At 43.6% G+C, this 144,179-nt stretch overlaps 4 protein-coding genes and 1 non-coding gene across 6 annotated transcripts in view; 3 read left to right on the top strand and 2 right to left on the bottom strand.

The window, feature by feature from the left end:
- Positions 1 to 21,111: 21,111 nt before the first annotated feature.
- On the top strand, positions 21,112 to 52,405 carry LOC129713286 (annexin A4-like). Its single transcript, XM_055662236.1, has 8 exons — positions 21,112 to 21,232; positions 34,549 to 34,598; positions 37,624 to 37,711; positions 41,653 to 41,747; positions 44,240 to 44,381; positions 48,272 to 48,450; positions 48,593 to 48,715; positions 51,416 to 52,405. Exons 2-8 carry the CDS (start codon positions 34,590 to 34,592, stop codon positions 51,470 to 51,472), a joined length of 693 nt encoding a protein of 230 aa, XP_055518211.1. The 5' UTR covers positions 21,112 to 21,232; positions 34,549 to 34,589; the 3' UTR covers positions 51,473 to 52,405.
- Positions 52,406 to 57,502: 5,097 nt separating this feature from the next.
- Positions 57,503 to 89,499, top strand: gmcl1 (germ cell-less, spermatogenesis associated). The gene is made up of 14 exons (XM_055662319.1): positions 57,503 to 57,792; positions 59,899 to 60,022; positions 63,140 to 63,236; positions 68,358 to 68,455; positions 68,929 to 69,041; positions 70,328 to 70,393; positions 72,032 to 72,116; positions 73,205 to 73,295; positions 73,893 to 74,033; positions 74,197 to 74,266; positions 75,463 to 75,538; positions 79,530 to 79,675; positions 83,564 to 83,651; positions 87,295 to 89,499. Exons 1-14 carry the CDS (start codon positions 57,656 to 57,658, stop codon positions 87,421 to 87,423), a joined length of 1,461 nt encoding a protein of 486 aa, XP_055518294.1. The 5' UTR covers positions 57,503 to 57,655; the 3' UTR covers positions 87,424 to 89,499.
- Positions 77,179 to 77,288, bottom strand: LOC129713450 (U6 spliceosomal RNA). The gene has a single exon (XR_008726247.1). It is a non-coding gene; the product is annotated as a U6 spliceosomal RNA (small nuclear RNA).
- An 8,717-nt stretch (positions 89,500 to 98,216) lies between the features above and the next one.
- On the top strand, positions 98,217 to 123,243 carry LOC129713340 (protransforming growth factor alpha-like). The gene is made up of 6 exons (XM_055662324.1): positions 98,217 to 98,368; positions 107,590 to 107,634; positions 116,940 to 117,057; positions 119,920 to 120,069; positions 121,662 to 121,765; positions 122,851 to 123,243. The coding sequence occupies exons 1-6, from the start codon at positions 98,329 to 98,331 to the stop codon at positions 122,856 to 122,858; spliced, it is 465 nt and encodes a 154-aa protein (XP_055518299.1). The 5' UTR covers positions 98,217 to 98,328; the 3' UTR covers positions 122,859 to 123,243.
- A 9,803-nt stretch (positions 123,244 to 133,046) lies between these two features.
- Positions 133,047 to 144,179, bottom strand: part of LOC129713337 (aspartate aminotransferase, cytoplasmic-like) — a 13,945-nt gene continuing 2,812 nt past the window's right edge. For both annotated transcript variants that reach the window (XM_055662320.1, XM_055662321.1), the window contains exons 2-9: positions 144,170 to 144,179; positions 142,571 to 142,694; positions 142,247 to 142,356; positions 140,509 to 140,613; positions 138,509 to 138,659; positions 137,299 to 137,464; positions 135,837 to 135,979; positions 133,047 to 133,295 (exon numbers count right to left, since the gene is read on the bottom strand). The exon at positions 144,170 to 144,179 is cut by the window's right edge. In XM_055662320.1, coding sequence (XP_055518295.1) covers positions 133,138 to 133,295; positions 135,837 to 135,979; positions 137,299 to 137,464; positions 138,509 to 138,659; positions 140,509 to 140,613; positions 142,247 to 142,356; positions 142,571 to 142,694; positions 144,170 to 144,179 — 967 coding nt within the window. In that variant the 3' untranslated portion in view covers positions 133,047 to 133,137. The remainder of the gene's footprint in view (positions 133,296 to 135,836; positions 135,980 to 137,298; positions 137,465 to 138,508; positions 138,660 to 140,508; positions 140,614 to 142,246; positions 142,357 to 142,570; positions 142,695 to 144,169) is intronic.

The raw sequence follows: 144,179 nt of genomic DNA, 5'->3' as shown, positions 1-144,179 counted from the left end.
CACACAAATGATTGAGACTTCATCTATTGCGTCCGCTGCTCTAGATGTCAGCATATCTATATCGGTGAGACCAAGCGGAGGTTGGGCGATCGTTTCGCCGAACAGGTGGATAAAACTGAGCTCAGCACTTCAGGCAGCGTCTATGGATCCTGGGAAATGGACAGCGAGTGCACGGAAATTGGAGGAACATCACCTCAATTGTTTATCTGTATGTATTGTATTTCCCAATTTTGTTGTCATTGTCTCTCCCCTTTGAGACAACAAAATGAATTTCCCATCCCCCAGCCTTAAAAAAAATCACCTTTCTTGTCCCCGCCCCCGATCAGTCTGAAGAAGGGTTTCGGCCCGAAACGTTGCCTATTTCCTTCGCTCCATAGATGCTGCTGCACCCGCTGAGTTTCTCCAGCTTTTTTGTGTAACCTTCGATTCTCCAGCATCTGCAGTTCCCTCTTAAACAATGATTGAGACTTGTTGAGTCCAGCGATTTTTCACAAATAGCAGAAAGAGGGCAGGCTGGAGGAACTGAGTGCATCAGGCAGCGTCTATGGATGGGAAATGGACAGGTGACACTTTAGTCTTCACAACTCTTCGAATGGACTACTCCAGACTCAAGCATCTGCAATATCTTTGAACTATCATGCTGCCAGAATGTTAAGTGGGTGATGAATATCAGCCGTGATCAAATGAATGACTCCGGTGCTCTTCCTTGATGGAGTCTCAAGATCTTTCACTCGCAACTGAAAGAGTAAATTGGACCCTGGATATCTCCACATCTAAAAGAATACTTCACCTACCACAGTAATGGAGTGCCTCGGTTGCTGAGTTCAAGTGGGATTATGAATCCACAATCTCTACGCCCATGAAGTATTCATAATCAGAATGCTTCAGGCTGATGTACACCAATTGAGAAACACATATATTCTCCACGGACTCTGCACTGCACCTCTCAGCTTAAATATCGCTATTTTTTAAAGAGATCAGTGTCTCAATGTTTTTTAAGCCACAGAAATATCTACTGAAAGATCCATGATACAGAGGTGGACCAAGAAACAGTTATCATTTGTTAGTAGTGATGGAGATATCTGGATAAACAGCTCCCAGTTCGACCAATGTGATTAACAATGAGTGTACAAAAGCTACATTAATTAAAGCAGAGTATCCAACTGCTCTGAAACTGCCAACATTAATTCCGAAGAAGGGTCCCGACCAAAAACTTCACCCATTCCTTCTCTCCAGAGATGCTGCCTGTCCCACTGAGTTACTCCAGCACTGTGTGTCTATCTTTGATACCAACATTCACATGGACTGCTCTGGCAGATTCTCCCTCTCACCCTGCACGCAATAAGACACTGTACATCTATGCATGTTACCTTCCAGAGGGACTGCTTCATGATGAACAATGAAGTTTGGTACACAGTGGTTCTGTAACCGGACTAGTACCTAGAAGCCTGCGTTATAGAAACATAGACATAGAAACATAGAAATTAGGTGCAGGAGTAGGCCATTCGGCCCTTCGAGCCTGCACCGCCATTCAATATGATCATGGCTGATCATCCAACTCAGTATCCCGTACCTGCCTTCTCTCCATACCCCCTGATCCCCTTAGCCACAAGGGCCACATCTAACTCCCTCTTAAATATAGCCAATGAACTGGCCTCAACTACCCTCTGTGGCAGAGAGTTCCAGAGATTCACCACTCTCTGTGTGAAAAAACTTCTTCTCATCTCGGTTTTAAAGGATTTCCCCCTTATCCTTAAGCTGTGACCTCTTGTCCTGGACTTCCCTAACATCGGGAACAATCTTCCTGCATCTAGCCTGTCCAACCCCTTAAGAATTTTGTAAGTTTCTATAAGATCCCCTCTCAATCTCCTAAATTCTAGAGAGTATAAACCAAGTCTATCCAGTCTTATTGATCTCGAAGTATAAACTCAAATTCCCAGATGAGTGCTTCCAGCATTTTCTGCTTTTATTTAAGATTTAGAACATCAGCAGCATTCGGCTTTCCAATTATTATCTTGAACCGTTCAGTTCCAGTTTCTGATTTTATCAAGCTGCATGCTGTACGTCAAGGATCTCTGACTGGGCAATACTGTTGGGTTTTCCCTTTGGCTCCGAGGCAAGTTTCCAGTCCCTCTGATTTCCGTGCCTGTTTATTGCTCAAAACTTTATCCAGACCTTTGTCACCCAGACCCTGGTATGTGGACACATTCAGAACTTCATAAGTGATTGGAGTAACATTAGGTCATTCAGCCCATCAACTCTACTCCGCCTTTCAATCATGGCTGATCTATCTTCCCCTCTCAACCCCTTTCTCCTGCCTTCTCCCCATAACCCCTGAGACCCGTACTAATCAAGCATCTACCCATCCCTACCTATTGACTTTGCCTCCATAGCTGTGGAATTAATTGCTCCAGGATAATTAATTCCACAGATTCACCAAATGTCCTCCTCATCTCCTTTCTAAAGATATGTTCTTTTATTGTGAGGTTATGAACTCTGATCCTAGATTCTCCCACTAGTGAAGACTATCCCACTAGAGTTCCTAGACTCTCCTACTCTTCCCCCTCTTAACCCCATTCTCCTGCCTTCTTCCCATAGCCCCTGACACCCGTACTAATCAAGAATCTATCTCTCTCTGCTTAAAGATATCCATGGACTTGGCCTCCACAACCCTCAATTGGATTCCCATACTTCTTCATGTGCATAACTTACTTGCTTACTGTCTATTATGCCTCCTGCATGTGGGGCAGCAACAAAGGTCCTCCACTCAGCAGTGTTGATTCCTTCAGTTGCTGTTTCCATAACATATTTGTTTCACGAGACAGGGTTGTTGTCCCTGTGCTCAACCTCCAACCTGGAGGACCAGTGGATCGCTCTTCATCTCACCTCTACCCTTCGACCTGTCCAGCATGGGAGACCCTAACAGGAGACAGGCATACCTCTAGGGGTCACTGAGACACACACGCTCCCCGACCACGACAAGGTTGCAATACAACGGGGAGTTCACGTGAATGAGGCCACCCAAATCTCCGCTGCCCATACCGTTCCTGGCATAAAACACCCAAGTACACACACTCCTCAGCACCTCCAGACCATCCTGTTGTGTGACCTGATTCCCCTCATCTCAAATTGCAGTCACGATAAGATCTCTCTGCGACCTTCTCTCTCCTTATCGTCTTAAATCTTTAAGGATGGTTCACCAACGCTTTAATGGGGAGAAGGCAACTCACATTTTTTACATACAACATTTTTTAACACACAAAATGTGCCAGGGCACTTTACAAAGCACTAGACTAAGTGGGACCCGTTGGGTCCCATGTTCACACGGGAGGGCTGGTCCCCCGACGCAATATTCCACCTCTCCACCAATTCCACTTCCCCACCAGTTACGTCAACCCAAACAACCATTTGCAGTACATTTTTACTTCAAACCAACCATATTTTCATTTTCAAACCACATTAAGGGCACTCACAGTTGAGTAGACATGTGTCCAGTGTTATTCAGAGCTCAGAGAGACGTGACCCTCTGACTTCCTCCATCTTGCAGAGACTGAGTGAGGCACACCACTTCCTGGTTTTATAGTCCCTCCCCCTCCCTCCAGCAGGGGCAGCAGAGAGAATGGTTATTTAAAAAAAATCATTAATATCTCTCTGATTTTTCATCGATGGGAAAAATCCTCTGGTCCCGGGAGGGGGGCTTTGAGTGAGGTGGCCAAAAATAACGGCCATAGGTGGCGGCATTCTCTCGGAAATCTCAGCACAGGGAGCCAAAAAGTGGTCGAGATCAGACTTTTAGTAATATAGAAGATTATCAGAAGCACTGAACCACATTAAGATTTATCAAGGCAATGCAATGTAAATAAAAACTGATGCTAATAAGAGACAAACCAAAGATATGTCACAAAGTCAACATGATTTTTCTAAAAGGGAAATTGTGGCTGACCAATTTATTGAACTTGTTTGAAGAAGTAACGCTTTGTGGGAATGCAAAAAGGCAATTGGGAGATTAAAAGAGTGCAACAAAGGTTATTGCAGGAAAAGGAAACTGCTGCAGGATGTAACATACTGGCATGGAAAGAAGAATGGGTGGCTAATAAACGGTGTGCCACAGCAATCAATGCTGGAGCCACAACTTCGACAGCCTTGATCTGAATGACGGGTGCAGGCATCAAAGGTTTGCTTGCTGCATATGTTGATAAAAAAGAAATAGGTGGGTAGAGAATTCTACAAAGGGATAAATATAGATTAGGTGAGCAGGCAACGACCTGGCAAATGGAATATCATGCGAGAAAGCATGAAATTGTCCATTTTGAAAATGTTTTTAAAATGTGTAACGAGGCATAGCTTCGGTCTGAGATGTAAAGAGATCTGGATGTGAATGTTGGATTTGCAAAAGAAGTACACAGGTGCTAATATACACCCCCATGAAAGCAGCAACACACTCTTTTTGTTCCCAGTCTCTACACAAAATGCTGGAGTAACTCAGTGGGTCAGGCAGCATCTTTAGAGACTTTAAGATTTTGCCTTCCATCACAGTGAGGAGGTGTTTGGTGAACTATGGCAACTGCTCTGTCTCCGACCGGAAGGCATTGCAGAGGGTGGTGAAAATTGCCCAACGCATCACCGGTTCCTCGCTCCCCTCCATTGAGTCTGTCCAAAGCAAGCGCTGTCTGCGGAGGGCGCTCAGCATCGCCAAGGACTGCTCTCACCCCAACCATGGACTGTTTATCCTCCTACCATCCGGGAGGCGCTACAGGTCTCTGCGTTGCCGAACCAGCAGGTCGAGGAACAGCTTCTTTCCGGCGGCTGTCACTCTACTCAACAACGTACCTCGGTGACTGCCAATCACCCCCCCCCCCCCGGACACTTATTATTATTTATTCAAATCGTTTGCTATGTCGCTCTTCAAGGGAGATGCTAAATGCATTTTGTTGTCTCTGTACTGTACACTGACAATGGCAATTAAAAAATTGAATCTGAATCTGAATCTGAGTCTGAATCTGAACTCACTGTGGTGGATGTTAAATTTGTGTTGATTGTGTGTTTTTGTCATTTTTTCTTATATGTATGCCTGCAGGAAAACAAAATCTCGTTCAGACCGAAAGATCTGAATGACAAATAAATTCAATTCAATCTCTGGAGAGAAGGAATGGGTGACGTTTCAGGTCAAGACCCTTCTTCAGACTTCAACCTATATATGGCTTTGTCTTAAAAACTCAGTTTACACTTTCCCCAAAGGTTCCATCAAACCATTCAGTAAGAAGTGTGGGAGGGAACTGCAGATGCTGGTTTACACCAAAGATAGACACAAAATGCCGGAGTAACTCCGTCTGAAGAAGGGTCTCCACCCGAAACGCCACCCATTCCTTCTCCCTAGAGATGCTGCCTGTCTCGTTGAGTTACTCCAGCATTTTGTGTCTATCTTCCAGTAAGAAAGTTGGTCTCAAACTGGTAAAGGTATAAATTGTCCACTTGTACAGATCCCTACTTCTCCAGAAAAGGTCCCAATGATCCAGAAGGTCCTGAACCTTCAGCCACACATTCATCTGATCCATCCTTCCACCCCTAGTCTCACTCAGTCATGGCACTTATAGCAATCCAGAGCTTCCAACCTTCAAGGTACTCAGCTGGTCCCAGACTCTCCCACTAGTGGAAACATCCTTTCCCAATCCACTCTATCCAGGTCTTCGACAGAAGTACTAGCTTCTAGGTTCTGAAATTCTCTCAATGAATCGTTCCTCTTAACTCCATCATTCTTCAATATACCCCTTAGAATTTTTGACCCAGTTTGGTTACCTGTACTAATGTTTCGTTACATTGCTAACCCTGTCACATCCTCGAGTCCTAGGGTCTCTGAGATCTTTGTGTTTCTCCTCTACGTCATTCTCAGATTTATTTGACATCTCTCACCCAGAGAGTTGTGAATTTGTGGAAGGTACACAAAAACGCTGGAGAAACTCAGCGGGTGCAGCAACATCTATGGAGCGAAGGAAATAGGCAACGTTTCGGGCCGAAACCCTTCTTCAGAAATGTGAATTTGTGGAATTCCCTGCCACAGAGGGCAGTGGAGGCCAAATCACTGGATGGATTTAAGAGGGAGTTAGATTGACCTCTAGGGGCTAGTGGAGTCAAGGGATTTTGGGAGAAGGCAGGCACGGGTTATTGATTGGGGACGATCAGCCATGACCACAATGATTGGTAGTGCTGGCTCGAAGGGCTGAATGGCCTCCATATAACCATATAACAATTACAGCACGGAAACAGGCCATCTCGACCCTTCTAGTCCGTGCCAAACACATATTCTCCCCCAGTCCCATATACCTGCGCTCAGACCATAACCTTCCATTCCCTTCCCGTCCATATAACTATCCAATTTATTTTTAAATGATAAAAAACGAACCTGCCTCCACCACTTCCACTGGAAGCTCATTCCACACAGCCACCACTCTCTGAGTAGTGAAGTTCCCCCTAAACTTCAGTCCCTTAATTCTGAAGTCATGTCCCCTTGTTTGAATCTTCCCTACTCTCAGTGGGAAAAGCTTTTCCACGTCAACTCTGTCTATCCCTCTCATCATTTTAAAAACCTCTATCAAGTCCCCCCTTAACCTTCTGCGCTCCAAAGAATAAAGCCCTAACTTGTTCAACCTTTCTCTGTATAACCCTCCTCCTGCACCTATTTTCTATGTTTCTAAGTTTCTATCTATCTCCATGGCTGCACCTTCAGGTCAAGGGTACTGAGCTTTGAAATAATGTCTACAAATCATTTGCTTCTCCATTTTTCATTCCTCCTTAAAAGATCATTAATCACCTATTCTAATGTCTCCTTACAAGGCTTGGCAACTATTCATCTCGACAAAAGTACAACGCGATCCTTTGGGAAATTGTAATAAATTGTTAGAAATGCAAATCATTGCCACCTTTAATCAAATCACCCTCTCCCTCTCCCACCACCTCTCTCCTGTTGTATGTGCCCTGCCATTGTGAGCTCCACCATTTACTCTAAGAAAGGGGAGATAAGGAACTGAAAATGTAATTTAAAAAAAGCAAAAGCAGCTGAGAGGATGCCCTGTAAGTGGTTCCGATAAAGAGGTGGAAGGCGTACAGCTCTAGGCAGCCAGGTGTGAAGGGATTAAAGGATTAGATTCTGGAGCACCAGCCGTTGTCGCACATAGGCTTTAAATCCACATTAATTGTGTTTCCACATTGAGATATTACAAGCTCTCATTGCTGAAGGCTCGTGCCTTATTGGGAGCACAGCAGGTTGAGAGGCAAGTCTTCAGGTCCACATGGTTCTCTGTCCTGCATGTCTCTCCCACCTATTCACCGGACAACAACCACCACTTGTTTTCCAGATGACCCCGAACTAAATAGCATTTTTAGCCATGTAAGAGAGCAAGGCTAACGATAACCAGCAGATGGCCCCATAGCAGAAGTGTCCATGTCGTGGGGCTGGAAATTGGAAGTATCCTGAGCTAATTCTGCTACCACCATCATCTATTGCAACAAGTGATGGCTCCCACTGATTGTCGCTGGAAGCTTGCGTTCTTTTCAGGACGGACGATGACAGATTCAAGATTCAAGAGAGTTTATTGTCATGTGTCCTTGTATAGGACAATGAAATTCTTGCTTTGCTTCAGCACACAGAACATAGTAGGCATGAATACAGAACAGATCAGTGTGTCCATATACCATTATATAAACATATGAACACATGAATAACTAAACTGATAAAGTGCAAATAAACAGATAATGGGCTATTTATGTTCAGAGTTATGTCCAAGCCGAGTTTAATAGCCTGATGGCTGTGGGGGAGTAGCTATTCCTGAACCTGGTTGTTGCAGTCTTCAGGTTCCTGTACCTTCTACCTGAAGATAGCATGGAAATGAGTGTGTGGCCAGGATGGTGTGGGTCCTTGATGATACTGCCAGCCTTTTTGAGGCAGCGACTGCGCTAGATCCCGACCATCAAAATTCGCCTCTGCCTCGTAGAAATCAGACCACTTATCTTTGCATCCAGATCATTAATATATATATCACAAAAAAAATCTGAGATGTTCTTACCACACTCCAAAGATGTACAGGTTTGTAGGTTAATTGGCTTGGTATAAATGTAAATTGTCCCTAATGTGTGTAGGATAGTGTTAACGTGCGGGGATCGCTGGTCGGTGCGGACTCGATGGGCTGAATGGCCTGTTTCCACGCTGTATCTCTATACTAAACTGAACTAATCATTTTCGACAGTGCAGAACAGAAGCTCACGGTGTTGATCTGGAGTTTGATCGTCAATCTTAATTCGAGTGTGCAAACCCTGTTGAACACTAATCCTTTCAACAAAGGGCTGGGACATTGCTTTTACATTGCTCAGTCAGACTCATATTTTCTTGTGATTTATTCATGCCTCTGGAATCTGCTCCACATACTTTGGTTTTCTGTTTATATTCTCACAGACCTGCCACTGTGCAAGACTGTCAGGGTCCAGTGGATTCAGTTAAGGAAAATAGTGAGTGAGTGACTGCTTCTCAGCAGTGGAAATATGTTGACGTCTCGAGAATCTTTTCACTTGAGGACTTTACAAATCCAACAGTGGCCTCTGGTGGCCATGAAGCAAGTGAAATGCCCCTGTCGGTGAAGCCAGATTCATTCACTGCCACTTCTGGGTCAGAAATGCAAGCCCTTGCTTAGTATTGACTGTGGAAAAGCAGCTACTGCTCAAGCTGGGAAATTGTCAAATTGCATGTGAAATTAGATCTGTGATAGTTTGCTTGGGCAACTCCAATCTCTCACTTCTATGGTGGGAAGTCCCCACCTGCTTTCAATGATTCAATTATACTTTTATTGTCACAAGTACAGAGGTACAGTGAAATGCTTTGCTTTGCAATCAACCCGGTCAAATCATACAGCAGACCACGCCTAGGCAGTACGCAAGAGCGGCCACTTCTCTGGCGCTGACAAAGTTTGCAAAAGTCCGCTGAAGTTTTATCATCGGCTTGCTGCGATGAACAAGGCTTGCCGCCGCATGTAGCCACAAGGTGCACCCCGCTGGGACCCCCTTGGCTCCCACTACCCCCCATCACCCCCCCCCCTCCCGACAGGCAGCTCTTTGCTCTCGAACGTTCCACTACATGTGTAAGAAGGATCTGCAGACGCTGGTTTACACCAAAGATAGACACAAAAAGCTGGAGTAACTGAATGGGACAGGCTGCATCTCAGGAGAGAAGGAATGGGTGACGTTTTGGGTCATAGAAACATAGAAATTTAGGTGCAGGAGTAGGCCGTTCGGCCTTGCGAGCGCGCACCGCCGATTCACTATGGCCATGGCTGATAATCCAACGCAGTATCACGTCCCTGCCTTCTCTCCATACCCCCTGATCCCTTTAGCCACAAGGGCCACATCTAACTCCCTCTTAAATATAGCCAATGAACTGTGGCCTCAACTACCCTCTGTGGCAGAGAGTTCCAGAGATTCACCACTCTCTGTGTGAAAAATGTGTGAAAGTTCTTCTCATCTCGGTTTTAAAGGATTTCCCCCTTATCCTTAAGCTGTGACCCCTTGTCCTGGACTTCCCCAAGGGTCGAGACTCTTCTTCAGATTGAAAGTCACGGGAAAGGGAAACGAGAGATATAGACGATGATGTAGAGAGATGTGGAACAATGAATCTTCTTCCACTTCTTCCTCTTGCGTATGGCATGCACAGCCTAAAGTTTCAGGAGAACTTGTTCTATTTGATCTTATTTGATTCTGCACACCAAGTTGATTACATTTGTTGAAACAGGGAAGGTTGCAATCTCTCACCCCAGAACAATGAATGAAAGATATGCAAAAAAGTAACAATGAGAAAGGAAACAGGGCTGTTGGCTGTTTATTTGGTGAAATAATGGATTATTGTAACCTGGTTGTGTGCTGGATCAATAATCTGACCATGTGTCTTGGCCTTATCACATTGATGCAATGACAAAGAAAGCTCACTAACACCTGGACTTCCACAGCAGGTGACGATATTTGGCATGTGGCCAGATATTTTATCAAACCTGTACGAGTGTACGATGGAGAACACACTAACTGGTTGCATCACAACTTGGTTCTATAATTCGAACACTTATGAATGAAGGAGGCTACAGAAAGTGCTGGTCCTAGTCCATCATGGGATTTAGTTCAGTTTAGTTTAGAGAGACAGCGCGGAAACAGGCCCTTTTACACTTATACCGAGCCAATTAACCTACAAACCTGCGCGTCTTTGGAGTGTGGGAGTAAACTGAATATATCTTGGAGAAAACCCACATGGTCACGGTGACAAAGTACAAACAGACAGCACCCACTGGATTGAATTTGGGTCTCTGGCGCTCCAAGCACTGTAAAGGGCCTGTCCCACTTGGGAGTCATTTGCGCGTCATTTACGTGACATCATTTACACGTCACGAGGCGCACGTCATGACACGCACGTGATGCGTGCATGGCGCATATTACGCGTGCATGGTGCATGGTGACGTAGGCAGGGTCGCATGTGGCGCCCCAAATCTTTGGGTTTCACAAAATCTTCGTGCACCATCTACCTGACACGCAAATGACGCCCAAGTGGGACAAGCCCTTAAGGCTGCAACTCTACCTCTGTGTCACCGTGCCGCCCAACAGACCTCGCCACTATCAAAGCGATCTATGCAAAGATATATACTATCATCAAAGACCCACACCACCCTGGCCACATTCTCTTCTTGCTGTTGTCAACGGAAGACAGTTCAGGGGCATGAGAACTGTTCCTGCAGGTTCACGGATAGCTTCCTTCCATCAACCATCAGATTCTTGACCCACTCTGAAAAACCACTTCCACCGTCGACCTCAGCAACCAAACCACCACAGACATCACACAACCACTGTTGCACCTATGTAGTTTTAGTTTAGTGCAGTTTTAGTTTAGAGATGCAGCATGGAAACAGGCCCTTCGACCCACCAAGTCCGCACTAGCCAGTGATCCCCGCACACTAACACTATCCTACACACACTAGGGACAATTTACATGTATACCAAGCCAATTAACCTACAAACCTGTACGTCTTTGGAGTGTGGGAGGAACATCTCGGAGAAAACCCACGCAGGTCATGGGGAGAACATTCAATCTCCATACAGACAGCACCCGTTGTCAGGATCGAACCCGGGTATCTGGCGCTGCGGTGAAGCAGTAACTGTACCGCTGCGCCACCGTGCCGCCATGCGTTCTATCCCCGCATACTTTGCTCTTGGAGTATCATGCTTCAGTTTACTTAGAATCACTGATTTATTTGGCTGTTGTTGTTGCTTCTAATACACCTGTAAAGATGCTGCTAGTACGGAGCTCACCATGATCATATCGAATGGCGGTGCAGGTTCGAAGGGCCGAATGGCCTACTCCTGCACATATTTTCTATGTTTCTATGCTTCTATGTCATCTTTTCTCCCCATATTGCCCATCCACGTCCCTAACCTGTTCAGCCTCTAACATCGAAATAAATGCGATTGAAACATCGGCCTCTCCTCTCTCTTTGTCCGCCCTTTCTGCTAACCTTGCCAACAGTGGGAATCCACAGCAGATTAGACAGCAACAGTATGGAGCGAAACACAACCCATGATTCCAATCACAGGTTCGAATCAATGACATTTGATTAAAAAACAAACAAACACAGGGCAATAGACAATAGACAATAGACGTTAGGTGCCTTCGAGCCAGCACCGCCATTCAATGTGATCATGGCTGATATCCCCAATCAGTACCCCGTTCCTGCCTTCTCCCCATATCCCCTGACTCCGCTATTTTTACGAGCCCTATCTAGCTCTCTCTTGAAAGCATGTTATGGGCAATGGTAGTGGAACGATTTGGAGCATTTCTTGTCTATGACACAGGGCAAAGGATCTTGATGGAACACATTCTCACTCTAATGTCACCCACAGTGACAATGCCATTTCACCACCTCCTTATAGTGTTCTCACAACTGACGCTGCCAGTCCCTGTGCATTTTGTTAACGCACATGAAGCTCCTAAAGATGCTCAGGGATATTAAAATATGTGGATTGAAATAACTCTTTAAAATATTAACTTTTCCAAAAATACTTCTCAGACGCATTATGAGACGGAAGTTGTCACTGAAAAGGGCCCAAGTGGTGAGGGTATCGCTATGGGAGGGGACTAGCTTCTTGTGCAGTGGTGGCTTTGCAAATTGTGCTTTCCAGCTTCAGATCGTGACTGAGTTGCGTTTAGTACAGATATATCACTTGCGTGGTGGAACAGAGGAGGGGATAGGCAGGTGTTCTGAACCCGCTGGCTCCTAATTAGCCGTGTGAAGCATAATATTGTGCCTCCCACGAGCGTCTATTGCCATGTGCTGCAGAGACAAGTTCATCAGTCAAGTTTAAAGGAAATTAGCAATGATGTTTGCTCATGTGTCCCAGGATACAGAGTACTGGGCCGCTGGTGGCTCAGTGGGTGGGATAAAGGGCCTGTCCCACATTCACCACCTAATTCACGACTTCTGCCGAGTTTGCCCTTGACTCATACTCGCAGCATGGTCGTCACAAGGTCGTAGGTAGGTCGTAGCAGGTCGTGATGCTAGTCGTAGGTACTCGTGGCATCTAGTAGGTCGGGGCGTTTTTCTAGCCCGATGAAAAATGGCCACGAGTAAAAAAGTTTGTGAATTAGGTCGTGAAAGTGGGACAGGCCGTTGATCCTTTGCTCAGAGTGGCGCAGCGGTAGAGTTGCTGCCTTATGCCCCTGTCCCACTTAGGAAACCTGAACGGAAACCTGAACGGAAACCTCTGGAGACTTTGCGCCCCACCCAAGGTTTCCGTGCGGTTCCCGGAGGTTTTTGTCAGTCTCCCTACCCGCTTCCACTACCTGCAACCTCCGGCAACCACCTGCAACCTCCGGGAACCGCACGGAAACCTTGGGTGGGGCGCAAAGTCTCCAGAGGTTTCCGTTCCGGTTTCCTATGTGGGACAGGGGCATTACAGCGTTTGGAACGCCGGAGATCCCGATTACGGGTGCTGTCTGTACGGAGTTTGTACGTTCTCCTCGTGACCTGCATGGGTTTTCTCCGAGATCTTCGGTTTCCTCCCACACTCCAAAGGTGTACAGGTTTGTATGTTAATTGGCTTGGTGTAAGTGTAACAATTGTCCCCAGTGTGTGTAGGATAGTGTAGGGCAGTGTTAGTGCAAGGGGATGGATGGCCGGTACGTACTCGGTGGGATGAAGGGCCCGTTTCCGCGCTGTATCTCTAAACTAAACTAAAATCTAGGCTCCATACATATACCGACCCCCAGCTGAACTTACAGACATCAATGCGCCTTCTTTCTATTTGCACCTACTGCGGTGAACAAAACCCATGGGAAACAGGATTCGGGTGTGCAAGGGGAGAACACAATCTTAGGTCATTACAAAGAAAGGGGAAGGGAAAGAGGATTTGAAAATAAGTTTGCTGGACAAATCTACATTAGCAGGAACTGCTGACGATGTCATGGTGTATTAATGATTCACGCTCTGGAGGAAGTGTAGAGGGCAAAGTGGAAGCTGATTGATGCAAACATGTAGTCAGTTCCACAGAGCCGTACCCTGGGGATGCAGGGCTGCTCTTCCCTCTGGTATCTGCTCTAAGCCTGATGTTATCACAGACGCCTGAGATTGTTGTTAGAGAGAGGAGTCGGTTTGTCAAGGAAGACTCTCTCTAACTTCTACAGGTGCACAGTGGAGAGCATGCTGACCGGTTGCATCGTGGCTTGGTTCGGCAACTTGAGCGCCCTGGAGAGGAAAAGACTACAAAAAGTAGTAAACACTGCCCAGTCCATCATCGGCTCTGACCTTCCTTCCATCGAGGGGATTTATCGCAGTCGCTGCCTCAAAAACGCTAGCAGTATCATCAAAGACCCACACACCATCCTAGCCACACACTCATCTCCCTGCTACCTTCAGGTAGAAGGTACAGGAGCCTGAAGACTGCAACGACCAGGTTCAGGAATAGCTACTTCCCCACAGCCATCAGGCTATTAAATCTGGCTCTGATTATTAGTAACCCATTTTCTGTTATTTGCCCTTTATCAATTTATTTATTTATGTGTGTATATATTTATATCACGGTATATGGACACGCTGATCTGTTTTGTAGTAAATGCCTACTATGTTCTGTGTGCTGAAGCAAAGCAAGAATGTCATTGTCCTATACAGGGACACATGACAATAAACTCACTTGAACTTGAACTTGAAAAAATCTTTCATTTGAAGTCCATCGGAATTTATCCAGTTAAAGGGCCCACTTTCACGACCTAATTCACAACCTTTTTTATTCGTGGACATTTTTCATCAGGCTAGAAAAACGCCCCGACCTACTTGATGCCACGAGTACCTATGACCTCCTACGACCTCGTGACGACCATGCTGCGAGTACGAGTCAGGGACAAACTCGGCAGAGGTCGTGAATTGGGTCGTGAAAGTGGCACGGGCCCTTTATCCAGTCTGGTATCACCCAGATCCTGGAATGTTGACACTTTCATAGTTCATAAGTGATAGGAGCAGAATTAGGCCATTCGGATCATCAAGTCTGCTCCACCATTCAATCATCTATCTTTCCCTCTCATCCCCATTCTCCTGACTTCTCCACATAACCTTTGACAGCCTTACTGATCAAAAACCTGTCAATCTCCACTTTAAAAATACGCCAGGATTTGGCCTCCACAGCCGTCTGTGGCAATGAATTCCACAGATTCACCACCCTCTGTATAGATTCCTCTCCATCTCCTTTCTAAAAGTACATCCTTTTACTCTGAGGTTGTGCCCTCTGGTCCGTGACTCTCCCACTAGTGGAAACATCCCCTCCACATTCACTCTATCCAGCCCTTTCACTATTCGGTAAGTTTCTTTGAGGTCCCCCCTCAACCTTCTAAGCTCCAGCGAGTACATGCCCAGAGCCATCAAACGCTCCGCATACATTAACGCTCCAATCAAAGTATCATTCCTTCTACACCACCTCCAGAACAATTACCACAATAAGTGGGACAGGGGCATTATTGTGGATAGGTTACCAGGATAGGTGGGCCGAAGGGCCTGCTTCCATGTTGTGTGTGTGTGTGTGTGTGTGTGCATGACCGCAGGCCTGGAGCAGAATCCAGAGATAAGGAAACCAAGAAACAACTTGAAATCAATTATTTAGCACCTCTTGAATTATGCCTTGAGTTAGTGGCAATCCAATATATTGTACAGACCATTAATTCACCATGCATAAACCTCATCCCCGCAGTTAAACTCACAATTGTTTTCTTCATGTCACCGCTTCTTATCTTCTATTTAATCAACATCTATTGCACTAAATGTCATCCCTTTCCCTCTCCCATTACAATGATACTGTCAGTAGTAAATACTGTTGATAGTTCCCTATCTCCAGAATTGTATCCAGACCACAGCCAACTGCATCCAAACCCAATGCCTGAAGCAACTCACGCTTGCAAACTAACAGCCCAGTTCTAACTTGCTTTGTCACGCTAAAGTGCCTGTCCTACTGTACAAGGTCATTCAAGAGCTCTCCCGAGTTTAAAAAAAAACCAAACTGTGGTAAGCACGTAGAATGTACGTAGCGGGTACGTCGGAGCTTGGGACGTCTCTTAGCGGCCCGTAACGCTAACGGCAGGTACTCGGGAAACGCGTTAAGCTCGTGAAGATTTTTCAACATGTTGAAAAATGTCCACGAGAGCCCCGAGTACCTAGGAGCGGCCATTACCGTAATTCTCTGAGTTCGAATCGGGAAACTTGGGAGAGAAGTCTTGAATTAGCTCGTACAGTGGGACAGGCTCTTAAAGTCTTTAAATGGACTTCTCCACAGATGCTGCCTGATCGACACGTGCAAGTTGGCGGAACAGCTCCTAGTGTTTTGCTTCTGCAGCTTACAACCCAGCGGTATCAACGTTGATTTCTCTCCTTTCAATGAATTCCTGCATTCCCTCCCCTCCCCTTCCTCCCCCCTCCCCCCTTTGTCATCCTACCTGTTCCACTGTTTGCATCTTGGTATCCCTCTTGTTATCAAACCTTCCCCAGCCAACAATGGGCCATTGTGGGCTCCATCCTTCCTGAGGTCATCTGTTGCCAGCTCTGATTAGTTTCTGACCTGCAGTTCATTCCGCCTCAGTCCGAAGAAGGGTTCTGACCCGAAACGTCACCTACTCCTTTTTTCCAGAGATGCTGCCTGACCCGCTGAGTTACTCCGGCATTTTGTGTCGACCCTTAAATGTATTGTTGGCTCCCAACTCTGCCCTATCTTTCCTTATCTTTCCAAAGCCACACGTATAAATCGTGTAATCACAAAGAAGGTGCCCGTGCCAATACTGCCTTAGATTTTTTATTGTCACCATATACTCTAACAAACGTCTATGAATGCACTGTGGAAGGGCGGCAAGGTGGCGCAGTGGTAGAGTTGCTGACTTACAATCTTTTGCTATGCTTGCTTTTCCAGGGAGATGCTAAATGCATTTCGTTGTCTCTGTATTGTACACTGACAATGACCATTAAACTTGAATCTGAATCTGAATCTAAATCTGAAGGGCAGCAAGCTGGCGCAGTGGTAGAGTTGCTGACTTACAAAGCTTGGACGCCCGAGTCCCGGGTTCGATCACGGCGACAGGCGCTGTCTATACGGAGTTTGCACGTTCAACCCTTGACCACCTGGGTTTTCTCCGAGATCTTCGGTTGCCTCCCACACTCCAAAGACGTACATGTATGTGGGCAAATTGGCTTTATAAGTGTAAAAATTATCCTTAGTGTTAGGATAGTGTTAATATGCGGGCATCGCTGGTCGGTGCGGACTCGGTGGGCCAAAGGGCCTGTTTCCATGCTGTATCTCCAAACTAAGTACCCTGAATGGTTGCATCATGGCCTGGTATGGCCATTCCACCACACAGGAAAGCATGAGGCCGCAAAAGTGGTGAACATACCCTTCATCTCACTGCTACCATCGGGCAGGGGACACAGAAACCTGAAGTCCCATACTACCAGGCTCAGGAACAGCTAATTGCCTGCAACCATCAGATTCTTTAACCAAGCCACACTGACTCTAATCCAGGTAAATGCACGGTCTCTTACCCAGAGAAGAGGAATCAATAACTGGGGGGCATAGGTTTAAGGTGAAAGGGGTAAGATTTAATAGGAACCCGAGGGGCATCTTTATTTTACACAAAGGGTGTTAGATATCTGTAACGAGCTGCCAGGGGAGGTGGTAGAGGCAGGTACTATCACAATGTTTAAAATAACATTTGGACAGGTACATGGATTAGATAGGTTGGGAAGGATGTGGGCCAAACACAGACTGGTGGGACAAGTGTGTGGGTTGGCATGGGTACGTTGGGCCAAAGGGCCTGTTTCCACATTCTATGACTCCATCACTCTACAAGGATGTGCACTCAGCATGCCATCCATGTCTTAATCCTGTGTATTGAATTCACTTTGTATACCGGGTAGCAATTCCCCAAAACCAGAGCAATGGCAGCCCTATTTATAGCAGAAAGCAGAGATTATGTATGTTCAGCATTTAGAATTCATCTCTCAGGCACCAACTCTCTAGCAGTCTCTCTCTCTCTATCCGTATATATATATATATATATATATATCTCTCTCTCCCTCTCTCTCTCTATCTATCCATATATATATATATATATATATACTCTCACTCACTCATTTTCTCTCTCTCTTTCTCTCTCTCTCTATATATATATCTCTCTAGCATCTCTCTCTCTCTCTCTCTCTCTCTCTATCCGTATATATATATATATATATATATATCTCTCTCTCTCTCTCTCTCTCTCTCTATCTCTCATATATATATATATATATATATTTCTCTCACTCTCTCATTCTCTCTCTCTTCTCTCTCTCTCTCTATATATATATATATATATATCTAGCAGTCTCTCTCTCTCTATACGTATATATTTATATATTCTCTCTATCTAAACTATCTATCTGAAGAAGGGTTTCGGACCAAAACGTTGCCTATTTCCTTCGCTCCATAGATGCTGCTGCACCCGCTGAGTTTCTCCAGCTTTTTTGTGTATATATATATATATATATATGGATAGATAGAGATAGAGAGATTATATATATATCACTCTCACTCATTCTCACTCTCTCTCTCTCTCTCTCCTCTCTCTCTCTATATATATATATATATATATATATATATATATATATCTCTCTCTCTCTCTCTCTATATATATATATCTATCTCTCTCTATCTCTCTCTCTATATATATATATATATATATCTCTCTCTCTCTCTCTCTCTCTCTCTCTCTCTCTCTCTCTCTCTCTATATATATATATATATATATATCTCTCTCTCTCTCTCTCTCTCTCTCTCTATATATATATATATATATATATATCTATCTCTCTCTCTCTCTATATATATATATATATCTATCTATCTCTCTCTCTCTCTCTCTCTCTCTATCTATCTTATCTCTATCTCTATCTCTATCACTCTCACTCTCTCTCTCTCATAATGAGAATCCCTGAAGCATTTGCTGCTGGTCCCCTAAATGACAGATTGCTCCGAAGATTTATAGCCGCAATTTTTTCTAATATTTGTATCAAAATCTCAAAGTATTTCTGCAGATGTGCCCTACCCTGCATTCTTCACAGGTGTCTTTCATTTGCTATTTTCTGCTTATTTCAGGGAAACTGGGTCACAGTGATTAAATTATTGAACTCAGAGCAGGTTTAATGATTCAGACACACAATTTCAAATCTCTTCACATAAACAGTCACATTTAAACAGTTCATCATAAATAGATCTGGAATTTTTTTTTAAATTGTAAAGTAACAAAAATAAACAACGTATTCTGGGAAGAAAGCACACTGTGTTCGCTGTGTGGGACTCCATGTCTATAGTTCATAAGACATAGTAGCTGAATTAGGCCATTCGGCCCATCGAGTCTGCTCCACCATTTGATCATGGCCGATCTATGTTTTAATCTCAACCCCATTCTCCTGCCTTCTCACTGTAATCTTTAGTTTAGTTTAGTTTAGAGATACAGCGTGGAAACAGGCCCTTCGGCCCACCGAGTCCGCGCCGACCAGCGATCCCCGCACACTAACACTATCCGACACCCACTAGGGACAATTTTTACATTTACCAAGCCAATTAACCTACAACCCTATACATCTTTGGAGTGTGGGAGGAAACAGAAGATCTCGGAGAAAACCCACGCAGGACATGGGGAGAATATTTGGTAAACCACTTATGAGGAGTTTGCGCAGTAATCAACCAAAACCAGACTGATTGTGAGTTTAAGAAGGAACTGTGCAGATGCTGGACAATCGAAGGTAGACAAAAATGCTGGAGAGACTCAGCGGGTGAGGCAGCATCTATGCAGCGAAGGAAATAGGCGACGTTTCGGGTCGAGACCCTTCTTCAGACTAAATGTAAACTTCGTTGTCACCTTCCCCTCTACATTTTCATTTGATCCACGTATCCTTTGATCTGTCGTTTTTACAACTTACCCCCTTCCATATCTCTGTCTCTCTCACGCTTGACTCTCTGTCTGGAGAAGGGACTCGACCCAAAACGTCACCCATTCCTTCTCTCCAGAGACGCTGAGTTAAAGCCCTGTCCCACGGTGTGAGTTCATTCCAAGAGTTCTCCCGAGTTTCCCCTGATTCGAACTCGGAGATTTACGGTAATGGCCGCTCGTCGGTACTCTGGGCTCTCGTGGATATTTTTCAACTTGTGAAAAATCTTCACAAGTCTTCCCGTGCTTACCTGCCGTTAGCGAGTCTTACCCAGTACCTGCCGTTAGCGTTACGAGCCGCTAAGAGACGTCCCCGAGCTCTGACGTACCCGCTACGTTCATTCTCCGTGCTTACCACAAGTTTGATTTTTTTTTTAAACTCGGGAGAGCTCTTGGAATGAACTCGTACAGTGGGACAGGGCTATTACTCCAGCATTTTGTGTCTATCTTTGTTGTGCCTTACTCCCATCTCTAGTATTTCTTTATCACACTAGTTAGCAAAGGAAAACCACAATTCACTCTAATTATAGTGGGAGATTGCAACCTTCACGTGGTCCGCCCTGTTTCAACGAATGCAATCAGGACAATCGGGATGGCAGGACTTTCATATGAAGAAAGACTGGATAGACTCGGCTTGTACTCGCTAGAATATAGAATATTGAGGGGGGATCTTATAGAAACTTATAAAATTCTTAAGGGGTTGGACAGGCTAGGTGCAGGAAGATTGTTCCCGATGTTGGGGAAGTCCAGAACAAGGGGGTCACAGTTTAAGGATGAGGGGGAAATCTTTTAGGACCGAGATGAGGAGAACATTTTTTTTTCACACACAGAGAGTGGTGAATCTGTGGAATTCTCTGCCACAGAAGGTAGTTGAGGCCACACAGTTCATTGGCTATATTTAAGAGGGAGTTAGATGTGGCCCTTGTGGTTAAAGGGATCAGGGGGTATGGAGAGAAGGCAGGTACATGATACTGAGTTGAATGATCAGCCATGATCATATAGAATGGCGGTGCAGGCTCGAAGGGCCGAATGGTCTACTCCTGCACCTATTTACTATGTGTCTATGTTTCTATCAACCTGGTGTGCACAGTCAAATAAGATCAAATAGAACAAGTTGTCCTACAACTCTAGGCTGTGCATGCCATACGCAAGAAAACTCTAATGATCTACTTTTTCCCCTCCGTTTAAGGCTTGTTTCCAGTAGAATTCAGGAGGCATAATCTTAGTTCTTGGAAACTTTCGGGTAAAATTCTGAGGAGCTGGCAACTTCCAGCAGAAGCTGCCTCTTCCTTCCAGCCTAAAATTATTCACCCTGGCCGGAAAAGAAAATCCCAGTCAAATGAAAAGATCTTAGAGCAGAGTTTAAGAGTTAATGCTCTAAGTAAAGATCCTATAGCAGAGCTCTGCTATAGGATCTTTGGCTCTAAGATCTTTGGTCAAATGTTTGATTTCCGTGTTTGACTCATGTGACTTTTATACAAAATACTTTTGTTGGATAATGTTGTGGTTGTATATTATAATTGGCTGAGGCTCAGGTTCAGTTTGGTTGGACAAAGGCGGTATTTGTACATTCCTTGTCCCTGTCTACATTGGCTTATAGCTCCAGACACGCAGAGCCTGTTCGTTGGTTACACAAAGTTGTGCCCGCCCTGTGTTGATGATAGAAAAGCGAGCAGCCATTTTTGGGTAGGGACACTTTCAAATATCACATTCACCAAGCAGGTAAGAGAGCGTGTGATACAAAACTTTCCGGCGAGTTTTGTATCAATATTTCACTTATGTTGCAATTATGCAAGGAGGTAACGCAGTCGTATTGAGATGGGGGTGCAATGTTCTGCAGGGGTTGGGTTTAGAAGTTGGGCGTCAAGTTTGTGCTGTCAGATTGTGGAAGGGTACATGTGTGGGGGGAAATTGATACTCACGTCCATTCCCCAGTCTTGATCACTGACACTGGTAACAGACTCTGCCTTTTAAACCCCTCTCTCACTGAGTCAATCACTTTAAACGCCGTGGCTCCGACCCCTTGCAGAAATAGGGGGTAACTTTGGAGTAACTATGCTGTGATACAGTTGCAGCATACTTATAGAATACGTTGTCTTTAAGAGGGAACTGCAGATGCTGGAAAATCGAAGGTACACAATTCCTTATTTTTATTATTATTTTTTTTTAAATTTTATTAGACGTAAGCACAGTCATATGGCACCAAAGTGCCTAATATATATTTTCATAATACATTTTATGTACAACTTTTTTTTTTGTTACATTGAAAAAAGATGAGAATAAGAAAAAGAAGTTAGATAGTAAAGGATAGAAAAATGTGAAATATATAGTGTGTGAAGAACACAATTCCTTATATAATAGTGTTTAAGAAGGAACTGCAGATGCTGGAGAATCGAAGGTTACACAAAAAAGCTGGAGAAACTCAGCGGGTGCAGCAGCATCTATGGAGCGAAGGAAATAGGCAACGTTTCGGGCCGAAACCCTTCTTGTGTTTGATAACTGTTGGCAGATCAATTTCCCTCCTAGGTTTGATCTAGGTAACTTCCCTCCCTTCAGACTTATATAATACGTTGTTGTGTTATTTAACAATTGAGAATACCTGATCTTGTGTTACTCCTGAGATACACACAGAATACTGGAGTAACTCAGCGGGGCAAGCGTCGAGTTATTCCAGCATTTTGTATCTGTCTTGGGTGGAAAGCAGCATCTGCAGTTCCTTCCTGTACTTTGTGTTACTCCTTGTTTGTTTTCCCGGCCAGTGCAACTGATAGAGGAGGTAGACACTGCCATATGGTCGAGGAGGTGACTTTTGGATAGGCACCCCTTTTACTGTCTTATCCAACCAGTTCTCCTGATTGGATTCTGGAGAAGATAGTCCCACAGCTTTCAGGTAAAGTACAATGTGACAATGATTGTGGAATACAGAGCCAAATAAATGCTGCTGCACCCACTGAGTTTCTCCAGCAATTTTGTGTACCCAAATAAATACATGATGGGTCTTTGTCTTTTTCTCACAGAGAGTGGCAAGTCTGTGGAATTCTCTGCCTCGGAGGGCGGTGGAAGCAGGTTCTCTGGATGCTTTCAAGAGAGAGTTAGATAGGGCTCTTAAAAATAGCAGAGTCAGGGGATATGGGGAGAAGGCAGGAACGGGGTACTGATTGGGGATGATTAGCCATGATCACATTGAATGGCGGTGCTGGCTCGAAGGGCCAAATAGCCTACTCCTGCACCTGTTGTCTATTTGTCCCAAACATTATGGAGGGCACTGTACTTCATTGATGACCCTCTGACTATCCTTGATCGGACTTTGCTGGCTTTACCTTGCACAAAATATTATTTCCTCATCTATCTATACACTGTAAATGGCTGGATTGTAATCATGTATTGCCTTTCTGCTGAATGGATAGCACACGACTGAAGCTTTTCACTGTACCTCGGTACACGTGACAATAAACTAAACTGAAGGGTTTTCGATAGGTAGCTGGTTGGAACAAAGGCCAGAAATAAGAACGAAGTTTGAGACGGGTTTGAAGAGTTGCGGAGTGTGAAGAGAGAGGGAGGAAAGTGGTCCACGGGTTCTTGCTACACACCTCCAGATAATGCATTTGTGTTTAAGAAGGAACTGGAAAATCGAAGGTGGACAAAAGTGCTGGAGAAACTCAGCGGGTGCAGCAGCATCTATGGAGCGAAGGAAATGGGCAACGTTTCGGGACAAAACCCTTCTTCAGACTGAAGAAAATAGGCAACGTTTCGGGACAAAACCCTTTCGGGTTTTGTCCCGAAACATTGCCTATTTCCTTCGCTCCATAGATGCTGCCGCACCTGCTGAGTTTCTCCAGCACTTTTGCCTACCTTCCAGATAATGTTGCCTTGTATAAGGAAACATCTGCAATCCACCCTTCTTGCAACTGTTCATATTCAAGGAGGGCCTCCATAATATGAAGGCCATCATTGAATATGAACGTCTTAAGGATAAAGGGGAAATCTTAAGGATAATGGGGAAATCCTTTAAAACCGAGATGAGAAGAACTTTTTTCACACAGAGAGTGGTGAATCCCTGGAACTCTCTGCCACAGAGGGTAGTTGAGGCCAGTTCATTGGCTATATTTAAGAGGGAGTTAGATGTGGCCCTTGTGGCTAAGGGGATCAGGGGGTATGGTGAGAAGGCAGGTACGGGATACTGAGTTGGATGATCAGCCATGATCATATTGAATGGCGGTGCAGGCTCGAAGGGCCGAATGGCCTCTACTCCTGCACCTAATTTCTATGTTTCTATTACACTGCATGGTTCCAGGCATCTGGGTTAGATTGTGATTTTGGCTGTTTGCTGAGTGGTTTCGATGTGCTCTCCGAGGCAGGGTGTGTCCCCTAGTACATGTCAAACGAGTGCTGGGAATTACCCCGAGTGCAAGCCTCTGGCAAAAGCAATCGAAGAGAAGTGGATGAGTATTTGAGAGGGAATAAATTGTAGGGGTGCAGCAGAATAAGGACAGGGTGATTGAAGCTTGGCAATGCAAGGGACTGCAGGTGCTGGAACGTTGAGTAATACACAGTGCTGGAGGAACTCAGCAGGCCAGGCCGCAACTTTGGAACAAATGGATAGATGATGTTTCGGGTCGGGACTGTTCTTCAGACTGATGGAGAACGGGGAGAAAGATGAAGGAGGGGTCAGGACAGGCCAAAGTGAGGCTAGTGACGTGTGGGTTTTAGTTAACTAAAAGTGATTCAACTATAATATGGGACTATAAAATATCTCTGGTCGAAATTGGCATTGCCAATGGAAAATGTACATTTGTCATGTCAATATTTAGAATGCAAAATGAATGAAAGCTCTGGATACATGCCCTTCATTAAATGACAACATGATGCTTTGACAACTAGGTGTGGAGATATGTACCCTAACTAATTAGCATCATCAATTTGCTCACTTATTTATTTTCACCACTTACTTGCCAATCTATTAAATATAATTCTTTTTCTTCCCCTAATGTTTGCTTGAGATGAGCACTAAACGCATTCAATCAGCAAATGATAGACACAAGGAACTGCAGATCGAAACATAGAAAATAGGTGCAGGAGCAGGCCATTCGGCCCTTCGAGCCTACATCATCCAACTCGGTATCCTGTACCTGCCTTCTCTCCATACCTCCTGATCCCTTTAGCCACAAGGGCCACATCTAACTCCCTCTTAAATATAGCCAATGAACTGGCCTCAACTACCTTCTGTGGCAGAGATTTCCAGAGATTCACCACTCTCTGTGTGAAAAATGTTTTCCTCATCTCGGTCCTAAAAGATTTCCCCCTTATCCTTAAACTGTGACCCCTTGTTCTGGACTTCCCCAACATCGGGAACAATCTTCCTGCATCTAGCCTGTCCAACCACTTAAGAATTTTGTAGGTTTCTGTAAGATCCCCCCTCAATCTACTAAATTCTAGCGAGTACAAGCCGAGTTTATCCAGTCTTTCTTCATATGAAAGTCCTGACATCCCAGGAATCGGTCTGGTGAACCTTCTCTGTACTCCCTCTATGGCAAAAATGTCTTTCCTCAGATTAGGAGACCAAAACTGTACGCAATACTCCAGGTGTGGTCTCACCAAGACCTTTTACAACTGCAGTAGAACCTCCCTGCTCCTATGCTCAAATCCTTTTGCTATGAATGCTAACATACCATTCACCTTCTTCACTGCCTGCTGCACCTGCATGCCTACTTTTAATGACTGGTGTACCATTACACCCAGGTCTCGATGCATCTCCCCCTTTCCTAATCGGCCACCATTCAGATAATAGTCTACTTTCCTGTTTTTGCCACCAAAGTGGATAACCTCACATTTATCCACATGATACTGCATCTGCCATGCATTTGCCCACTCACCCAGCCTATCCAAGTCACCTTGCAGCCTCCTAGCATCCTCCACACGGCTAACACTGCCCCCCAGCTTCGTGTCATCCACAAACTTGGAGATGTTGCATTCAATTCCCTCGTCCAAATCATTAATATATATCGTAAATAGCTGGGGTCCCACCACTGACCCTTGCGGTACCCCACAAGTCACTGCCTGCCGCTGGGGCAGATGCTGGGGCCTTGAGCAAAATAACACGCAGTGCTGAAGTAACTCAGCGGATCAGGCAGCATCTCTGAAGAACATGGATAGGTGATGTTTTGGGTTGGCACTGCAACTTCTTCAGACTGATTTGTGCCCATGTTCTCCAGAGATGCTGTCTGACCCGCTGTTACTTAAGCACTCTGGATTTTTCAGTTCAATAAACAAGGTGTTTAAAGTGTATTCCATCTGCAAAATGCAAAAGCACTTTTGTTATGCCACAGCACCTCCCAAGCCGGTCATATCTGCCACCAATACGGACAGCAGGAGCATTGGAACACCTTTGTTTTCTGTTCAAGTCGCACACCACCCCGACTTGGAAGTGTGTTGTGATCCTGATTGCTACTGGCTCCAAATCTTGGAACTGCTTAGCCTGTGGTACTGTCAGGATTCCTTTGCATTTACATTTTTTTTTTTTTTTTTTTTTTTAAATTAATAAATAACTAAACACTAAAGGTTTTCTGAGGGCAGTATGGAATGTGCAATAAATCGTGTTCTTGCCAGCAATGCCCAGATTACCAAAATGATCTTTTGGACGATAACCTTTGTCTATTCAAAATGTCCTTAATTTGTGATCAGTATTGTGTAAGAAGGAACAGCAGTTGCTGGTTTAAACTGAAGATAGACACAAAAAACAGAAGTAACTCAGCGGGACAGGCAGCATCTCCGGAGAAAAGAAATGGGTGACGTTTCAGGTCGAGGCACTTCTTCAGACTGCTATTATTATTTAGCTGCTGATCATTATTAGAAATATAGAATGCAAGTGTAGGCCATTCGGCCCTTCCACCATTCAATATGATTATGGCTGATCATCCAGAATCTGTACCCTGCTCCTGCTTTCTCCCTATAATCCCTTGATTCCATTAGCCTCAAGAGCTAAATCTAACTCTATTGAAAATATCCTGTGAATTGGCCTCCACTGCCTTGTGTAGAAGAGAATTCCACTGCAGTTTGGTACAGATGGGTGTGGAGTGTTGCATTTTGGCGAGGGCAGGAACTTCACAGTGAATAGTGGGGTGGTGGGGCAGAGAGAGAGTGCCAGGAATGGGCAAGTGCATGGTTCCTTCAAAATCGGGGTGACTGGAAGATGGGGAGGTGAAGGCACCGGCTTTTGGTACATCGGCTTTTGACGGTCAGGGTGTTACGATACAATAAAACTTTATTCAGCCCCGGAGGGGAACAGGGATTGGAACTAGGACAGAAACTAGAATAGAGAAGATTTTAACAATGCATCTTTTTTAATCTAAAATCTCCTTTCCTGTCAACTGTTCGAAGTTGTGAACATCCAGTCGGTGCAAATCATTGAATATAAGAAAGCACACAGAGCTCGTTGTGTGACTCTCAGTCGCATCCTGAATGAACTGCACTCGGGTCACAACCATCTGATCAATTACCGTCAACTATTCATTGACAAAAACATGTTGATCGCAGTCTTGAGTTTGGGGTGTTAGTGCATTTGTACAAGATTGTAAGGAGGCAATAGCAGACCCTTGTTTGATGGCTACAAGGATAATATCGACCATAAAGTGCAGGTGCACCCATTCCTCAAATAGTTGTAATGGGAATCTGTGACAATGAGGTGGGTTTTTTGGGGGGGTTTTTTCCCGAAATAACTTAAAAGAAGCCAAGTCAATTGTGCATTATCTTTCAACTTTTTCTATTACTCTCTCTCCTTCAAGTAACTCTTAAAGCATCTGGCTGTCCATCCTATATATATCCTTGTGTGGTTCAGTGTTAAATTTTGTTGTGACTCACCTTGCAATGTTTTACTATGTTAAAAGCTCTGTGTACAAAGGTTTGTGGAAGTCGGGTTGACTTGAGGGTTTGAAGGGATTCTTGGTTCCCTCAGCCATGTTACAATACTGGCTGTTTTCAAAATATATATATTTTTGATACTACACTCCACTTAATGTAGATACTTTTTTTTTTTAATTTTATTTTTATTAGCAGTTCAGTAAATCACATTAATACAACGCATATATCTTATTTACATTATGTTGTACCACTTCATTTTTTGAGCTTTAAAAAAGATAGAAATAAAAGAAGTAAGGAAAGTAAGCAAGAATCGTGAAGGTGCAGGAAAGTGTTGGGAGAAGAGAACCCCTTAGGGAAGGAATTAGAGAAGGAAGTAAAGAAAAGAAATAAGACCCTAGAAAGAAAAGAAAAAAAAAGAAGAAAGGAAAATCAATCGCTCTATTGTAACACAAAACTCCGCAAAAAAGGATATACCAACCGTGTTTTTATTAAAAATGTATTTTATACCCCCCGTTTCCAGGTCTTGGTAGCCTTTATGTTATAACTTATTATTGCACCTTATGCTTGTAATAGTTCCATAAATGCAGACCACGTCTTTTGTAGATACTATTTTGAACTGTAGTCTGCCGTTCTTGCTTCAGATGCAAGCCCGGCTTGACTCTAGCTCTGTGTTGTTCATCACCATCTTCTACAGATGCACCACAGAAAGCATCTTATCGGGATGTATGTTTAAGAAGGAACTGGATGTATCACAGCATGGTACAAAAAAATGCTGGAGAAACTCAGAGGGTGCAGCAGCATCTATGGAGCGAAGGAAATGGGCAACGTTTCGGGCAGAAACCCTTCTTCAGACTGAAGAAGGGTATCGCAGCTTGGTTTGGCAACAGTTCTGCAAACCAGATGGGGGAGACAGTTTAGTCGCCGACTATCCGACCATGAAGCATGTAGTGCGGGATTACATGGTACCCATGGCGGGAGGAACTCCCCTCCCCCCCGACCTGACTTATTATATAGGTTTCTAGAATGTGGAAATTTTATGTGGCTGTGGGAATTATCCTAGGAGGAAAGATGTTAAGAGATGGCTTCTACTAAACCTCATTGGAGAATAAAAGATGATCTCACTGAAGGGTGTAGTTATGGGGAGAAAATATCCGCCACCCTTAGACTTTAGAACCTGGTTTCCAGCTGTAACCGTTTTAACATTAGAAATCACGGTCTCGTTTTCGTTTAGGTGCCTTTGCACGATTTCCGGTGGCAAATGAATGTTCATGCCTTGCTTTGGCCCTGCTTTCCCCACCCCTGTCCCCCCTCAATCAGTGTGTCGAAGGGTCCTGACCAAAACATCACCCATCCATGTTCTCCACGGATGCTGCAGGACCAGCTGAGTTACTCCAGCATTTTGTGCCGTTCCTTTAACTTTCTCCAGGATGGATGTGTTGATCTGTAGCGCTCTTCAGATATGTTTACAATTGATGATTAATAATGGTGGTCATTCTACCTCCTCAATAATTTACCTAGTTCCTCGTTTTGGAATCTCATAAATGTTGATTGCATTTTAAATCATCAAATTAGAGAACTAATTTTTGATGAACTATTGGCCTTTTCACTCGTATTTTACTTCCACAGTTGCTCAGCACCACAAAATGTTTAACCACTTACATTTCTTTTTGGTTTTCTCACCATAATAATTTGGGATCTTGCATTTTATATATTGTGTCTTTCACAAAGATGTCCTAAGGTCCTATGTAATGAATAAAGGCACAAAGTTCTGGAGTAACTCACTGGGTCAGGCAGCATCTCTGGAGATCATGGATGGGCGACATTTCAGGCTGGGAGCCTTTTTCGGACTGAGTTACTCCAGCACTTTCTGTCTTTTTATTTGCAAACCAGCAACTACAGTTCCTTACATCAATATGTAACTAATAAAGTAGTTTCACTTCAGCCTGAAGATACTAACCAAGCCCTCGGCACTAAAATTTATGATGGTTGGTTTGTTTATTTTAGATATATATTTATTATTGTCATGTGTACCGAGATGCAATAAAAGGGTTTGTGCTATCTGATCAAATCAGATAATACTGTGCATGAATACAATCCAGCCAAACGTATCCAGTGAAGAGTGAATAGAAAGATAGTTTGAGTATGTCTTGGGATATTAGACAATAGGTGCAGGAGTAGGCCATTCGGCCCTTCAAGCCAACACAGCATTCAATGTGATCATGGCTGATCATCCACAATCAGTACCCCGTTCCTACCTTCTCCCCATATCCCCTGACTCTGCTATATTCAAGAGCCCCATCCAGCTCTCTGTTGAAAGTATCCAGAGAACCCGCCTCCACCACCCTCTGAGGCAGAGAATTCCACACACTCACAACTCTCTGTGAGAAATAGTGTTTCCTCATCTCCATTCGAAATGGCTTACCCCTTATTCTTAAACTATGACCCCTGTTTCTGGACTCCCCCAACATTGGGAACATGTTTCCTGCCTCTAGCGTGTAAACCCTTAATCTTAATCTTATGTTTCAATAAAATCCCCTCTCAACCTTCTAAATTCCAGAGTGTACAAGCCCAGCTGCTCCGTTCTCTCAGCATATGACAGTCCCGCCATCCTGGGAATAAACCTTGTGAACCTACTGAGGTTGTAGTATATGATTACAGAGCCTGGTATTAGCAGATACATTAATGTATTCTGGCAATGGTCAGAAATGGGAGTTCTGCTCCCAAGGCCCCAAAGTTTAAAAGACATTTGGACAAATACTTAGTGAGAAAAGATTTTGAGGGATATGAACCAAATGTGGTCAAATGGACTATCTCAGGAAGACCACACGGTCGGCACAGATGAGTTGGACTGAAGGGCCTGTTTCCTCACTGTATACATCCGACTCCAAGGTGGCCCTGATGTTGACCCATCTGTTTGCATTGGTATGGTCTGGCACTTTATTTCTCATGTACCAAATTCAATTTTGTATACAGTTCAGTTGGAGTAACACAAGAATTAGTTACCTGACTTTATTCGCAATGTTGATAATCGGGGCATACTGGTAGGGCTAATGTCTTCCAGCGCCTGAGTTTGTATGTTCTCCCTGTGACCTGCGTGGATTTTCCACGAGATCTCCAGTTTCCTCCCAACTCTAAAGACATACGGGTTTGTAGGTTAATTGGCTTGGTATAAATGTAACAAATTGTCCCGTGTGTGTGTGTGGGGTAGTATTAATGAGCGGGGATCGCCAGTCAGTGCGGACTCGGTGGGCCGAAGGGCCTGTTTCGCGCTGTATCTCCAAACAAAATCCACGGATGTTTACCTAAAATTCTAGGGACTATTTTAAAAGGAAGTTGAAGACTGCAAACACATTGACAGCATTTGGAAAGAATGAATACCTCTGGGATGTGCTGAATGCTCTTGCAATGCACAGTCGCAGTTCCTCCAGTTTACAGCAGAATATTTTGCTCTGCAATCTTAAAGGACACAAAAGATTGAAATTGAAGTTAAGTTAAAATCAAAATTAAAGTAAAATATAATATTTAAGAATAGCAAAGATATACACAAAATACTGGAGTGACTCCAGCATTTTGTGTCTATCTTTGGTGTAAACCAGCATCTGCTGTATATTAAAATTTTCTTTTTAAGGGCCCAAAATATTGCAAAGCAATAGTTAAATATATATTTTTAAACACACTTGTTTTGAACTTCCTTTAACGAGGTTTACATAGAAACATAGAAATTAGGTGCAGGAGTAGGCCATTCGGCCCTTCGAGCCTGCACCGCCATTCAATATGATCATGGCTGATCATCCAACTCAGTATCCCGTACCTGCCTTCTCTCCATAACCTCTGATCCCCTTAGCCACAACTCCCTCTTAAATATAGCCAATTAGAGCCATTTAGGATTTTATGGCTCTGCAATGCAGAGAGCCTAAATTCAAGCCGGGTTGAAATTTCTTATGAAGTATTAGAGAAGTGTGCAGATTCTTGGTTCTTGGTCCTCCAAAATATTCCAAATGGAATTTAAACTGGAGGTGGGATTTATACTGGAGGTGGTGTTGGGTAAGGGGTTCCAGGAATTGAACCTTATTGCCATAGAGGGAGTGCAGAGACGGTACACCAGACTGGTTCCTGGGATGTCAGGACTGTCTTATGAAGAAAGACTGGATAGACTTGGTTTATACTCTCTAGAATTTAGAAGATTGAGAGGGGATCTTATAGAAACTTACAAAATTCTTAAGGGGTTGGACAGGCTAGATGCAGGAAGATTGTTCCCGATGTTAGGGAAGTCTAGGACAAGGGGTCACAGCTTAAGGATAAAGGGGAAATCCTTTAAAACCGAGATGAGAAGAACTTTTTTCACGCAGAGAGTGGTGAATCTCTGGAACTCTCTGCCACAGTGGGTAGTTGAGGCCAGTTCATTGGCTATATTTAAGAGGGAGTTAGATGTGGCCCTTGTGGCTAAGGGGATCAGGGGGTATGGAGAGAAGGCAGGTACGGGATACTGAGTTGGATGATCAGCCATGATCATATTGAATGGCGGTGCAGGCTCGAAAGGCCGAATGGCCTACTCCTGCACCTAATTTCTATGTTTCTATGAACCCAGCAATGATGAAGGGATGGTCATACAGCTCCAAGCGAGAATAGTGCGTGAATTGGAGAGCAAGCTGGAGCTGGTGGTGTTGCCATGCACAGCTTGCCCTTCTTTTTGATTCAAAGATATAGCATGGAATCCGTCCCTTCAGCCCACCGAGTCAACATCGACCACTGATTGCCTGTTCACACGATTTCTACATTATCGCACTTTCACATCCACTGTGATATTTCACTCTTTAGGGTAGCTTTCGATCACTGGCAGCATCTTATGAATTTCTGTTAAATATCATCAGTGTTAACTTTGGGTGTTGGGGGTTATGGGGAGAAGGCAGGAGAATGGGGTTAGGTAGAGGTAGATCAGCCATGATTGAATGGTGGGATAGACTTGATGGGCTGAACGGCCTAATTCTGCTACCATTACATAGAAACATAGAAATTAGGTGCAGGAGTAGGCCATTCGGCCCTTCGAGCCTGCACCACCATTCAATATGATCATGGCTGATCATCCAACTCGGTATCCCGTACCTGCCTTCTCTCCATACCCCCTGATCCCCTTAGCCACAAGGGCCACATCTAACTCCCTCTTAAATATAGCCAATGAACTGTGGCCTCAACTACCCTCTGCGGCAGAGAGTTCCAGAGATTCACCACTCTCTGTGTGAAAAAAGTTCTTCTCATCTCGGTTTTAAAGGATTTCCCCCTTAGCCTTAAGCTGTGACCCCTTGTCCTGGACTTCCCCAACATCGGGAAGGAAAGGAAATATTGAGGTTTTTGTTTGTTCAATGTCAGTTCTTTAAAAAGTGGAGATATTCACGTTGACTTTGTCCACCACCTGCTTTAGAAATTGAGCAACAGCAGATAAAGGCAACATTGCAAAACCCTGCAACTATCAGTTGTGTGTGAGCAGGCGGGAACCATACTGCCTTCTGCATTGGGCAGCTTGGATGCATGTCCCTCACCAAGATTAAAGTGGCATAATGCAGCTGACGGAGGCAATGCAGCACTGAGCCGGTATCACAGATTTGAGTGATAGTAAGACTTTGTCTGCCCTGACTCTGAACAAAAAACAAACATGTTCCTGGTATCCCAGCAAATATTTATCCACTGATCAATATCACTTTCTGATGAAATACATTAACTGGTTTGATCAAAACCATGTCAACGTTCCTTCGTATTCCCACACTGACCTTTCTGTCCTGGCCTTCCTTCATTGCCATTGTGAGACCACACGCAACCTGGAGGAACAGCACCTTGTAGCTTACAGCTTAATGGGCCTGTCCCACTTGCGCAACTTCTTCGGCGACTGCCGCCACCCGTCATAGGTCGTTGCAGGTTGGCACAAATTTTCAACGCGTTGAAAATCCAGCCGCGACCAGAAAGATGCTACAACTCTTTGGGCGTCTGAGGGGACGACTCACGGACCATACAGGCATCACGTGTCGACATGTCGCGGGGTGAAGCCTGTATGGTCGTGAGTAGTGGCCCAAAGAGTCGTGCCTTGTTCTGGTCGCCGCTGGATTTTCAACATGCTGAAAATTTTTGGAGACCTGTTACTACCTATGAAGGGTGCTGGCAGTCGCGGAAAAAGGCACGTCAGTGGGACACGCCCATACCGGTATGAACATTTGAATTCTCCAATTCTTTTAAATACACCTTCCCCTATCCCTCTTTTTCCTGTGACCTCTCCCAACATCCCACTCTCCCCCCTACACCTCCCCCTCCCCCTGTCCCCTTTCACCTATATCCCTGCCTTGAGGGATATAGCTCCTTACGAAGAGAACATGGGTAAATTAAATGGTTTGTACTTCTTTGTATTAACCTCTAATCTGAAATGGTCTTGTACACTCTGGAGTTGAGAAGGATGAGGGGGATCTTATTGAAACGTATAAGACTGTTAAGGGTTTGGACACGCTAGAGGCAGGAAACATGTTGGTGGAGTCCAGAACCAGGGGCCACAGTTTAAGAATAGGGGTAAGCCGTTTAGAACGGAGATGAGGAAACACTTTTTTTTCACAGAGTTGTGAGTCTGTGGAATTCTCTGCCTCGGAGGGCGGTGGAGGCCGGTTCTCTGGATGCTTTCAAGAGAGAGCTAGATAGGGCTCTTAAAGATAGCGGAGTCAGGGGATATGTCCTGTCATGATCATATTGAATGGCAGTGCTGGCTCGAAGGGCCGAATGGCCTACTCCTGCATTCAAGAAGGAACTGCAGATGCTTGAAGATTGAAGGTACACAAAATTGCTGGAGAAACTCAGCGGGTGCAGCAGCATCTATGGAGCGAAGGAAATAGGCGACTTCTTCAGAGTGCCTACTCCTGCACCCATTGTCTATTGTCTGAAATATCTGATATGTTTGTGCCCAAATCTGTGAGGTGGAACTTGAACTTGTAACCTTCTACCCTTGGAGCTGCGTACTGTCTATTGAGCAACAGGTGGCAGTTATAAACTATGAGTTTATTTAGTGAAGTATGTGACCTGGTGCTGCCCCATTCTCAACCAACAGTCCACAGTCGTTACTGAATAATCTCTGAGAAAAGATTTTATTTTTCTAATACTTGCACTTCACTCTACAGGATCTTCACGTAGCTATTCTTTGTCTTCCCCAGCAGGTTTCTCCATTTTCTCCATCTCAAGAACTCGTGTTGTCATGGCAGCTGTAAGTATGCATGGGTAATCTCACCACCCTTGCTTCCCCCATTTCATTTGCACATTGTCTCCTTGTAAACGAAAAAGGATTAGACTTAACAATATTGATTGAGATCAATAAGACTGTGAAGGGCTTCAATGACTTGATTTCCTACCGGTTAGAGTCTAATCGCATGTTTGGCATGTTGTATTATGTTATCAGCTGGAAAATCCATTGTTCAAACACTTGTGCTGGTTGGTGCTGGGCACCAGCCTTGGTTTGCTGTCAACTCTTTATTGATGAGATAACTGTGCAAATGTTCAGGAAAGTAGATCAATGGTCCACAGCTGAGCATTAATGATTGGGTGTTAAAGGTTTGTCAGTTGGGGAATGAAACTTATCCTTCTGTTTAGAAAGGATTATGCATTAATGGATCTGTGAAGATTGCACACTTTATAAAAAAAAAAATATATTGCTTGTAGTTTCTTTTTACGTGTTAATTTTTTTTGAGACGTTATAGATTGAGCATGGAAACGGGCCCTTTGGCTCACTGAGTCCACTGTGACCCGCGATCACTCCATACATTAGCCCTATCCAGCACACTAGGGACAATTTACAATATTACCAAAGCCAATTAACCTATAAACCTGCACGTCTTTGGGATGTGGAAGGAAATCAGTGCACCCGGAGGAAACGCATGTAATCACAGGGAGAACGTACAAACTCTGTACAGGCAGTACCCGTAGTCGGGCTCGAACCCAGTTCTCAGGCGCTGAAAGGCAGCAACTCTACCACTGCACCAGTGTGCTGTCTCGTTTTGTGCAATGAAATGTATTTCCCCAATTGTCCAGCTGTTGTCTTGTTAGTTTTCTACCTCCAACCTTACCTGGAGTTCCTCTTTGTGAAGGTAGACACAAAATGCTGGAGTAACTCAGCGGGACAGGCAGCATATCTGGAGGGAAGGAACGAGTGATGTCTCGGGCCAAGACCTTTCTTCAGACCTGAAGAAGGGTCTCTACCCGAAACGTCACCCGTTCCTTCTCTCCAGAGATGCTGCCTGTCCCACTGACAAACTCCAGCATTTTGTGTCTACTTTTGATTTAAACCAGCATCTGCAGTTCTTTCCCACACATGTTCCTTCCTCTTTGTGATGTGGTTTGACCTGGTCAAATTGTTGGACATATTTCTACCTTGAAACTTGAAGTTCTCGATTTGTAAATGGAACGAGAAAAAAATTGTCTGTAAATAATAGCTGCAGGAATCCATCCTCCTTTATCTAGAGACGCAAGGAACTGCAGATGCTGTTTTACAAAAAAAAAACCTCAGTGGGTCAGGCAGCTTCTCTGGAGAGAAGAAATGGGTGACGTTTCGGGTTGAGACACAATCTGGTGTGTTGGTAACACTATTTATAGCAGTCCCTGGGAGACAAATGGGCTTTATTTTTATTTCTGAGAACAGCTTTATACTTATGATGTGAAGAGTGGAAGGTGGAATTTCTGTTAGTGGCGTTAGTTTTACCTCGAGCTGCATCATTCAGTTAATTGTCATTTCCACAAACTGCGCTGTTTTGTAGAAAAAAATAACAAGCCGACAACCCTTGCACATGCTTCTCTAGTAGTTTGTTTTTGTCTTCCTTACTCTTAAATCTGCACAGGATAAACACACAGCAGTTTGCACAGACTTAGTGAGGTGGATGGAAGGATTACACAGTATTTTGCATTGTAAACTGAGACGATCTTGGTGGCTTAGGCAGCTTTATCATGCTGAAATGTCTTGGGGAATCATTTTATTACAGTTCTAAATGAAGTACGACACTCGTTTGTCAGCAGGGAAATGATGTTTTCCGTACTACTGTGGTTTGTTCCTCTATATACTGAGCCCTAACCCAGGAATGAATTGAATGATTTTTAGAGGTGTACAAAATCCTGAGGGTAATAGATAGGGTGAACACACCGATTTTTTTTTTTTTTACCCAGTCAAGAACCAAAGGGCTTAGATTTAAGGTGGGAGGATAAAGAATTAATAGGATCCTAAAGGGCAACTATTTCATCGAAAGGGTGGTGGGTATATGGAATAAGCTGCTGGACATGGTAGTTGAGACGGGTACTATAAGAGCACTTAAGACATTTGGACAGGTACATAGCTAGGACAGGTTTAGAAAGATATATAGGCAAAACACTGGCAGGTGGGACTAGTTTCGATGGGGCATTGGTTGACATGGATGTGGGGCTGAAGGGCCTGATTCAAGGCTGTATGACTCTTAGGACTTGGAGTTACCAAGTCATATGTTACCGCTCAACCTTCTGCACTTCAGGGAATAAAGTCCTAGCCTGGTGAACCGTTCAGGACCTCAAGCAACATCCTCATAAATCTTCTTGGCACTCTTTCCAGCTTAATTTTGGCAGGGTGACCAAAACTGAACACAGTACTCCAACTGCAGCCTCACCAATGTCTTGTACAACTGTATCATAACGCTGCAACATCTGGACTCTGTCTCCTGACTCCAATGTCTGAAGAAGGGTTTTGGCCCGAAATGTTGCCTTTCTCCTTCGCTCCATAGATGCTGCTGCACCTGCTGAGTTTCTCCAGCATTTTTGTGTACCTTCTTTACCACCCTATCTACTGTGACACCACTTTCAGGGAACTATGTACCTATACTCTTTGATCCCTCCGCTCTACAACACTTCTCAAGGCACCTACTTTTCAATATGAATGTCCCACCCTGTTTTGACTTCCCAAAATGTAATACCTCCCACTTCTCTGCAGTAACTTTCCTCTCTCTTGAGTACAATTTTCATCATCTATCCTGACCTTTCTTGATGTGATTCTGTGATGCACTTTGGAATGGTTCCATACAGTTTCAGTACACTTTAGAGATAGTTTTCTAAATCAAAAGGTAGCATTTGTGTTGGTAAGTTTGGGGAACATGCCTGATATTTGGAAATGTATCTTCAAATGGGAAGCTGAGAATATGGTAGAGAACCACACCAGAAAATAATACCACACACATTAACCCTTATTAAATTATTTTCAACGGACTTTGTTTTTTCTACAGGTAGGTCGACGAGGAACAGTCAAGGAATTTGCTGGGTTCAATCCCCAGGAAGATGCCGAAAAGTTAAGAAAAGCAATGAAGGGTTTCGGTATGTATGTCAGCAAGGTTTATTTGTAGAAACTCTTGAGAGCCAGCGAAGAGCAAAAATCACTGCTTTTACTAAATTCTACTGCTCCTCTCTCTCTATCTTCATCCTATCTTCACTAGAAATATCTTTGCTTTAAAATGCTGACTGTCGAAGAATGACATTTATTTATTGGAAGTTCTTGATTTCTACTACATTCTGAGTGAAGAAATATTCCCCATTGACATCTCTAATCCACCGAGCTAATTTGAGTCTAACATTATGCCACATAGTTCTTGGCACTCCACACAAGTGCCTTGATTCTCTTATCATGTATCTCTATACACTAAATGGATCGATTGTAATGTATTGTCTTTCTGCTGACTGGTTAGCATGCAACAAAAGCTTTTCACTGAACCTGGGTACACGTGACAATAAACTAAACTGAGATACTGATGACCCTCTGGATACTTTCAAGAGAGCTAGATACGGCTCTTAAGGATAGCAGAGTCGAGGGATGTAGATAGATAGATCCTTTATTGTCATTCAGACCTTGCGGTCTGAACGAAATTATGTTGCCTGCAGTCATACACAAAATCAATAATAACAAAACATACAATAAACACAAATTAAACATCCATCACAGTGAGTTCACCAAGCACATCCTCACTGTGATGGAGGGAAAGTCTTAGTCTCCGTCTCTTCCCTCCTTGTTCTCCCTCTGCGCTGAGGCGATCGATCCAGGCCGAAGATGCCGCTCTCCAGTCCAGCGGACCTCCGTGGTGATGTCGCCGCCGCCGAAAGCCGGAACGCCGTCTCCGCTCCGAGGCCGACCGCCCCAGCTCCAGGTCCCGCCGTCTCCGCTCCAGGTCCCGCAGTCTCCGCTCCAGGTCCCGCAGTCTCCGCTCCAGGTCCCGCAGTCTCCGCTCCAGGTCCCGCTCCGCTCCAGGTCCCGCAGTCTCCGCTCCAGGTCCCGCAGTCTCCGCCCAGCTCCGCAGTCTCCGCTCCAGGTGCAGTCTCCGCTCCAGTCCCGCAGTCTCCGCTCCAGGGCAGTCTCCGCCCAGGTCCCGCAGTCTCCGCTCCAGGAGGCAACTCCGCTCCAGGTCCCGCTGTCTCCGCTCCAGGGGATCCGCTCCGGGCCGATCCCAGCTTCAGGCTGATTGAATCCAGGTCCCGCAGTCTCGGAGCTGATACTGAGGGACCCGGAGAAGGCAGGAACGGGGTACTGATTGGGGATGATCAGCCATGATTGAATGGCGGTGCTGGCTCGAAGGGCCAAATGGCCTACTCCTGCACCTATTGACATAGTTTATTTCTATCTACCCACTGAAGACTTAATCATCTTGATCAGTTATTTCCCCCTTTTAATCTTCAATGCAGATGGAAATAAAATTCCAGACGCTGAAAACCGTTTAATCTGTATGGCACTGGCATCATTCTGATTTCAGAACTCGCCTAGCAAGTCACTAACTAATATCACAAATACAAATTGAGGCTGGGGTAACAAAACAAAACTATCTTGGCAGCAGTCGCTACTTTCTGAGATCAAGTGGATATCAAGTGTGTGTGAGCACTTGCAGGATACTATAAATATCCATAGAAATATTTTTCTGCCAACTATGTTGTGGCAAGGACATAGAAATAGAAATCATGATGACTTGTTGCAAAGACTATTCATTTGCAGTTTACGAGCAAGCCCTCTACTTATGTATTAAATATAACGCCCCAGACTTTCATTTTCTGTAGTACTCTATGTCACGGCATTGAAGTATTTTGAACCTGCATTTAAAAGGCAAATTAACTCTCAGAATGAGGAGCAGTTATGTGTTGACTTAATTTTCAATCGTGAGATTTCTGGGGTAAGCTGGATATGCTGAGTGTGCATGTGGTAAATACCAACAACTTGACTTTGTTATTATTTAATTAAAGGCATTACACAGACCATCCATCCCTAAATTGTTCTTGCTCCAATAATCATTATTTAACCCAGGCACGGATATTGTACCTGGAAGGGTTTTCTCTGGGGGATAAGAGAGCCTCACAGATGCCAGTCCTGTTCCTGTTCACTGCCCACATGCATTCCTGTGTAATATTGCTCACTAGCAATGGGAGGATAGAAAAGTTTAGTTTAGAAATACAGCGCAAAAACAGGCCCTTTGGACTGAATATTAACACTATCCTACACACACTGGTGACAATTTTACATTTATACCAAGCCAATTAACCTACAAACCTGTACGTCTTTGGAGTGTAGGAGGAAACCGAAGATCTAGGAGTAAACCCCAGCAGGTCACAGGGAGAACGTACAAACTATGTGCAGACAGCACCCGTAGTCTGGATCGAACGCGGGTCTCTAGCACTGTAAGGCAGTAACTCTACTGCCATGCCACCCATGTGTTGACCATATCTCCCCACCCGTCCACTGCTCGTGAATGTTCTTGCAGATGACTTCAGCAAGCTTATCGCACATTACAGAGAAGCTGGATAAGCATAGCTCGGTGAAAAAGAAGGAATAAAAGGGACTGCAGATGCTGGAGGAACACGGCATGCCAGGCAGCATGTGTGGAGGAAAATTGATTCATGTAGTCATGTTTTGTCTGGTTTGTCATAATTAAAAGAGGAGATTTGCAGACAGCATATTCCTGCAGATAATAGTAATTGGGTCATATTCACGAGTTCGGGGAACAGCTGCAGAGAGAAAAATGTTTGACACTTCAGATTAATGGCAATTCATCAGAACGCCAACAGATCTCAAATTAGTGAAAGGAGTTGATTGTTGACCTGAAGGATTGTTTTCATGAATACTGTCTGACTTTAGACTACTTGCATTGTTTTCTGCTTGTTTATTGGCTTGTATGACAACACGTACAAGGCCGGCTAAATGACCTGCCATTATGCTCTAGATGTTATGTACAACTGGCAATGAAGGTGGTAATGTCACAGCATGCTTGCCATTGTTAGTTGGGGCAATGGGTATCAAGTCAGGAAGTAACTTGGCTTCTGTTTAAAACTTTAGCCAGCACATATTTGGAGTGTTGTGTGAAGTTCTGGTTGCCCCACCACTGGAAAGATGAGGAAGCTTTGGAGAGGATACAGAATAGATTTGCCACGATATCGCCCAGATGGGAGAGTAATGGTGTTGGTTTATTATTGTTATGTTACCGAGATATAGTGAAAAGCTTTGTTTGAATGCTATCCGATCAAGTCAAATCGTACTATAGTACGCAGGTGCAATTAAGCCATGCACAAGGACAACAGATAGTGCAAAGAGAAAAATCTCAGTGCAGAAAATAATTTTACAGCATTATGGTTACATAGAAATAAAGTGCAAGGTCTGCAATGAGATGTGTTGGAAGATCATACACCCTATCTTATGGGAGAACCATTGAGAAATCTGCTAACTGAGGAAGAAGCTGTTCCTGAATCTGGTTGAACATGAAGGTTGGACGATCTTGGATTGTTTTCTCTGGAGATTTGGAGGTGTATATAAAAAATTTTTATTGAGTCTTTTTCCCAGGATGGGGAATGTCAAATACTAGAAAGCATAGATCTAACATGTGATGGGGAAAGTTTAAAGAAAATGTTTAGGGCAAACTTTTTCTCACACTGAATGGAAGGTGCCTGGAGCATGTTGCTAAGGGAGATGGCAGTACGAGGTATGATAGAGATATATAAACAGGCACAGAAAAGGGGGATATAGCTCGTGTGCAGGCGGATGGGATTACTTTGTCCGGCATCATAGTCGGCACAGACGTGATGGGTTGAAGGATCTGTTCCTGTGTTGTGCTATATTATTCTATATTCCATTCAACTTGGACTATCTGGTCTGCTACATTCTGCCTTCAACTAACTCATTTGGAACTAACTCGCTTTCTTTCTAGTTTTGTTTCCAAACACAGGATTTAATTTTATGCTCTTTAGACCATAAAATTGAAGTCGCTTAATTTTTATTTGCCATTGTGTAGGCACTGATGAAGATGCGATCATTGATGTATTGGCTAAAAGAACTATAGCCCAGAGACAGCGGATCAAACAGGACTTCAAGACTGCCTTTGGCAAGGTATGTATTCGCCACTGTATCTCCATATGTGATTAAGATGTATATGATGCAGAAAGTACCATGAAATGCACTAATAGCCAATGTTCATTTTGATCACTTTAATCCACTGCTGACGTTGGAGATAGATGCCAGGAAACTGGTTTGCTGGATATAATAAATTGCCAAACACTTTAATTCCACTTCCCATTCACACAATTACCTTTCTGTCCTAGGCCTCCTCCATTGTCAGTGATGCTAAATTCAAATTGGAGTAGCATCTTGTATTTCGCTTGGGCAGCTTACAACCCAATGGTATTAGTATTGATTTCTCAAACTTCAAGCAACCCCTGCAATCCTTCTCTCTCCACCCTCCCCCACCCAAGTCACACCAGCTTCTCATTATCTCCGAACTAACAATGGCCTGTTTCCTTTATTATCATTACTTTTTTGCGTATCTTTCTCTCCATTTGTTCTATATCCCTCTACGTCACTGTCTTTATAACTTGTTTTCCTTTCCCCTGACTCTCAGTCTGAAGAAGGGTCTCAACCTAAAACGTCATCCATTCCTTTTCTCCAGATATGCTGCCTGTTCCGCTGAGTTACTCCAACATTGTGTGTACGTCTTGGGTTTAAACCAGCATCTGCAGTTCCTTTCAACCCATAATTAATTTCAATCTTGGCTGGCTGACATTCAACCAACATACAGAGTATATTGATCTGTGTGCTTATTTCAACTGTGCAGTATTAATTAAGACATCTAGTGAACACCAAGAGTGACTGGATGGATTAAATTGAATATGAATTTTGTTCCTGTTGTTCCATGAAGTATTGGCTTTTTAAAATAATTAAATGGACCCTTTTCCTGAATGTGGCAAATAAATGTATTTTTCCTTCTCCCTTCCTTTGAACAACAACATTGAAAGCTTGTGCCATTTCTGCTTGAACTGTTGTAATTTAGTGGAACGCACTTTAATCTTTGCCAGGAGGTTCGAAGCAAAGGCCAGAACATCGAAATAAAATATAGACTGACATATGAATGTCTATTAGGGAAGTACTACACTGACAAACGACCATCTTCCGAGATGGTCAGAACCTTTTTCCACAGGGTGGAAATATCCAACGGCAGAGAGAAGGGTGGGGTGGGGATGTTTAATGAAGATGTATGCAGTAGGATTATTTAAGGGAGATGGTAGAGGCAGATAGTATAGTGGCATTTTGGAGGCTTTTGGATAAGCATATGGAAATGCAGCTGGGAATAGAGGGATATGGATCACGTCAAGATAGGTGAGATCAGTTTAATTTGGTAACCTGTTGAATCGCAACCTTGTGGGTTGAAAGGCCTGTTCCTGTGCTGTACTCTTCGATCTTTCACCAAGATGTTAATCTGAAACCCAACTGCTCTATTGCATGTACATAAAAATCTCACTTCTATTTTCCATTTCTATTAGAGCGGTAGAATTCTAGTAGAGTGCCTGCCTATCCTGTCCACTAAACATTTGTTCATCACTTTGCATACTCTTTGCATATTCCAGCCTCTCATTTACATCAGTCCTTCATTGGATCCCACACCCTTGCCAATCTAGTTTAGATCCACCCGTGTAGCACCAGCAAAGCTGCCTGCCAGGATATTGGTTCCCCTCCAGTTGAGGTGCAACCCATCCCTCTTATGCAGGTCATCTCTGTTCTACATGAGATCCAAATGGTCCTAAACTCTGAATCCCTGCCCCATGCACCAGCTTCTCCACCTATCTTCATGTTCCTATCCTCACTACCACATGGCACCAGGGATACAGTGATTCCTGATTTAATTCGTAAACCTACATGTTTTTAAATGACATTCTCACCAGACATGGTCACTGGACCATTGGTAATATGTTCTCGGCTTAGTGGCCGAAACCTGGTCTCAGAAGTAGCAAGAGAAGTACCTTACTCAGTCAGGTACAGGATGGCGTTCTGTGACATTTCCAACTGGTGAATCCTGGCCACCAAATAGATCTGTAAGGTAATCCTGGGCGGTGGGTGAAAGGCGGTGGACTAACTATTAGTGAGCCAACCATTTTGCAGAAAATACTTATTTGTTAATAAAGATCTTTCCCTTCCGTTTGCTTGGGAACCGCATTTAAGGTTACTTTGAGGATATTTTCAGGAGGGCATTGATGTGGGAAGTTGATTTGTGTCTATTTTATATGTATGGCTGGGAAAGTTGCACAATGAACTTGAGGACAGCCCTTACCGAATCCCGAGAAAATGTAGCGTTTGTATTGTGCTAGGACAGCTTGTACTCTGCTGCCAGGGAACATCTCAAAGATTATCTAGTTACCAATTGCTCTCACCTGACCATCCTAGTTTTTTTTTAAAATATCAAATGGTAAATTTAACTGAACTTGCCCTGATGGGACAGGTTTACTAATTAAAATGTTGAATAAATTGTCCTGTTCAAGATGGGACTGAGGTCGGTTAACTAACAACTATGTTTTTGGTTCTTTCCCACTCCCCTTTGCATGTTTATCTAGGACTTGATCAGTGACCTGAAGTCTGAAATATCTGGGAAGTTTGAGCAGGTGGTTCTTGGACTGTTGAAGACTTCTGTCCTGTATGACGTACATGAACTGAAGAATGCAATCAAGGTCTGGTACTATTGTGGATACTCGCTCCATATAAAGATTTGAATAGCTCGGTAGAGATGGGTGGGTGTGACCAGATAAAGCAGTTTCAGTTTAGTTTATTGTCACGTGTACCGAGGTATATAGAAAAACTTTTCTTGCGTGTTAACTGGTCAACAGAAAGACAATACATGATTACAATAATTCCATTTACAGTGTATGGATACGTGATAAAGGACTAACGTTCAGTGCAAAGTCCAATCAAGGATAGTCCGAGGGTCATCGGAGGTAGATGATAGTTCAGCACTGCTCTTTGGTTGTGGCAGGATAATTCCGTTGCCTGATAACAGCTGGGAAGAAACTCTTCCCAAATCTGGTGGTGTGTGTGTGTTCACACTTCTATACCTTTTGCCTGATGGTAGAGGGGAGAAGATACTGACAAAAATGCAGATACTGACATTGGTGATGAATCCCTTGATTTATAAATTAATACATTCCACTGAAAGCAGTGTATCAGTTTGAAATTTTCCTTTGATGTAGTTTCAGCGTAGTCTATATTGGAACCGTTGTTTCACCTTTGTTTCATGAAACGCTCTGGTCTGAGCTGCAATGAAAACTTTCTTTTTCAGCTTCAGTTATTGTGTGCTAGCCTCTGGGCAGGTGGAAATAAGTCCGCTCATCCTAACTGGTATTGTTGTCGACAAATTTTCAAAGGACAAAATTGTTCCAATTATTACAAATCCTGTGAAGTAATTTCTCACAGAAGTTTGCATCATGGCTTGGTGTTGATTTATTATTGGAAAATATTAAGGGGGAAATAAAGGGGGAGCTGCTGGAGGAACTCGGGCTGAATCTCTGGGGAGAAATGGGCAATCTATCTCTGGAGAGAAGGAATGGGTGACGTTTCGGGTAGAAACCCTCTTCAGACTCTGAACTCAAACTCGGGTCTGAAGGGTCTCGACCTGAAACGTCACCCATTCCTTCTCACCAGAGATGCTGCCTGTCCCGCTGTTACTCCAGGTTTATCTTCAATTTAATCCAGCGTCTGTCATTCCTTCCTACATAATGGGAAGTTGAGACCCTTGGTGTACAATGAAAGGTGATGGCATAAAAGGTGTAAATTTGTGGAGTCCAAGCTAATCCTACATAATGACCAAGCACCTCTAACCACTTCACTGTCTGCTTCTGTTGCACTGGAACAGGAACATGATGCAGACTTGGCCTCATTCCATTATTTGTTCTATTTGGATAAAGTGCTTGCACAAAAGAAAATTCAAATATTAACAACGTTGGCTGCTTTCCCCCCCAGCTGGCTCTGCCTCTCCCTGCTGTTAGTACACAATTTATACCGATTCATTAGATAGCCATCTGGGTTTTAAATAAGTAATTATCATTACACATCCACTGGTAATCAATGTTTTCGGACCAGAGTCCTTGACTTGAGTCCTCTCTTCGTGGATTTGCCTGTTATATTCATAGCCTTGCCTGTCTACCATTTCCTGGGTTTATTTTGTGCTTGGCACAAAGTACTGCTACAAAAGTGATTGTTTGGGAGAAGTAACTTAGTTTAGTTTAGAAATAGTGTGGAAACTGGCCCTTTGGCCCAACAAGTCCGCAACGTCCAGTGATCCCCGCAAATGAACACACGCACTCGCACACACTTTTTTACATTTATATACCAAGCCAATTAACTTATAAACCTGTCTTTGGAGTGTGGGAGGAAACAGAAGATCTTGGAGAAAACCCACGCAGGTCATGGAGAGAATGTACAGACAAGCACCTGCAGTCAGGATTGAACCTGGGTCTCTGGAGATGTAAGGCAGTAGCTCCACCACTATGCCACCGTGCTGCCTAATTGGTTCCACAGCAGGTTTTTGTATCATCTGATTTCACACCAAAGACAGTGAGCATTTCTGTTCAAACAAGTTACTGATCCTGAGACAAAGACCTGCAGTCTTCTTCTTGTGTGTAGCGTGCCCAGCCTAAAGTTGTAGGACAACTTGTTCTATTTGATTGTGCATTAGTTGATTGCATTAGTCGAAACAGGGCGGCAATCTTCCACCCCACCTGCAGTCTGTGGAAAGGGGAACAAAGATCAGTGTATTTGAGAATTGTGAAATGGAGCCGCAGTGACCATGCTTAGAGGGTGACCCCTTCTGATCAGAAATCCCCAATGGTCACTCGCTCCCAGATGTGAATAATCAGATGCAATGCACATCAGTCAAGTACAGGCTGCTAGAATCAAGTGGATAAATCTATAGTGCAACCAGGAGTATCCTAGGATGCTACGGGAAGTAAGGGAGTAGATTGCTCTGGCAGTGCAGAGATTTTGTAACGTGTTTAGCCACGAATGAGGTACCAGACCAGAGGAACCGAATCTACTTCATGGTCCCCTTTTACCAATCCTATTTGATTATAGGGAAAATAAAAAAACTGCACATGCTGGGTTCTGAAACAAAGACAAATTGTGGTAGAACTCATCTGTGGAAAGATAAATTGGCTAACGTTCTGGTCAGTGTCTTTTCTTCAGAACTGGGGAAGGGCGGGTGGGGGGGGAAGGGAAATAAATTGTTAATTATCCTTGTCCTCCATGACTCTTATCAGAAGTTAATTGATTTTAGTTTTGTCAAAGATTCTTTCTGGTCATGAATCAATCTCATTGTTATTTGGGTCATTATTCCATCTGGCAAAAACAGTCGGCAACCTTTAAAAAGATGTGCGTTTGGTATTTGTCCTCCAATTCTTCCTCATTGTTACTATTTACTCATATTCACCAAATTATCCTCCATGTTAGATCATGCTGTCAAATTACCACATTGGTCAAACATCCGAGCAGTCTTTTTTTCTGCACTAGGATTACACATGAGCCAAGTATATATCACAATTTGCTTTCATCTTGAATGGCTGTCAAACAACATTCTTACCACACTTGGCAATGTCCTTAGTATTCAATTAAATGATCAGCTGTCCAGGATTAAACTTCCTATTTAATATCTTGGCTGTATGCATGCTAGCATTTCACTGAAAAGTTTGAGAGTTCACGTTAGCGTCTAGACTTGTATTAGAATAGGGAGATGTTCAAGCCCCTGCCTTGTAGAACCATCTTGTGCATTTGGAGAACGCTGCCTTTCCAACGGCAGTCTCTGTAATCAGGACCCACAGTCCATGGCATTCCAGTCCCTGCAGATTCATTTGTGCAATCTGCAATAGGAATTCACCTTTATGATCATAAACCCATTCGCTGACAGTTCACTTTTTCACCTTCACATGATTCAACGCATGGGTAAAAGTGACTAATTTCTACTTTGAGTGTTCAATTCCCTGTCAGATATGTTATCTCCAAGTCAACCCAGTATTGATCACAATCCTTTAACTCAATCCCTTATTCTGAATACTCCATTTGAATGGAAAACACAGGTAATCATTCTGAATTTCACAATATAGGGTGACAGGTGAATTGCATTTTGGCAAGAAAGCTTCCTAATTCCATTGTGGTTTAACATAACAATAATATCAAAGCAGGATTCCCAACATTTGTTGCTTAAGTAAGTTTCTCCATGAACTCATGTCCTGTAAAATAACCTTCTGAATACAGGTATTTCTGTCAGCAGAAATTATCACTCTTGAGAGTTGGAAATTTATACAAAATTCTGCCAATCCTAAGTGAGTACATTTTGTCCTGCACCACTTAAACGAGTTTTTTTTCTCATAAATATGATGCAACCTGAACATTGTAGCCAATTACCTTGCATTGTATCGTTTTCAAAAAGTTTGCTGCAAGGTTCCCGACTTTGCATTCAGCATGGCGTGATGCATATTATCTTGCCTTCCAACTAAAGCTGGTTTGACAAGTTCGACACTGAAAGAGGCATTGGGAATTATGTTAAAGGCAATGAAGACAATGATTCGCAGTGAAATAAGGTGTTCTGACCTTTTATTCAGTACGTCGCTCGAAATCCCCCTCCAAATCGTCTGTCAAATACACTTTCAGTAATTCATTTGAAGATCTGTTACAATCTTGGAACATTGTATGGACTGGGATGGTGAATGACACTTCTTGCCAGATTTTTGTATTCTTGGGCATTCTGCAAGAAATGACCTGTTGGGTCTTGGAAGCAGAGGTAAGTTCTAATCTTGATGAAAGCAATAAAACTTTTTGAAGTGTAATTGGGGGACATGGTCTAAATTAAGATGGACTAAAATAATATTTTCTCCATAGGGACTGAAAGTAAATGCTTAATCATTATGTTCTCTTGGTAATAGGGAGCTGGTACAGATGATGATGCCTTGATTAGGACCATGGTATCTCGGTGTGAAATTGACATGCTGGACATTAAAGTTGAGTTTCAAAGATTGTATGGAAAGTCATTGCATTCCTTTATCAAGGTAAGAGCACAATGATAATTGAAGATTGGAGCATGAAAGGATTGGTGACAATCCTAATTATGGATCGATTTTAAGAAATATACTTTGTTGATGGCATGACTGGATATTTTGAGTGTGCCTTTTTATTCCCTATGACTTGGTTATTTTATATCTTGTAGATACACGTGACTATAGTTCATTCATACAATGGAAATTAGCTCTCATTTCTAGCTAAAATGGAGGCAGAACAAAATATTATGTGGCTAGACAGGTTGAATTCACTAAATAGGTTTTATAGAAAACAACAATGCAACAAATTTAATTACTTTGCAGAATAGTTTCTGCTGCCGAAAACCTCGGAATTTCACCTAACTCTTCCAATACTAATCCCGATCAGCAGTAATATTACAAGTCTGAAGTTTTGTCAGGATATTGGAAGATTTAGGAAGCAGGTTGGAGTATAAGAGATGCAAGTTTATCTTCAAATAGAGAACATAGAACAGTACAGCCCAAGAACGGGCACTTTAACTCATAATGTATATGGTGAACATTATACCAAGACCATGCACATAACCCATATTCTTCCATTCCTTACATATCCAAATGCCTATCCAAAAGTATTTTAAATGCCACTAATGTATCTGCTTCATTCAGATGCACTCGCCACCCACCCTCTGTTTAAAAAGAAAACGTGCCCTGCTTCAAACTTTGCCGCTCTCACTTTAAATCTATGCCCTCTAATATTTGATTTTTCTATCCTGGGGAAAAAGATTCTGTCTAATCTATCTATGCCTCTCAGAATTTTTAATGCTTCTATCGGGTGTCTTCACATCCTATGGCATTCTAGAGAAAACAATCCAAGTCTGCCCGACCTCTCCCTGGAGCTAATATCACCAAATCCAGGCATAATTCTGGCAAACCTCCTCTGCACCCCTCTAAAGCCTCCTGTAATGGGGCTACCAGAACTGTACACAATACTCCAAATGCAGCCTAACCTACACTCCTGACTCTAAATGCCCTGACCTATGAAAGCAAGCGGACTATAAACCTTCTTTACCACTCTATCTACTTGTGTTTGTTGACACTTTAGTTATGCACTCCATCCCTCGTGCCATAATGGGCTAAATTCCATTTACCTTCAAGAGATGACCTGTGATAGCTATTTGTCCAAGGTTGAATCAGCAGTTCCAATACATTTGCTTTAGCATGTTAACAGGTAACATTTTACAGCTTACGATGTTTCAGTTGTAAAAATGGACCCTATCATAATTCAAGTTGTTGTAAAGAACATTTCACTTTAATATTGCAAGTGCTTCAGTTGTCTACTCGATCAAAAGTAAATATTTTTTTGTTAAGTCCACTGCACGTCTCTTGAGATGCATTGTTTAAATAGCTTAGTATTTATTCCTTTCATGCTGCACAGACTTGGAGATATTGTTATTTCAGCCATTGTGTGCTCAGGATCCTAAAGTAGTTTCCAGTTAAGCAATAACACCTGTATAATTATGCTGGGTGTTATAGATGATTGTTTTCGAGTTATTACATTCTCTGCCATGTTAACAATACGCACAATGTTTGAAAAAAGCTGTTTTAATTATAGCCTTGTGACTGAAAACACATTTTGGAGCACATAATCTATACTGACACTTCTAGTGCAGGTGTTAATTTAAATACATTTTTTAGCTAAACTCCACATTTCCTTCCAAGTATTAATATGCCATTTATTCTTGTTACCTGCAGTAGGACTTCACAACATAGCAACTAGGATCATGTTTGTTTGAGCGTCTCTACTAACCCTAGGAACCACACTTTTCTGTTTTGCTGTTCTCATTAAAATTGAACCCTAGGCCATGAATTCCATCTGAGCAACTCAAAGTGCAAGATCTTGTTTAAAATCTCATCTGATATGATTCAGACACAAAAGCATACAATAAACTATTAGATTTCACGTTTGCCCAATCACTAGTAAGCTTGTTTGAAAAAGCTACAGAAGAATATTATTTTTAAAGAGCAGATTTTTTTTTTTTTTTTTTACTTTATCCCGCCCATACCTAAACCTACCCACTGAATTTGGTACAGTGCAATGTGGGTGTGCTCTGTGTAATATGGCCTGCTACTATGGCTGGTCTGCTGTATGCTTGTGCCACCAAGTGCCAGAAACTGGACTACACAGTTCTGGGCCAAATTCAAGATGAGATTTTCAGTAAACTTTCATTCTATTACCTGATAACTTTGACCTTGAAGCTAGTGATACCAAGTAAGGTCGCACTCCCTTTATGACGTTTAATTCACATGTGAGAAGTGAAATATGTTATTGCTAATTCAATTTCAAGTTCTATTTTAACAATCATGGTAATATTACTGGTTTCCAGCCAATATGTAATTCTAAATCAACATCACTAACCTGGGGCGTTGATGATTATGTGTCTGGTTGTTATTGCTGGCTATACATATATTGGTTGCCACGTGTCCTTTTACTACAAATGCTGCACTAAAAGAATTCTGAAGTATTTTGGAAGACTGTTAGTTGTAATGGTACTGCAAAAAATTACATGTCTTTCAAGTTAATATTTTGTTATAGACTAGTGGGCAGACTGCTAAACGGGTTGGTTCAAAAATTAATTATAGTAATCAAATCATAAATGCTTCAATTATGGTTAGATGTGCTATGACATTCTTTTTTAAAACTTGTATAATTCAACGTAATAATTTTGATTCCAGGGCGATTGTTCTGGAGATTACAAAAAGATCCTCCTCCAACTGTGTGGCGGTGAATAATTATAATAGTTCCGTGTCATTTCAAGATGGAATGAATTGAAGATCCTGCAAAATGAGTGTGGTGCTCCTCACTTAGTGACATGCTTTAATTATACGCTCAATGAAGCCTTAACTTTTTTGCTTTTGCTATAATCTTGAAATACATTATTCTAATCAATGCCTTTAAAGATGGAAAGCTAATATAAAATGCTAAGCCAAAGCACAATGCACAAATCAACTCCAACATCTTACTGTAAAATTGAACATACACTTGACAATAGTTAGTAAATTGCTATTCCTCAAAGTTCCAGTGCTGATCTGAACTTTGAAATCTGGGGCTTGCCATTTCTGGTTTGTAATGACCTTCCAATGTGGGACTCAATCCAAGAAGGGATAAAGTAATGTGTGTACTGCACTACAATGTGAATTAAAGATGAAGAACAATTGTAAAGTGTATGATTTGAAACTGTAAACTTAAAGGTAAATTAAGTGCATCCTGTACTCTGGTCCAAGGAAATAATACATCATTCAATGTCACACAAGAAATAGTGAAGGGGTTACAATGACAGCCCTGCTGTATTTTTTACCCTGATCTGTAGACTTAAATTAGTTTCATACAGCAAATGAGCTGTTTGCCCCTTAACTATGACTGCATTCAAGAATTTCCTCAGCTGTAATGTTGTTGATTGGGAACAATTGCAAATTGCTAAGAATGTACGATTGAGTAATGAAAGTGTACAAGATGCATGTAACAACATTTGTCAAATAGATTATACACAAATCAGTTGTATTCACTTGGATGAGCATCTCTTGCTGTGTAATTTGTTAATGTCACCTGTAAATATTTACATTTTGCATGAGTACCACTTTGAAAACTGGAAGCAATGAACCATTGCAGCAATGTTGTAATTCAAGGCTGTTAACATTTAAATAAAACATTCCATTTTATCTATACTGATGCTGTGACACATTGCAATCTTATTCCAAGAGAAACACTTAAACTTCTTATGCCAGCCTGGGTGGGTCCCCCCCACCCCCTCCTTTCTCAATAACGGGATAAATCTCATCCTGTCTGGATTTCATCCACCTTAATGCCCTTCAGGAGCTCCACACCACCTTTCCTAATCTCAAACTACCCTTGCATATTAGTATTCTCCACACTGATTTCACTGTCTTCCATGTCTTGCTCCTTGGTTAAAACAAATACAAAGTACTTGTTTAGTATCTCGCCTATGATCGCAGACTCCAAGCACAAATTCCCCCCATTATCCTTGAGCTGTACTACCTTTTCTTTGGCTACTCTTGTTTTACTCTTGTTTTAAATATAGGTATAAAAAGCTTTGGAATTTTGACTCGCCAAACCATTTTGTGGCCCCTTTTAGTACTAATTGCCCCGAGTTTATCCCTCCTTGGCCCCCCCCCCCAGGTACTTTTCCCTGCAACCGCAAGAGATGCAACACCTGTCCCTATACCTCCTCACTCGACTTTGTCCAAGGACCCCAACAGTCCTTTCAGGAGAGACAAAGGTTCGCTTGCACCTTCTCCAACTGCAACTGCTTTTCCAGGTCTGGACTCCAATAGGGGGGTTGCACGGAAGGCCATCAGGTCAAAGGGCGTGACGCACGGACCAGCTCAATCCATGTGGAGTACATGGCAGCTTCCGGCACATACTGTTATTACACAATGAGTACTTTCTTATCCGTTAAAAAACGATGAAATGGTCATTTTTTGAGCTGTAAATAATTGTGGAAATCGGGGTAAGCACAAGAGATATTTATCCTACTTCAGAAATCCAAAAGCAAGAAGAAATGATGGTAGAGAGCTGAAGGGACAACAGCTAAAGTGGTTGGCGAACATTGGCCGTACAGATATCAAGATTGAAAATGTTGGGAATTATCGCGTTTGCTCACTGCATTTCATCAACAGCAAGGCATTTTTGTGTTTTTTCTTGATTCCTTTGGTATCTAAAAAGTTTCAGAAATGATAAATCTATCTGTAAAATTTTAAAATCGCCCATGGTTCCGAAGTGGGTTTTTACATGCAAAGTGAAAACGCTTCTGAAGCTAAATTTATTATTATTTTAATTTATTATTATGTCTTTCTCGCTTACCCCGATTTCCATAATTATTTACAGCGCAAAAATGGACCATTTCGGCGGTTTTTAACTGGCCCGCTACACCAGAAACAATGGCAAGTGCTTACCTGCAGTTCATTGCGTGTACTCCAGTTGGCGTTGCGTGGCAACAGTACGGGTCATGGGTCGTGACCCAACAGCCGTGCAACCTCCCTATACTCCAAATCGGTGAGACCAAATGCAAGCTCTGCAATTGTTTCGCTGAACACCTCCACTCGGTCTGCCTCGACCGACGTGATCTCCCGGTTGCTAAACGCTTTAACTCCTCCATCCATTCCCATACTGTCAGAGTGAGGTCAAACACAAATGGGAGGAACAGCACCTTGCATTTCACTTGGGCAGCTTACAGCCCAGCAGTATGAATTTTGATTTCTCTAATTTGAAGTAACTCTTGATTTCCCTCTCTCCATCCCTCCCTGGCCCTAGTTCTCAAACTAGTTTCACTGTCCTTCTGATTAATTTTACTGATTTATGCCCCCTTGTCACCTTCCCCTCAGCGAACAATGAACAATTTTACATTTCCTTATACAGGTAGTTATCTGCCTTGATCTGTTGTTTTCACACCTTGCCCTTCCATATTTCTAGACTCCCTCTCCCGTTTCTGTCTGAAGGGTTTCGACCCGAAATGTCGCCCATTCCTTTTCTTCAGAGATGCTCTGTCCTGCTGTTACTCCAGCATGTTGTCTATCTTCAGTGTAAACCAGCATCTGCTGTTCCTTGCTACATCTTTTCTCCAGAGATGCTGCATGTTCCGTTGAAGTTACTCTAGCATTTTGTGTTTGAAGAAGGGTCTCGACCCGAAACGTCACCCATTCCTTCTCTCCAGAGATGCTGCCTGTCCCGCTGAGTTACTCCAGCATTTTGTGTTTATCTTCTGTTTAAACCGTCGTCTGCAGTTCCTTCCTACACATTTTGTGTCTGATATCTTCAGTATAAACCAGAAATTGCAGTTCATTCCTACACCTTTTTTCCGGAGATGCTGCCTGCGACAGGACTGAGTTACTCCAGCATTTTGTGCCTAGTATCTTCTGTTTAAAAACCGTCATCTGCAGTTCCTCCTTTCACATTTTGTGTCTGATATCTTCAGTGTAAACCAAAGATTATAGAGGCTCCTCTATAATCTTTGGTGTAAACCAGCAACTGTAGTTCCTTCCTACACCTTTTCTCCAGAGATGCTGTCTGCCTGGGTTGGACAGGGTTGAGTTACTCCAGCATGTTGGTGTCGACCAAGGATCCTGCTCCTCTAGTACATTTGGTATTGACCAAAGATGCTGCTCCTCTAGTATATTTGGTGTTGACTAAAGATCCTGCTCCTCCAGTATATTTGGTGTCGACTAAAGATGCTGCTGCTCTGGTATATTTGGTGTCGACTAAAGATGCTGCTCCTCTAGTATATTTGGTGTCGACTAAAGATGCTGCTCCTCTAGTATATTTGGTGTCGACTAAAGATGCTGCTCCTCCAGTATATTTGGTGTCGACTAAAGATGCTGCTCCTCCAGTATATTTGGTGTCGACTAAAGATGCTGCTCCTCTAGTATATTTGGTGTCGACTAAAGATGCTGCTCCTCTAGTATATTTGGTGTCGACTAAAGATGCTGCTCCTCTAGTATATTTGGTGTTGACTAAAGATGCTGCTCCTCCAGTATATTTGGTGTCGACTAAAGATGCTGCTCCTCTAGTATATTTGGTGTCGACTAAAGATGCTGCTCCTCTAGTATATTTGGTGTCGACTAAAGATGCTGCTCCTCTAGTATATTTGGTGTCGACTAAAGATGCTGCTCCTCTAGTATATTTGGTGTCGACTAAAGATCCTGCTCCTCTAGTATATTTGGTGTCGACTAAAGATGCTGCTCCTCTAGTATATTTGGTGTCGACTAAAGATCCTGCTCCTCCAGTATATTTGGTGTCGACTAAAGATGCTGCTCCTCTAGTATATTTGGTGTCGACTAAAGATGCTGCTCCTCTAGTATATTTGGTGTCGACTAAAGATGCTCCTCTAGTATATTTGGTGTCGACTAAAGATGCTGCTCCTCTAGTATATTTGGTGTCGACTAAAGATGCTGCTCCTCTAGTATATTTGGTGTCGACTAAAGATGCTGCTCCTCTAGTATATTTGGTGTCGACTAAAGATGCTGCTCCTCTAGTATATTTGGTGTCGACTAAAGATGCTGCTCCTCTAGTATATTTGGTATTGACCAAAGATGCTGCTCCTCTAGTATATTTGGTGTCGACTAAAGATGCTGCTCCTCTAGTATATTTGGTGTTGACTAAAGATGCTCCTCTGACTAAAGATGCTGCTCCTCTAGTATATTTGGTGTCGACTAAAGATGCTGCTCCTCTAGTATATTTGGTGTCGACTAAAGATGCTGCTCCTCTAGTATATTTGGTGTTGACTAAAGATGCTGCTCCTCTAGTATATTTGGTGTCGACTAAAGATGCTGCTCCTCTAGTATATTTGACCAAAGATCCTGCTCCTCCAGATTTGGTGTTGACTATAAAGATGCTGCTCCTCTAGTATATTTGGTGTTGACTAAAGATGCTGCTCCTCTAGTATATTTGGTATTGACTAAAGATGCTGCTCCTCTAGTATATTTGGTGTTGACTAAAGATGCTGCTCCTCTAGTATATTTGGTGTCGACTAAAGATGCTGCTCCTCTAGTATATTTGGTGTCGACTAAAGATGCTGCTCCTCTAGTATATTTGGTGTCGACTAAAGATGCTGCTCCTCTAGTATATTTGGTGTCGACTAAAGATGCTGCTCCTCCTCTAGTATATTTGGTGTCGACTAAAGATGCTGCTCCTCTAGTATATTTGGTGTCGACTAAAGATGCTGCTCCTCTAGTATATTTGGTGTCGACTAAAGATGCTGCTCCTCTAGTATATTTGGTGTCGACTAAAGATGCTGCTCCTCTAGTATATTTGGTGTCGACTAAAGATGCTGCTCCTCTAGTATATTTGGTGTCGACTAAAGATGCTGCTCCTCTAGTATATTTGGTGTTGACTAAAGAAGTATATTTGGTGTCGACTAAAGATGCTGCTCCTCTAGTATATTTGGTGTCGACTAAAGATGCTGCTCCTCTAGTATATTTGGTGTCGACTAAAGATGCTGCTCCTCTAGTATATTTGGTGTCGACTAAAGATGCTGCTCCTCTAGTATATTTGGTATTGACCAAAGATGCTGCTCCTCTAGTATATTTGGTGTCGACTAAAGATGCTGCTCCTCTAGTATATTTGGTGTCGACTAAAGATGCTGCTCCTCTAGTATATTTGGTGTCGACTAAAGATCCTGCTCCTCTAGTATATTTGGTGTCGACTAAAGATGCTGCTCCTCTAGTATATTTGGTGTCGACTAAAGATGCTGCTCCTCTAGTATATTTGGTGTCGACTAAAGATGCTGCTCCTCTAGTATATTTGGTGTCGACTAAAGATGCTGCTCTAGTATATTTGGTGTTGACTAAAGATGCTGCTCCTCTAGTATATTTGGTGTTGACTAAAGATGCTGCTCCTCTAGTATATTTGGTGTTGACTAAAGATGCTGCTCCTCCAGTATATTTGGTGTTGACTAAAGATGCTGCTCCTCTAGTATATTTGGTGTTGACTAAAGATGCTGCTCCTCCAGTATATTTGGTGTCGACTAAAGATCCTGCTCCTCAAGTATATTTGGTGTCGACTAAAGATGCTGCTCCTCTAGTATATTTGGTGTTGACTAAAGATGCTGCTCCTCTAGTATATTTGGTGTTGACTAAAGATGCTGCTCCTCTAGTATATTTGGATATAAGATCTTCACTCCTGTCAGTTGGTGTCTCGAGCTTCAGTGAAGGCGGGAACCGGCGGACAGCCTCTAACGCGCCTCTCATTGGTCAAGGGACAAGCCCCTCCCCGCAAAATGCCCGCCTTCACAAAATGGCGGCCGCTGGAAGCGTCAACCGTCCGACCCGGGACGTGAAGGGACGCGGGAGAGACGGCAGCTGATAGCGGTCGTGAGGGAGGGAAGAGGGGGCGGGAAAGGCGGCTACTCCACTCCACCTCACCCACCGACAGCGGCAGCGGCAGGGGAGCGAGGTGGACAGATGGGGGGCCTGGGCAGCCGCCTGTCCGGGGGCCGGGCCTCCGCCTCCGCCACCGACTGCGAGTGCGATTGCCAGCGGAGGAAACGAGCGCGGCCGCCCGACGACTGCGACTGTTCCGAGAGCGAAGCCCCGCGAAGGTCAGCAGCTCAGGCCTGATATCAGACACAAAATGTGTAGGAAGGGACTGCATCTCCCCCCATTTCCCCCGAAGAAAGGGCTCGACCCTGAATATCACCCATGACTTCTCTCCAGGCATCCTGCCTGACTTGCTGAGTGACCCCAACCAATAGTCAATAGTCTATTTAATTGTCATTTGGACCCCTGGAGGTCCAAATGAAATGCCGTTTCTGCAGCCATACATTACACACAAATAGACCCCAGACACAACATAATTACATTTTACATAAACATCCATCACATAGCTGTGATGGAAGGCCAAATAAACTTATCTCTCCAACCCTGTGTTTAAGAAGGAACTGCAGATGCTGGAAAATCGAAGGTACACAAAAATGCTGGAGAAGAAGTCTGAAGAAGGGGTTCGGCCCGAAATGTTGCCTATTTCCTTCGCTCCATAGATGCTGCTGCACCCGCTGAGTTTCTCCAGCTTTTTTGTGTAACTTCTCCCCAGGCATCCTGCGTGACCCCAACACTGTGTCTATCTTCGGTGTAAACCAGCATCTGCAGTTCCCCCAACCCCTTACTGAGTCATAGAGTGTGGAAACAAGCCCAACTTGTCCCAGATACACTAGTCTCGCCTTCCCACGTTTGGTCCATATCCCTCTAAACCTGCCCTATCCAAGTCTACCTGTTTCTTAAACGTTGGGATAGTCCCAGCCTCAACTACCTCCTCTGGCAGCTTGTTCCATACACTCGCCATCCTTTGTGTGATAAAGTCACCCCTCAGATTCCTGTTTAATATATGGCTGCACTGTTCTGAAGGGTTTAAACAGAGATGGCAATGGAAATGTGCTGAGAGTAGTAGCAGAGATGCAGTCACCTGTAGGAAATATAGCTTGGAAGTCCAGTAGGGAGAACAATCAAGTGAGTGAAAATCATCTATTTTAATGCAAGGTGTATGACTAGATGAACTCATCACTCAAGGGTCAATAATATTGTAATCATCACAGAACTATGATTGAAGGATGGGCAGGACAGGCAACCTGATATCCAGGGCATAGAATTTTCAAGTGAGACCAATTGTCAGTAAAAGGGCAGGAGGTATTGCACTGTTATAAAATTATATGTTACTTCAGGTGAAGGGAGTGCTAGAGGGGGAATTGTTTGGTTAACAGGAATTAATTTCCTGAATAGGAAGGACCTGGTCAAAGTAGATTGGGTGCATTTACCTGCAGTTAAGTCTGCATCTGCACAGTGGGATGCATGCATGCAGAGGAGAAATAACAATAATTTGAGGCCTACATGTCCTTGTAAGTGTAAAAGGGTTCAAATATATTGGGAACCTTGGATGGCGACTAATATTGAGGAACTGCAGGTCCTTGTTTACAAAAAAAAGGACACAAAGTGCTGGAGTAGGGCTGCACAGTTTGAATTACTGTCTTGATCTCAGTCATTATGTGAATTTGACAAGAGTCATAGAGAGATACAGTGTGGAAACAGGCCCTTTAGCCCCATTTGCCCACACCGGCCAACATGTTTCAGTTACAAAGGTCCCACCTGCCCCCGTATGGTCCATATCCCTCTCGGAAGATTTACTGCTGAATTGATGCCCTTGACTTTCTGACATTTCTTAATCTTCAAACCTCAAGTCAAGAGAGTTTATTGTCATGTGTCCCAGATAGGACAATTAAATTCTTGCTTGCTGCAGCACAACAGAATATTGTAGGCATAAATACAGAACAGATCAGTGTGTCTATATACCATATACCATATATATATATATACATAAATAAACAGATAAAGTTCAATAGGCAGTTATAGTTCAGAGTTTGTTTGGAGTTATGTTTAATAGTCTGATGGCTGTGGGGAAGAAGCTGTTCCTGAACTTGGATGTTGCAGATTTCAGGCTCCTGTACCTTCTACCTGATGGCAGCGGAGAGATGAGTGTGTGGCCAGGGTGGTGTGGGTTCTTGATGATGTTGGCAGCCCTTTTGAGGCAGCGACTATCCCTAACTCAAAAGAAAGCCTATTGAAAGCTGTGCTAACAACTTGTGTACTTCTGCTGCATTAGAACATGCTTAATTGTCGTGCTTTTATCTTAATGTTGGGTTCTGTTGGCTTTACAGAAAGAAGCTAAAAAGCACTTCCAAGTACATTTATCAGACTCTCTTCCTCGCTGGAGAAAACAGTGATATCACCATCTGTGCTCTGGGACAAGAATGGCACTTACACAAAATATATCTCTGTCAGGTAGGGCATTAAACCCTTTTTATCATGTGTTTGCAAAAGTAGCAATGTTGTTTGCTATTTTTCCACAAGGCAGCTACGTATACCAAAACCTTTTATAATTCAGATTCTCCAGTTCAACAGATTCAAGTAATTATTTCAGTTGAGAGGATAGAACATTTGAGGCTGTTATGTCCAGTTTATGAATAAGGAATATGACTAGAGGATTAAGGGGTTGCACATTTAAGATTTAGATTACTCTTTGTAGAGGCATGTGGAACTTTAGTATTTTCTAGCTATGTGATTCTACATACCTAGTAACCGATATATTGTGGAACATAAAGCGAGTAAGAAAGAACTCAAGCGGGAGATTAGAAGGGCCAAAAGGGGCCTTGAATTGTCATTGGCGAGTTGGATTAAGGAAAATTCCAAGGTTTTTACATACGTTAAAAACAAGAGGGTGACCGAGGCGAACTTAGCTCAAGAATAAAGGAGTCAAGAATAATAAAGGATCCTATGGGATCAGAGGATGGGTTGGTGAGGTGCTGAACAATTACTTTGCATCTGTATTCACTGAGGAGAAGGACTTGGGAAGATCATTGCAAATAAGACACATCCAGTGCCCTCCATAATGTTTGGAACAAAGACCCATCATTTACTTATTTGCCTCTGTGATCTACAATTTGAGATTTGTAATAGAAAATATTACATGTGGTTAAAGTGCACATTGTCAGATTTTAATAAAGGCTATTTTAATACATTTTGGTTTCACCATGTAGAAATTACAGCAGTGTTTATATATAGTGTCCCCCCCCCCCACCCCCTTCCATTTCAGGGCACCATAATGTTTGGGACACAACAATGTAATGTAAATGAAAGTAGGCATATTTAGTATTTTGTTGCATATCCTTTGAATGCAATGACTGCTTGAAGTCTGCGATTCATGGACATCACCAGTTGCTGGGTGTCTTCTCTGGTGATGCTCTGCCAGGCCTGTATTGCAGCCATCTTTAGCTTACGCTTGTTTTGGGGGGCTGGTCCCCTTCAGTTTTCTCTTCAGCATATAAAAGGCATGTTCAATTGGGTTCAGATCGGGTGATTGACTTGGCCACTCAAGAATTAGCGAACAATGGACCATTGTGGGCACCATCTTTCCTTGGTCATTGTTACCGGATATCTTTTATCTTTCAATCTGAACTGAACTTTCTTTCTAACAGTTTATGCATTTATATTGACTCAATACTAATCCTTATGCATGTCATATTTAACAATATACCGTTGGTAACAAATCCCCAACTGCCAGAATCCTGGAGTGCTTCAGGGCATGTTAAATCGTAGAATTATTTTGTGGGTTAAGATGGGTGTTCTCATGGAGGGGAAAATCGTGACGTAAATTAACATAAACTTCAAGAATGAGTACATAAATGCATTTATATTTTACAATGTATGGTGCTATTCAGAGATCAATTGTTATTTCAAATTGCACAGCATTTCACAGAATTAGATGTGATTATCAAGAAGTTTAAAAACAACATTATAATAAAGAAATGAGCAATTACATAGAAATGAGCACCACCATTCAGGAATGGGGCCAATTACTGGAAAATCACTGTGTAATTTTGTACAATTTAAAGAGTGAATGGAATGTTTGCAGAATATTGTAAACGCTGTGTTGAATGTGCTTTCAAGAATTATAAAGCCATAAATCCATCAATTACACCTCCGTATTTGTGAAGAAATCTGCCATATGATATTACATCAGTGGCTTTTTGGAATTTGCGATGTATCGTGTCTTGCAGATTCCTGCATAGGCCCAAGTCTTAAATACAGAACAGTACAGCACAAGGACAGGACCTTTGGTCCACAATTATGCCAAGACCCACTTATCCATCTGCACAATCCATATCCCTCCATCCCATACATGTCCATATGCCTATCCAAAAGTCTCTTAAATGTCACGATCCAATCTACCTCAGCCATCAACCCCGGCAGCACATTCCGGGGGTGTGTGTGTGAGAGGGTGTGAGTTGATTGGTTGGTTAATTAATGATCTGGACGTAAATGTAGATGTCTAGGCTAGTACGTTTGCAGACGACCACATAATTGCTGGACTTGCACACTGCAATACCGGCTGTCAACGTACACTGTGGGATGTAGATCAAGTTCAGAAATGGGCATTGAAATGGCAGAGTTTAATCCGAACAAGTGTGAAGTGTTGGACTTTGGGAGGTTGATGCTTAGTTAGTTTATTTTTATTATTGTCACGTGTACCGAAGTAAATTGAAAAGCTTTTCATTGTGTGCTTTCCAGTCAGCAAACAGACTATTCAGGATTACAATCAAGTCATCCACAGTATACAGATATAGAATAAAGGGTATAACATTTATTGCAAGGTAAAGTCCAGTAAAGATGGGAGGTCAGAACCGATCTCTAGTAGGTGCGAAATGGTTCAGTTGCCTGATAACAGCTGGGAAGAAACTTTCCCTGAATCTGAAGGAATATGTTTTCAAACTTCTGTGCATCTTGCCTGATGGAAGTGGGGAGAAGAGGAAGTGACCTGGATGAGACTAGTCTTTGAGTCTGATGGTGGTTTTGCCGAGGCAGCATGAAGTCAATAGAAGGGAGGTTGGTTTGTGTGATGGTTTGGGATATGTCCACAACTCTGCACTTTCTTGCCGTGTTGGATGGAGTTATTCCCAAACCATGCTGTTATGCATCCCGAGAAAATGTTATCTACAGCGCATCTGTCGAAGTTAGTGAGGGTTGTTAGGGACATGAAGAATGTCCTAAGCCTTCTAAGGAAGTAGAAGCATTGGTTGCTTTCTTGCCCATTGCTTCAATGTGGCTAGTCCAGGACAAATTGCTGTTGATATTTATTCCTCAGAACCTGAAGTCTTCAACCATCACCACTTCAGTGTCATCAATGTATAAGCTTTCAACCAGCTTTACTCTGCCAGCCATGAGAACAAAATTAATAATTACAGTGACACTCCAGTGAGCTTGCTGCACCAGACAAGCATCCATGAAGAAATGTCATTATATCCTACAATTGAAAAGTGTCTGCTTAAAGACTGCTGCAGATTAGTGCAGGCCTTATTTGAATTGTCACCACTTGAATGTTTGTTGATTTATGCTTTACAGTCCGGTTACTTTTCAAGTATGTTCAGTGGATCATGGAAGGAGTCAAATATGAACTATATAGAACTCGAGATTCCAGATCAGAACATCGACACTGAGGGTATGTCTTCATTTAGTTTTCATTACAAAGCCTAATATAGAAGGCCTGGTAGTTGATCTGTCCTTTTATGTTACCTTGAGATTTATATGGCATTGTGCAATGTGGAGAGGGAGAAGCAAGACAATTAAGAGAATCCTTTTCAGATTTCCCACCAATTCTGTACAAAAGAATAAAATAGGGACTTGGGATCTCTCTTAATAAATTCAGAATGCTGAAAGATGGTTTGAGGGGTGTGTTGCATTTGATTTATGGGCCGGATAGCGCAAGTTCAAAATTTAGATATTGTTGTCCCAGTGACGATTTTGACATAATAAGTAAGGAATGCATCTTTCCACTCTGGAACGTGGAGCATGTAGAGCATCATTGATTTATAGTCTTTTGATTGTTTTTGTGACTTAACCGGAATGGTCGGAGATTTTGATCTGCAGTCTGTTAATACGCCTTTACTGCTTTGATTTGTTGACCTTGAGGGTCAACCTCACATGCCATAAGCCATCCACATGTCAGGCCAACCAATCTAAATGTAATAATTTTGAGGTTTAATGCTTCAAGTTCATTGATTAATTTAAAGGGGTGGCAGAGCAAGCTGCATATCTGAAACCTGAAGACAGTGCGAGGTTGCAGTAATCAGAGCCGTAAATTACACTTGTTACTTTCTATGTGTACCACTTTTGCTCATGGATTTGCATTGCAAAATATCGCTGACAGTATAATCAGCTTGAATTCCCATGAGTTTTTAGGAACTAACAAGAAAAATACAAGCAATGCAGTGTAGCCATTTGAATGGGGCTATTTATGGAGCCACTTCATCTGATATAACTCTAATGTAACCTGTCTGGATGATTCGTAAAATAAATAAAGCCTTCGTTTTGTGCTTGCATTCCAGCGATTATGTGACAAAATGACTTTCCTTTTACTTTAATTTCCATCCCTTTTAGCAAATATTGATTCATTCCCACATGACAGAAAGGTCAGTTATAGCAGAAGAACCGCTGTGCAAAGACAGAGCAACTCCATCTGCCAGGCTTTAACTCACCAGATTGAGGTTATGAATCCCTATTATGTTTAGAAAATCGGCTGCAGGCTGTTGCCGATCAACAACATTAAACCAACGTCAATAACAACAGGTTTCTGTTGACACAATGCACTTTCTCGAGGAATGTTGCATAATGCATAATAGATGCAGATGCCATTGTAAACACTACAGTGTAAACTAACCTTCATCTCCCTAGGGCTCAAGCCCTCCCAGTAAAGGATCTATGAACCTTAAACTTCCATAATCCCCAGTCTTCAACCTTCTTCACATATAGCCCATTTTTAGGGAGTTATGAACTTGCACCACAAGGTCCTTCTGTACATCAACACTGCTGAGGTCCCTGCTATTTATTGTATATGTCCTGCTGGTATTTGACATCCCAGAATGCATAATCTCTTGTAGATTTTGATTAAATAATGCCTGCGTCCAAATTATTTATGTTAATTCCACATAGATCCCTGTGTTGTTAGCTCATTACACCCTGACAAATAGAAAATGACCCATTTATAACTCTGATTCCTGCTAAGCCTAATGGCATCCGTAAATCTTGGATCCACTGCACATCATTTCTTCAAAGAATTCCAATGATAGTTAAGTATAATTTCTATTTCACAAAACCACATTAGCAGAGCTTGACTGCCTTTTTTTTAGTGTCCTAGAAAACAGGTTTGTGGACCCTTGACCTTCCTCGTCTAAAATCAACAATTAGTTCCTTGTTTTACTGACATTGAGAGCAGGGTTGTTCTGGTACTGTTCAATCAGAGGATTGATCTTCCTATACACTGATTCAACATTATCTGCAATTCGTCCAACAACGGTGGTGTCATCAGCAAATTTAATGGTGGAGTTGGAACTGTGTCTGGCTATGCAGACATGGGCATTGAATTTCGAATTGTATGTCCCTATCCATAACTAGTATCTAATAGAACTATGGTTGCTGATCCCAAAAGGCACATCCACAAATACTTCATCCACTTGCCCCTCTCAATTTCCCAAGAATAGATCAATCCTTGCTCTCTCTCATGTGAGGCCCTCTACATATTGCCAGAGGAAACGTTCCTGAACACATGACAAATTCCAATCCATCTAAACCTCTTGCGTTATTGGCATTCCCAGTCAATATTGGGAAAGATAATATTCTCTACCATGACAATCAGTTGGTCAATGCAACATAAATGTAAAACATTTTTGCAGATGGAATGTAGATGTCCACACTTTGTGACCCGGTGTTCCCGAGCTCACACGATGCATAATTTCCTCTACTTTCATTAAAAACGCTTGTGGAGGCATTATTTTAAAGCAACGGAGCTGAAACATCAACTCACACTTATGAAGCATCTGTACTATGTGACACATTGGGCACTGGGATCAAGAGAGCAGAAACAGTGAAGTGCAGAAATCTTAGGACTAATGAAGATTGTAGAAATAGGGAACAGGAACTTTGAAAAGCAATTCATGTATTTTATACTCCAGCAAAGGCAGATCAGTAATTACAGCATGGTGTTCATTACAATGACATGAATAAGGATATAAATAGCAGAGTTTTGGTGATATGGGGTAAATGCAGAGGGAGAACTTAACTCCAAGAGAAGTTCTGAGAGCTGTGGTGTACACCTTGGAAACACAACTGTATCTTGTGTTGTGAGAAACATGGATTTCCTCAAGCAGATGAACTGTTCCTCAAAGGCAGGATAAGAGGGAGCAGTGAGTTGTTAAATAGTTTCTTCTTGCTGTTTTCTATTCATCGTGGTTAGGTTCGTCTAGACTCTACCCCAACAGCACATCCTATTGCCTTTATGCTTTATCATATACATCTTTCACAGCAGTCAGTGTCATTCACGTTTTGTGGGAGATGAATTATGATCAGCATTGTGCTGAGCTTAATTATTGCTGAAAGGAATGTGCCAACCTGTTTCTTGTTGATCTCGACTAGAGGTCAGTCTCTTGCATTATTAGCCTTGGCTGGGTTCCATTCCAGGTCCCCACGCATCAAAGGAACAGTGTTCATACTGCTTTAAATAAGCACCTGCTATGCACTGAAATACAACGTGTGTTGCATTTTAACGCAAGATATAACAGAACATTTAAGCGATTATAAACTGTACTTTCAATATCAATACACTAACTGATTTTAAAATGCTCTATGATTGTACAAGGATTCGACAACACATTATTAATTTTCCATTTACATTGACTGCTCTTTGTTTCCTCTTTTCCAAGTTTGTGATTTTGATCTTAATGATCAGCTTTTATTTTGCAATATCAGTATTTGCAGTATCGGTGCTCACCCCTCACCACCATAGCTCCTAGACCACATAATACGTCGCACCACTCATATTCCTTTCCCCTTTCTTCTCTTCTGCCTTGTGAGTAACCATAGGGAATTGACTGAATGTGTGCAGGAAGTGGTGAATTCCTAATGTGAGAGATTCCAGCAATCTTGAAATGCAACAGTGACTTCAAGAAATGAAACTGAGTAACTCAGCGGGTCAGGCAGCATCTCTGGAGAACATGGGATAGGTGACGTTTTTAGGTTGGGACCCTTCTTCAGACTATAGGGAGTGGGGGGACAAAAGCTTGGAGAGAGCAGAGGCAGGACAATGCTTTGCAGGTGATAGACAAACACAGGTGGGAGGTGGGGTTGATAGGTAGATGTTTAGAACAAAGGCCAGAGGATTGAACACAGGAGGTTAGAAATAGGTGTAAATCCAGGTGGGTTAAAGGGAAGGGGAGTTGAGGGGCAAGAAGGCAAGGGTGTGCGTGAGAAAGCACAGTGGGGGCGTCGTTCGAGGTTACTTAATAATGGAGAATTTAATGTTCATACTATTGGGTTGTTAGCTTCCCAAACGGAATATGAAATACTGTTCCCCCAGGTTGCGTGCATCCTCATTCTGGTAATGGAGGAAGCCCAGGCCAGAAATGTCAGTATTGGAATGGGAAGGGAGTTCAAATGGTCAACAACCGGGAGATCCAGCAGGCCTTGGCAGGCTGAGTGAAAATGTTCACTTGGTGTCGTCAACTTCACTAACTTCCACCTTACCCTCAAATTCATCTGGAAATTACCGCTCCATCCTCTACCAGGAAGGTCTCAAGGCCCTCCGCTTCTTCCTTGACGGAGACCCAATCACTTCCTCCGATAACCTTTCCTTGTCTGGTGGAACTTATCTTCACTGTCAACAACTTCTCTTTTGACTCCCCTCACTTTCTCCAAGTAAAAAATGTAGCCATTGGAACGCGCATGAACCCCAGCTAAACCGGCCTTTTTTTCCAGTTATGTTGAACAGTCCTTGTTCCAAGTTTTCACTGGCAGCATCCCCCCAGCTCTTTCTCTGCTACATCAACGACTACATCATGGCTTCCTCCTGCACCCGTGCAGAACTCGTTTAATTCATTAACTTCACCACTAACTTTCTACTTGGCCTCAAATTCACCTAGAACTCCCCCTCAATGACTTTAAGATGTTTGTTATGAACTAAAGAATTTGGAAATTGTGAAAGACGTTTGATATGAAAGCTTTTTCTTTCTTATGATCAATGAACCTGTAGTCATCATAGTCCTTGCACTTTCTTATTATTGAGCTCTGCCCATATTTGCTGTGGATGAACCCTCCAGCGTGTCCTCTCTGAAACTCAACAGGTCAGGTAGTATTTCTGGAGAATGTGGATTGGTGACATTTTGGGTCGGGACCCTTTGGACTGATTATGGTGGGAGGGATGGGGAGAAAGTTAGAAAAGAGGAGGGGCTGGACAAAGCCAGGCGAGTGATAGGTATGTACAGACGTGGGGAGGAGTTGTTAATCCGATTGTTGGGCAAAGATTAAAGATGAAGAGACAAAAGGTGTGAGATTATAGATTTACAGTCACGGAGAAGTTGCAGATAAGACTAGCATTTGAGTCCATGGTATCTGTATCATTTCCAAGGACTAATCAAATCATTATCAGTTCGTAGCGCATTAGTTGCTTATCCAGATAATTTCAGTTATTATGAGAGTTTCGGAAAGTTACTGCTAATGAGTGAGAGTCTGCTTAGCTCGTAATAAATGTGTTTGTGAGTTGTCAGTGTTAATGTGTTGTTCTCTCCTGCAGCGCTGCAAGTGGCATTTGGCTCATTGTACAGGGACGACGTCTTAATCCAGCCCAGCCGGGTGGTAACGATTCTGGCAGCAGCCTGTATGCTACAGTTGGTAAGAGTCAAAACAAGCGAATCATTTGAATTGGGAGCCCTTCATAACATTAATCACACTTATAACTTTGATCCCTGCACCTCTCGTCAAATTAATTTGGAAGGAAGTCTTAATATTTCTAAATTTGCAGCATCTGTGGAGCGAAGGAATAGACGACGTTTCGGGTCGAGAACCTTCTTCAGACAGGTCTCAGAGCAGCATCAGCCGCTTCTGAAGAAGGGTCTCGATCCGAAACCTCACAAAACCGCACCCACAGCCTTAGATAGTTACTATCCACTCCTAATGAGACAGAAAGTTTATTTGGAGTGTTGATTCCGTAATTATTGTTTTTAATCAAAGGGTTTAGAGGATTGAGGCAAACTGTTAGGTCATAGATCAACCATAATCTCATTATGCATAACCATTATTATAGCTCCTACTGCCTGTTCTTGCTGCTTTGCTCATAATTCTTTTGCTCTTTTTGTTTGCTGAAGGACAGTCTGATTCAACAGTGTGGTGAAACTATGAAGGAAACAATCAGTTCCAAAACTGTTTGTGGTTTCTATGCAGCTGCTGGAACTTATGGCTTGGACTCAGTGAAGCAAAAGTGAGTAGGAAGGAATTGCAGATGCTGGTTTACACTGAAGATAGACACAAAATGCTGGAATAACTTGGTGGGACAGGCAGCATCTCTGGATAAAAGGAATGGTCTCGACCCGAAACATCACCCATTCATTCGATCCAGAGATGCTGCCTGTCCCGCTGAGTTTTTCCAGCATTTTGTGTCTATCTTAAGTGATTATGGGAAAATATTCCTTTTATTATAAATTATAACTTTTGCCTCATTGCTTCAACATTATAGGTGAAAAATCTTTCAGTCTTGTGAACCCATTGATTGCACTCCATGCATTCATATGTTAACTTCAGCAGAGATACGGCAATACTTTTGTTTGCATTTAGCACGAACAAAGATGAATTTTGCTCCCTCTATCTCTTATCTATGGGTCTGCTTGTTTATTTAATGTCAAGGAAAGGACTTGCTATTATATCAGACATCCCCTTGCCTTGTTCAGTTTTATTACTGCACCAAAGGGAAGGTACATCTGACCCTGGCTGATCTGGCCTGTTATTGCTCAGTGTACTTTCTGCTTCCATTATGTTCAAGGAGTTGAACTAAATGTAGAAAATGTATTTCTAGTGTTTGAACTCTCAACTGTGCAGCATGCTTCAAACATATAAACCTTTTAGATTTCAAGTGTGGAAAATCATAAAGGATGGATATGAAAAGCAAACATTTTAAAAAGAGCCATGTATGGACTAAAAATTAAACAGGTCAGCAAGAATACAAAGAAAACAAAGAATACAAAGATGGATGAGCAGGTTTTATTGAAAGTTAGAAGATGTGCAATGTGCCTACCTATCCAATATTTAAAAGGCAGCTGGACAGTTACTTAGATAGGAATATAAGCCTAATGCAAGTAAATGGAATTGAAGTAGATAGGCACCACAGTCAGCGAGGATGAGGTGAGCCAAAAGGGCCCAATTAGGATAACAGCAATATAGCCATAGCGATAACTGGTGAATTAATAATGTTTTAAATATGTTGGTTCATTATAAAGGTGAAAATTAGTTGGGGCATGTTGCATCTGTGAGGTGTTGGATGAAGGTTCACCCTTAAGATTTCCTTGAGTTCCTAATGGCAGGAGGCCCTTGGGTGCCAAGAGAACCCAAAAAAGGGCCGGTTTTACAGACAATCTGCGTTGATCTCTAAATCTGTTTACAAATACTAAATCCGAGTACACACCTTATTTTTAATTACTAGAATAGTACTAAACACAAATATACTGGAATCCATAGCCTATTTCTTTTTAATCGTAGAATTTTTAATTACAGGTGTCTTGAGTGGCTTTTAAACAACCTAATGACGCATCAAAGTGTTGAACTCCTGAAGGAACTGAGGTAATTTAATATTCCAGGATTTCTACCTTCCAGGCTTGGGGATAAAAATCCACAAAACATTATATGTCACTCAATATTTAAATGGTGGCAATATTCCTCTTTAAAGTTCATAGCACAAGTCTACTGGGAGAAGTTATTTGGGTTTATCACCACATCTGTCCATGAAGCCTTCAGCGTAGATCAGATTTTGTTCCCACTATATATACACTCATCTGTTGCCCAAAGTTATAATTGGCCTTTTCACTTAATACATAAACTCTCTTTCACACTGAATTTGCTCAATACCAATTTAGAACAAAAACTGTATTCAAATACAGATAGCTTTCTCTTAGATTTCCAGTGAAATGTTGTGGTCAATGACATGCTTTCAGAATGTTTCATTGTAGAAAATGCTCTAATTGACTTAGCTACACTTAAAGTATGGTGTCAGCGTTGAGGGACATAACAAACAAACTGCAGGAGGAACTCAGCAAGTCAGGCAGCAATTGTGGAGACAGGGATGATCGGCATTTCAGGTGCGTTCCTTCAGCAGTTTGTTTTCTACTCCAGATTACTATGATCTTATGTGTCTCTTTTATGCAAGACTGGACAGTTTGGAGTTGTTGTGTAGCAAGAGAATTTTATTGCATGTATTTACAATTAAATGACAAATTGTTTCCACTGGCAGTAAGTTATGTAATCTAGGGATACAGGTTTAAGCTAATTATAAAAGCATAGGGAGTATTTGTTTTACATAACGTTCAGTGTGTGTTGAAATAAGGAATTGCAGATGGTAGTGTACACAAAGCACAAAATGCGGATATAAAGTTGAAGAAGGGTCCCGAACTGAAACATCACCTACCCATGTTCTCCAGAGATGCAGTCTGACCCACTTGAGTTATTCCAGCAATTTTTGTCCAATTCAGTTTGTGTTGCCTGAAAGGTTGATGAACGCAAATTCAAAAGCAACTTTCAAAAGGATATTAGATAAATCGATCCTTCGTGATTTCTGGAATTGACCAATGTACTATCAAGCCTTTTGGCCCATCTTGCCTTTGCCAATAATCATGCCTGTCTATTACCAATCCCACTTATCCAAACACTTGCAAAGGAAATATTTTCAGTCATAGTAAAAAGACCAGGGGAGTGGGATGACTTAGAGTGCTCTTTAGAGGAACTGGCAATATGAGCCAAATGGTTTCCAGTTGTGCCGTGAAGCTTTCTGAGAGTTGGCTCAAAACTGGGACCGATCAGTTTGAAAAGACTTCTATTATCAAATGCGGCAGAGAAATTCCTCTTAGTGTTGACATTTTAACTGACTGTAGCTACATCAGGGCCGTGACATGCCATTGTCCTACCGATGATAGTGGTTACCATGGAGCTGAGTCACGCTATTCCTTGAGGTTTATAGCCATTAAAATGGAACTGTGCCAAGAACTACTGGTAATCATTCTCCTGCTTATATTCTGCTTATATCTCAGGCTGTTCTCAAGAGACCCAGTTTCCAACTAATTTTTATTCAATGCAGCCTTTTGTCCAGCTGAGGGTGAAATCAGATTTTCCATGTTTGCTATACACACATAAAATAACAAGACTAGTGGTGCTGCTGATGGCATGTCCCTAGCTCATGTAATTATGTATTTTTCTTTCCCCACCCAGCATAGGTCTGATGGAGAAGCTGGTGTGTTCGTCAGACCTGTTTGTGATGCAGGTAGAGATGGATGTGTATACTGCACTTAAGAAGGTACTCGCACAGCATCATTTATTAAGTCTATAACGTAGGCAAATGTCCCAAGGCACTTCATGCGAGTCGAGATTTTAATTAAATGACCAAAATGGTTAGCCAGAGAAAGATTTTACTAGTCAAGCAGAGAGAAATGGATGATTTAGGGTGAGAATTTGGAAAATTGTGCAGTTCTGGTCGATCCATTACGGGAAAGATGTGGAGGCTTTGGAGAGGGTGCAGCAGAGGTGTACCAGATTGCTAGCTGGGTTAGAGGTTTCAGCTACAAGGAGATGTTGGATAAACTTGGATGTTTTTCTCTGGAATGTCAGAGATTGAGGGGAGATGATAGAAGTATATAACATTATGAGAGGCATAGATAAGGTAGGTCAGAACCTTTCTCTTAGGATGGAAAGGTCCAACACTAGAGGGCAGAGCTATAGGGTGAAAGGAAGAAAGTTTAATGGAGATGTGCGGAGCAAGTTTTTCTACAGAGAGTGCTGGGTGCCTGGAACTTACTGCCAGGCTTTTGGATGGGCACTTGGAAGTGCAAGGAATGGAGGGATATGGATCATGTACAGGCAGATGAGAGAAATTTAACAGCATCATGTTTGACGTAAACATTGTGGGCACAAGACTATTCTATGTTAATTCTAGATCACGGGACTCGTACAATAAAGGTATGCTCGTCTGGCAGAAAACCAAAGTTAAGATGTACAAGGCCAGAATTAGGAGTGTATAGAGTCCCGGAGCTATGTAGATGGTAGATGATGTAGACAAATTTGTCCTCATGGTAACTATAGATCAACAGTTTCTTCCCAACTGTTATCAGACAACTGAACCATCCTACCATAACCAGAGAGCAGTCCTGAACTACTGTCTACCTTATTAGTGACCCTTGGACTATCTTTGGCCAGACTTTACAGGCTTTATCTTGCACTAAACTTTATTCCCTTATCATGCATCTGTACGCAGTGAATGGCTCGATTGTAATCATGTATTGCCTTTCCACTGACTTTTTTTGAACACAACAAAAGCCTTTCACTGGACCTCAGCACACGTAAGAGTATACTAAACTGTACTGAACTGAATTGAATCCTTTTTTACAGTGGATGTTCCTCCAGCTGGTGCCTTCCTGGAATGGAACCTTGAAACAGTTATTAACAGATGCAGATGCCTGGTTCTCCAAACGCAGAAAAGGTAAGTGGTACCTGTTGCGGTATTCCCTTTTGCACCAATAATAGCTGAGATGTTGACGCAAGGAATTAACAATGATCAAAAATGCCTCGGAATGAACGCAGACATTCTCAAGGGGAACGTGAGCAACCAGCATTGGCAACAGTGACATAGGAGGACGAAGGGATGAGATCCTGCATAGTGAATATAGGGGTTTGGCAGAAGATTAAAAATCAGGGCATCCAAGAATTGTAATCTTCTGGTACTACTTATCAGTAAGGGTAGGAGGCTAGGGCAAATGAAGGAGCTTATGCACTTGGATTCATTTTCTTGGATCATTGCGATCTCCACATGTATGTATATTTTATGTGGCTAAACATTGTTTTTGTCTGATGGCACTGTCATGAAGTACCTCGGGGCAATTTCTGTTTGTTAAACTTGCTGCATAAGTGGAAGTATGTTTGGGTCAGTAGAGGTTTTGTATGGTAACACTGGGTTTATGCTAACATGCTGATTCGGAACTTCAAACAGTAAAGGCATTGGCTAAATAGAAACACATTGTCATTTAGATATAGCATTACACTTTGAATGACTGATTGATTTATTTGTTCTTTCATACAGAAGCCTGCAATTACAGCAGCTTCTTAGACACGGAACAAGGACAAAAGTTTGCTGTTGTCTTTAGTCACATCCGCCTGCAGTATGTCATCAATGATCTGACATCTGCCAAAATTATTGAGCGAGACATGATTATCTCTTCGGGTGAGTGGCAATCAATTCCACAGGATTACATAAATTAATTCTCTTATGTTACTATCTGAAGGCACTTGACTGGACAGAATAGAAATATCTGAGTATATTTCTTGTCAGTCATGCCTGGAGATCACACTGCTGTAAGAATCTAACAGTGAGCTCTGCTTCTCAGGCTGGCTTGCGGCCATGTACAAACAGCAGTGGTTTGCTATGCTGAGGACTGAGCAGGACAATGACCTGGGGTAGGTGGCCTGACTTTACATGAAGTAACATTGCTGCTTATCTTTTAAATCACAACTTCTGTGGAGGCATGGATTTTCACTTGGCTAGGGTTTGACGAGGAGGCGACATCCTTCACGTAACCGATTGAAGTTGTCACTGCCAACATCTAGAAAGCCACCTTTCAGGAGTGGCCCTTTTGAGTAAGGAAATCATTGTTCTTTGCCATAGAGTTAGGCAGCACAGAAGCAGGTCCTTTGGCCTTCTCGTCTATGCGACCAAGATACTAATCTTTGATAGTCCCATTTCCCTGTGTTTGGCCCATATCCCTCTTAATCATCCTTATCATGTACTTGTCCAAACATTTTTTAAACATTGTAACATTGGCATCTTCTTCCATCCTCTGTCTGTAAACCTGCTCCTCAGATCCCCATGTAACAGGCTTCAACCATTTCCAACCTAATGATAGCCAGTGTCGTGCATCACAGGATACAAAACTGGATTAACGCTAGGCAGCAGAGGGTGGTTAGTAGAGGATTGATTTCCATCTTCTAGGTAAATTCCTTCAAGTCGTAACTGATCAACAGCACATGTATTCCTCCTCCTCACTACTTGCTCCCTGTCTAAGGCTTCAGACTTGTGTCATGTCATACTGACTATCTACCCAGAACTCGATCATTGGCCTGGTTTGTCTAGCATTCCTCTCCACATCCACTGATTATCTCCATCACCCTCTACGTTCCACACCTCCATCCAGTACACTGTCCGGTTTCGCCAATCTCCATAATCACAGATGACTGTCAAGGTCTGTGTAATTTAATCATTGAGATTTAATCATTAAGAAATCATGTGTCTTTCTCACCACATGCCATGCCTTGGGTCTCATCACAGAACTAAGAGCTTTGGACAAAGTTGGCAGCGGCCTCTCCCACTGTGAGGCACATATTACAGATTCAAGGCCCACGTATAATCTCACCCAGCCTTATTTAGGTACATCCAGGCTTCCTTCTTATTCCAACCTTCTTGATATAATTGATTAATAAAAAAGTGATCATTCACATATTGTCCAAAAACGAATTTAATTCCATAGAGAATGTAGTTCGCTGTAGTCCTGCTGGTGCCCTGTTTCAACCCAATTTTGGCTGCTTTGCTCTTTAATCATGTGTAACATTTAGCAGCGTAAACAAACTTTAAATGGAGTTTTATTTGATCCGTCTAGACCAAAAGAAATAAACAGGGAAGAGTTTGAGATGCACAGCATGCGGTGTGGAAGAAAACTGGCTAAAGATGGTGATGTAAGTATAATTGCAGAGAAGAAAAATCATTCTTCATGGTCACCCTTGCAAATGATCAAACAAAATTTGCTGCATACTTTAGCATTTAAAAATACTAGCATGTTTTTTGAAGAGGCGACTTGCAAACTATCTGCAAAGAACTACTTTTTAAGTGCCCAATTACAACATTGAAAAATGCACAGGTGTGTATCTACAGACTTGGGTTTGATTTAAGACGATAGACATGGGGGCAGAATATGGTCATTTGGCCCTTCAAGTCCACTCTGCCATTCAATCATGGCTGATCTATCTTTCTCTCTCAACCCCATTCTCCTGCCTTCTCCCCTTAACCTTTGACGCCCTCACTAATCAAGAGCCTATTAACCTTCACTTTAAATGTTTCCAATGTCTTGTCATCCACAGTCACCTGTGGCCATGAATTGCACAGACTCATCACCCTCTAGCTAAAGAAATTCCTCCTTTTCTCCATTCTAAAGGTACATCCTTTTATTCTGAGGCTGTCCCCTCTAGTTCTAGACTCTCCCATTACTGGAAATATCCTTTCCACATCCACTCCATCGAGGCTTTTCATTATTCTGTAGATTTCTTTGAGATCCTCCATCACCCTACTCCATTCATTGAGATCTTCCATCATTCAACTCCATTCCATCGAGTACTGGCCCAGAGCCTTCAAACGCTCCTCATACAATAATTAACCCAATCATCCCGGAATCATTCTCGTAAACTTCCTCTGGAACCTCTCCAACATCCTTCTTCAGATATTAGGCCTAAAACTGCTCACAATTATTGCTTTTATTACTGTATGGGATTAATTGGCAAATAGACTTTCTCTTTAACCATCTGATTATTGTCATCAGAAAAATTGATCGAGCATTTCTACAAACGTGATCTGTTTTATTTAACAAGTTGGTTGCATCAAACAATCATCCTACGTTGCACTGGGTGCACCTTGTGTTCCACTTCTGAAATTTTGGTCCAGTGGAGATACATGCACAGCCAGTATTGTTAACCTGGATGAATTTGATAACGTTAGATTGTGTTTATGGATCATGGGATGTGGATCATGTGCGGGCAGATAATTTAGTATCGTGGTCAGTACTGACATTGTGGGCTGAAGAGTCTGTTCCTCTGTCATACCATTATTTGTGTTCAATGTACTTTGCTCCAGACAGCCAGTGCAAACTTTAAACTCTATGGTTTATTTGGGTACAATTGCTGCTAATTTAAATTGATATGTCTACATGGGCATTAAGGAAAGATTTGAATTTGTCCACTTTGTTTAATCATATAATGTTGTAATGAGCTTTACGTCCAATTAAATAATTTAAAAGTTTATTTGCTGTTGCATTTTGTAAAATGCTCTGCCCGTCTGCAGTGTATCCTGTGCTTGTTTATTGCTGTATCCAGGTCCACAATGTTCAAATGTAGTCCTAAATGATGCTCATTTATTGATTAATATAACCCAGGTCACCTGTAGATTAAAATAAAATTGTGTTTGTGCTGATTTAAAGAAAATTGCGTCTTTGACAGATTAACTGGGTGGCATGGTGGCGCAACAGTAGAATTCTTGGTTCTTAGTTTACTGGTCATCCAAAAATATTCCAAATGGAATTTAAAATGGAGGTGGTGGAGGGAAGACTAAAAATATGGAACGCTTCACAAATTTGCGTGTCATCCTTGCACAGGGGCCATGCTAATCTACTCTGCATCATTCCATTCTAAACATTTCCTATCCATGTGCCTGCCTAAATGTTTCTTAAACATTACAACTACCTCCTCCGGCATAGATACCAAAAACTGGGGTAACTCCCTTACAGTGCTTGCAGCCTCATTTTTGATCCAGACTACCAGCGCTGTCTGTACGGAGTTTGTACGTTCTCTCCTTGACCGCCTGTGTTTTCTCCAGTTTCCTCCCACACTCCAAAGACGTACAGGCTTGCAGGTTAATTGGCTTGGTATGTTTAGATTGTCCCTAGTTTGTGTGGGATGGTGTTAGCATCACTGGTCGGTGCGGACTCGGAAGGCCGAAGGGCCTGTTCCTGTGCTGTATCTCTAAATTAAACTAAACTCTACGGTGATCTATTCAAAGGGAAATATTGTTCCACACTTTGTATTTATTTATTTATTTATTCACATTGCTGTGCGTTTCATACATGGTTAATGCTGATGGGGACTATTGTATTCATGAGTTCTCTTTAGCGAGTTCTCTTGAGAATAATTTCTATTTCTATAGCATTGTTCACATCACATTAAGGAGGTCCCAAAGTGCTTTACAGCCATCAAAATAATTTGAAGTGTAGGCACTGCAGGAAGAGCAGAAACCTAATCTGCATAGAAAGCTCCTACAAGCAGGGATACTTTAATAAACAGGTCGTCATTTTCCGAAATATAGATTGAGGAATAAACATTGACTGTTAACTCTGAAATCTGATTATCAACCTAAAAGAATGTACTAGTGCTGCCACCTTTGATGAGCTATGCACTTGGACTCCACGATCCCTCTACACATTAATGCTATTAAGATTCTTGCCATCAACTGTATATTTTTCCCTTACATTCAATGTGCAACGCCTCACACTTGCTCGGGTTAAACTACATCGGCTATTTCTCCACCCATTTCTGCAGCTGATCTGTATCCCACTGTAACTTCTGATGGTCTTCCTCACTGATTGCAACTCCTCCAGCATTAGTGCTGTCAGAAAACTTACTCACCAACCAATCTACATTTACATCCAAGCCATTTCACAAACAGCAGAGGTCCCCAGCACAGATCCCTGCAGAGCTCCACTGGTCACAGACCCCGAGCTAGAATATCTTTGTTCTCCTGCAACCCTCTATTTTCTACGAATAACCCAGTTCTGAATCCATGCCACCAAGTCATCATGTACATCTTAATCTTCTGGATCAACTTACCATGAAGGATTTTATCAAAGGCCTTCCTAAAGTCCACGTAGGAACGTAGGGTCACAGTTTAAGGATAAAGGGGAAATCTTTTAGGACTGAGATGAGAAAAACATTTTTTACACAGAGAGTGGTGAATCTCTGGAATTCTCTGCCACAGAAAGTCAACAAAATAGAGAGAGTACAGAGGAGATTTACTAGAATGTTGCCAGGGTTTCAGCAACTAAGTTACAGAGAAAGGTTGAACAAGTTAGGGCTTTATTCTTTGGAGCGCAGAAGGTTAAGGGGGGACTTGATAGAGGTTTTTAAAATGATGAGAGGGATAGACAGAGTTGACGTGGAAAAGCTTTTCCCACTGAGAGTAGGGAAGATTCAAACAAGGGGACATAACTTGAGAATTAAGGGACTGAAGTTTAGGGGTAACATGAGGGGGAACTTCTTTACTCAGAGAGTGGTAGCTGTGTGGAATGAGCTTCCAGTGAAGGTGGTGGAGGCAGGTTCGTTTTTATCATTTAAAAATAAATTGGATAGTTATATGGATGGGAAGGGAATGGAGGGTTATGGTCTGAGCGCAGGTATATGGGACTAGGGGAGATTATGTGTTCGGCACGGACTAGAAGGGTCGAGATGGCCTGTTTCCGTGCTGTAATTGTTATATGGTTATATTATATGGTTAGAATGTAGTTGAGGCCAGTTCATTGGCTATATTTAAGAGGGAGTTAGATGTGGCCCTTGTGGCTAAAGGGATCAGGGGGTATGGAGAGAAAGCAGGTACAGGATACTGAATTGGATGATCAGCCATGATCATATTGAATGGCGGTGCAGGCTCGAAGGGCCAAATGGCCTACTCCTGCACCTATTTTCTATGTTTCTATGTATACAACATCCACCGTCCTACCCTCATCAATCTCCTTTGTCACCTAATCAAACATCTTAATCACGTTAATAGGAAACAACCTACCACATACAAAACAATGCTGGCTATCCACAATTAGCCCATTCTCTTCCAAATAGGAGATGTCAAATGGTTTTGAACAACTTCTCTGTTATGGCAACACATTGATCCATTTCTTCCTCCTGTTTCTCCCAGTACTGCTGGCGGTGGACAGGTTTCAGCTTTGGGTTTGACCTGCTGGTGACGTATACAAATCGATTCATCATATTCAAGAGGAACACTCTGAGCCAGCCATGCAATGGGGCTGTGAGTCTGCTGCCTCGCAGAAACATTGCTTTCAGGTGAGGGTTTGACCTAACAGCCAGGTCTTATTCAGGACACTTGGCAGGGATGGTTGAGTTTCTTCATAAGTTAATCTCCCAGTCCGTTACCATGGGAAACATAAGTCACGCTCTTTTCACATCCACAGCTAAGTATCTGAATCAGAGTGAAATGAAATCACCCGGGGTTGCTGGAGGGAGTGATGAAAGGAGCCTGTGTCACAGCAGTTTGCAAATTGCTCAATATGATTTGAAGATTAAGTAACCTATGTTTGAATAAAGCCTGTTTGGAAGATTTATTGAAAGCTGAGAGAAAATAATAATCACATTTGTTTATAATTGGTTAAAAGAGAAAGCATCCAAAAGATCAGGCCCAGGACAAGATTACGTATCTAAAAGCCATCTCAATTAAATTTGTAATGAAATGTTCGTCAGTGATTTAAAATATCTCTCAGTAAATATTGCAAAGGATTACTTATTGAATTAGCATTGTAAAATATGCAACATTTCCAACCTATTTGCCATGACATGTATTTCAAAAACACACATTACCACTCACGGAACTTTTAGGAAACAATCTTGCAATATTTGCAAGTTCTCAGTACTTTCATCAGAGGGCAAACATTAAATTATGTTCGTTCAATCACATAATTATAAATACTTTTGTCAGGGGGAAAGATTAAGGATGCAGAAGGCATGTTTTTTTTACACAGTAAGTGGTATGTGCCTGGAACATGCTGACAGGAGGTGGTGGAAGCAGACATGATAGTGACATTTGAGGTATTTAAACAGGCTAGAGAGTATACAGGCAATGGAGGGATATGGATGATGTTCACACTGATGGGTAGTTTAAATTGACATCATAGTCAGCACAGACTTTGTTGGCCAAAGGTTCTGTTCCTGTACTGTTCTATTTGACATGATTTTAACTGGCACTTGTAAAGTATAGCAAAGCACTTAAAAGTATGTTCCATTTCCAGATCTTTAAAGAGGCCAAAATTGAAAGAGCGCAGACATCTTGCGGTTTTGCAGGATTGGAGAATGATATAGAAGTGTGATAGAGCAAAGTTATGGATGAGATTGAAAACAAAGGCAAGAGATTAAAAAATAAAGTGCTACTTTATCAGGAGCCCATGTAGGTCAGAAAACACAAAAGCGGAATTTTAGATGACTTTGTTTATGGACGATAGATAGAAAGTCAAGTGTACAACAACAAATCAACACAGATGTTAGCAGATGAGCTATGTCAGGGGCAGAATCTGACCGTGTACAAATATAGAAATGCGTTAGACTTGGCATAGAGCCTCGGTTGGAAGCTTCACTTTAGGTTTGGATATGATACCTAGATTGCAAACTGTTTGTGCAGTTTCAGCAGTTGCAAGACAGTGTGATGGAGTCTGTGAGTAGGGAGTGGTGGCCCAAATCTGTGACTTCCAGCCTCCCAATTTTTTGTTATTGGAGAAAATATCTATTCACAGAGAAATAGTCTTGCAATGTAAAGAGTTTGAAAGGGGTTAAAAGAGTGGTAGTGAGCTGATTATCCACTGAACACATGTAGAAAATGCCAATGTATTTTCAAATGAGCTCATGTTGCCAGATTGATGCCAAGACAAATAAAAAGGGGTCGTAGATAGATCGGTGAGGAATACCAGAGGATATTGTGTAAAGGCAGGAAGAAAATGTATTGCTGGTGTCTTTCTAGCTGTGATTGGAGTAAATAAGAAATGAACAAGGCAAGAGTAGTCCGTACGGTTACATTATAGAAATGAGGAGGCATGTCAAAGTCTGCAAGCAAGTCGAGAAGAACAATGAGTGATCAGCTGCCTATATGAAATTATTAACTGAGGTATCATTAGTGATTTTGATTAGAGCCACTTTGGTACTGAGGGGCGACTGAAATGTTGATTGCAGGGAGTAAGAAATGAAACTGGTTTTGAAAACATGGCACAAATTGGCAAAGCAATAACATATTTTTAATAACATAACATAATTAAACTATAAATGAGTAATCATCTCATGGTAGATCAGGCTTCAAGCAGGTTCTCCCTCACATGGAGAAGTTACATGTCTGTAGTCACATCACTGTTAGCGGGTGACACAGTGGCGTAGCAGGTAGAGCTGCTGCCTCGCAGCGCCAAAGACCTAGGTTCGACCCTCACTTTGGGTGCTTTTTGCATGAGCTTGCACATTGTTCCTGTGACTGCGTTGGTTTCCTACGGGCGTTCCGTTTTCCCCTCATATCCGAAATACGCACAGGTTTGTAGGTTAATTGGCCTCTTTAAATTGCCCCTAGTGGATGCGAAAGTAGAGCAAACTAGAACTAATGTAAACAGATGATCAAAGGTCAGCATTGGCTGAAGAACTTGCTTCCATGCTGAATCTTTCAATCAAGCAATCTGTAATGCGACCCCCTCCTTAAATGCCAGCTACAAACACTTATTGGTTCTTATTTTAATAAATGCTATCAATTTTGTGGACTTTAAATGACTTCCACTATCTCTTACCTGATGCATAGGATCATTATAGAGTAGCTGTAATTAAAAAAAATCCAATTCATTGTCTCAATAAAAGAGGTTAAGAATGATGATTCAATTGCACTGCAGAATAGAATGTCGAATGTCAAATGTCGGGGCAGCACTAAATTGGGTTTTAAGTCATTCTTTGGAGGGTTTCTGACACTAAAGCTGCACCTTCTCACAAATCTCAGTTCAATTAGGAGCCAAAATCCCAATGAATCCCCAAGTATTATTGGGACATCACTTCACAGGGAATGGATATGTTCGCAAACTGCAGTCTAATTCTAATTCATAATGTAACTCAGATAAAATCAGCAAAATCAGTATAACATCATTGTTATATTTTTAGCACAGGTGACAAAAGACATATTTACCCGCTCATATCTCCTGCAGAGTCATGGTGTTGTACAGGAGGGAAAGCGGACATTTCGTCCACCATGTCCATGCTAACCTTTTCGCCCTTTCACACAAATTCCATTTGCATCTTAACCAGTGTTTTATAAAGTTGAAGCATAATGTCCCAACTTTTATATGTTATGCCCTGACCTATGAAGGCAAGCATACAGCATGCCTTCTTAATCACTCTAATTACCTGTGTTTCCACAGTCAAGGAAGTTGAGCATCAAGATCCTTCTGTTCCTCACTCATCTCCAACCCAAGCTCCAGTATGTTCCCTTCTTGGGTTGGACTGTCCACTTACTGGTTCAAGAAACCCTGCTGGAGACACTCACAAATTCTGCCTTTTCGATGTCGTTGGCACTGAGCAAGTCCCAGTCAATATTGGGGAAGTTAAAGTCACCCACTCAGCCAACCTTGTTGCTTTGGCATCTTTCTGTAAATCCGTCTACATATCCTTTCAGAGTTAAGAAATTTTAGTTACGAGGAAGAGTGTATGTGTTGTACTTGGTAGACAAAAATGCTGCAGTTTCTCCAGCATTTTTGTCTACCTTCCATTTTCCAGCATCTGCAGTTCCTTCTTAAACAATGTGTTGTGCTTGTTTGCCTTGGGGGTGAAAAAATTGAATCTGGGATGGGATTTAATTGACGGATTGAAAATTATCAAAGCCCTGGACCACATGAGTAGGAATAGCCTTCTTCCCTTACTTGAGGGTCAATGACTAGGTTTAATAGATCTTGAGGAATTAAGATTTTGTCCAAAAAATGGTAATGTCTTGAACCGATTGCCTGAAAAGACAGACCAGACATTACCCCTCATCACAATATTCAACACATTATTACTCCAATTAGCAATTGGTTTAGTAACCTGTGCTTACAAACTGGGAGCTAGGATGAGATTAAGTAGTTATTTTTCAGTTGCCATCCAAAGTAAATTACTTTTGATATTAATTGATATTTTCCTGGTTTTATTTTACGTAAATCCTATCTGTTGCAGATTAAGACTGGCATCATTTGACAGCAATGGGAAAGTGATCTGTAGTCGATCAGCTGGTTATCAGGTCCTATCACTGGAGAAAGACCAGGTATGTTACCAAGCACCAACCAACACATAATAGGAATATTCCTTACTGAATTCCCAGGGAATACCCTTCCGACGTTTTAAAATCCATCAACTTTCTAAAGGAGCAGCATGTCAGAGACAGTCTGTGTTAACATTGGAATTGATACCAATAACAATCTACAAAACTAAAGCAGTGAAATTCCTGCGAAGTTATTAGACTGACAGCTTCTAATTGTTTAGTGCTTTGAATAATCCTTGAGATTGTTGATGAAGGAATGTAACTCCTGGTATATATAATCCAAACAGCTTCATTCTTTTCTTGTCTGGATAGCCTTCAATCACTTCTAAGCAACAGTGAAGCTGTGAAACATCATCAAGTAGGGTTGATTAGAATCTTAATTAAACTGCATGGATTTCTTATCATTCATTCTTCACGGGGAAGGCGTAACATTTATTGCTAGTGATTGCACCTGCAGCACATTGGTATCCCGGAAAATATTCACGTTTGGACTGTAAAACATGTTGCCCTAGGGTACACTTAGTTCCAGACAGACATCTTAGCTAAGCTGAAGTCAAGGAAAAGCATGTTGTTTTCAACCTGTATTTCACACCCAAGCAAAAAGCTGACATTATTAGCGTTCTTAAAGAAAATAGGTTTGATCCTTAGACGTAATTAAAGCACTGATTATCCACTTGATAGTTTGCTCGATGAGATTTACAGTCCTTTGATGGAAAAAAATTTGACACATTGCATTGGGAACTTTTTGATCTCCGGATATGAAAACCAATTAAACAATGCGCGTAATAACCCTGTTGAAAATTAAGAGCTAAACTACACACTATGGAGATTCGTGCCAGTACTTGAATACAAATTAGAATCGGGAGTAAACCACTCAGTCCATCACATCTGCTCTGCTAATTATTTAGATTATTCAATAAAAGGCACAAAGTGCTGAAGTAACTCAGCGAGTCAGGCAGCATCTCTGGAGAATATGGAGCGGTGAAAATTTGGGTCGGGACCCTTCTGCAAACTGATTCCATGTTTTCCAGAGATGCTGTCTGACCCGCTAATTTACTCCAACACTTTGTGTCTTTTTTTTGTAAACCAGCATCAGCAGTTCCTTGTTTCTGTAGAATTAATGCAAATTGGTGGCTAATGATTGCATGGACTGAGTGAGCGGAAGAGTGTGTTTCTGCACTGTACCGCACCATTACTCTAATTAGTTCCCGTATGTGCATGCCGTCCTTTTGCGAAATGCAGTAGTTTACCCAGATCCTTTTGCATCTCTAATTCTTTGGATGATCATGTGCTCTTTTTGTTCCTGTCAGAGTGGATGGTTTCACATTTTCCCACTTTACTCTTATTTGCTAGATCTTTATTCAATTATTTAACCTGTCTCAATTCCTCTATAGCCTCCTTTTTGCCTCTTTGCAGCTTACTTTCCCTACCTCTTTCGATAAAGAGATGACCGAGCAAAAGTGGATTGGGATCAGGTGAAAGTGGATTAAACAACATCTGATTATGTGGGAATCTTTTAAAGCAGGGTTAGCAAGAGTTCAGGCCCAGCGTGTTCTGGTACGGGTGAAAGGCAAAGACAGCAAGCTAACATGGTAGTGAAGATGACATGGAAATTGGTGGTGGTGGTGGAGGAATGTTGTCTAATGCCCCTGTCCCACTTAGGAAACCTGAACGGAAACCTCTGGAGACTTTGCGCCCCACCCAAGGTTTCCGTGCGGTTCCCGGAGGTTCCCAGAGAATTTTGTCAGTCTCCCTACCTCCTTCCACTACCTGCAACCACCTGCAACTTCCGGGAACCGCACGGAAACCTTAGGCTGGGCACAAAGTCTCCAGAGGTTTCCGTTCCGGTTTCCTAAGTGGGACAGGGGTTTAAGGCTACAGCAGGATATTAATCAAATCTGGGCAGATCTTTGTCAGATGAATGAATCCTAACAAGTGCAAGATATTACATTTTGGTAAATCAAATCGGGGTAGGACACAAACAGTAAATGATAGGACACTAAGGAATGTGTGACACTGAGGCTCCAGCATTGATCCCTGTGGCACACTGCACTGCATCTTCCCCAACAGAGTAAAGACCCATTTATTCCAGCTGTTATTTTGTCCATGTCAGAATGTTGCATACATCATGAGTTTTTAATTTGATGAATTTACCTCTTCATCAAAATGCCTTTGGGGAATATAAATATAGCTCATCCAAGTGCAGTTCATGGCGCAGTATTACCTTTACATTTTCGAAGTTCCTTGTAATAACATCTTTAAAGATAGCTTCGAACAGTTTCATTGTGACAATGTTCAGTTCTGTGGCCTGTAATTTCCACTTTCCATCTCGCCACTTCACACGCTGCTCCCCAGACTAAAGAGTCCCGACCCAAAATGTCATCTGTCTATTTGCCTCCCCAGGTGCTTGCTGCCTGACCTACTGAGATCCTCCAGCAGTTTGCTTTTTGAAGGAGTTACATTTGTTATTTTACATTCTATTAAGACTTTTCCTCAATCAATCAAGTTTTATTCGTCACTTGCTCATGGGCATTTACGAGTAGTATGATGTGAAGAGGCAGTAATTATAGGAAGGACAGAAAAGCAAACATGAAACATCTCATCATTGCCTTATTCATTGCCGCATATATTCCGTGATATGCAAATAATTCTGGCTGCACATGAACAATGCCCTGAGCTGATTTAAGACAATCTTCTCGGCATATATACAGTGTATATAAATCATTAACAAGCGATGGGCAGGTGTTGAAAAAAACAGGAATGTTGACCTTGAATATGGAGGATTTTAATACAAGGAGATACAATTTATACAAAACTATTGTTAGACCAGGACTGGAGCACTGAGTGTAGTTCAGAGCACCACATCTTATGTCATGGGGAGTGAGAGAAGATAGACACAAAATGCTGGAGTAACTCAGCGACCCAGGCAATGCCTTCGGCAAGTCCGTCCACTATAACCAAAATCCGCTATGATGGGGTCTGTTAAAACAAGGGTTTACTGTAATCGTAAAACTCCTATCTGCAGGCAGCACTTAATGTTGATTCCATTGTTAACTTTTTAAGTCTGATACTGATGTTCTTTTGCCATCTTATAAGATATTTGGGGGAAAGGCAGGTTTAGGGAGTTAAATTTTGCTCAGACAGTGCACAGAGCATCTGCTGCACATGTGACTAATCCCAAATCAACAACCCCTCGCACACTCTACTTTAGTGCCAAATGCACAGTCCTACATTAGCCAAGTAGTTTGTAGTTTTGGACTGATGACCTCGCGTGATTGCCTCTCTTGCCTTTAGTTTAGTTTAGAGATACAGAGCGGAACCAGGTCCTTCAGCCCAGCGAGTCCATGCCGACCAGACATCCCTACACACATTGGGGACAATTTACAATTTGACCAAACCAATTAACTTACAAACCTGCACATTCTTGGAGTGTGGGAGGAAAGCGGAGATCTCGGAGAAAATCAATGCAGGTCACAGGATGAACGTACAAACCCCATACAGACAGCACCCGTAGTTGGGATCGGAACCCGAGTCTTTAGCGCAATAAGGCAGCAACTCAATCACAGTGCCACCGTGCCGCCATTTACGCTCTTCCACATGATCTGGCATCCTGTATTTCTTACACCACTTTTTGTTTGGGTCATAGGAACAGATTGTGCTGAATCTGGACAGCCGGCTCCTGATCTTCCCACTCTACATTTGCTGCAATTTCCTTTACACATCACCAGAGACAAAAGCTGAGAGTGAGGAGCAGCCGCCAAACAGTGAGAACTGAAATGGGATGTCACTGTTGGGTCGGTCCCTGTCCACATGCTCTCTGTCCAGATGACTGGCTCTTCTCCACGAGTAGCTCACGGTCATTTTAACCATTTCGGGGAACAGTTGAGCGCTTGTTCAGTGCATCGGTCTGAGGAACTGCTCATAAGGAATAAAGAAATCATACACGCCACAAGTCACAAGGAAAGAAACCGCTGCATCTACTTTTCTTGCTCTGCAATTTATTGTTATTTTTTTAGAAAAGCAATTGTGTTCTGGGACAATTTAATAGTAAAATGGAGATATGCAGTTAAAAATGTGTCAGATGGGATAAACATGCTCCAAACGAACTGTTCTTGTCTCCCTGACTAAGCTGTGTGTACTGTGTGAATGATTTTGAACAGCAATCAGGGGGGTAACCAGTCTAATAAGAACAGGTCTTCAGTTGCTATCTAGAAAGACAACTGCCCTAATTAATGCAAACGTGAAGTGTTGTTTCTACCTGCTCCTTCTCCATGTTTATTTCCCAGGAGACCTACTCGAGGTTTTCTCAGGCAGTGTTGCTACAACTGCCCGATACAGTACCGAAACAGGTCCTATAGCTCAACTCATCCAAGCTGATCAATGTCCGTTTTCCCACGTTTGTCTCATATCCCGCTAAACCTTTCCTATCCATGAATAATCTGTTCAAATGCCCTTTTAACATTATGATTATACCTTCCTCTACCACTTCCTCTTGCAAATTGTTCCACATTTCCACCACCTTCCGTGATTAAAGTGTCCCTCCGATCTCCTTTAAATCTTTCCCTTCTCACCTTAAACATATACCCTCTATTTTAGATGCCATCTGCCTGTGAAAAATACTGATCATCCACATTATCTCTGACCCTAATTTAGTACTATTTTCTGAATAGCTTAGCTCCAATTACTCACCAGCAGCTGAAATGTCAGCATTCAGCAAATTATGGGTCCATCTGATCTTTCTCACCTCATCCTGGGACATCAATATGTCTAGTTTAGATACACAGCATGGAAACGGGCCCTTCGACCCACTAAGTATGTGCTGACCAGCGATCACCTGTAAGCTGGTTCTATCCTACACACAAAGGACAATTTACAGAAGCTGCCAAACCTGCATGCCTTTGGAATGTGGGAGGAAGCCAGAGCACCCACACGGAGAAAACACACGCGATCACAGGGAGAACATACAAACTACGTACAGACAGCACCCGTGGTCGGGATCGAACCCAGGTCTCTGGCGCTGTGAGGCAGCAACTCTACCGCTGCGCCTCCACTTTGTGAGATCTGGTTCCTTAGCCATGTCTCTTGCTCAAGATTCTTCGTTAAGCTGCAGGGGAGGCCAGAATTGCTCCTGGGTGAAGCTTTAAAACCAGGACTGAAAGGAAGAAACAAACAGCTCTCCTTCTTCTCCATCCCAAAGCAAATGGGTCCAAAGAACTAACATTTTTCAACTGTGCCTTTTCACTTTGGACTTTCTGATTGCAAGGGCAATGGTGTCCTCTGCTGACCACTGTCTGTAATTACATCTGTATTTTACAATGCGTTGTCACAACCCAACAGTCTTCCTATAACTAGATCAGTCTGAAGAAGAGTTTTGGCACGAAATGTTGCCTATTTCCTTCGCTCCATAGATGCTGCCGCAACCGCCGAGTTCCTCCAGCACTTCCTATAACTGCACCTAAAAACAGTTTAATAACCTTATTGCACTTATTACCACAGTTTTCCCTGTTTAGAATGTTTGAACGAGAAATGGAAGATTAGAGCGGGAATGATCAAGATGTTTCAATCTTTACTTTGATACAGTACCTTGTTTTACAGTGTTGGCATGCACGACCTGCTTTGTACCTGAGTGATGCACTCTATATTTGATAATCATTAAACATGTCGAGCCTTATGTACCAAAAAAAAACTACAGATGCTGGAAATCTGAAATAAAAACAGAGAGGGCTGGAAATACTCAGCAGGTCGGGCAACATATGTGGAAGCATTTCAGAAATATTGACTATGCATCTTTCTTCACAAAATCTGCCTGACTTGCTGAGTATGTACACCACTTTCTGTGTATTTTCCCCCTATTTACTACTTGAGGCTAGGTAGACTGGATTTATTTTGGTCGCTTTTTGATGTATTTCTTCCCCACTCCCACTCATGTCAGAATCACGCGAGCTCAGCTCTTGAATGGCGTTGCCGCATAATATAGGACTCTGACCACATGCACTCTTTTCCAAACATACTTTATTTACATGCATAAGGTGAGCAGCACAGTCACAAATTCTACTATTCTCTTTCTCTCGTAAAACCTACTGCAGACACTCTATTCCATCGCAGTTAAATGTTCTGTCAGAGGAATTCCTTTCCTTTCCCCTCTGTCCACTCTTGACCATTTTTCTATTTTCTTTTCACTTTCTGGTCCATAATGTATCAACATAAACAGCTGGCGTCCCCTTGATGGGTCTGGGCCAATTCTTTGACACCCCCCATTCATGCTTAAATTTCACTCGCGTAGCCTCTCACATTCGAACATAAAATTCTCACTCATCCTCAGTCCTTCTTCCTATGACCTTTGTGTGTGTCTCCAGCCCACCGATACAGTCACAGAGTGATACAGTGTGGCCCAACTTACCCACACCGGCCAACATGGCCCAGCTACACTAGTCCCACCCGCCCGGGATTAGTCCATATTTCTCCAAACCTCTCCTATCCATGTACCTATCTAACTATTTCTTAAATGTTGTGATAGTCCCTGCCCCAACTAACTCTGGCAGCTTGTTCCACCACCCTTTATGTGAAAACGTTACCCCTCAATTTCCTATTAAATCTTTTCCCCTTATGTCCTCTGGTCCTCGATTCACCTACTGGGCAAGAGACTCTGCATCCTCCTTTGTAGTAATTGCTATTCCCCTCTTCCTTTCACTTTATGCCGATCGTTATTCCCCTCGGCATCACTATTCCTATTCCCTTATCCCTCGCCTTGATGACCAGCATTCTCTGTGTTTTATCCCCGCTGTTTACTGCTTGAGGCAAGGAAGAAGAGATTTATTTTAGTTCGCTTTTCTTGAGGGACAGAGGCCACTGCTATTGCCATTGTGTCATAATCCCAGGTCAGAATCACGCGAGTACCAGCACTTAAGGAGTTAAAGTTTTGCAGTGTGGAACAGCATTTGCAATCTGCGACTCATAGCAACCGTCTGGAACATGGTGTCCTCACCTCTCAATCATTTCTAGCCATGTTTGGTACAGTGACATAGCCTGTAAATGTTTGCCATCGAAGTGGAATAGCTCCAATATTTCAGCAGCTTACATTTTTATATTGCATGTTTAATTACAAAAAAGATCCCAACTTATTTCCAGGGAAGATTCTCAAATAAAATTTATACTTGGTTCTTGGTTTCTTGGTCCTCCAAAATATTCCAAATGGAATTTAAACTGGAGGTGGTACCTCATGGTAGTACCCCATCTCCCCCCTCCCCCACCCCTCTCTCCTCGCCCCTCTCCCTCTCCTCCTCACTCCTCCCCTCTCCTCCCCCTATCCCTCTCTCCCCCACACCCCTTCCCCTCTCTACCCCCCCCCCTTCCCTCCCTCTCTCCCTCCGCCCCCTTCCCCGTACCCCTCTGTCCCTCGTCCACCTACCCCCCCTCCCCCTCTTCCACTCCTCTCTCACTTCCACTTCTCTTTTCCCCTCCCTCCCCCCACCCCCCCTCCCTTTCCCCTACCCCTCTGTCCCTCTTCCACCACTCCCCTACCCCTACTTCTGTCTCGTAACTCATGCCCCCTTCGCCCCCCCTCCCTACCCACTCTTCCCTTCTCTCCCCCCCCCCTCCCCCCTCTCTCTCCCCCCCCACTCTCCCCTCCCTCCCTCCACGTTCTTCCCATCTCCCCCCTCCTCCCCCTCCCTCCCCCACACCTCTCTCCCCCATCCCTCTCTCCTCCCGTACCCCTCCCCTCTCCATCTCCCTCTCCTCATCCCTCTCCCTGCCTGCAGTCATACACAATAATAATAAATAACAAAACATACAATAAACAAGCACCTAGTTCACCAAGCACCTCCTCACTGTGATAGAGGTAAAAGTCTTAGTCTCTATATATACTGAATACTATATATACTGAACCACCTAAGACATTATAAAGACCCAACAGCCCTAACCATTCATTGTATAATAAAGATTTTCTTCATGTAATTATTGTTCCTTTTGCCAATTACCTTAATTTTATCTGTTCTGGTTCTTGATCCTTTTGCCAATGAAAACAGTTTTAGTTTAAATCCAATGTGTGTTCCAATTAGCTCCGGCTCTTAAAGATAACGGAGTCAGGGGATATGGGCAGAAGGCAGGAACGGGGTACTGATTGGGGATGATCAGCCGTGATTACATTGAATGGCGGTGCTGACTCGAAGGGCCGAATGGCCTACTCCTGCACCTATTGCCTATTCACTTTTTATAATCTTAAGCACTTCTATTAGACCGTCTTGCAATTGCCATTCCAAGGAGAACAACTCCAGCTTCTCCAGTTCCAGATGATAGCTCCACTTTTGCGAGAAATGTTTTGGTAAATATTTTCTGCACTCTCCCTAATTTCATAACAACTTCTGTGTTTCGAAACGATGCGTTATAACTTCATTGTACGTGTACTGTTTGTCTGTATTTATTAAACCCAACATCCCATATGTTTTTACACAATGGAAATCCAACACCCTGCCGGCTTGAGCAAACTGTCTGTATTTTCTCAGATCTCTCTGTTCTACTCTTTTTTAAATTGTGCCTTTTGTTTGTATTGTGTTTTCCCATTCTTCCAACCAAAATATAACGCTTCAAATCACTCAACATTAAATTTAATCTGCCTCCTATCATGTGTCATTTCCTATGAGAGTAAGGTGATCCATAACCTGTGGAAGATTCCTAGACAGCCTCCTGATAGCAAACAGACATGTTTCTGGATAGCTTGCATCATACTTGTGAAACATTGACTGCAGATTTAGGAAATGGGGCACTCCCTCAGTATCAGAGATTCAGTCTGAATTTTTATGCCTGCATCTGTGGGGTCACAGTTTCAGAATAAGGAGTAGGTCATTTGAGGGGAAAAAAATTATTCACCCAGAGAGTTGTGAATCTGTGGAATTATCTGCCACAGAAGGCACTGGATGTTTTCAAGAGAGAGTTAGATTTAGCTCTTGGGGCTAATGGAATCAAGGGATATGGGGGGAAAGCAGGAAGAGGGGGGGGGTTACTGATTTTGGATGATCAGCCATAATCATATTGAATGGCGGTGCTGGTTCGAAGGGCCGAATGGCCTACTCCTGCGCCTTTTTTCCTATGTTTCTATTAGTGCAGCAAAAGAAGAACTTTTTTCACGCAGAGAGTGGTGAATCTCTGGAACTCTCTGCCACAGAGGGTAGTTGAGGCCAGTTCATTGGCTATATTTAAGAGGGAGTTAGATGTGGCCCTTGTGGCTAAGGGGATCAGGGGGTATGGAGAGAAGGCAGGTACGGGATACTGAGTTGGATGATCAGTCATGATCATATTGAATGGCGGTGCAGGCTCGAAGGGCCGAATGGCCTACTCCTGCACCTAATTTCTATGTTTCTAAATCCTTCAGTGTCGTTCTTCGACCATTCTGCAATGCACTTTTGAAACGACTGTAAGATCTCAACATCCCTGCAGGTGGCAGCACTGAGCCACGTGCCATGAGGAATCAGAGCAGTGAAATGAATGTCAGAGTCTTGGTTCGGACAGAAATGGTGAAGATTTTGGACTTCACGGGCTACAAATGCACAGGCTGGGTGAATGTGCATTGAGAAATGCATTTTTCAAATTAAGACTTTGTGACTTGAGTCATGCATTTGGAGTCACAACACAAAAACATGCCCCTTGCTCAGTATATCCATGCAGACCACAGTACCTATCCCTCCCTACTAATCTAATTTACCAGCACAGCCTGCCTTCACCACTCCATCAGACATCATATTCCAGTGTGTTAACCTCCGAGACCTGAGAATGAATGTGCTTCAGTGGTTGGAAGGATTTAATAGGAAAACCGAGGGGTAACTCTTTCAAACAAAGGGTAGTGAGTGTATAGAATGAACTGCCAGATGAGGTAGTTGAGGCAGGGAATATTTCAACATTTCAGAAACAGTTAGACAGAAACATGGATAGTACAGGTTTGGATGGATATGGGCCAAACGCGGGCGGTGGGATTAATGTAGATGGCAAGAGTGGGAAAGTTCTTGGTTTCTTGGTCCTCCAAAATATTCCAACGCTGTATGACTATGCTGTCTGTCCCACTGAGTTACGTGAGCATTTTGTGTCTACCCATTTTCAGACTGATTGACTTCAGGTCTGGCTGATTCTAAGATCTTTGATTCAGACTGGGAGTATGTGGGCTTGAATGAGTAAGTGGTCTCCAGTTACAGATGTGGCCCCACCAGCTATCAGATGTTCTAGTCAACTGGAGACACTAAACCTGGAGTTCACCAGCTTCTTGCGTTCAAATCTGTTGTGTCCCAGGATACCTGGTGTAGAAATGTTAAAACGCACACCTCCAGATTCAGGGACAAATTCTTCCCAGCTGTTATCAGACAGCTGAATCATCCTCCCACAACCGGAGAGCAGTGCTGACTACCAATTTCCTCTTTGGTGACATCACCTATTCCTTCACTCGATAGATGCTGCCTCACCCGCTGAGTTTCTCCAGCATTTTTATCTACCTTCGATTTTTCCAGCATCTGCAGTTCCTCCTTAAACACTCAGACTATCCTTGATCAGACTTTGCTGGGTTTACCTGACACTAAATGTTATTCCCTTATCATGTATCTGTACAGTGTGAATGGATCGATTGTAATCTATTGTCGGGATATGGGGAGAAGGCAGGAACGGGGTATTGATTGGGGATGATCAGCTATGATCACATTGAATGGCGGCGCTGGCTCGAAGGGCCAAATGGCCTACTACTGCACCGTCTATTGTCTTTCTACTGCCTGCATAGCACGCAACAAAAGCTTTTCACTGTACCTCGGTACATAGAAAATAGGTGCAGGAGTAGGCCATTCGGCCCTTCGAGCCTGCACCACCATTCAATATGATCATGGCTGATCATCCAACTCAGTATCCCGTACCTGCCTTCTCTCCATACCCCCTGATCCCTTTAGCCACAAGGGCCACATCTAACTCCCTCTTAAATATAGCCAATGAACTGTGGCCTCAACTACCTTCTGTGGCAGAGAATTCCAGAGATTCACCACTCTCTGTGTGAAAAATGTTTTTTCTCATCGTGGGATGTCAGGACTGTCTTATGAAGAAAGACTGGATAGACTTGGTTTATACTCTCTAGAATTTAGAAGATTGAGAGGGGATCTTATAGAAACTTACAAAATTCTTAAGGGGTTGGACAGGCTAGATGCAGGAAGATTGTTCCCGATGTTAGGGAAGTCCAGGACAAGGGGTTACAGCTTAAGGATAAAGGGGAAATCCTTTAAAACCGAGATGAGAAGAACTTTTTTCACGCAGAGAGTGGTGAATCTCTGGAACTCTCTGCCACAGAGGGTAGTTGAGGCCAGTTCATTGGCTATATTTAAGAGGGAGTTAGATGTGGCCCTTGTGGCTAAGGGGATCAGGGGGTATGGAGAGAAGGCAGGTACGGGATACTGAGTTGGATGATCAGCCATGATCATATTGAATGGCGGTGCAGGCTCGAAGGGCCGAATGGCCTACTCCTGCACCTAATTTCTATGTTTCTATCTCGGTCCTAAAAGATTTCCCCCCTTATCCTTAAACTGTAACCCCTTGTTCTGGACTTCCCCAACATCGGGAACAATCTTCCTGCATCTAGCCTGTCCAACCCCTTAAGAATTTTCTTAAGTTTCTATAAGATCCCTCCCTCAATCTTCTAAATTCTAGCGAGTACAAGCCGAGTCTATCCAGTCTTTCTTCATATGAAAGTCCTGACATCCCTGGAATCAGTCTGGTGAACCTTCTCTGTGCTCCCTGTATGGCAACGTGACAATAAACTAAACTAACTCTCTCCGGAGATGCTGCCTGTCCCACTGAGTTACTCCAGCATTTTGTGTTTAAACTTCGATTTAAACCAGCAGCATCTGCAGTTCTTTCTTACAAACAAACCCATGGTACAGGACAAGGTTGAGAAAATGTTGCTGCATCACATGATTTAAATGTTGCCAAACACTTCACGGCCAAATTGTTACTTTCCAATTTCCGTCGCTACTATTGTAAGTAAACATTCCAGCTAATTGGCACAAAGCCGGATGCCTGAACACCCTCGGATAGTGTTGATTGAGGGAAGAATATTGGCTCAGACACCGACATTCTTTTCCATATAAGGCCTCAGTGCAACACCCCGCAGTAATGTGGCATTATCTCATAGTGGCGCGACCAGTGTGGTATGGTCTGTAAGAAATGGGACATCCTACCTACACGAGGGACCACCCTAACACACATTCCAACTGTGTAGATTGAGATGGGAGCACAAGAGGTAGCCTTTGGCCATACCACCAGTCTCTGAAGCCAACATCCCTCTCAACCAAAAGCACACCAGCTGCCGATAAAACTCGTATCTTCAAGGCATTGAGATTGAGAGATGCAAGCATGAAATCTCAGGCACACGCCAAGGGAATAGTGCAGTCAGAAGTGCTGCTGCCTTTTTTACACGGGGTTTTAAAGCAATCTTCTCAGGTGGAAATAAATCATATTGCTCTCGAGGGCGAGGTTGGCAAATCAATTTGGCGTCATGGAAAATGTTCATTTCTCAGCCAAAGTCACTGAAAGCAGTTGGTCCCACTTTCTGTGGAGGAAGGAACTGCAGATGCTGGTTTACGCCGAAAATAGACACAAAAATGCTGGAGTAATTCAGCGGGACAGGCAGCATCTCTGGGGAGAATGGATGAAGTAGTCTGAAGGAAAGATTATAGAGGAGCTCTATAATCTTTGGTCTAAAGAAAGGTCTCGCAAAACGTTACCCATTCTCTCTCCTCATAGATGCTGCCTGACCCGCTGGGTTACATTTTGTGTATATCTTCGGTCCAGTAGGTTAATTGTAAATTGCCTCCTAGTGTGTTGGGAGAGGATGAGAAAGTGGGGAAACAGAGTTTCAGTTTTAATTTATGGTCAATAGACACAAACAAAGCTGGAGAAACTCAGCGGGACAGGCAGCATCTCTGAAGAAGGCTCATCAGCGTCTCTTCTTCCTGAGGAGACTGAAGAAGGTCCATCTGTCTCCTCAGATCCTGGTGAACTTCTACCGCTGCACCATCGAGAGCATCCTTACCAACTGCATCACAGTATGGTATGGCAACTGCTCTGTCTCCGACCGGAAGGCATTGCAGAGGGTGGTGAAAATTGCCCAACGCATCACCGGTTCCTCGCTCCCCTCCATTGAGTCTGTCCAGAGCAAGCATTGTCTGCGGAGGGCGCTCAACATCGCCAAGGACTGCTCTCACCCCAACCATGGACTGTTTACCCTCCTACCATCCGGGAGGCGCTACAGGTCTCTCCGTTGCCGAACCAGCAGGTCGAGGAACAGCTTCTTCCCGGTGGCTGTCACTCTACTCAACAACGTACCTCGGTGACTGCCAATCACCAACCCCCCCCACACTTATTATTATTTATTCAAATCGTTTGCTATGTCGCTCTTCAAGGGAGATGCTAAATGCATTTCGTTGTCTCTGTACTGTACACTGACAATGACAATTAAAATTGAATCTGAAATTAAAATTGAAATTAAAAAATTGAATCTGAGAGAAGGAATGGGTGACGTTTCTGATCGAGACCCTTCTTCAGACTGGTTAGGGATAAGGGAAACGAGAGATACAGACGATGATGTAGAGAGATAAAGAACAATGAATGAACGACATGCAAAAAAGTAACGATGATGAAGGAAATAGGTTATTTGTTGGGTGAAAACGAGAAGCTGGTGCGACTTGGTGGGGGAGGGATGGAGAGAGAGGGAATGCCAGGGGCTACCTGAAGTTAGATAAATCAATATTCATACCACTGGGCTGTAAGCTGCCCAGGCGAAATATGAGATGCTGTTCCTCCTAATTTACGTTTAGTCTCACTCTGACAATGGAGGAGACCTAGGACAGAAAGGCCAGTGTGCGAATGGGAAGGAGAATTAGATATTTAAGAAGGAACTGCAGATGCTGGAAAATCGAAAGTGCTGGAGAAACTCAGCGGGTGCAGCAGCATCTATGGAGCGATGAAAATTTCCTTCGCTCCATAGATGCTGCTGCACCCTTGGAGAATTAGATGGATGTTTGATTTATTGTCTCCAATGAGGTAGATAGTAGTCCAGGACTGCTCTCTCGTTGGATCATTCAGTCGCCTGCCAACGAGAACTAGTGTGAACGGGTGATCAATGGTTGGAGTGGATGTGGGCCGAACAGCCTGTTTGTTTCCATGCTGTACCATTCTATGATTCAATGAACAGTGTTCTGCGGTCAAAGATGACACCAGTCTGAAGAAGGGTCTCGTTCCCATTCCCTTCTCTCCAGAGATTCAGATTCAGATTCAATTTTAATTGTCATTGTCAGTGTACAGTACAGGGACAACGAAATGCATTGAGTACAGTACAGAGACAACGAGATGCTGCCTGGCCCGCTGATTTACTCCAGCGTTTTGTAGTCTATCTTTGGTTTAAACCAGCATCTGCACCTCATCCATGACAATCCGTTGTTCAACATATTTCCAAAATCTGGAAAATCCCGGCGCTTTAATGACACACATACAGACCTGTTGATATTATTGCAACCACAAGGGCAATACGGCTTTAAGAGTTTGTGGGTAGATCCTCCCTTTACGCCTGGAAGGTCACACACACACACACACCCTGGTGTCTGCCTTTGCCTGACGACAGCCCAGCCTACCAACACAAGCCCAGTGACTGACGATAAGTACCATGCTGAGTTCTAGTGGCGAAGTAATCCTCATATTTTCAGGTAAGATTTCAATCACCTTCTCTCCCCCTCTCCCTCTCCCTCCCCACACCTTCCCTCCCGTCCAAAGAATGACATGGATTTTTATTTTCTGCGGGTTACGTTTGAGAGCTTGAAGCCTTTTGGACCTGCTGCGTTTGGATGGGGCTACAGGGAGCGGGTCTGTCTGTACCTGTCTGCGTTCCCTCCCCAAAGTCCACAGATGCCGGGCGGGGGGTTCCTCGTCTCTCTCGCTGGCCGGAGATAGACGCACAAAATGCTGGAGTAACTCAGCGGGAACAAGCAGGCAGCATCTCTGGAGAGAAGCACCCTCTCGTTTCGGAAAGACTCCTGCCAGACAAACTCAGCGCGACAAAAACCAACAAAAACGTAGCCACTGAATTCTCTGGGGTGGAAGGAACCCTCTCCAAGACAGACAGACGTGAAGCTCACCGTTTGACCTGTTTTTTTCACAAAATGTTAAATGGTCAGCTCGACATAGACTACAAGACCTACACCAAACCCAAACCAATTAGGGCATTCGATCCAATTTGAGATTCCAGCTACCAAGACACAGATGTGTACAGCAATTCGCTCTCCCCCCCGCACAATTAAAGCATGGAATAATCTCCACCCAACTATAGTTACCCAACCAGATACAACTAAATTTAAAGTAGCTCTTTCTTCCCAAAAACCCTTTCTGGCTTAAGCCCTCCCTCCACCACCTCCAGTTTAAATTCCATTTGGAATATTTTGGAGGACCAAGAAACCAAGACACAAAAATGGTGGAGCAACTCAGCGGGACAGGCAGCATCTTTGGGGAGAAGGAATGGGTGACGTTTCGGGTGGAGACCCTTCTTCAGTTACTGCAGCATTTTTGTGTGTCTACCTTCAGTGAAAACCAGCCTTCCTATACAAAACACAAGGCAGGATTTTCTGGGCGTGGAGCTCCTGGGTTTTGCGAGGTTGGGTGTTTTCCAAAGTGTTTTCCTTGTTGGGGTTACATCCACCAATTATTGCCTTGTCGCAGTCAGAGTGATACAGTGTGGAAACAGGCCCTTCGGCCCAACTTGCCCACACTGATCAACATGTCCCAGCTACACTTGTCCCACCTGCCTGCATTTAGTCCATATCCCTCCAAACCTGTCCTATCCACGTACCTGTCTAACTGTTTCTTAAACGCTGGGATAGTCCCTGCCTCAACTCCCTCCGCTGGCAGCTGGTTCCATACACCCACCACCCTTTGTGTGGAAAAAGTTACCCCTCAGATTCCTGTTATTATGCCAATATTCCAAATTTTGTGCGTGTTGAGAAGTCTGGTGGCAGTTTTAATATGAAGCATTAGAATGGCCATTGCTATGCACTTAAGAGACTTCTGAATACAACGTTGGTCTAAGACAGAGTTAGCCATGGAGTGACAGGGTCATACAGTGTGGAAACAGGCACAATTTGCCCCACACCGACCAATATTTAAACTTAAAAAGGGTTAACCCTGGAAGACAGACACACAAAGCTGGAGGACAGACACACAAAGCAGGTCCAGCTTTTTGTATCTATCTTCGGTTTAAACCAGCATCTGTACTTCCTTCGTACCCACTAACCCTGGAAGATTGGTGCTGGCTCGAAGGGCCGAATGGCCTCCCCCTGCACCTATTTTCCATGTTTCTAAGAGCTATTGAAAGTGGGTTTAAAAACTCTGCGGTGAAAGAATTGTTTTGGAAAAGAGCTGTAGGGACAGTATCAAAGGTCAAATGAGTGAATTAAGAACTTGGTGACTGGGATATCAATTTGTGCTCTACGCTGTTCTTCCTCGATCCGTTCTTGTCCGAAGCGGATGGATCCTATTGAAAGTCGCCGAGCAAAGCAGAAAATCTTGGTATCTTTCATGATCTCATTCTCCCTCAGAGTTTAAGTGTGTAGGTGCTGTAGTAATGCAAGAAGTTCAAGTTCAAGTGAGTTTATTGTCATGTGTCCTTGATAGGGCAATGAAATTCTTGCTTTGCTTCAGCACACAGAACACAGTAGGCATTTACTACAAAACAGATCAGTGTGTCCATATGCCATAATATACATATATACACACATAAACAAATAAACTGATAAAGTGCAAATAACAGATAATGGGCCACCAATAATCAGAGTTTTGTCCGAGCCAGGTTTAATAGCCTGATGGCTGTGGGGAAGTAGCTATTCCTGAACCTGGTTGTTGCAGTCTTCAGGCTCCTGTACCTTCTACCTGAAGGTAGCAGGGAGATGAGTGTGTGGTCACGGCCTAATAGGGCACAGCAGACTGACAAACTGCATTCCCGGTACAAATTTGGTGTTTTTTCATAAATAAAAATCGATTGGCAACATTTCATTGACAAAAGGCCTCGGAATAAACACATTAAGGCTGGACAAAAATGCTGGAGAAACTCAGCGGGTGAGGCAACATCTATGGAGCGAAGGAAATAGGCAACGTTTCGGGACGTTTTGCGAGACCTTTCTTTAGACCAAAGATTATAGAGCTCCTCTATAATCTTTGCTTCAGACTACTTCATCCATTCTCCCCAGAGATGCTGCCTGTCCCGCTGAATTACTCCAGCATTTTTGTGTCTATTTTCGGGTAAACGTGTCTACCTTTGATTTTCCAGCATCTGCAGTTCCTTCTTAAACACATCAAGGGCCTTGATTTAAAGTCTGATTAGCGGCGCACCCTCTTGGCACAGGGAGTGTTGGCCCACATCATTATATTCCTGTGAGTTTGGCTGAAATAGTCTGAAGTAAACAACACCTGAAAATAAGCTAGACACAAAAATGCCGGAGTAACTCAGCAGGACAGCCAGCATCTCCGGAGAGAAGGGATGGGAGACATTTCGGGGTCGAGACCTTCTTCAGACTGAGAGTCAGGGGAGAGAGGGAGTCTAGAGATATGGAAGGTGCGGTGTGAAAAGGAGAGATCAAAGCAGAAGATGAAGAGAGAGTACAGAGGAGATTTACTAGAATGTTGCCTGGTTTCAGCAACTAAGTTACAGAGAAAGGTTGAACAAGTTAGGGCTTTATTCTTTGGAGCGCAGAAGGTTAAGGGGGGACTTGATAGAGGTTTTTTAAATGATGAGAGGGATAGACAGAGTTGACGTGGAAAAGCTTTTCCCACTGAGAGTAGGGAAGATTCAAACAAGGGGACATGACATGAGAATTAAGGGACTGAAGTTTAGGGGTAACATGAGGGGGAACTTCTTTACTCAGAGAGTGGTAGCTGTGTGGAATGAGCTTCCAGTGAAGGTGGTGGAGGCAGGTTCGTTTTTATCATTTAAAAATAAATTGGATAGTTATATGGATGGGAAGGGAATGGAGGGTTATGGTCTGAGCGCGGGTATATGGGACTAGGGGAGATTATGTGTTCGGCACGGACTAGAAGGGTCGAGATGGCCTGTTTCCGTGCTGTAATTGTTATATGGTTATATGATCAAGGAAGTGTAGAACGGTTCAGTGTTAGCTGAGGGGAAGGTGACAAGGAGGCGTATGCAGGAGGACAGTGAAACTAGTCGGAGAACTAGGATGGGGGAGGCTCGGAGAGAGAGGGGGGGTGGGAGATTGCAACCTTCACGTGGTCCGCCCTGTTTCGACTAATGCAATCAACTCGACTTGCACACACAGAAGATCAAATAGAACAAGTTGTCCACAACTTTAGACTGTGCACGCCACACATTTGCTATGTCGCTCTTCCAGGGAGATGCTAAATGCATTTCGTTGTCTCTGTACTGTACACTGACAATGACAATTAAAATTGAATCTGAATCTGAATCTGAATCTGAATCTGAATCTGAAAAGAAGGAGAGAGAGGGAAAGCAAGGGTTACTTGAAGTTAGAGAAATCAATATTCATACTGATTCATACTATTCTGAAGAAGGCTTTCGGCCCGAAACGTTGCCTATTTCCTTCGCTCCATAGATGCTGCTGCACCCGCTGAGTTTCTCCAGCTTTTTTGTGTAACCTTCGATTCTCCAGCATCTGCAGTTCCTTCTTAAACTCAATATTCATACTGCTGGGTTGCAAGCTGCCCAAGTGAAATATGAGGTGGTGTTTCTACAATTTTCCTTCTGACCAGCAAAGCCTGTGTTGTGGTGTACATATACCAAGGAGTTATTGGATGTGTGTTGGAATGCATGGTGATGGAACAGGTCCAAAATCATGGCTGCAGGTGACCTCTGAGTTCTCCTAAGCGCTGAGTTAGTTTTAAAGCTTGTTAGGCAGATTGTCGAGAGGTTGGAATAATTCTAAATGTAATTCATTCGTTCCTTCCTCTGTGCAGAGGAAGGAATTCCAGGATTTTGTCCCAGCGATAATGAAAGAACATTAAAACAAATCCCCTGGAACTGCAGATGCTCCTTTACCACAAAAAAAACCTCGATGTGCTAGAGTAACTCAACGAGTCGGGCGTTGAGCATCCTTGGAGAAAATGGACAGGTGACGTTTTGGGTCGGGACCCTTCGTTTCCCTTGGTCTCCAAATCTGAGGAAGGACATTATTGCCATAGAGGGAGAGTGCAGAGACGGTTCACCAGACTGATTCCTGGGATGTCAGGACTGTCTTATGAAGAAAGACTGGATAGACTTGGTTTATACTCTCTAGAATTTAGAAGATTGAGAGGGGATCTTATAGAAACTTACAAAATTCTTAAGGGGTTGGACAGGCTAGATGCAGGAAGATTGTTCCCGATGTTAGGGAAGTCCAGGACAAGGGGTCACAGCTTAAGGATAAAGGGGAAATCCTTTAAAACCGAGATGAGAAGAACTTTTTTCACGCAGAGAGTGGTGAATCTCTGGAACTCTCTGCCACAGAGGGTAGTTGAGGCCAGTTCATTGGCTATATTTAAGAGGGAGTTAGATGTGGCCCTTGTGGCTAAGGGGATCAGGGGGTATGGAGAGAAGGCAGGTACGGGATACTGAGTTGGATGATCAGCCATGATCATATTGAATGGCGGTGCAGGCTCGAAGGGCCGAATGGCCTACTCCTGCACCTAATTTCTATGTTTCTATGTTTTCGTCAGACTAATGGATTGGTGACTTCTTCAGTGTGATGAAGGGTCTCGACCCAAAAGGTCACCTATCCAAGTCCTACACAGGTGCTGCATGGCCTGCTGAGTTACTCCAGCACTTTGTGCTTGTTTTCAGATGTATCCTTGTTGGGATATTGATAAAAGTATAGAAAAGTAAGGTACAATGATTTAGTGCTTATACAACAGTGGTAAAAAGATGCTCTTAGAGTCAGTCGTACAGAATGGAAACAGGCCCTTTGGCCCAACTTGCCCATGCCAACCAACATGCCCCAGCTACAGTAGTCCCACCTGCTTGCGCTTGGCCCATATCCCTCTAATCCTACCCTATCCATGTACATGTCCAAATGTCTCTGAAATGTATCTTCCATGATGAGCCTTGATGCATTGTGAAGCCAGTGAAGTCTGCAAAGATCACACTAGTGTTTGCTGCCCCTGTGGTGTTCTCCAGTGACAGTTCCCAGTTCATTCTTTCACTGAATTCATTCCAGGCAGACTCTGACAAACTGCATTCCCAGGACAAATTTGGTGTTTTTTCGTCAATAAAAATCGGTTGGCAACATTTAATTGACAAAAGGCCTCGGAATAAACACATTAAGGCTGGACAAAAATGCTGGAGAAACTCAGCGGGTGAGGCAACATCTATGTAGCGAAGGAAATAGGCAACGTTTCGGGACGAAACGTTGCCTATTTCCTTCGCTCCATAGATGCTGCCTCACCCGCTGAGTTTCTCCAGCATTTTTGTCTACCTTCGATTTTCCAGCATCTGCAGTTCCTTCTCAGACACAAAAATGCTGGAGTAACTCAGCGGGACAGGCAGCATCTCTGGAGGGAAGGGATGGGAGACATTTCGGGTCGAGACCCTTCTTCAGACTGAGAGTCAGGAGTGAGAGGGAGTCTAGAGATATGGAAGGCTGCGGTGTGAAAAGGAGAGATCAAAGCAGAGGTAGGTGGATCTAGTGTAGGTGGGACATGTTGGCCGATCTGGGCAAGTTGGGCCGAAGGGCCTGTTTCTACACTGTATGTATGACTCTCAATAACATTTGCAGCCGGCAGAGAGAGCGAGAGGAATGGGCTGAGAGCTGCAGTTGCAGCCTCGTATGCCTTTCACTTCAGCTGCTTCCACCAGAGGCAGATCCGTATTAAAGTGGAATATATAGTTGAAGGCAGCGTTAGGATGTGATTCAGGATGGCACTTTTGATCCCATGTCAGCAGGGCAGTCTCTTGTGAATTGTGCCTTCATCTGCTTTAATCTGAGAGATGACGTATAGTGAAGCATCATTAGTGTAATGGATTGAGACTGTATTCCTGTCACAGCGAGTTAGATCTGTCTCCACTACCAACTCCCCTTTGCACTCACTGTCAACACATTACATCGTGGCCTCCACATTAACCCTTGGGTGTATGTTCCCGTCAGGAGCTGACATCAATAATTCTCATCAAAGTAACGGACACGCCCTGATAATTTGCTGGTGGCCACAAAATGCTGGAGTAACTCAGCGGGACGGGAATGCAGAGCAGGAATGAGTGACATTTCGGGTCGAGACCCTTCTGTAAACTGATGTCAGGGGAGTGGGCGGTGCAGGGATATAATGTAGTCAGTAACAGTAAGACTGGTAGGAGAACAGGGATGGTGAGAGAGCAGTTCTTTCCTACGCTGATAATTTGGTGTGTACATGTTGATTACAAGGGTAAATATTGATGCCAGGGACCAGACAGATCAATAGTTCTGACATTGGTGACAGAAAGCTGTAGATACTAGAATCTAGAGCAGTCTGCCTGGGGAACTGGGTGTGTAGGCAGGAACTGCAGATGCTGGTTTAAACTGAAGATAGACACAAAAAGCTGGAGTAACTCAGCGGGACAGGCAGCATCTCTGGAGAGAAGGAATGGGTGACGTTTCAGGTCAAGACCCTTCTTAGTGGGTTGAGCTGCTTTAATCTGTGTTTGATACACTGCAGCCTCTCTTCTAAACTCACAGATCAGGTCACCCAAGTGGGACAGGCCCTTTAGTAACTGTAACCGTTAATGTCACTGTATGTCATGTTGTTGGGCGGAGCACCAAGGCAAATTCCTTGTATGTGAATACTTGGCCAATAAACTTACTTACTTACTTAGAGAAAATGGATAGGTGACTGTTCTTCAGTCTGAAGAAGGGTCCCGACCTGAAACATCACTCATCCATGTCCTGCACAGATTCTGACTGACCCGCTGAGTTACTCCAGCGTTTGTGTTTGTTTTCAAACATTTCCATGTTGAGATGTTGATAAATTCTTTTGAAAAGGGCAAGTGGGTGGAACAGCATCTGTGGGAGGGGTGGGGGGAAGGGAAATGAATTGTCAATATTTCAGACAGTCTTTGAGCTGCTCACACACTTTGTGGACCCGGAGGTGGTGTGGCATTGGTTCCTTCCTTAAGGGGCCCTTGGCTGATGGGCTTTGAGTTGGGCTGTGTGTCCCATTCCTTTGTGGTATTGCTACACCACTCCCAGTCCCACATCGGGATGCTGAGAATGAGGAGGTCCTAGCAGGTGGAAGGAATTTTATTCATTGGCACGGTGGCGCAGCGGTAGAGTTGCTGCCTTAGAGCGCTTGCAGCGCCGGAGACCCGTGTTCGATCCTGACCACGGGTGCCGTCTGTACGGAGTTTGTACCTTCTCCCCGTGACCTGCGTGGGTTTTCCCCGAGATCATCGGTTTCCTCCCACACTCCAAAGACGTACAGGTATGTAGGTAAATTGGCTTGGTATAAATGTATAAATTGTCCATAGTGTGTGTGTGTGTGGGGGGTAGTGTTAATGTGCAGGGATTGTTGATCAGTGCAGACCCAGTGGGTTGAAGGGCCTGTTTCCACGATGTATCTCTCTAAACTAAACGAAACGAGACAGATTGTTCCCTCATCTCCAGGCTTTCAACCTGAGCTAAAGATCGCTACTACCCAAGACGGGTTGTCTACCCAATACCAATCTCTACCCCTTCTTAGTCTTTATCCTTAGTCTTGAGCCTAGACCAGGTCAACCTCAGCTGTGAAACCTCGGTTCAGTTCAATTTAATGCCACATGTGAAGGTACAGTGAAAAGCTTTTGTTGCTTGCTAACCAGTCAGCGGAAGGGCAACACAGAATTACAATCTATCCATTCACAGTGTACAGATACATGATTAGGGAATAACGTTTAGTGCAAGGTAAAGCCAGTAAAGTCTGATCAAAGATAGTCCCAGGGTCCCCAATGAGATAGATAGGAGTTCAGTTATGCTCTCTGGTTGTGGTAGGATGATTCAGTTGCCTGATAACAGCTGGGAAGAAACAGGGGGTTCTTGGGCAACATGAGGTCCACTTTGCCCCTCCAGATTTCTAAAGATGCATCACCTGTAGCTTTCTTTTGCCTGGCCACCTGAGTGCCAGAATGACAATGAGAGACTAGGAGAAACTGGCTCTTTTCTGCTTTGCTGGTTTGCCACTCACAGACCCATGGACACTCTTCATTACACAGCTATTCTTACGTAAACAAGGGGTTTAATTTTGGTTAAGTAATTGCTAGCTTAATCTCCTTGCTAATCTTCCCTAATCTCCAATAAAGATGTTTCAGAGAATCCCGGAGAATGCAAAAGGATAGGCCTTAGTGCCCGGATGCAGAAACTCCCAGTTTATCCTGTGTTAGGATAAATCCTTCTTGTGTAACTGTCCTCTTATTAACACTTTACAAAATTGTCACGTTGATCAGTAAGGGTGTCGGGTGTTGTGGGGGAGAATAGGGTTGAGAGGGAAAGATAGATCAGCCGTGATTGAATGGCGATGTAGATTTGATGGGCCAAATGACCTGATTCTGTATCTACAACACATGAATTTAAGAACCCTTCCCCACCCTAGTTCTACTGTCCTCCTGATTAAATATTACACATGTATGCCTCGTTGTCACTTCCCCGTAGCTAACAATGAACCAATCTACATATCCTTATCATCATCTGCTTTGATCTTTCCTTTCCACACCTTACCCATCCATATCTCTAGACTCCCTCTCGCCTGACTCTCAGTCTGAAGAAGGGTCTCGACCTGAAATGTCTCTTGGTCCTTCTCTCCAGAGATGCTGCCTGTCCCGCTGAGTTACTCCAGCGTTTTGTGTCTGGTTTTGGCACTTGGAGGGGTGAAAATACTGCCATTCCTTTCCGCAGCCCAGCAACTTATTCCAAGATTATCTTTTTGTTCACAGGTCTATTATTTGTCTGCAATGCTCTGGAAAATGCAACGATGGCAGGTGAGTCCGTGGGTTACGCAATTAACTTGAAATGTTATACGTTTGGCTTTAATCTTCCAGGGGGAACTTTGCTAAGGTTGAACTTCTCAATATTGCTGGGTTGGCGGTGGAAGAATTCATCTCCTCGTGCCCGACCTACAGCTTAGATCCGTTCACTCTCCCTTGCCAAGGGTCCGTTTGCATTATAACGCAGATTCCACTGGCATTCATTACCTTCTGGAAGGTGGCTTTATAGGGAGCGCTTGAGAAGCAGTTCCACCAGCTCTGTGTGCTTTTAAGATAAGGCTGTCTTGGTCTGATGCATCCCTCCCAAGCTCACTGAATCATTCATAACAAAGATAAGCGTATATCAGTTGGGCTTTCCACATTTGTCCCAGAATCGAGTGAATCTTCTCTGTGTCATAGAGTGAGGAAGCACAGAAACAAGGCTCTTCGGCCCAACTAGCCCATGGTGACCAAGATTGCCATCCAAGCCAAGCCCATTTGCCCGTGTTTGACCCATATCCGTCGAAACCTTTCCTACCCATGCACCTGTCCAAAATGTATTTTAAAATGTTCTTTTCCTTGCTTGCAAAGTGTTCTGCTTTACGGGGAAAGATTCACATCAAAGGATTGTGCCCTTCTCAGCCGCGAGCCCATTTGAAACACGATGCTATTGAAATGCACACAGGTACCGCCGATCTGTGGCCCCCTGCGATTTTCTTTCACAAAATTCCTGAATGCACTTCAGTGACTCATCTCCCAGGGCAACACATGTATCCTGCAGTTTGACCGTCTCGAAGGCACTTTCGTGGAAATCCTATCCGATAGAATTGTTTGAAATGATGAAAGGGTCGGGAAGATAGAAAGAGGCAGACTACACTCTTTGTTCAAGTTGAAAATACCTGTCAGCGGAGTTTAGAATAATGAGGGGGGGGGCCTCATTGAAACGTACCGAATAGTGAAACTCTTGGAGAGAGTGGATGGTGGGAGGATATTTCCACTAGTGCTTGTTTAAGAAAGAACTGCAGATGCTGGAAAAAAACAAAAATGCTGGAGAAACTCAGTGGGTGAGGCAGCATCTATGGAGTGAAGGAATGGGTGACGTTTTCGGGTCGAGACCCTTCTTCAGCCTGATTTCTACTAGTGGGAGAGTTTAGGATAGATGTCCTTGCCTCAGAATTAAAGGAAGGATATGAGGAAGAATTTCTTTAGTCAGAGGGTGGTGAATCTGTAGAATACCTTGCCACAGAATGCTGTGGAGGCCGTCAATGAGTATTTTCAAGGCAGAGGCCGATAGATTGTTGATTAGCACGGGTGTCGGGGGTTATGGGGAGAAGGCAGGAGAATGGGGTTAGGTGGGAGAGATAGCTCAGCCATGATCAGCCAGCAGAAAGACAGTGCATTACAATACACTCCAAAGACAGACTGATATGTAGGTAAATTGGCTTGGTAAATGTAAAAATTGTCCCTAGTGTGTGTAGGATAGTGTTTATATGCGGGGATCGCTGGTCGGTGCAGACTCAGTGGCTGAAGGGCCTGTTTCTGCGCTGTATCTCTAAACTAAACCAAATCATTGCAATCGATCCATTTACAGTGTATAGATACATGATACGACTGGTTCGTAAGCTACAAAACCTTTTCACTGTACACGTGACAATAAACTAAACTAAACTAAGCTGCAGGACCTACACATAACCATGTGTCAGTGACTGAGAGAAGGGACTCTGGTGTTTTGGCTGGGACAGGTGAGTAAAATCAAAGAGAGACACAAAATACTGGAGTAACTCAGCGGGACAGGCAGCATCACTGGAGAGAAGGAATGGTGACGTTTCGGGTTGAGACCCTTCTTCAGGCATGACAGGGGAAAGGGAACCACCTTCTCCTTTCGTGTGGCGTGCACCGCCTAAAGTTGTTGGGCAACTTGTTCTATTTGATCTTCCGTTTGTGCACGTCGAGTCGATTGCATTAGTCGAAACCGGGCGGACCACGTGAAGGTTGCAATCTTCCACCCCAAGGGAAACATGAGATTTAATTATTGAGTATTGAGTGAAATCAATACTTCCTTCCCAAATCAGCATGGAACTAACCTGTGCTACTTCCTGGAGCGGGTGAGGATGGATAGATATTTGAGTGTGTGAGCAACAGGAAACTCCATCACTCTGTGACAAGACCTTGCCAATTGCCTGCTGCAATCTGCTAGTTGAGAATGCAATAGGAAATTGCTTCACACAGGACGTTGATTATTGGGACATCACTTTCTGGGAAATTGACTGTAGGATTTAAACGTTGTTTCAAAACAGGATAGATGCCATGGGCATGCAGTGGTGGGAGTTTAGTTTAATTTAAACATACACCTCATACACACCAAGTCCGCGCCGACCAGCGATTCCCGGACATTAACACTATCCTACGCACACACTAGGGACAATTTACCTTCATGCCATGCCAATTAACCTACACACCTCCATAGATGCTGCTGCACCCGCTGAGTTTCTCCAGCTTTTTTGTGTACCTTCGATTTTCCAGCATCTGCACAGTTCCTTCTTAAACAACCTACAAACAAACCTGCACGCCTCTGGAGTGTGGGAGGAAACCGAAGGTCTCGGAGAAAACCCACGTGGTCACGGGGAGAACGTACAAACTCCATGTAGATAGCACCCGTAGTCGGGATCGAACCCTGGACTCTGGCGCTGTAAGATCTACCATTGCGCCACTCGAGTTGTAGGACCTGCATCATCGTGCGGTTACCAGTGCAACTCTTCCAAGGCAATGCCCCATAACCTTTGCAGCTCTAATTAACTATGACTATACTTTCAGGCTGAGCAGTTTTCTCTACATACAGTCCGTCAAGCTCTCTTGCATTTCTGCAATGCCTTTCGGGACATGCCAAAACACTTGTGTCATTCAAATACTTGTGAAATCTGCCCACAGAGGTCTCCCAGAAACAGTCAATGTGACAGTGACCAGAATAATAATAATACATTATTGAACCCTTCAGGGAAATTCAGATGTCCAAGATCCAACAACCAACAAACCCACACATTCAGAACGAAAGCAGACAAAAAAATACATAAAATACAATATGGACAATACCTGAAAGCAATAAACACTTAAAAAGACCCTATAATTAACTATTAAAAAATGCAAAGCATCCCCATACATCCTAGCAGTCAGTATTATAAAATCTAATGGCTGCAGGGGTGAAGGATCTCCTGAACCGCTCCGTTCTACTGCGCAGGGAGAGGAACCAGTTGTTGTTCCATGTGCTCTATTGACCCTCCAGAATTTCATGGAGGGGGTGCCCGGAGTTGTCTAGAATGACCTGCACCTTGCTCCTCAAGCACACCCCCCACAGAGTCCACTCTCTCCCCCCCCCCCCCCCCCCCCCCCCCCCCCCCTGAGCTAGCTCGTTTCACCAGCTTGACCAACTTCTTGCTGTTTTTTGCACTGTTGTTGTTACCCCAGCATATAACAGCGTAGAAGATGACACTTGCAACCACAGTATAGTCGAACATGTACAGCATTTCATTGTGCACATTGAAGGAACTGAGCCTTCTGAGGAAAAAGAGACTGTAGGGGGTATCGGTGTTGACAGACCAGTCCAGTTTGTTATCAAGGTTCACTCCCAGATATTTATATATCTGCACCACCTCAATGTCCACCCTTGCAGTGTTGGCCAGCTGAAGGGGGAGCTTGGACCTGCCAAAGTCAACAACCATCTCTTTGGTCTTGGTTGTATTCAGGATGAGACAGTTGTCTTTACTCCAGACACAGAAAGCACTGGTCAAGTCCCTGTATTCCTCCTTATATCTGTTCCTGACACGTGCCACAATCGCTGTGTCATCTGAATATTTCTGTATGTGGCATGTAACCATATAACCATATAACCATATAACAATTTACAGCACGGAAACAGGCCACCTCGACCCTTCTAGTCCGTGCCGAACACATAATCTCCCCTAGTCCCATATACCTGCGCTCAGACCATAACCCTCCATTCCCTTCCCATCCATATAACTATCCAATTTATTTTTAAATGATAAAAACAAACCTGCCTCCACCACCTTCACTGGAAGCTCATTCCACACAGCTACCACTCTCTGAGTAAAGAAGTTCCCCCTCATGTTACCCCTAAACTTCAGTCCCTTAATTCTCAAGTCATGTCCCCTTGTTTGAATCTTCCCTACTCTCAGTAGGAAAATCTTTTCCACGTCAACTCTGTCTATCCCTCTCATCATTTTAAAAACCTCTATCAAGTCCCCCCTTAACCTTCTGCGCTCCAAAGAATAAAGACCTAACTTGTTCAACCTCTCTCTGTAACAGACTTATGTGTCGGAGTTATAATTGAAGTCTGCAGTATAGAGGGTGAAGAGGAACGGGTCCAAAACCGTTCCCTGTGGGGCTCCAACACTGTCCCGGAAACACAGTCCCCCAGCTTAACAAACTGTGGTCGACCCGTCAGGTAGTTGTATATCCAGGAGATAAAGTTGTAGAAGTAATCTTTAATTTTTTGAGATTTTGGGGGTTTTTGCTAAGGATAGGCAGACCCACTGTGCATGATGTGTGCATGGACTCTGATGAAACTCAGACTGAACCTGACCATGACGTGACCTTTCATTCTTGACGTCAAGTCCTCTGTGTTACCAGCAGTCTGGAGATGAGTGCAACTTCAGCCATGGACATAGAAAGCCCCTGGGTTTCCTGCTTTGGGTGTGGCTGGAAAATGATCAGTATTTGATTCAGCTTTTTTTTCCCTCTCTACTGTTAGACAAGAAATATTCAAAAATGCCACACACACACACACAGCAATCCTGAGCTACTATCTACCTCACCGGAGTCCCTTAGACTGTCCTTGAAATGACTTTATTTTGCACTAAACATTATTCCCTTTGCCCGGTGTCTGTACTCAGTGGGTATCTCGATTGTAATCATGTATTGTCTTTCTGTTGACTGATTAGCACGCAACAAAACGCTTTTCACTGTACCTCGACACACGTGACAATAAACTAGACTAAACCAAACAGCTTGGTAAAGGATTACTATGTTCTGTTGGTGAGATTTGTGATTTGTGATGTGGTATGGATGCACTAATACTATGATCTGTGTTGTTATATGAGCTAATGTGACTAAAGCATCATGTACCAAACCCAAATACCACCAAACCTGGTTGCGTGGCAAATACAGATTCTATTCTATTCTGTTATGGATCGACAGCCGTTGAAGACTGGTGGCCATCTCTAGAATTGTAGGTACATAGTTCCTTGAAAATGGCATCGCAGCTAGAGAGGGCATTCAAGAAGTCTTTCAAAACACTGGCTCGCCAGTCAATGTATTGAGTATAGAATTTGGGATGTTATAGAAACAGAAACATAGACAATAGGTGCAGGAGTAGGCCATTCGGCCCTTCGAGCCTGCACTATTCGCCATTCAATATGATCATGGCTGATCATCCAACTCAGTATCCTGTACCTGCCTTCTCTCCATGCCCCCTGATCCCTTTAGCCATAAGGGCCACATCTAGCTCTCTCTTAAATATAGCCAATGAACTGTGGCCTCAACTACCTCCTGTAGCAGAGAATTCCACAAATTCGCCACTCTCTGTGTGTGAAAAATGTTTTTCTCATCTCGGTCCTAAAAGATTTCCCCCTTATCCTTAAGCTGTGACCCCTTGCCCTGGACTTCCCCAACATCGGGAACAATCTTCCTGCATCTAGCCTGTCCAACCCCTTAAGAATTTTGTAAGCTTCTATAAGATCCCCCCTCAATCTTCTAAATTCCAGCGAGTACAAGCCGAGTCTATCCAGTCTTTCTTCATATGAAAGTCCTGACATCCCAGTAATCAGTCTGGTGAACCTTCTCTGTACTCCCTCTCTGGCAAGAATGTCTTTCCTCAGTTATGTTACAGCTGCGATGGATGGGAAAAAAAGGTGTTTTGGCCCAATTTGTCCGTGCCAACCAAGATGCCTCCCTGAGCTACCCATGTGCCCACATTTGGCCCGCATCTCTCTAAACCTGTCCTATTCAGCAACGTTTCCAAATGTCTTTTAAATGTTGTTATTGTACCCACCTTCTTACCACCCCCTGGCAGCTCGTTCCACACCACCCACAACCCACAAAAGTAAAAATCTGCCCCCCAGGTCCTTTGGAAACCTTGCCCCTCTCAGCTTAAGCTATGCCATCTGGTTTTAGACCGCTCCACCTGGCGGGAAGAAAACTGACCATCCTCTGCGGTGACTAGTCCCCTCGTTCAGGTTGATTCCCGGTCAAAATAACTCATCTTGTCGATGTTGGTGAATCATCCTAATCCTCCTCTTCCTCCCCGAAACTAATCCCAGATCAACTGGATTGTGGAGTCAAACATAAAGGACTAGATTTAAAAATAGTTCTGGCCAGGAAGCAAATTTCATGTCAGGGCTTGTTGGGTTATTAATTAGCCGATGAAACATCCCTCTCCTTGGCACTAACTTCACCAAGGGATGACTGTGAAGGGGTAGAAAGATCTATCTATCCTCTGAAGCAGGTATGCTGCTGTTTAATTATCTACCTGGAGACCTGTTGTACTGTGAACAGCTCTGTGTACTGAGCACAGCCTGGTCCCAATGTGCGGAAACTGATGGAAGACACTGAGAAGGTGTAAAAGTGATTTACAAGTATAAAAGGCAAACCCAGAGGGGGAACGACTAACACGTCTGCACTCATGTCAGGTGTAGGAGAGACCAGGGAGACACCTGCCAGCGATCTCTGTAAGAATTGTAAAGGCAGGGCATTCATCACATGCCTACAGAGCTTGTATGTTCTCCCCGTGACTGTGTGGGTTTTCCGCTGTCCCACACACACACACACTAGGGACAACTTACAATTTTACCAAGCCAATTAACCTACAAACCTGTACGTCTTTGGAGCGTGACAGGAAACTGGAGCACTTGGGGAATACACATGCAGAAGGTACTCCAGCCATCCACCAAATCCAGAGTTTAGGAATTCTGCTCAATTTTAAACAAGTCACTGATCAATCTTTGATCAGGCCGCAAGCAAACTTCCCAAAATGTTTTCCCAGTTGATGAAACCACCCTATCTCCCCTCCCCCCCCACTTTCTATCGCAAGCACAACATTCCCATTGGTTCTGTTAACCTTTCGGTATGCCACGTTGTCCAAGGTCCCACCTGCGTGCGACAATGCTACGATATTGTAGTGGGGTCACCAGCTGCTCTTCTCAGGTGAACAAGTGATCCCATGGGCTCCCTTGTAAGAAAAGTCAGCGTTCTGGGAACGAGATTTCTCTTTGAAACATGTCTTGTCACCATGTTATTGGGGCCTGGGATCTGGCTTGCCTGCAAGTTGGCTGCTGAAGTTCCTAAACTTAAAACGATAATGAGAAGCCCTCCGAGATTGCAAAATGCATCATCTAAATGCCACCGTACAAAGGTAGTTCAAAGGAAATCACTTGTGCACCTGTCTGTGTCACCGGTCCCTCTCTGATCAATGACAGATGTTGCCTGGGTTAGGTCCTTCTTAGAAATGAAAATCATCTTCCTGGCTGTTTGTGATATCCTCGCTGCATTGAGGCTAATCTGTTGAATGAGATCCTGGCACAGGTAGTGGAAACCCAGTAAGACTTGAAAGCATTGGCATTTAGATGGATTGGCTCCACCTCTTGGTCAGAAGCCAACCCCCCCGGCACATCAAAGGCTTTGGAGCAGTCACTTTCCACAGCAGGTGTTGTATGGCACCCTGTCCCATTTATCTCCACGCAATAAAGTGAAACTGCTGTGTACACAATGCACAATAGTCTCTTCCAAGTTCAACAGGTGTGTGTTTTGAGAGACAGATGATCTCGCAGTCAGCATTATCGTGTTTCACTCTGACCTGTATTTACTGCATCTGGGACAGGTGAACAAGGTGTGGCAATGTGGGGGAAAGCACAACAGTGAAGGAAGGAAGGAAGGAACTGCAGATGCTGGTTTACAGTGAAGAGAGGCACAAAAAGCTGCAGTAACTCAGCGGGTGGGGGGAGCATCTCTGTGGAAAAGGAATTGGTGATGTTTCGTGTTGAGACCCTTCCAACCGAGAGTAGCGGAGAGGAAAACGAGAGATATGAAAAGGCATATAGAATGTATTATACTTTTCCATATCTCTTTATTCCCCTGACTCTCAGTCTGAAGAAGGGTCCCGACTGACCCAAAATGCCATCTATCCTTTTTCCCCAGAGATGCTGTCTGACCCGCTGGGGTTACTCCAGATATTTGTGTCCAGAAACCGGAACAACGCAGTCTAACCTGTGTCTGAAAGGTTGGCAGATAGACATCAAACAATAGACAATAGGTGCAGGAATAAGCCTTTTGGCCCTTCAGGCCAGCAACGCCATTCACTCTGATCATGGCTGATCATCCACAAACAGTACCCCGTTCGTGTAAGTGCTGGAGTAACTCAGCGGGACAGGCAGCATCTCTGGAGAAAAGGTGTGGATCTTGGCCCGAAATGTCACCCACTCCTTCTCTCCAGAGATGCTGCCCGATCCGCTAAGTTACTCCAGCATTACTCCAGCCTGTGGAATTCTCTGCCTCAGAGGGCGGTGGAGGCGGGTTCTCTGGATGCTTTCAAGAGAGAGCTAGATAGGGCTCTTAAGGGGTTGGCCAGGCTAGATGCAGGAAGATTGTTCCCGATGTTAGGGAAGTCCAGGACAAGGGGTCACAGCTTAAGGATAAGGGGGAAATCCTTTAAAACCGAGATGAGAAGAACTTTTTTCACACAGAGAGTGGTGAATCTCTGGAACTCTCTGCCACAGAGGGTTGTTGAGGCCAGTTCATTGGCTATATTTAAGAGGGAGTTAGATGTGGCCCTTGTGGCTAAGGGGATCAGGGGGTATGGAGAGAAGGCAGGTACGGGATACTGATTTGGATGATCAGCCATGATCATATTGAATGGTGGTGCAGGCTCGAAGGGCCGAATGGCCTACTCCTGCACCTAATTTCTATGTTTCTATGTTTAAAGATAGTGGAGTCAGGGGATATGGGGAGAAGGCAGGAACGGGGTACTGATTGGGGATGATCAGCCATGATCACATTGATTGGTGGTGCTGGCTCGAAGGGCCGAATGGCCTACTCCTGCACCTATTGTCTATTGTCTATTGTCTATTGTGTCTACCTTTGATTTAAACCAGCATCTGCAGTTCTTTCCTACACTGAAAGGGTGGCACCTGAAACAGTGTTAAAGAATGATTTGTGTGTAAAATTGGACTGAAGGCTGACTGACCCTGAGTGGCCGGGGTAATGTGTGGGACAACAAACTCATGTTGCTGACCTCTCTTTCTGTCTGTCTCCAGGTCCCCCTGTTGCTGCTGCAGTACGATCGCACTTTGCCGACTGTCCCGACGCCCATCTTCACTTCTGCATTCATGGGACATGCCGCTTCTTTGTCCTGGAGTCGACTCCCGCTTGCATGTAGGTCCCTTTGCTCAGCTGCCAATTCCATCAACCCATCTCTAACATCAAGCCCTGGGTCACTGTCTGAATGATAATACAATGTGGAGTCTAAGAATGGAAAGACTCTCAAACCTTTTATCATTGATGGTCTATCTAGCTCATCCATGCAGCCTCCTTATCCCCTTATCCCTGATTCCTATTGTGTCCCAACAAGCCATTGACCCAAGGTAGACACAAAAGCTGGAAATACTCAACGGGTCAGACAGCATCTCTGGAGAAAAGGAATAGATGACAATAGACAATAGACAATAGTTGCAGGAGTAGGCCATTTAGCCCTTCGAGCCAGCACCGCCATTCAATGTGATCATGGCTGATCATCCCCAATCAGTACCCCGTTCCTGCCTTCTCCCCATATCCCTTGACTCTGCTATTTTTAAGAGCCCTATCTCCCTCTTGAAAGCACCCAGAGAACCGGCCTCCACCGCCCTCTGAGGCAGAGAATTCCACAGATGTTACTTGTTGGCGTGAAATGTCCTTTTATCCAGATATGCTGTCTGATGTTATACACCTCTAGAAGATCACCCCTCATCCTCCTGCGCTCCAGGGTCCCTCCCTACTCAATCTCTCCCTATATCTCAGACCTTCTGGTCCTGGCAACATCCTTGTAAATCTTCTCTGTACCCTTGCCAGCTTGGCAGCATCTTTCCTCGAACATGGTGCCCAGAACTGAACACAATACTCTAAATGCCCCCCTATCTAGCTGGGTTACTCCAGCATGTTGTGCCATTCCTCTAAATGGTGTTGAGTATCAGCCACTCTTGGTCTCTCATCATAGGACAACCCTTCATCCATAGGTTCAGTTCAGGGAATCTAAATTGGAGCACTTCCGAGACTGGGGTCTTCCTTACTTGGGGGACTGAGAACCTGGTTGCACAGAGCACTCTAGGTGTGCTCCTTATAGGCTTTAAAGTGCCACTTTAAAACCACAACTCTTTGTAGTCATCCCATTCCTATAGGCACATTGCATCTACAGGTTTGAGTTTTTTGTTTTAAAGATATAGCACGGAAACAGGCCCTTCGGCCCAACTATCCTACACGCACTGCGGACAATTTTACACATACACCAAGCCAATTAACCAACATACCTGTACGTCTTTGGAGACCAAAGAGAAAACCCACGCAGGTCACGGGGAGAGCACCCGTGGTCAGTATCGAACCTGGGTCTCTGGTGCTGTAAGGCAGCAACTCTACCACTGCACCACAGTGGCCACCCTAATGCCCCACTGTTTGCAATGGGAATTCCCAGTCGTCTGATCTGCCGACATTTGCAAGTCCCTTTTTAAGGAAAGTGACATTTTTCCAGTTTCTTGACCATGTGCAGAAAGTAGCTCTTTCTTCCCAATAACCCTTTCTGGCTTAAGCCCTCCCTTCACCACCTCCAGTTTAAATTCCATTTGGAATATTTTGGAGGACCAAGGAACCAAGAACCAAGAAAACATTTATGGGATGAATCCCTGTGTCCTGGTGTGGAACGGTTACTTTTTAACTGTAAGAATTGGAAACATAAACTTAAATTCAGATTGTGTAGGAAGGAACTGCAGATGTTGGTTTCAACCGAAGATAGACACAAAATGCTGGAGTAACTCAGCGGGACAGGCAGCATCTCTGGAGAGAAGGAATGGGTGACGTTTCGGGTCGAGACCCTTCTTCAGACTAGCGATCAGACTAAACTCCGATCACTTGGATAATTCTGGTCATTTGGCCAACTCGGATCAGTTGGCATGAAGAACCCAGGCACGTGGTCCCACCAGGCGCCACTCATTGAATCCCCACTATTACAAAGCCCATGGCAAAAGCTAAAGAGAAACGTGCATTCAAGTGAGTGAGGAAGAGTTAGGACCCTTTTAGGAAGAGTGTTAAAGCCAGGAAGAGTTTGCATGACGCTTAGAAACATAGAAACATAGAAATTAGGTGCAGGAGTAGGCCATTCGGCCCTTCGAGCCTGCACCGCCATTCAATATGATCATGGCTGATCATCCAACTCAGTATCCCGTACCTGCCTTCTCTCCATACCCCCTGATCCCCTTAGCCACAAGGGCCACATCTAACTCCCTCTTAAATATAGCCAATGAAGTGGCCTCAACTACCCTCTGTGGCAGAGAGTTCCAGAGATTCACCACTCTCTGCGTGAAAAAAGTTCTTCTCATCTCGGTTTTAAAGGATTTCCCCTTTATCCTTAAGCTGTGACCCCTTGTCCTGGACTTCCCTAACATCGGGAACAATCTTCCTGCATCTAGCCTGTCCAACCCCTTAAGAATTTTGTAAGTTTCTATAAGATCCCCTCTCAATCTTCTAAATTCTAGAGAGTATAAACCAAGTCTATCCAGTCTTTCTTCATAAGACAGTCCTGACATCCCAGGAATCAGTCTGGTGAACCGTCTCTGCACTCCCTCTATGGCAATAATGTCCTTCCTCAGATTTGGAGACCAAAACTGTACGCAATACTCCAGGTGTGGTCTCACCAAGACCCTGTACAACTGCAGTAGAACCTCTCTGCTCCTATACTCAAATCCTTTTGCAATGAAAGCTAACATACCATTCGCTTTCTTTACTGCCTGCTGCACCTGCATGCCTACCTTCAATGACTGGTGTACCATGACACCCAGGTCTCGCTGCATCTCCCCCTTTCCCAATCGGCCACCATTTAGATAATGGCCCATCGGCCCATCTTGGCCCAACTATACTATTCCCATCTGTCTGCTTAGATGGGATAGCATTCGGATTGAGAGGCTGGAGGGAATTTCTTTGGACACATCTGTCTAAGATGGTCAAATGTTCTCCTGCGTGTTTCTGTGGCTCACAACGCCTCTGTATTTTCAGCTGTCACCCTGGTTTCATCGGAACTCGGTGTGCGTACGCGGATATCCTGGCAGTGGTGGCCATCAGACAGAAGCAACAAGCCATCACAACGCTAGTCGTGGTATCTGTCGTTGCTTCGGTCCTCCTGATCGTAGCTTGTGTCTTACTACAGTAAGTTGCAGCTCATGTCCTTGCCTGTCGGTGGGTGGGGACTGGCCTCGTTGCCTGAGGCCCTGTGATGCAATCTGAACACAGGGTGGTTGGCTACTGTTTCGAGAATGAATGAACTAGCAATTCTCCAGAGCCAGTGGTTCGATGGGTTCAATGGAACTTTCAACAGTCTCGGGTATCTGAAGACGTTTAACTTTTGGAAAAAATCCAATGGATTCCGTGAAATATGAATCAGCATTAGTTGTGGGCAGACTGTGAAAGGGGTGAAAAGGTTGTTTTGCTCATTCCTTGCATTCATTGTATTTTTCTTCCTGCTCTCTCCCCATATTGCATCCTCCTTCTCACTCCACTCCCCCTGAGCCACAACCTCTACACATGCCAAACCTTTAATGTCATAGTTTCACAGCGTGGAAACGGGCCCTTTGGCCCATCTTGTCCCAACTATACTATTCCCATCTGCCTGCATTTGGCCCAAATCCCTCTAAACCTACCCTATCCATATACCTATCTAAATGTTACAATAGTACCCAGCCTCAACTACCTCCCCCGGCAGCTCGTTCCATACACCCACCACCCTTTGTCTGAAAAAGCTACCCCTCAGGTTTAGAGGGGAAAGATTTAATAGGAACCTGAGGGGCAACTTTTTCACACAGATGGTAAGGGGAATATGGAACGAGCTGCTGGAGGAGGTAGTTGTGACATGGTACTGTGACAATCTTTAATATACGTTTGGACAGGTACATGGGTAGGAATCGTTCAGAGGCATACGTGGCAAGTGAAGACAAATGGGGAGAGCATTTGATCGGACATCTTGGTAAGTGTGGAAAGTGGTCTATTTCCGTGCTGTGTAACTCAATGGCTCTTGATCAATGTTTGATCTTTCAATTTGTATGTGATCTTATTATATTTAATGAAATATAGGAAATAGGTGCAGGAGTAGAGGCCATTCGGCCCTTCAAGCCAGCACCGCCATTCAATATGATCATGGCTGATCATCCAAAATTAGTACCCCATTCCAGCTTTCTCCCCATATCCCTTGATTCCTTTAGCCCTAAGAGCTAGAAACATAGAAACATTGGAAATAGATGCAGGAGTAGGCCATTCGGCCCTTCGAGCCTGCACCGCCATTCAATATGATCATGGCTGATCATCCAACTCCGTATCCTGTAACTGCCTTCTCTCCATAGCCCCTGAACCTTTTAGCCACAAGGGCCACATCTTGAAAACTCCTCTTAAATATAGTCAATGAACTGTGGCCTCAACTACCTTCTGTGGCACAGAATTCCACAGATTCACCACTCTGTGTGAAAAATGTTTTTCTCATCTCGGTACTAAAAGACTTCCCCCTTATCCTTAAACTGTGACCCCTTGTTCTGGACTTCCCCAACATCGGGAACAATCTTCCTGCACCTAGCCTGTCCAACCCCTTAAGAATTTTGTAAGTTTCTAAGTCCTAAAAGACTTCCCCCTTATCCTTAAATTCTAAATCTACATTCTAATTCTAAATTCTAAGAGCTAAATCTAACTCTCTCTTCAAATCCTAGCGGTAAGCACACAGATGCTCACTGACCTCTCTGTTTGCTCTCTGACAGCTCCTGTCGGAAACGGAAGAAGTGTGAGTTGTGTCGGGGGATGTTGGCCAAGCCTGAGACCAGCCTGCTGAAGAGTGGTACACCCAACAACCTTGGAGACACAGGCAAGGCCTTGGACTATGATGATATCACACCTTCCCAATCAATCGCTAACGACTGGGGCTCAATCTGTTGAATTCACTTCTCAGATGAGAATCTCACATGTTCAAACTCACATTTTTGTTGTAAAACAACAAGCTGTAATTCAATGAAACACAAATAGAGAGTGAGAACATAGAAACATAGAAACATAGAAATTAGGTGCAGGAGTAGGCCATTCGGCCCTTCGAGCCTGCACCTGCCATTCAATATGATCATGGCTGATCATCCAACTCAGTATCCCGTACCTGCCTTCTCTCCATACCCCCTGATCCCCTTAGCCACAAGGGCCACATCTAACTCCCTCTTAAATATAGCCAATGAACTGGCCTCAACTACCCTCTGTGGCAGAGAGTTCCAGAGATTCACCACTCTCTGCGTGAAAAAAGTTCTTCTCATCTCGGTTTTAAAGGATTTCCCCTTTATCCTTAAGCTGTGACCCCTTGTCCTGGACTTCCCTAACATCGGGAACAATCTTCCTGCATCTAGCCTGTCCAACCCCTTAAGAATTTTGTAAGTTTCTATAAGATCCCCTCTCAATCTTCTAAATTCTAGAGAGTATAAACCAAGTCTATCCAGTCTTTCTTCATAAGACAGTCCTGACATCCCAGAACAAAATCAAGACTGCCATCGGCAGCTTACAAACGACAATCTAACTGTTATCTGATGAAAATATTGGTCGATGCTTTCGCGGAAGGCCTCCTGAGTCCCATGGAGACCGTGTGCTCCCCTCTCCAGGGACACACGGACACGGATGCAGGCCCGAGCAGAATCCTCGACTGCCCACTGCCTGTACTGCGAATGGCCAGGCCCAGGAGCAAGCCGACAGTGAGAACCTCTCCCCCCCCCCCCACCCCCCCACACTTAGACTGAAGGCATGAGGACTGAAGTATGGTCTCGACCCGAAAACGTCACCCATTCCTTCTCTCCAGAGATGCTGCCTGTCCCGCTGGTCTACTCCAGCTTTTTGTGTCTATCTGTTTAATGTCTATCAGGGCTGTGTTCCCCGTCTGTGTTCTAATGGCCTGTTTTGTGTCTCTGTTTCGTCCAGGGGTGTGAGAAATGGCGGTGCCCGGTCCAATGCTGGCCACTGCTGACCTCCCCATCTCTCCACTGCCATTGCACAGTAACGTCGCAGCCTTCTTGTTCCTGCCACACGGGACCATCCCACCTCAGGTACAGGGACCACGTGTGCTGAGCGGGAAGCAAACCTTTTGTACGATATGGAAGTTCCACTATTCTGTTTGTTCGTCCCATCACTTAATTTATAGAATCACTGGAGATACCACAGTGAAGAATGTCATCTCTTCAAAATTTGCAGATTTCAACCATAATACGTAACTGTGGGTTGATTTGATTATTTAAGAACTGGAGTAAAAAGTTCAAATTGTATTCAAAACTATTTAAGTATTTTAAACATGAAAATAAACATTTTTTTAAATATGTGTGTCTGCTGTATGGTGTCACTTAAATGTTCACCGTGAGGCCATTCAGCCCATTGAGACGGTGCTAGGTCTTTGCAGGGCCTCTCCAATAATTCCCATTCCCTTTCTAGTTTCCTTTGCTTTTTATTTTACAAATACTTTATTCCAAAAACAAAATCAACATACAAAGTTGTATAGCATTCATATCAAAAGCTGCCTCTATCGGCAGCTTACAAACAGGATAAACATTCAAATTAAAATCCCGCTGTCTTTGTCTATAATGCAATCGGTCTCCGGTGGCGACCAGCGTTCATGAACGGCCTCCAGCGTTCCCCGTGGACACCGCGCGTGTGTTCCCTCTCCAGGGACATGCGGGCGTAATCCCGGAAAAGGGGCAGGCAGCCGACTGCTGTGCGGCCATCAACTGCCCGCTGCCTGGACCCATCTTGGCCAGACCCAGGAGCAGACCGACATGGAGACCTCCTCCCTCCCTGCCCTCTGTACCGGGTGCCCAAATATCAGGAGTGTCTGTTCCTTTACTGTCCGTTGGGAGTTGTTATTGAATTTTCTCATAAACCACTTCCGGACCGTAGATTCCAGATCACAACTCTTCTGATTCATTGCCAATTTAATTTAAACCCACATCATCTTATTTACTGACTTTACTTGGAATACAAGCGGCGATATTAAACAATGGACAATAGGTGCAGGAGTAGAGGCCATTCGGCCCTTCGAGCCAGCGCCGCCATTCACTGTGATCATGGCTGATCATCCACAATCAGTACCCCGTTCCTGCCTTCTCCCCTTGACTCTGCTATCTTGAAGAGCCCTATCTAGCTCTCTCTTGAAAGCATCCGGAGAACCGGCCTCCACTGCCTTCTGAGGCAGAGAATTCCACAGATTCACATCTCTCTGGGTGAAAAGGTTTTTCCTCATCTCTGACTGTAGGACTTGAACTCCTCACACGAGGCAATCAAGTGGTCACTGAGGCAAGTTGTGGCTGCCCGCAGACAGCAGTGGAGGCCAACTCACTGGATGTATTCAAGAGAGAGTTAGATATAGCTCCTCGGGCTAAAGGAATCAAGGGAAATAGGGAGAAAGCAGGAATGGGGTACTGATTTTGGATGATCAGCCAGATCATATTGAATGGTGTTGCTGGCTCGTAGGGCCGAATGGTCTACTCCTGCACCTATTTTCTATGTTTCTATGAGCTGGACTGATTTATCTGCAGTCCAGTCCAAACCTCCAAGTAAAGGCACCTCATCAGAAGATAGTGAGGCAGGGGTAGAGATATGACCCGTACCTGAGTGATCTCAATATGTGATGGGCCGACAGAATTATTTCTTCACCTGCCCCAACCTGTCTGTGGCTGGGAAATATTCAGCCCACAGGTGTTATCTGTTTCATCAGATGATGTAATAGTAAGGAAGTTACTCCCTCACAGCTCCTTCCAGCAGCCGAAGCCCTTTGACTCACATCAGCCATGATCATATTGAATGGCAAACGGTGCAGGCTCGAAGGGCCGAATGGCCTACTCCTGCACCTATTTTCTATGTTTCTATCACTACAAACCCCAGCATTATTTTCTTCAACTTAACATGACACAGAAGGATGTTTGAGAAGGAACTGCAGATGCTGGAAAAATCAAAAGTAGATGAAAAATGCTGGAGAAAATCAGTGGGTGAGACCATCTATGGAGAAAAGGAGTAGCTGACGTTTGGGACCGAGACACTTCATCAGACTAGCCTGGTCTCGACCCGAAACATCGCCTACTTGTTAGTATACGGAGTGATCGCTGGTCGGCTGAAGGGCCTGTTTCTGTGCTGTATCTCTAAAGTCTAAAGCATTGAAAATGACAATGTTTGCTCGAAAAGTCTGCAGCTTGGAAGCATGGCTGTTTGCCTTATAGATCTGTGTTGCCTTGATTCCTGGGCTGTTCTGAGGACTGAGCCGGCTAAGAGCATTAAAACATGCTTCCATCCCAATGCACAGATAATGTAAGCTTCTTATTCTCACTGGAAAAACGAGGTCTATGCATTAAACTCCCAGTAGACATCAGAGCATTCAATGCATGAGAGAATAGAGATTCACTAGATGCCGAAGATAGATACAAAGAGCTGGTGTAACTCAGCGGGTCAAGCAGCATCTCTGGAGAGAAGGAATGGGTGATAGGTGATCTTTTGGGTCAGGACCCTTCCTCAGACTGATTGGGGAGGTGTGAGGGAGGGGGGGGGGGGGGGGGGGGGGGGGGGACGAAAAGCTGGTAGAGAGGAAAGGAAAATCAATGCATGGAGGTTAATAGGTAAACACAGGGGAGGGGGGTTTCGATAGCCAGATGGTTGGATCAACAACCAGAGATTAAAACTGAATGTGTGAGATAAAAGGATTAAAGATGTCTCTGAAACATCGGAAGTTCAGTGGCGACTTTATAGAAGTGTGTAAAATTATGAGGCATAGATTTGCGGTGGCATTTACGGAGGCATGCACATCGGCATGTACAGAGTTTGTACGTTCTCTCCGTGACCTGCATGGGTTTTCTCCGAGATATTCATTTTCCTCCCACACTCCAAAGACGTACAGGTATGTAGGTTAATTGACGTGGTATAAATGTAAATTTTGGATAATGTTGGTGTGCGGGGATTGTTGGTCAGAGCGGGCTCGGTGGGCCAAGAGGCCACTGTTTCCGTGCTGTATCTCCAAACTAAACTAAACTAAGATATGGTAGGCAGTCAGAACCTTTTTCCCTGGGTGGAAATGTCCAGTGTTAGAGGCCAGATCTATAAGGCAAGAGGAAGAACATTTAATGGCAATGTGCGGGGCAGGTCTTTTAGACTGAGACTAATGGGGACTTGGAATGCACTGGCTGGGGTGATGGTAGAGGCAGGTAGAATAGTGGTGCTTAAGAGGCTTTTAGATAGGCACATGGGAATGCAGGGAATAGAGGGAGATAGATCAACACAGGCAGACTAAGGGCTGTTCCTGTGCTGTACTTTGTGATTGTATAGTTGTGATTTGTGAAGCCAGAGGAAGGAATCAGGATGGATGGATAGGAGAGCACAGGGGAGGGGGTAGAAAGGTGGAGGGGGGAATGGGGAGAAATTAGCTGAAATTAGTGAATTCACTGTTCATACCAGTGGATTGTAAGCTGCCCAAGCAAAATATGAGGTGCTGTTCCTCCAGTTTGCGTATGACCTAATTCTGGCAATGGAGGTGGCCCATGACAGAAAGGTCAGTGTGGGAATGGGAAGGGGAGTTAAAATGGTTAGCAACCGGGAGACCGAGCAGGCCTTGTCAGACTGAGTGCGTGTTTAGTGAACTGGTCATCTGGTCTATGCTTGCTCTTGCCAATTTACAGGAGGCCACATTGGGAACATGGGATACAGTAGAACCCAATGGTATGAACATTGAATTCTCCCATTACTGGAAACATCCTTTCAACGTCCACTCTATCTAGGCCTTTCATTATCCAGTAGCTTTCAATGAGATCTCCCCCTCATCCTTCTAAACTCCAAGCCCAGACCCTTCAAACACTTCTTCTACATTAACCCAAATCCCGAAACGCCACCTATCCATATTCTCCAGTCACTGCCTGACCTGCTGAGTTTCTCCAGAACTTTATTTTCTTTGCTCCAGGCTTCGTGGGATGATAGTTGGTGAGATCCACCCAGGTCTCTGGGTCAATGTTGAACCCCTTGAAGAATTTTTAGATATGCACATGGATATGTGCATATTTTTTACAGAGTGGTGAATCTGTGGAATTCTCTGCCACAGAAGGTAGTTGAGGCCACAGTTCATTGGCTATATTTAAGAGGGAGTTAGATGTGGCCCTTGTGGCTAAAGGGATCAGGGGGTATGGAGAGAAGGCAGGGATGGGATACTGAGTTGGATGATCAGCCATGATCATATCGAATGGCGGTGCAGGCTTGAAGGGCCGAATGGCCTACTCCTGCACCTATTTTCTATGTTTCTATGTGCAGGGAATGGAATGATATGGGTCATATCTTGACATTGACATTTTGGTATGTCCCTTTGCTGGACACGTTCGTTCGGGTCTATGTTCAAAGGCATGTTTGTTGAAGCCTTCGTGTTAGCACTTGTCCCTGTGCCTTGCCACTGAAGATTTTCTTTGGCAGTTTTTCATGCAAACTTCTGGTGAACTCGTCTATATTTTAATTAGGTTTCTCGTATCTTAAATGTTCTGGGCTTCTGCAAAGCCATAATTCCTAGTGTCAGGGTGATTTTTAAAATTGTTTTTGGAAAATTTCCAGAGTTTTTCAAAACCTTATTTTGAGAGGTTAATCTCCAATTGTGGCATCTTGTTTGTTCCCAATGCAAACACCACAATATTGGAGCCCATGCCTCTAACTACCCATGTACTAAGCTCAAAAATTAATTCCCCTTTTCAAACACTCTTCGTCTTCTTTGACCAAGATTTTGCGCAAAAAATCTCGTTATGTTTTGTAACGATAATTTAAAATGTTTTACATGAAAGCCATATAAATAAACTTTTGATTTCACTACACAAATAAGAAGTGATTGAATAACAATGTCATACTGTGGCTTTGTGAAAACATTCTTTCATATTTAAGCTTGGAGAGTTGAGGCTTGTCCACAGTCCACAGTATGCACACATTGTAGTTATGTTGGAGAATGCAATACTACTTAGTGCTCAGTCATTTTGGACTTTGAGACATTCCAAGCATTCCTCTTCCTTCACGGCTTCATTAATCTGCGTGTGGGTGTGTCTTTGTGCAATCTGCAGCATTCCAATTCATTGCAAAATCTGCTTCCTCTTAGGTAACAACACCATCAGGGTGGATCTTTGAACATTGTAAAAATGTCACAGGGACCTAACACAGATGCAAGTTAAAGCTGTGGGACATTAGTTTTGTCACCCAGTCCTTCTATCCAGAGATGCTGCCTGTCCCGCTGAGTTACATAGAAAATAGGTGTAGGAGTAGAGGCCATTCGGCCCTTCGAGCCTGCACCGCCATTCAATATGATCATGGCTGATCATCCAACTCCGCATCCTGTAACTGCCTTCTCTCCATACCCCCTGAACCTTTTAGCCACAAGGGCCACATCTTGAAAACTCCTCTTAAATATAGCCAATGAACTGTGGCCTCAACTACCTTCTGTGGCAGAGAATTCCACAGATTCACCACTCTCTGTGTGAAAAATGTTTTTCTCATCTCGGTACTAAAAGACTTCCCCCTTATCCTTAAACTGTGACCCCTTGTTCTGGACTTCCCCAACATCGGGAACAATCTTCCTGCATCTAGCCTGTCCAACCCCTTAAGAATTTTGTAAGTTGCTATAAGATTCCCCCTCAATCTTCTAAATTCTAGCGAGTACAAGCCAAGTCTATCCAGTCTTTCTTCATGTGAAAGTCCTGATATCCCAGGAATCAGTTTGGTGAACCTTCTCTGTACTCCCTCTATGGCAAGAATGTCTTTCCTCAGATTAGGAGACCAAAACTGTACGCAATACTCCAGGTGTGGTCTCACCAAGACCCCGTACAACTGTAGTAGAAACTCCAACATTTTGTGTCTATCTTTAGTTTCGTGAAAGTTGGTTTTAAGGACTATCTCACAGGCAGAAAGAGGTAGTCAGGAAAAGTTCCGGGAGGCAACTCCAGGCTTGGGAATGCCTCGGTGGTGGAGGGCACGGCCAAATTCAAGCTGAGAATGAGCACTGTGGGAGAGCAGAGAAGGCAGAGGCTCAACGAGCAGGAAGAGCTGAGGAGAGATAGCAAGGGATGAAGGTGTAGCTATTTGAAAGAAAGAACGAGAATTCTAAAATGGGGACATTGTCCAACAGGGAGGAAGTGAAGGCCAGTGAATCCAAAGTTGAATGAAACTTGGACAAGTTGGGAAATAGACAGCAGCATTTTAGATGGCCATATGTTAGATTTACATACATGGAACGCAGGAGTGATGATGAACAGCAGGACCTTGAAGTGCACGTTCATAACTCCCTGAAAATGGCAACACAGATGGATGGAGTAGTAAACGCAGCATTCGGCAAGCTTGCCTTCAAAGGTCATGGCATTGAGTATAAGAGTTGGGACGTAATGTTACAGCTGTACCGAACATTAATCACACTGTACTGAGATCACTGTGATCATTACAGGAAGGATGTGGTAGTATTAGAAAGAGTGCAGAAGAGGTTCAGTCATTTGTTGACACAAGGAACTACTGATGCTGGATACTCAATACACAATACATGATGCATAATACACAAAGTGCTGGAGTAACTTGGTGGGTCAGGCAGCATTTCTGGAGGACATGGATCGGTGACGTTTTGGGTTGGGACTTGGCTTCAGACATTGTAATAGGGGGGAGAAAGGTGGAAAAATGTGGGAGCAGGACACAATGAGATAAAGCGGTAAAGGAAGAATATGGTATGTTTACCTTTGTTGGTTGGGGTATTGAGTAGTAAACACTGCCCAGTGCATCATCGGCTCTGACCTCCCTTCCATCCAGGGGATCTATCACAGTCGCTGCCTCAAAAAGGCTGGCAGCATCATCAAGGACCCACACACCATCCGGGCCATACACTCATCTATCTCCCCACTACCTTCAGGTAGAAGGTACAGGAGCCTGAAGACTGCAACAACCAGGTTCAGGAATAGCTGCTTCCCCACAGCCATCAGGCTATTAAACTCGGCTCGGACAAAACTCTGAACATTAATAGCCCATTATCAGTTTATTTATTCATGTGTGTATATATTTATACAATGGTATATGGACACACTGATCTGTTCTGTATTTGTGCCTACTATGTTCTGTGTGCTGAAGCAAAGCAAGAATTTCATTGTCCTATCAGGGACACATGACAATAAACTCTCTTGATCTTGATCTTGAGTATAATGGACAGTAAGTAATTTTGCAGTTTTATATTGGATGGGCAGTATTTGGAATATTGTGTGCAATTCTGGTCACCCCATTACAGGAAGGATGTGGAGGCTTTGGAAAGGGAGCAAAAGAGGTTTACCAGAATGTTCAGATTCAGATTCAGATTCAATTTTAATTGTCATGGTCAGTGTACAGTACAGAGACAACGAAATGCATTTAGCATCTCCCTTGAAGAGCGACATAGCAAACGATTTGAATAAATAATAATAAGTGTCCGGGGGGGTGATTGGCAGTCACCGAGGTACGTTGTTGAGTAGAGTGACAGCCGCCGGAAAGAAGCTGTTCCTCGACCTGCTGGTTCGGCAACGGAGAGACCTGTAGCGCCTCCTGGATGGTAGGAGGGTAAACAGTCCATGGTTGGGGTGAGAGCAGTCCTTGGCGATGCTGAGCGCCCTCCGCAGACAACGCTTGCTTTGGACAGACTCAATGGAGGGGAGCGAGGAACCGGTGATGAGATGAGATTGCCTGAATGAGAAGGTATGAACTGTGCAGTGAGATTGGAAAAAACTTGGGATTGTTTCCTCTGGCCCGTCAGAGGCTGAGGGGAGAGCTGGATATAAAATTATGAGAGACATAGACAATCAAAACCTATTACCCAGTGGGGAAATATCAAAGATTCGAGGCACAGCTTTCAAGTGAGAGGAGCAAAGTTTAAAGGAGATGAGGGGGGGCAACTTTCTTCCTGGATGTTATCAGACAGTTGAACAATGCTCTCATCAGCCAGACATCCCATCTGTCTTTAAGAAGGAACTGTGCAGATGCTGGAAAATTGAAGGTAGACTAAAGTGCTGGAGAAACTCAGTGGGTGCAGCAGCATCTATGGAGCGAAGGAAATAGGCATCGTTTCGGGCCGAAACCCGGAAGGGTTTCGGCCCGAAACGTTGCCTATTTCCTTCAGTCTGAAGAAGGGTTTCGGGCCGAAACATTGCCTATCTCCTTCGCTCCATAGATGCTGCTGCATCCGCTGAGTTTCTCCAGCACTTTTGTCTACCTCCCATCTGTCTTATTGTCTTATAGGCAGCCTAGAAGGGTCTCGACCCGAAATGTCACCTATTCCTTCCCTCCTTAGATGCTGCCTCACCTGCTGAGTTTCTCCACCTTAAACTAAACGTGGAATTGCCAGTGTCACTGCACATGTATCCTGATGATGAGGGACAGTGCCTCCATGTGGCCCTAGGCTTCCTTGTCACTGTAAATAAAAGTTCATGTGAGCTCACTCTACTGCGAGTGTTGGTGTGATCGCTGCCAAACCCAGCGCTGTCCCCACAGCCACAATGGTCACTTTGTTTCTCCCATGGATCGTAACGCCAAATACGCAAGGGCATAGCTTTAAGGTGAGTTTCAGAAAGTTTAAAGGACTTGCGCAAGTCAGATTCAGATTCAGATTCAGATTCAGATTCAATTTTAATTGTCATTGTCAGGGTACAGTACAGAGACAACGAAATGCATTTAGCATCTCCCTGGAAGAGTGACATAGCAAACGATTTGAATAAATAATAATAAGTGTCCAGAGGGGGGGGGGTGGTGGTGATTGGCAGTCACCGAGGTACGTTGTTGAGTAGAGTGACAGCCGCTGGAAAGAAGCTGTTCTTCGACCTGCTGGTTCGGCAACGGAGTCTTGTGTCTTGTGTTGTTTGACACATAGAGTGGTGGGTGCTTAGAACGGCTGCCGGGAATGGTGGTGAAAGCAGTTATAGAAACATAGAAAATAGGTGCAGGAGTAGGCCATTCGGCCCTTCGAGCCTGCACCGCCATTCAATATCAAAGACCCCTACCACCCATTGCATCACATATTCTCCATCCTGCCATCTGGGAAGAGGTACAGGAGCATTAGCTGCAAAACCAGCAGGATGCTCTCAGCTTCTTCCCGCAGGCTATAAGACTGATAAACGGACTTTGCCCCCTGCCAAAGTATCGCGCACCAACCACCAACCTGGACACACTGCAGCAGAGCCACTGTTGTGCCGCTGCCGATCGGAACGCCTGTTGAATGTTTAGTAGAGTGTTAAATTTGTTCATGATACATGTATTTTTATTTCTATTTATTTTTAATGCACACTGAATGGACATGGTTGAGCAACGTTTTTTTGTTTCCTCTGGGTATGTGAATACTCAGGAAATGACAATAAAGATATACAATACAATACAATATGATCATGGCTGATCATCCAACTCAGTATCCTGTACCTGCCTTCTCTCCATACCCCCTGATCCCTTTAGCCACAAGGGCCACATCTAACTCCCTCTTAAATATAGCCAATGAACTGTGGCCTCAACTACCTTCTGTGGCCGAGAATTCCAGAGATTCACCACTCTGTGTGAAAAATGTTTTCCTCATCTCAGTCCTAAATGATTTCCCCTTTATCCTTAAACTGTGCGACCCCTTGTTCTGGACCTCCCCAACATCGGGACCAAGTGATAGTGACACCATATTTAAGACTCATTTAAACCGGCACATAAATAGGCAGGAATAGGAAGGATTATGTATCATATGCCTGAAAATGTGGTTGGTTTAATTGGTATGATGGCTGGCACAGACAGCATGGGCTGAAGGGCCTTCCCTCTACAGTTCTATGTTTACAACTTATTTGAAAGAACAATTGCTAAAAGTGGAAATAGGAAACTACTTCTGTTGTTTGCAGGAATTAATGTTTATATGTAAGCCACACTTTTCAATTTAATAATATTGTGGGAGCTTGTTTGTATGCAGAGGTGTTCTGAAGTATGGCCTTCTTAACCCTGGGATGGCTGGTACAATAGGGAGGGTGCAAACACAGGCTCCTGTGGTACACTATTAGTCACAGGCATTCAATCACTCCCTGTCTTCATTTACCAAATCATCTTTCGACCTAGTTTGTCAACATGTTATCTGGTGTTTCTTTTTTAAATATAACACTGATCCATCCATCCTTAAAACATTTTTTTAATTTATCATCTTGCACAGTCAACATGGAAAATGAACACAAACAAGAAAAAGGCTTGAATACACAAAAGTTATTAGTTGTTTGTGCTCTCTTTGGCACTGGAGACCACAGCCTCGTCAATGCAGTGTGCCACATAAGCAAGGTTCGGACTGGTCACTTTGCTGACGTTGATCTGAGCGTTGGCGGAGAGGTAAATGTGCAACTTTTTCATCAAGTAGTCAAGCTGAGAACCTGGTAAAGTTACAGATATTTCAGTTGGGTTCAGTGATGGATAGTTACATGCATGAATAAACAAAGTATGATTCGGATTTAGAAAGCACACTCAGAAAGACCCGAGTTGCCCTACGGGAATCATCCACCAAGTCCGCACCGACCAGCAATCCCCGCACACTCACGTTATCCTACGCATACATGGGACAATTTACAATTAACCTACAAAACCTGTATGTCTTTGGAGTGTGAGAGGAAACGGGAGATCCCGGAGAAAACCCACATAGGTCACAGGGTGAACATACATACTCCGTACAGACAGCGCCCGTAGTCAGGATCGAACCCGAGTCTTTGGTGCTGTAAATTGGCAACTGTACCGCTCCGTCATCGTGCCACCCCAATACATATACACAGCACGTTTTCACAAATAGTACTGCCAGCGGAAATGGTTGAGGCAGGTACTATAATCGCATTAAAAAGACAAGGGCAGGAAAGGATTAGGGGACATTGGCAAATGGGACTAGGATGGGCTTCTTGGATGACATGGATGAATTTGGCTGAAGGGCCTGTTTCCATGTAATATAACTCGCAGCTGACAGGTAAAGGAGATGAACACAAGGCATGAGACTGGATAATATAGACTTTACAGAAACATGGTGGTGGGAGGGACTGGCCTGGACTGGTCGTTCAATGTCCCAGGATACAAATGCTATAGGAGGGAGAGAGGAGAAATGGTGTTTTTGATGAGGGGGAATGTCATGGAAGTATTTGGAGAGGATATTCCCGGGGCATCATTGAGTGGGGCTAGACACAAAATGCTGGAGTAACTCAGCGGGACAGGCAGCATCCATGGAGAGAAATGGGTTACATTTCTGGTCGTGACCCTTCTTCAGACTCTATATGGATGGAACTCAGAAACAAGAATGGGGTGATAACTTTCATCTAACCGTATTATAGGCAACCCTGATCGAGAAGGAACGAACGAATGGGGGGGGGGGGGGGGGGGGGGGGAGAAAGATAAATCTAAATCTATAGTAGAGGGGGGGAAAGAGAGTTCAAAGATAGTGGTGAGATGGAACAACACAGCAAAAGGATGGGTCGTGGGTTTAAGAAGGAACTGCAGATGCTGGAAAATCGAAGGTACACAAAAAAGCTGGAGTAACTCAGCGGGTGCAGCAGCATCTACGGAGCGAAGGAAATAGGCAACGTTTTTGGGCCAAAACCCTTCTTCAAGGATGGGCCCTTCAGCCAACAATGTCTGAGCCAAACATGATGCCAACCAAGAACAACTTTGTGTCTGCATGCACATAATCCATTTCCATTCATTCCCTGAATATCCATATACCTAGTCTCTTAAATGATATCTGCCTCAGCCACCAGCTTTGGCAAGCAACGTGATCCACTACCCTCTGTGTAAAACAAAAAAAAAAAAATACTTGTGCCGCACATCTGCTTTAAACTTTGTCCCTCTCACCTGAAAGCCATGCTCTGTAGGAATTGATTTTTATTTCTATGCCTCTCATAATTTTACATACTTCTATCAGATCTCCCCTCAACCTCTGGCATTCCAGATAAACCAATCTACATCTGCCCAACATCTCCCTGTAATCAATACCCCCTGATCGAATTATAATTCTAGTAAACCTCCACTGAGCCTTTCCAAAACTACATTCTTCCTGTAATAGAAACACAGAAACATAGAAATTAGGTGCCGGAGTAGGCCATTCGGCCCTTCGAGCCTGCACCGCCATTCAATATGATCATGGCTGATCATCCAACTCAATAGCCCGTACCTGCCTTCTCTCCATACCCTCTGATCCCCTTAGCCACAAGGGCCACATCTAACTCCCTCTTAAATATAGCCAATGAACTGGCCTCGATTACCCTCTGTGGCAGAGAGTTCCAGAGACTCACCACTCTCTGTGTGAAAAAAGTTCTTCTCATCTCGGTTTTAAAGGATTTCCCCCTTATCCTTAAGCTGTGACCGCTTGTCCTGGACTTCCCCAACATCGGGAGCAATCTTCCTGCATCTAGCCTGTCGAACCCCTTAAGAGGGGCTAGGACTTTACTCTTTGGATTACAGTTGGATGAGGGGTGATCTTACAGAGGTGTATAAGACCATGAGAGGATAGGGTAAATGCATAGTATTTTACCTGGAGGAGAGAATCAAGAGCAGTGGACATTTGTTAAAAGCGAGGTGGGGAAAGATTGAACACAAACCTGAGGGGCAACTTTTTCACACAGGGTGGTGGTTTGTGGAACGAGCTGCCAGAGGAAGTAGCTGAGGCAGGTACTATAACAACATTGAAAAGACATTTAGACAGGTACATGGATTAGAGAAGTTTAAATGGATAGATTGAGAGGGCTATGGGCCAAACACTCGTTGGTTGGACTACATAGATGCTGCATCATGTTCGGCATGGGCAGGTTGGGCTGATGGGCCTCTTTCTGTGCCTGATTGATGATCCTAGCTACCTGTCACCACGTTCTAGTATTTGTTTTAGCATAAATACTTGATTTGGTGTGATTCTTTGCATTATCATTACACTATGGAGCACTTACCTGTGAATCCAGGAAAAATGTACAAGCCAACCTGCTTGGTGATATGTTCCCAGGGACCTGGTGTACCCAGTGTCCGCAACTCTTCCTTCAGTTTCTCCTTGGTCAGCATGAGGCGCTCGACTATTTTCTTCAGATTTTCCTGCCTACAGAGCAAGAGCAAGGGAAAAGGATTTATTTCCCCGCACAACACTGGTCCTCTTCTCTTTTATATTAAGGCATTCTGTGGGGTTACCTGCAGTTCTGCATAAGATAGATTTGGAAAGGATGAAGGTGTGGGAGGGAGTCGGACTTAGTTTTTCAAATTGATCAACAGTGATCTAAAGAATCATTCTGTCTCTTCTTTCTCATGTGTTCACTTCATTTACTTGGCTGGCCACACGATGATGTGTAAAGCCACATCACTGCACGTGACATACACTACTTTGGAGAGTCTAGGACCACAGGTCATAGCCTCGAATTAAAGGTCGTTCCTCAGGGAAGGGGATGAGGAGGAATTCCTTTAGTCGGAGGGTGATAAATTTGTGGAATTCATTGCCACAGAAGGCTGTGGAGACCAAGTCAATAGATATTTTTTAAGGCAGAGATAGATATGTTCTTGATTAGAATGGGTGTCATGGTTTGGAGGCAGATAGATCAGCCATGACTGAATGGCGGAGTAGACTTGATGTGTCGAATGGCCGAATTCTGCTCCTATTACTTATGAACTTAAATTTTTTTTTAATCTCCACCCCTTTCGTCAATATTATATTCTCACATCAACACTCAACCATTTCTGCCATTTGTAGCTGTATGTTTTAAACGCGGCAGTGCTGACTTTACACTGGGAGCCTGGGATCTCTAGACGAGATCGCCAGTGGTGGAGCTCCAACCGGCGCGGCCTTGTCGGCTTCGGAAGCCGCGGCCTCCAGTACGGAAGCGGCCGTTCCAGGGTTCCCAAGCCGCTGAGAGGACTCTCCCGACGCCGGAGCAACATCACCCGGCGAGAACGGCCTGGAACTTCGGGCCTCCGTAGAGGCAACTGTGGAGGCCTCAATAGGCGCGACTATGGGTGAACTGGGGTTGGGGACTGGACTTTGTGCCTTCCCTCATAATGGGAACCATTGTGGGGGGATGTTCTTTATGTTTAAAACTCTTATTAATGTTATGTCTGTATTCCTTCTTTATGTGCTGCAAAATGGCAAGAAGCATTTCACTTCACTACACCTAGGTGTATGTGAATGTGATCAATAAAATACCTTTGATACCTTTGACCTTTGATACAGAGAAGGGAGTTACCCCAGGTGCCAATGAATAGTTATTTTTCAATCTCAAACCTCATTAGCACACTGGCATATTTTTTCCCAGTGGCGAACAACATGAATGGCAGAGATGATGGCAAGCAAAATCCTCTGACCTTTCAACTATTGTACCTACAACATATCACAGGTTTGTTTCTCATCTCTCATAACAAATGGATCCTCACCACTCAGCGAAGAAGGCTGGGTTATTAAGAATTGTTGCTACGATACGGGCACCAAACCATGGAGGGTTTGACCAGGTATTTCTTGCCAGTGCTTCCATCTGCGATCGGATGCAGACAAGAGTCTGATTGTTCCTGGAAACTATTGTCAGGCTCCCAACTCCTTCATCTGGCAATGTGGGAGAAATTCTTGATTAGTAAGGGTGTCAAAGGCTTATGGCAAGAAGTCAGGAGACTGTGGTTGAGAAGGAAAGATGAATCAGGCATGATTGAACAGCGGAGTAAACTCGGTAGGCCGAATTACAATATTTCCCCCTGTCTTATGAACTTATAAATGATTAAATGGATCAATTGGATGGTTTCTAACAGATCACCCCATCGGCCTACCACTCCTTCTTACGGGTCCAATAGTCTGTTCATACATTTTACAACAATTTACAACAATTTTACAACAATTAAAACAATCATACATTTTACAATATGCCCACTTACTGACTTCAGTATCACTTCATGACCATCACACACTCAACTGAAGAAGGGTCTCGACCTGAAACGTAACCCTTTCCTTCTCTCCAGAGATGCTGCCTGTCTCATTGAGTTACCCCAGCTATTTGTGCCTATCTTACACTCAAAAAGACAGGATTTGGGTTTTTTTAAACCAAATGCGACTGAATTGACCATTTATTATGGAACTCAGCTAACTTTAAATCCCTCCCGGCTGACTTTTCATCTTCAACACGGCACAAACTTGAGGTCATTCCGCTGACCAGTTGTTCAGCTATTCAGTTTTTTTCACAATGCATTCTTTTAATTTCTCTCTCAATGTGTATTCCTCTATTAGCCTCCTCTGCTCCAGTAAAACCAAACGCACCTGTACATATTATACCTAAAGTGACACACAATATTCTAATTGTGGTCTAATCAAAGTTTAATAAAATTACAGCATGAGCCCTTCTATTCTTCACTCTAATGAAGGCTGGATCAAAGATTTTAAAATCTCTATCAAAATCCCAACAATCTCCTTCCTATTTTTCCATAGCAGCCTAGGAAACATCTAATCAGGCCCATGAGAGTTAATCACCATTATTAATCTGAAATTATAATCTGATAGCGATCTGAATGTTTTTAGTCTAAAAGCATTTCTGCTAGGGGAAGAATATCATCTAAAAGCTCAGCTCTAGATATCGAGTACTAGGAGACTAAAGGGACATACTGTACAAGGTGAAATTCGTGGAAAATGACTGGGCACAAAACAGCTCAAAACGCTCATTGACAAAATGCCGTACAGGCCAGGCATCCCTCTGCACATCCCCTGTAGCTAAACCTTGAGCAGCTGAGTAGAAGAAGGGAAACAGGTGCTTTCTCTGAAAATAAAAGGGAAAATATTAGTCACACCTTAGAGCAAATGTATCTTCAGTAAATAATCTAAATGATTGACCAGTTTGGATTGAGATGCGGAGAAATGTCTATGTCCTTAAAATATCTTTGGATCTGTTATAGGTTGATGCTGAACAGCTGAGTATATTCAATGTACTCAACATTTCAGGTCGAGACCCCCCATCAGTCTGAAGAAGGGTCTCGACCCGAAACGTTGCCCATTTCCTTCGCTCCATAGATGCTGCCTCACTCGCTGAGTTTCTCCAGCATTTTTGTCTACCTTCGATTTTCCAGCGTCTGCAGTTCCTTCTTAAACATATTCAACTCTGAGATCAACGGGTGTCGGAACAAGAAAGGGGTTGAGGAAATCTATCCCAGCACAGTGGCGCAGCAGTAGAGCTACTGTCTTACAGAGCCAGAAACCCGGGTTCGATCATGACCATGGGTGCTTGTCGGTTTTCCCTGTGATTTGCGTGGGTTTTCTCCGAGATCTTTGGTTTCCTCCTACACTCCAAAGACGTACAGGTTTGTAGGTTCATTGGCTTGGGATAAAATGTAAAATGTCCCTAGTGTGTGTAGGATAGTGTTAGTGTGTGGGGATCGCTGGTTGGTGTGGACTCGGTGGGCCAAAGGGCCCGTTTCAGCACTGTATCTCTAAACAAAAACTAAACTAAATGGTAGGTGGTTAGGAAATTGATCATGCATAACCTAATTGAATGGCAGAGCTGGCCCAAAGAGCTATATAACCTATATGAGCTTCTAATTGAATTGCAAAGTCGTTTTCCTGAGAATTGGGACACAGGACCAGAGGAAATCAAACATTGTAGAGATCGGACTTTACTGGACTTTATCATTCACTGATCGTTATTCCTTTTATCATTGAAACACTGCGGGGTGACTCGATTGTAATCATGTATAGTCTTTCCGCTAACTGTTTAGCACACAACAGAAGCTTTTCAGTGTAGGTTACACAAAAAAGCTGGAGAAACTCAGCGGGTGCAGCAGCATCTATGGAGCGAAGGAAATAGGCAACGTTTCGGGCCGAAACCCTTCTTCAGACTGATCGGGGGCGGGGGTGGGTGGGGACAAGAAAGGGAAAAGGAGGAGTAGCCAGAAGGCTGGGGGATGGGAGGAGACAGCAGGGGGGCTGAGGAAGGGGAGAAGACAGCAAGGACTAACAAAATTGGGAGAATTCGATGTTCATGCCCCCGGGGTGCAGACTCCCCAAACGGAATATGAGGTGCTGTTCCTCCAATTTCCAGTGCTGCTCGCTGTGGCCATGGAGGAGACCCAGGACAGAGAGGTCGGAGGCGGAGTGGGAGGGGGAGTTGAAGTGCTGAGCCACCGGGAGGTCAGCTTTTCAGTGTACCTCGGTACATGTGACAATAAACTGCACACACACTCGCAGGGAAAAGAAGAGAGAGAATATTTATGTAAACTGTTATGCAAACTGTTGTGTGTGGTGTCAACAATTGTGGAAGGTGTTTAAAATGAATTTCTGAAACTTATTCATGATGATTCATCGACCACTGTAGATATGTACCATTACTGATTATACTCCAGAACAGTGAAGCAATGCACATTTTCTGGAGGCATCAATTAATTCTGGAGGCATCAACACAATCCCTTCACACTCTTGCAACATATCATAAACAACGTCATGGGAGATCTGCATTAGGGTTATGGCCTGAGGCTAATGGTTTAGATGTTTAAATACAAGAGGCAAGGTGAGAGGTGAACATTTCTCAGCAGTAACACTCTTATGAGCAGGAAGCAGCAATATAGGAATGTTGCAGGATACACTACACTATTATTAAACGATTTTGTACTCCTCACCTTCATGACCTCTGCAATCTGCATCCATTCAGATGGAGTTGGATCAGTTGCTGTTGGCCGATGCGCTACGATGTGTAACAACACAATGGAGAAATCTGGTGCTTTCTGATGAAGAAACAGAAGGATCAATGTAACGTAATCCTAATGGACATTCGGCAAAATTTCTTGTCCTATACTTTCTTAACTCACACCATCTGGTTCCTCACCATAATGCTTACTCTCGTTTCATGGCTACCTGTCCTCAATTTATAAAACCTTCACTTATTTTCACATAGTCTTCCAGGCCCTGACATTACTCCAGTAGTTAAATTGTTAAACTGGTAAATAGGAGGCCTGATACCATCACGACAATTTAAGTTCTGTAATTATTTTAACATTTTAAAAGTAAACTAATCATGAGTAAAGAATGGCCAGTAAAATAGTGGATTGCTATAAAAATTCATCTGATTCATTAATATCCTTCAGGGGATAAAATCTGCCCACATTACCCAATCTAGTCTCCACGTTAGTTCAAGTTCAAGTGCAAGTTCAAGTGAGTTTATTGACATGTGTCCCTGTATAGGACAATGAAATTCTTGCTTTGTTTCAGCACACAGAACATAGTAGGCATTTACTACAAAACAGATAAGTGTGTCCATATACCATAACTACTCTTGAAACCATCATTTAGGTTTGGGTTTAAATAGCCCCTGAGTTGTGCTAGCAAGCTATTCAATCAAAGGGCATTAAGGAATGGAATGGCACATGGAAATTAAAGTGTGCAGTGTTGAATTTTGACAATTTATACCAAGCCAGGACATACACAATTAATGACAGGGCCCTGGGGAGTGTAGTCAAACTGAGAGAACTAAGGGTACAAGTACATAGTTAACAGTATTTAATTATCGCATGTACCTGTATCGCCAACAGAACAATTAAAATTCTTACTTGCTGCAGCTCAACAGGCCCAATAATGTAATAACACACGGATACATTTACTACTCAGTCATCAGTAATACTAAGTAACCAGACCACAGCAGTGCAAAACCGAAGTCGGGTGTACAAACAAAACAAAATCCACAGTAAATCATAGTTGCTATGGTAGTTTGCGTTGTGCAGTGTTCAAGAGACCAATGGTTGCTGGGAAGAAGCTGCCTTGAACTTGGTAGGCACGGTTTTCATTTCCCTAAAGGTGGCACCACAAGGTGGTGAAGAGGGGTATTGCATGCTTCGTTCATTAGTTGTGGCACTGAGTACAGGACATGGGGCATCACATCATATTACAGGGTTTCGGCCCGAAACGTTGCCTATTTCCTTCGCTCCATAGATGCTGCTGCACCCGCTGAGTTTCTCCAGCTTTTCTGTGTAACCTTCGATTCTCCAGCATCTGCAGTTCCCTCTTAAACACATCATATTACAGGTTAGGTTAGATGGGCACCTTGGCTGGCATGGACATGTTGGCACTAAAACAAAAAGTAAAAGCTGCCACACAAACTTCATGAATCCATAACATCCAGCAATCTAGTTCAAAGCTTTATTTCAGCTGAGACAAGAAAATAGTCTAACTAATGGGGTTTGACAAAAGTGCTGGAGAACGTCAGCTGGCATGCCATTGTTGCCTATTTCCTTTGCTCCATAGATGCTGCTGCACCCGCTGACTTTCTCCAGCACTTTTGTCTACCTTCGATTTTCCAGCATCTGCAGTTACTTAATGAGGTTTACTGTGCGATTTCCATCTGCTGGAACAGGCTTCACATACCTCCAGGTCCTCCAGTAACCAGGGTAAGGCCAAGCAAAGCTTTTCACTGTTCCAGTAACGATAGCCATAAATCTCAAATCCGACCTCAAAGAAGGCAGATGCGTGATTCGCTGCAGAAACAAATCAAACAAAACATATTCACATTTCGAAGTCATCAAAACTTTAAGTGACTGACATGTTGAACATTGACACACAGAGGGTGTTGGGTGCTAGCCCACAAAAAGATGATCAATTTATGAAGATCCTTATTTTAAACTGCACAACTGAGCAAAAAAGTACAAAATAATAAAACAAATTCCATTTGTAATTGCAAGAAGGACTCACCCCAGAAAGGGATAGAGATATACACTCTAGTTTGCTGAGGACAGGTTATACTGTACCACTGACGGAGAAAGTGGGCGCCAATGAACAACGCACTATTGCCTCCGGGTACCTGTATACTCTCAGCCTGCAAGAAAAAGAAAACATGATAAAAAAATCTGAATGATTTTGTTCCCTTCTCCCTCTTTTACCGAAATCTTCCTGCATCTCCTTCATCCTTTATCATTCTTGATTAGTAAATGCGTCAGAGGTTATGGGAAGAAGGCAGGAGAATGGGGTTAGGAGGGAGACATAGATTGAATGGTGGAATAGACGATGGGCTGAATGGCCTAATTTTACTCCCATCACTAATGATCTTCTGACCCACCAACAAAATCGCGAGTTGGCCCAGCTTGGCTACCTTGACTAGTGGTATGTGTTTCTACCAGTCTTTTGAAACACACACTAAATTTCCAGCACTTTTTCTTTATTATGAACTTTCTGACTCCCCAAAACAACCCCCCCCCCCCCCCCCCCCCACCGTCCCCGTCCAAACACAAATGTATCATGGTGCACAGCCAATACCTATCCTTTGACCAGAAGAATGATGACGCAAGAAACTACAGATGCTGGTTTGCAGAAAGGGCAAAGTGTTGGAGTAACTCAGCGGGTGCAAGGACCCCAGCAGTCCATCCAGGTGAGATGGGGGTTCATGTCAACCTCCTCTAACCTTATCTGCTGCATTCGCCGTTCGTTCCTGATGTGGCCCCCTTTACTTCAGCAAGACCAAGTATAGAAGAGGCGACTGTTTTACCGAACACCTAAGCTCAGTTCACAAAGGCCTGCTCAATTTCCCACTTGGAAACCATTTTTTTTACCCTTTCCCTTCCTCAGATTGAGTTTTCTGTCCTGGGCCTTCTTCATTGCCAGAGTGAAGTCACACGCAAATTGAAAGAACAGTACCTCACAGTCCCATTTGATAGCTTACAACTTAATGGTATGAGCATTAACTCCTTCAATTTTATGTAAATGATCGATAAACACCTCCACCCCCTTCCCCTCCCCTCTTTTCCCTGTGACCCACCTGCATACACACCCATTTCTCCTTTTCCCCTTCCCCGACCCCTTCCATCTGAATTATTTCCTTTAACTTCACAATTCCTGCATTTTCTATCCTTATCTCACCTGTTTGAGTCTTTTCAATTCTGATCTTTGTCCAACAATCTGCCAATCAACCCCCGCTCACCCGTACCAACCTACCACTTGCCAGACTTTGTCCTGCCCCCACCTCTCTTCCAGCTTTCTCCCTACCACTGCAATCAGCTTGAACCAGGGTCCAAACCCAAATTGTCATTGATCCATGTTCTCCAGAGATGCTGTCTGATTTGCTGAGTTACTCCAATACTTTGTGTGTTTTTTAAAACCTTGAACCAGTTCCATGAATCAATCTAAGTTGTTTTATATTGGTGTGTTATGTGACATTGATGCTAAAGGGCAGAGGTTGCCAAAAGTTTTGTGAAGGTAGGTACAATGTGATGATGAGTGGTTAATTTATGAGAGAATTCTGGAAAGTGGTACTATTACTGACTCCCATTAAAACGGTAATTGAAAAGACCAACTCACCCGCTTCTCC

The sequence above is a fragment of the Leucoraja erinacea genome, chromosome 35 (genome assembly GCF_028641065.1).
Source record: "Leucoraja erinacea ecotype New England chromosome 35, Leri_hhj_1, whole genome shotgun sequence".
Taxonomy (NCBI): Eukaryota; Metazoa; Chordata; class Chondrichthyes; order Rajiformes; family Rajidae; genus Leucoraja; species Leucoraja erinaceus.
The sequence above is the reverse complement of the archived record's forward strand: the minus strand, read 5'-3'. Positions and strand labels throughout refer to the sequence as shown.

Bases quoted from the DNA above. Each gene is read 5' to 3' on its own strand.
- LOC129713286 (XM_055662236.1), top strand. The intron at 37,712-41,652 runs GTATGTATGTCA...GCCATTGTGTAG, and splicing joins AAAAGCAATGAAGGGTTTCG to GCACTGATGAAGATGCGATC. The intron at 41,748-44,239 runs GTATGTATTCGC...ATGTTTATCTAG, and splicing joins TCAAGACTGCCTTTGGCAAG to GACTTGATCAGTGACCTGAA.
- gmcl1 (XM_055662319.1), top strand. From the start codon at position 57,656: ATGGGGGGCCTGGGCAGCCGCCTGTCCGGGGGCCGGGCCTCCGCCTCC. The intron at 73,296-73,892 runs GTAAGTGGTACC...TCTTTCATACAG, and splicing joins GTTCTCCAAACGCAGAAAAG to AAGCCTGCAATTACAGCAGC. The intron at 74,267-75,462 runs GTAGGTGGCCTG...TGATCCGTCTAG, and splicing joins GAGCAGGACAATGACCTGGG to ACCAAAAGAAATAAACAGGG.
- LOC129713340 (XM_055662324.1), top strand. From the start codon at position 98,329: ATGCTGAGTTCTAGTGGCGAAGTAATCCTCATATTTTCAG. The intron at 117,058-119,919 runs GTAGGTCCCTTT...CTGTATTTTCAG, and splicing joins GAGTCGACTCCCGCTTGCAT to CTGTCACCCTGGTTTCATCG. The intron at 120,070-121,661 runs GTAAGTTGCAGC...GCTCTCTGACAG, and splicing joins GTAGCTTGTGTCTTACTACA to CTCCTGTCGGAAACGGAAGA.